The 144,179-nt window shown below is 42.3% G+C and overlaps 2 protein-coding genes and 1 pseudogene across 9 annotated transcripts in view; 2 read left to right on the top strand and 1 right to left on the bottom strand.

Annotated features, from left to right (window-relative positions):
- Mettl2a (methyltransferase like 2A) overlaps positions 1-13,342 on the top strand; it is a 17,897-nt gene extending 4,555 nt beyond the window's left edge. For both annotated transcript variants that reach the window (XM_041636148.1, XM_041636146.1), the window contains exons 5-9: positions 1,363-1,423; positions 2,117-2,256; positions 5,035-5,141; positions 8,931-8,996; positions 10,590-13,342. In XM_041636148.1, the coding sequence (XP_041492082.1) occupies positions 1,363-1,423; positions 2,117-2,256; positions 5,035-5,141; positions 8,931-8,996; positions 10,590-10,771 (556 nt within the window). In that variant the 3' untranslated portion in view covers positions 10,772-13,342. The remainder of the gene's footprint in view (positions 1-1,362; positions 1,424-2,116; positions 2,257-5,034; positions 5,142-8,930; positions 8,997-10,589) is intronic.
- Positions 13,343-41,722: 28,380 nt separating this feature from the next.
- On the top strand, positions 41,723-139,543 carry Tlk2 (tousled like kinase 2). 7 transcript variants are annotated; one of them, XM_041635842.1, is made up of 22 exons: positions 41,723-42,149; positions 44,022-44,104; positions 64,095-64,166; positions 64,702-64,771; positions 65,734-65,777; positions 66,502-66,597; positions 78,338-78,505; positions 93,604-93,699; positions 94,947-95,039; positions 100,201-100,311; positions 100,720-100,856; positions 106,385-106,537; positions 109,761-109,827; positions 111,302-111,399; positions 113,174-113,255; positions 115,487-115,578; positions 123,088-123,177; positions 126,218-126,387; positions 127,495-127,633; positions 133,750-133,818; positions 136,529-136,636; positions 138,462-138,599. In XM_041635842.1, exons 2-21 carry the CDS (start codon positions 44,024-44,026, stop codon positions 136,617-136,619), a joined length of 2,019 nt encoding a protein of 672 aa, XP_041491776.1. In that variant the 5' UTR covers positions 41,723-42,149; positions 44,022-44,023; the 3' UTR covers positions 136,620-136,636; positions 138,462-138,599. The 7 variants fall into 7 exon arrangements, with proteins under 7 accessions (XP_041491776.1, XP_041491771.1, XP_041491772.1 ...); XM_041635837.1 differs by having other exon boundaries at positions 41,726-42,149; positions 133,750-133,861; positions 138,462-139,543; XM_041635838.1 differs by lacking the exon at positions 66,502-66,597 and having other exon boundaries at positions 41,726-42,149; positions 133,750-133,861; positions 138,462-139,543.
- LOC121436370 lies at positions 114,320-114,418 on the bottom strand (annotated as a pseudogene).
- Positions 139,544-144,179: the final 4,636 nt, after the last annotated feature.

Genomic DNA, 144,179 nt, shown 5'->3' with positions numbered 1-144,179 from the left:
TCTGTCATTCTACTTATCAATAAGATTTGGGAGTCAAAGGCTGAGGTGAAAACCTGCTAGCTCAGAGAAATTGAGTAGCAACTAGCTGACCTTGATTTTTGGCCAGAGATACTGCAAAAAGACAGGATTCTTCTCTCATCCCAGAACCCAAAAGAGAAGTTCAGACTCTAGTCCTGCCCTTTCCTTCATGTGTGTCTTCTCTATCCAAATTGTTGGCTTCTCTGTGACCAATTCTGGGTCAGTTAAATGCTGGCTTTGCTCCCTGATTCAAAGTTTAGCTTTCTTGGCAAGTCTCGGTCAATGTACAAGTCAGTACAGTCAAAATAGCACTCAACGCAGATGCTCTAAAAAACCCACTGTTTCTCAAAAGTTTCATCTAGATAGTTTTGCCACTTTCGTTCACAAAATTCAATTGCAGCAGAGACAAGCAGATCTCTGAGCCAACCTGGTTTACCTAGTAAGTTCCGGACCAGGAGGATGGCCCGGAAGTGCCTGCTGCCAGGCCTAACAACGTGGGTTCAATTCCCAGAGCATAGTGGAAGAAGAGAACTGACCCCTCACGTTATCGCCTGACCTCTGTGCATACACACACACACACACACACACACACACACACACACACAATTAGATGTAATTTCTTATGCCATTTTACTGGCCGATGGATGTCACTCAACCGATGGAGTGCTTGCCTAGCATTTAGGAAGCTCTGGGTTCATAAACTGAACACAGTGGCACACACCTGTAACCCCAGTACTCAAGAGGCTGAAGAGGGAGGATCATTAAGTTCAAGGTCATCCTTGGCTGCACAGCAAGTTCAAGGCCAATCGGCAAGACCCTGCCTCAGAAACAAAAGGCCCAAGATTATTGCCAGAAGCTAACAAAGAATATGCCGGTCTTGGAACTTTGAGTATAGAAAGATTTTCTTGTTCTTGATGTCTCATTCACATTCTCAGTAATTCAAATGAGAGTGTGTCTTAACCTCTCCAGAATTATGGGTGCTGGGATCTGAGCACTGATCTTCATGTTGGTGCAGCAAGCACCTATAACCATTGTGGCTGTGCCATTTAAGTAAGATTACTGGAACCTACTTGTTGATGTGATATTTGCTTAGAGGTGATGATTTCTTACTTTCTTACTGATGGTTTGATAAACTTGGTATTAGCCATATCCATGTGACCTAAAAAAGGACACAAGGGCCAAAGAATTTTAGCCAGAATGCAAGATGTTGTGACTGATAGGTACAGTTAATTTGGATGAGTGATATCCTTTGTCATTTGACTTTGCTACTCTACATAGAGAAGAGACATAATGCAGTTTGTATCCTAATTGTTGTGTTGTTTTTTTTCTGCCCATTTATTTCAGCAACCCAAACCTCTTTGTTTACTGTTGTGATTTTTCTGCCACGGCTATTGAACTGGTCAAGGTAAGTAAGTGACTCCTGCAGTGAGCTCCACTGATGAAAGGGAAAGGGGTCTCTTAAAACTCAGAGCATTAACTCAGTGACTGTGGCCTGAAAGTGTGGAAAGTTCGTGAAGCACCTAGACCACAGAGCCAGGGAAGAATGCCTGTCTGTGCTTAGCTAGAACTCGGGCAGCTAGAGCTCTGCAGACTTTTTAAATTATATATATAAATTATATGTGTGTGTATGTATGTATGTATGTATCAATATGTACTTAGGAGTGTCAGCAGGATCAGAGGCATTGGAGTCTCTGGAGATACAGGCAGTTATGAGCTGCCTGGTGTGAGTGTGGGAATCAAACTCAGGTCCTCTGCAATAGCAGTAAGCTGTGCTCTTAACTGGACCATCTGTCCAGCCCTGTCACCAAACATTTTTGTCCTTTATTTTTTAGACAGGGTCTCATGTACCTCATGATGACCTTGAACTTGCTGTGTAAAACTTGATCCTTCTGCCTCCGCCTCCCAAGTACTAGAATTGCAGGCGCACACCCTGGGTGTGCATTTTGACTCTCACACTCTGGGTGCCCCAAGAACCTCGTCGTGGTGACTAGGAGTCAGTTCTTGTGCCGGGAGCAACAGTGGTGGTGTCTAAAGCAAGGTCAGCTTCTCTCTGTGTTGTGTTCGCATTTCTGACCCATTTGTCTCTCCACCTCTGCAGACAAATTCAGAATATGATCCTTCTCGATGTTTTGCCTTTGTTCATGATCTGTGCGATGAAGATCAAAGTTACCCAGTGCCCGAGGGCAGTCTTGATGTTGTCGTCCTTATATTTGTCCTCTCAGCAATCGTTCCAGACAAGTAAGTGTTAGGTCCCTTAGCCTAAAAAGCTTTAATGAAGACCTCAAACTCCGATTATGCCCTAAATAAAAACAGTATCTCATGTCTGATAGACATAAGGACTGTGTAACTGTAGTGTTGATCCACTTCCTGTTTTAGCCTTTAACGCTCTACCTGCTCTGCCTTGGCTGTGGGTTGCCTGCACCACTGAGCTAAGTCTGTGAGCCGTGTGTGGACAGATTCCCACTTGGTCCACTTAGTATGTGTTGCTTCTCTGCTGAAATAACACAAAGTTGTTAAATTTACACAGCTAGACTACTGTGTTCTCTGGTGCTTGATTTTTTTGTTTTTGATTTTTGGCTTTTGCTTTTTTGAGACAGTTTCTCTTTGTAGCCCCGGATGTCCTGGAACTTGCTCTGTAGACCAGGCTGGACTCGAACTCCCAGAGATCTGCCTGCCTCTGCCTCCCAAGTACTGGAATTAAAATCATGTGCCACCACTGCCCAGCTTTGGTGCTTACATTTTTAGGAAAGCTGAAATACAGCTTTCCATAAAGTAAACTGGAAAGATACCCTTTAAAGGGTCTGGCGAGGTGGCTCAGTGGTTAAAGCACTGGCTGCTCTGCAGACGACTCAAGTTTCTTTCCTACACCCACACGGTGCCTCACAGCCATCTGTAACTCCAGGTCCAAGGATACAGCATCTACTTTTGACTTCCATGGGTGCTGTATATATAAGGTGTACATGCGTGTAAATATCTATGTACATAAAAGAATGAACTTTTGTTTGTTTTTTTGAAAGTACTATTTTAAAACTTCATGTAGAGTCAGTAAGATGGCTCAGCAGGTAAAGAAACTTGCCACCAACATGAGTTCAGTCCCCAGGGCTCAGTGGAAGGAGAGACCTGACTATCTCACATTCTTCTCTAATTTCTACTTGTGATATGTGCTCATGCACACACATGTTGACGGGGCAACAGGAAACGAATGTAATGCATCTTTGTAAATCCATGTGCAGGTAACTGGTGGTACCGTTCAGTACAAAGCACGTGTTTAACATGGGTCCCAAGGATGTGTGCTCAGTGGTAGAGTCTGTTCTTCCCATGCACAGCCTGGGTTCAAGAAAACAAAAAGAACGAGAAACCAAGAAAACAAAAGAACGGAGCATAGCAACCTGTGCTTGTGGTCTGGGTGATGTAACGGCATAAACGAATGCAGACAGATTGTAAAAATATATATACAGCTTTAATGCAAAATAGACTTACAGAACCACTGTTCCTGCGGAGACCAGGAAAGCAGAAGGGGACGGCTGGGAGCATGCTTGCCAAATTTATAGGCCAACATTAGCCCGAGGCGAACACGCCCCCTAAGGGGCGGGACTTATCCCTACAGGGTGATGGATGATACAGGAGGCTGAGGCAGGAGTTAGCCCTGGAGTTCAGAGGCTACCCGGGCAACATAGCAAGAGCCCAAGTCTAAAACAAAAAACCTGTGCATCAGGCAGCCAGTGAGCCTGTGTCCATGGGAGGAGGTGGAATTGGTTATAAAGATGATGGCACCGTTGACTGACAGCAGAGACGCTTTGACGTTGCCTGAGCTAGCCCAGTTTTCCTCTAGGTTAGCAGTAAAGTTCTCTGCCTCACAGGAGCAGGATGAGGCTTTGAAATGTTTCATATAGTGATGTGCTTCAGTTGCTGTAAATGCTTAATTCTGCGCTGGGCTTCTGGAGATACGAGGTGAGCTTTCCACATATTTATAAAAGAAGGCCCAGCTATGATGGTGCACACCCTAATCCCAGCTCTTGTGAGGCAGAGGCAGGCTGATCTCTGTGAGTTAGAGACCAGCCTATTCTATAGAGTGAGTTCCAGGACAGCCAGGGCTACACAGAGAAAACCTGTCTTCAAAAACAAGATCTCCTAAGTAAATTGGGAGCATGAGGACCTTGGGGAAGGTTGAAGGGGAAAGGGGAGAGGCAGGGAGGGGAGCAGAGAAAAATGTAGAGCTCAATAAAATCAATAATAAACAATAAAGAGAAGAAGCTTCTTTTGGCTTCTGTTTTGGAGGTTGGTGGACTTTCAGGCCCTCAGCAAGGTGGCACAACATCACCAATGAAAAATCTCTCATCCCATGGTCGGGGTAAGAAGAGAGGAGGAGGAAGGGGACAGAACCCATCAGTCCTTCCAGAGCACCCACACATGCTTCCTGGTGACCTACAGATGCCACCCTTCTGAGTATCTGCCACCTAGCAGTTCAGAGAAGAGGCCATGCTTTTAGCATGTGGGCCCCTGAGGAGAAGCACGGTAACAAATGAGAAGCCCTCCCACAGCGCTCATTTGCTGGCTCCTTACAGCACCATGGCAGTTGGAAGGCTTTCTATATGTATAGTTTTTAGGACATTTTCTAAAGCAGGTCTTACTAAGTGGCCTGAGCTGTCTGTCCTCTGAATCGGTCCTCCTGCCTCAGCCTCCCAAGAGCTGAGATTGCAAGCATGCATCATCACGCCAGCAACTTTAAACTCTAAAGGGGAGTTTTTCATGTAACAGGAAGAGGCGGTTGATAAGAGTTTGAGACAAATGAGTCTTGGATATTCCCTACGCGATATGGTCAGGCTTCCGGAGAGCTGCAGGAGCACATGTCGGGGGGGAGGGAATCGCAGGGCCAGGAAGAAGTAAGCCCATTTAGTAGTGACACATAGGGACTGGCTTTTGTGTTGTCAGAGTTAGGAAGTGTTTTGGTTTGGGGTTTGTGCTACAGGAGGGGGATCCCTAGGGGACTTACACTTCGCTCCCTCCGCCCTGCAGGATGCAGAAGGCTATCAGCAGGCTCAGCCAGCTCCTGAAGCCTGGAGGGGTGATGCTTCTTCGAGACTATGGCCGCTATGACATGGCTCAGCTTCGATTTAAAAAAGGTGCGTGGGGATCTGGAGAGCTGGGTCAGGGGTTGAGAGCACTGGCTGTTCTTTGAGAAATCTCAGGTTCAATTCCTAGCACCCCATGGCATGTCTCAACTAACTCCAGTTCCAAGGGATCTGATGCTTCTGTCCTCAGCAGACACCAGGCATGCATGTGATGCAGAGACATACTTGTAAGCAAAATACACAGAAGTAAACTTTTTAAAAATATGTAAAAATGCTGGGCAGTGATGACAAATGCCTTTAATCCCAACACTAAGGAAGCAGAGGCAGGTGGATCTCTGTGAGTTCGAGGCCAGGCTGGTCTACAAAGCAAGTTCCAGGACAGCCAGAGCTGTTACACAGAGAAACCCTGTCTCCAAAAACCTATCAGTATACACATATCACTAGGTATGGTGGCCGAGCACTCAGGAGGGTATTGGCAGGAAGATCTTCTGCGTTCAAGTCCAGCCTGATGGTTTATCTAGTACGTGCCAAGTCAGCCAGGACTACACGGTACCATATTCTGTACAAGAGTGTAAGTGTATGTATATAAAGATAATTTGGGGCTAAGGCAGTAGCTCATTTGGTTGGGTGCTGTCTTAGATAGGGTCTCCATTACTTGGCTAAACACAAACACTTCAGCATTGCTGTTCATCATGGCAGTCAGGGCAGGAACCTGGAAGCTGAGCTGATGCAGAGGCCAAGGCGAGGTGCTGCTTTCTAATAGAACCCAGGACCACAAGTCCAATGACGGCCCCACCCACAATGGGCTGGCCCCTCCCCCATCAATCACTAATTAAGAAAATCCCTGCAACCAAAGGCGTGTACCACCACAGCTAGTTTACAGCCTGATCCTGAGGGTTTTCTCTGTTGACATTCCCTCCTGTCAAATGTGTATAGCGTGTGTCAAATTGACATAAAACTAGACAGCCCAGTGCCTACTTAGATACATAAAGCCCTGGTTTTGATCCCTCAAATGACACTAAGCCAGGTGTGTATACACTTGTCATCCCAGGACTTAGGTGGTAGAGGAAGGAGGGTCAGTAGTTCAAGGTCGTTCTCAGCTACAGGACCCTGTCTCAAATAAAAAGTTTATTTTTCCAAAGATACTTTGCCACTTAAGTGAAAAATGGGTTTGCCAGTCAAATTAGACATACTATACTATAGAAACGTGGGTATTTTGTTTGTTTGTTTGTTTGAGGGTGTGTGTGTCTTTTGGTTGGTTGGTTGATTTTTCGGGACAGAATTACTTACTGGCCTTGAACACACAGGGATCCACCTACCTCTTCCTCGAGAGTGTTGGGATTAAAAAGGCTTACATCACCACCACCTGGCAGAAAAGTGGTAGTTTTTGTTTAAGAAAGAATCAGAGTGGTGGTGGTCCAAGCTTTTAATCCCAGCACTTAACAGGCAGATCTCTGTGAGTTCAAGGTTAGCTAGGTCTACAGCACTAGTTCCAGGATAGCCAGGGCTATACAAAGAAAGACTGTGTCAGAAAGAGAGAGAAATTATGAGGAGATTGGTTTAATCTGGAAATTACAGTCTTCTAAATCTTTTTTTTGGGGGGGAGGGGGAGTTCAAGGCAGGGTTTTTCTGTAGCTTTGGAGCCTGTCCTAAAACTAGCTCTTGTAGACCAGGCTGGCCTCGAACTCACAGAGATCCGCCTGCCTCTGCCTCCTGAGTGCTGGGATTAAAGGCATGTGCCACCACCACCCGGCTATAAATCATTTTAAATGTGGAACAGGTGGGAAGGTTTGTATGTGCTTGTAATCTCAGTACTTGGGAGGCAGAAGTATGGGGATCATAAGTTCTAGCCCTCCTCAGCTATACACTGAGTTCCAGTCCAGTATATATATTGATATTATGTCTTAAGAAACAAAAGGGCTGGGGAGATGGCTTAGCAGTAAAGAACACTTGTTCTTGCAGAGGACCTGTAGCAGTACCCACATGGCAGTTCCAGGGGGCCAGATGCCCTCTTCTCGTCCTCACAAGGTCCTGCATGTATATGTGGTTCCCATACATACAGTCAGGTTTGTGCACACATGCACATAAAATAAATACATATTTTTTAAAATAAATATATATTCTTGAAACAGGGCTGGAGAATTGGCTCAGTGGTTATGTCTGGGCTGTTCTTCCAGAGGACCCAGGTTTGATTCCCAGGACCCACGTGGTGACTAACAGCTATGTGTATCTCCAGTTCCCAGAGATGTAATGTCCGGTTCTGGTCTCCAGGGGCACCACATGCACATTGCACAGGCACACTGCAGGCAGAACACCCATGCACAATAAGTAAAAAAATAAATATTTTTAAATTTTTAAAACATAAAATGAAAAGAAAGGTGAGTTTGAAGACACAATCAGACTTGGTGGTACGTGCTTTTAATCCTAGCATTTGGACAGCTAAAAGACAGTATTTTCATGAGTTGTAGGCCTTATCTGAAGTTGCAGGAGAGTAAACTCATGAGGGTTAGGTACACAGCTCAGTGGCAGAACACTGAGCATGTTCCCAGGCCTGCAAGAATGTTTTAGGTTAGAGAGTTTAGCCGTGGAGTTTAGCTCATATAGAGTCCTTCCTAGTGTGTGCAGTGCCCTCAGCACCACAAAAGAAGACAGGCAGCAGGTGACACGGTGAGAAGACATTTCAGTGTTTACGACAGATAAAGTCTTAATATTTGTGTTTGTCAGGGGGCTGTTTTGAACACAATAAGGAAAATATACATGACCCACCCAAAACACTAACAGTTCGCAGAAAAGCATATTTAAATGACCAGTAAACAAGAGTTCAAGGATGTAAAAGTAAAAGGATAATTCTCCTCAAACCTGTTGCAGCCCAGTTCCAGGAAAGAGCTAGATACCTCCATTATGATAAAAATACAGATTGCAGCCAGATAGTGGTGGTGCACACCTTTAATCCCAGCAACCACATGGTGGCTCACAATCATGTGTGATGAGATCTGGTGCCCTCTTCTGGCCTGCAGGCATACATGGAAGCAGAATACTGTATACATAATAAATAAATAAATCTTCAGTTTAAAAAAAGGAGTGTGTAGGGAATTGCATACAGGTTGTAAGACTAAAGGGATGAGCAGAAAAAAGGGAAGGGTTGTCCACGTGAAAACAGTGAGTTCTCACAAGTGTGTGTTTGTGGACACAAGAGCAGAGCCCGGGCAAGTTTAGTCAAGAGTCAGTTACACTGATTGATGTTTTTCTAGGCCGAGCTTGGGGTGGTGGTGGCAGCGGCAGTTGCTGTGGCGCAGTCTAGAGCTCAGCTGGGAATCACATTATTATCTGATCCGCAATTTTGTTTTTTCCCATGTGCTGCTCTTTGCTGAAGCACTGTGCCTTTGTAGCGAATTGCAAGTTCCGGTGGCGTGTCATGTGTCACCAGAATGCACCTCTGCTTTCTCAATGCCTTTTGTTGGCAGGAAGGTGCTGGGAGTTGGGGTGGCCTGGGACTCTGTGCCAGTCGTCCTGCTACGGTTCTAAGCACGAACCACCGCACTTAGCCTGTTGTATATTGCTAAGCGATGAGATTCAAAGTGCTTTAGAGACTGAAGAGAGGTCTCAGCCGATAAGAGCACTTACTGCTCTTGCATAGGGCCTGGGTCTAGTTCCCAGCACCCACATCAGACATCTCACGACCTCCCGTCACTCACAATTCCAGGGAGTCTGACACCCCGGGCTCTCTCAGCTCCTGTCTGCGTGTACTCTCATAGGCACAAGCCTGAGATAATAAATCCTTTTCTTTTCTTTTCTTTTTTCTTAAGTGTATTAATGTATCTGTTTTGTCATGTAATGCAGGTCAGTGTCTCTCTGGAAATTTCTATGTGAGAGGTGATGGCACCAGAGTTTACTTCTTCACACAAGGTATGACAAAGCTGTTCTTTATTAGTGCTAAAGGTGGTTGGTATGCCAGCACTGCCCCTTCTCCGTCCTGGGCTGTCGCTTTCCCCAGGCCCCTCCGGCTTGTGCTGACTCTCAGTCGGCTGCTTTCCCCTCACTTCTGTTGTGTTCTCCAGAGTGGGAACCTGCCCGTTTTGCAGGTGTCCAGCCTGGTCAGCCTTGCCCTCTGCGCCAGGCTGTGCTTCAGTACAGCTGTGCCTGCCGGTGAGTGGTTGGCCTTTGGCTCCAGGTGACCGGGACCTGCTCTGTAGTCTGCCCGTCACAGACTTCACCCTCCACCAGCACGTTAGAAATATCCTTGGGCCCTTTGTCAGGTCATATACTTTGAATCTGTGTCTACATAGCATTGAAAGTTGTCCCCTAAAACATTGCCCTGGCATAAACATCTGTCGATTTTTGCATTTAGTTTTTGTTTGGGAGGTTATTGCTTTGTTTGAAAACAGGTCTCCCTGTGTAACCCAGGCTGGCCTTGAACTTCCAGTCCTCTTGAATCCCCTTACCAACTACTGATGTTACAGGCTTCCTTCAGCCGTGTGTGTGTGTGTGTGTGTGTGTGTGTGTGTGTGTGTGTGTGTGTGACTTTTGTTTGTCCTTTAACTTTGGTTTTGTTTCACTTTTTTGTGGGGTTAGTTTTTGGAGACAGGGTTTCTCTGTGTACCTGGCTGTCCTGGAACTTGCTTTGTAGACTAGGATGGCTTTGAACTCACAGAGATCTGTCTGCTTCTGCCTCCCAAGTACTGGGATTAGAGGTGTGCACCACCACTACCTGGCTGTATAACTTTTTTTTTTTAAGATTTATTTTTATTTCATGTGTTTGTTTTGCCTGCATGAGTATCTGTGCACCACATGCATGCCTGGTGCCCTCAGAGGCCAGAAGAGGGTGTTGGAGGCCCTGGAACTAGAGTTGCAGATGGTTCTGAGGCATAATGTGGGTGCTGGAAATTGAATTTGGGTTCTCTAGAAGAGCAGCCAGTGCTCTTAACTGCTGAGCCATCTCTCCAGTCCCTCTTGTAACTTTACATTGTTTGTAGAGCCCATAGGGGCTTTTTAAGAACTGGACTGATAGGGAGGAACTGGGAGGAGACAAGGAAGGGAAGGGAAAATTGGGCTAGAAATTAATTAATAAAAAATTTAAAAAAAAAAAAACAAAAACCCTGGTCTAGTGTTATGGAGCCATGTGCTCACAATCCCAACACTGGGAAAGGAGAGACAGGGATCCCTGGAGCTTGCTAACAAGTCACCTACCTGCTTGGTAAGTTCCAGGTCAGAGAGGCCTAAAGAATGGCATCCGAGGATGCCCTCTGACCTCCACATGCACCCCCATATACATGAACACTAAGAGCACATCCGTAGCGTTCACCTCAAAACTCCTCCTCCAGGGCTTGACACCCAAACCTTGACCTGCCATTGCCAAATTGTTGGAGTGAGTAGCCGGTGCTGTCAAAGCCTCTTTAAAGCATACTGATTGGGTTGTCCCAGGGCTCCACTTAGCATGGACAGCCATCAGCAAACCCCTTTCCCCAGAGGAAACCATGTGCATCTGCTCTCTCCAAACAGATGAGCTGCACGCGCTCTTCACCACTGCGGGTCTGGAAAAGGTGCAGAACCTGGTGGATCGCCGCTTGCAGGTGAACCGAGGCAAACAGCTGACCATGTACCGAGTCTGGATTCAGTGCAAATACAGCAAGCCTCTCCTGCCAGGTGTCAACAAAGAGGTGCCCGTGCCCCACACCACATGACGTCATCGTGTGTCAGGGCTTTTGTAAGGAGACATTTGTAAATTTTGGCCACTTGATGTTGGACAGTCTGGGAATCCAAGGAGCTTGGAACCTTGAACCTGGGAACAACTACTTTTTAGTACATTGACAATTGTTTTTACTTGTGAAGTCCATTAATATATATTTTCTCAAATTCACTTTTGATTACTGTTGTTTAGTGGAGGCAATGCTGCGGTAAACGTGAGGGGTTCAGGGACTGCTGCTGCCGTCGGTTCTCTCCTTCATGTTGGTCCTGGGGTTCAGACTCAGGCGTGGCTGCAAACACCCATGAACTTTCTCACCAGCCCTCAATTTTATTTTTTTTTAATTATTCCATATACAGTGTTCTGTCTGCACATGTGCCTGCAGGCCAGTAGAGGGCACCAGATCTCACTACAGATGGATGAGAGCCACCATGTGGTTGCTGGGAATTGAACTCAGGTCCTCTGGACGAGCAGCCAGTGCTCTTAACCTCTGAGCCATCTCTCTAGCCCTAGGCTCTCAGAATTTTAATACCTAGAATTTTACATCATTTTACACTCTGCAATCAAAAATGACCTTGAACTTTAGATCCTGAGTGCTAAGGTTTGCCAGCATGTGTGTTTTATGAGTTAAGAATAACCACCCCCTCCCCCCCAAAAAAATAAGAATAAAAACCAAGGGACTGGAGAGATGACCTGATGGTTAAGAACACTGGCTGCTCTTCCAGAAGCCCTGAATTCAATTCCCAGCACCCTGGCAGCTCACAACTGTCTGTGGCTCCAGTTCCAGGGGAACTGACACTCATGCAAACACCAGTGCACGTAAAATAAAAATAAATAAAATTTACCTTTTTTTTTTTCTTCGGTTTTTTGAGACAGGGTTTCTCTGTAGCTTTGGAGCCTGTCCTAAAACTCACTCTGTAGACCATACTGACCCCGAACTCACAGAGATCTGCCTGCCTCTGCCTCCCGAGTCCTGGGATTAAAATGGATTTTAAAAAAAAAAGAATAAAACCAAGGACGGGCAAGTGTGATGGCTCACAGCGGTAATCCCCGAAGGTGGAAAGCTTGCATAGGGGTCCCCATAAGATCAAGGCAGCTCGGACTAGAGTGTGAAACTGTGCGCAGAAGGCTTGGGAATATGGCTCACTAGTAAAACACGTTTTACCTGCACAGGCCCTGTTGCCTGTAATGCTGATCCCAGAACCTGGAAGTCTGAGACAGGAGAATTGCCTTTAGTTCAAGGCCGACCCAGGCTACCTAGTGAAATCCTATCTCAGGACACACACCATGGGACAGTACTGTAGATTCACACACAAAAGTTGTGTTACTATAAAATGCATTACAAGTTTTTGGGAACGCCAGCGTCTGTTGGAACAGCTGTAGTTGATATATAAGGGTCTCTGCTGAGTCATAAGGGAATAGACAACATGAGAAGTAACTATTTTAGGAGGTTTTTCTTAGAATTCAAACTGGTGGTGCACACCAGTACTCCTAGCGCTCAGAGAGCTGGTGCAGGTAGAGAAGCTCCTTAGTGCCAGCCTGGGCTACGTGGCAAGACCCTGTCTCAAAAAAATACTATAACCTTGGTAAGTAATTACGTCTAGGCCCTTGAAGGCTTGCATCCCTTGGATTTATGCGCTGTACCTTCCAGACTGTCTTAGTTAGGGTTTCCATTGCTGTGAAGAGACACCATGGCTGCGGCAACTATTATTTGGGGTGGTTCACTTACACTTTCAGAGGTCCAGCCCATTAGCATCATGATGGGTAGCATACAGACAGAAATAATGCTGGAGTAGTAGCTGAGAGTCCTGCATCTTGCAGGCAGTAGGAAGTCAACTGAGATGCTGGGCAGTATCCTGAAAATAGAAACCCTCAAAACCCACCTCCACGGTGACACGCTTCCACCAAAGCCATACACCCTAACAGTGCCCCTCCCGATGAGATTATGCGGTCCAAATGCATTCACACCACCACACAGACGGCCTAAAAAATTAAAGATCCTTCGCTTTTAGCAAAATTGTCTCCTTTTCACTGTGCACTTACATGCTTGCTTCAGTAGCAGCTGAGAGAGCAGCTTCCTTGTATGTCTCCCGTCCCTTGAATGTGGTCGTCATCCCTGTGGCTTCAGTGCTCGCATTTTCCCTTTTGCTTGTGTGTGCATCGCTGGGATGTGTTTGTAATTTTAACGGACTTTTCTTTTCAGATTTCAAACTAAAATGTCCCCATAATTGCCTCACTGCCATGTCTTTTCCCAAGAAAATATGGCAAGGCAGGCATCTTTTCAGGAATCTGAATGTTTGGAAAATGGGGGTACTTTCCATAAGGTGGAACAGAAAGGTTGAAAGGCAGGAGTAGCTGGAGACATCTGTGCCCCTTCCGGCCCCCTGGAATGGTTTCTCTCCCACCTGCCAGTACCCGCAGCTGCTTATGAAATAATCATTTGGGGCCTTAATATTAATTATAATTGCTTGGCCGATGGCTCAGGGTTCTTACTGGCTAGCTCTACATATAAATGAACCCATTTCTAATAATCTGTGTATCACCTCGTGCCCCATGGCTTACTGGTAATGCTCTGGCCTCTCCCCCACTCCGCCTTCTTTCTCCCTGTATCTCTGATAGATAGGCTTTCCTGCCTAGCTGTATTCTGCCCTGCCATAGGCCAAAGCAGCTTTATTCATCAACCAATAAAAGCAAGACATACAGAAGTACATCCCACATCAGACAGGCTAAATGTGGTACACACCTCTAATTCTAGCATTTGGGACGTTGAGGCAGGAGGAGGATTAAATCAAGGCCATCCTTTTCTATACTTAAAAAAAAAAAAAATTAGAGCCTGCTGGTGGTGGTGCATGCCTTTAATCCCAGCACTGAGGGGGCAGAGGTAGGTGGCTCTCTGAGTTTGAGGCCAGCCTGGTCTACAGAGCAAGTTCCAGAATAGCTATAGCTGATGCACAGAAAAACCCTGTCTACAAAAAAAAAAAAAAAAAAAAAAAAAAGATTAAGCTGAGAATATTGCACAGAGAGCATTAAGTCCTTTCCAAACGTGCAGGAAAGTATAGTGCAAGAACACTGGGCATAGTAGCACAGACTCATTCCAGCAACTCCCTCTAAAAGCTAAGACAGGAGGATTGCTTCCTGGGTTACTGAGTGAGTGCAGAAGCCAGCTGAGCAGCCTAGACCGTCTCTCAGATAAAAGCGATCTGATGATACAGTCAGTGCTAGTGTGTATGAGCCTGGTCACAAGGGAGTTGTTGTAGCCCTGTGTATTTTAATGGATAATTTGTCCACCCGAAAACCTCCTTTGCCACAAACATCTCTCGGGAGAAGCACATGGTGGCATTCCTGCCACCTCTAGATCATTCAGGCCTTTCTGATGTCCTCGGCACACAAAGCCTCTTCCTTATTTATTATGTATACAATATTCTGTCTGTGTGTATGCCTGCAGGCCTGAAGAGGGCACCAGACTTTATCACAGATGGTTGTGAGCCACCATGTGGTTGCTGGGAATTGAACTCAGGACCTCTGGAAGAGCAGGCAATGCTCTTAACCGCTGAGCCATCTCTCCAGCCCCACAAAGCCTCTTCCTGTGTGCAGCTAAGTCACTGTGCATGGATCCCCTACAGTCTGGAACGGTTGTCGCTTCTGTAACCTTGGCGTTGTAAGATTGCAGGCCAACTTTGCTGCTGTTTCCTTAAGAGCTGGTTCAGTTACCCTGGGCAGGAAGTGATGTGTGTTCTGTTGCATTGTATTGGGTCATAAGTATTTTTTAATATCTCTGTTCTTGGGGCTTAGCAGGTTAAGGCACTCCACCAAGCCCGACAACCTGAGTTTAGTCCCTAGGACCCACATGTGCAAGGAGAGAACCGATGTACTGTATGGCATGTATGTGCCCTTGGATGTTTGCACCAAAGAAATAAATGTAATTTTAAAAATCTCCATTATTGGTGATGTTGCCTAATCAAAATGGTTTTCTTAGGTCCTTGTGCTGTTATGTCTAAATAGGGTGTGAGGGAAGCCTGACTGTGCCGTCTGCCACCCTATTGACCACCAGGGTGTTCTGGGCTAATCTAGCCAGCTAAGCAGGTGTCCCCTTCCTCCTTCTCCATCAAAGAGAACAACCTTCCCCAAATAGAGGAGGACTGGTCTTCTGTCTCCTGCCGGAGCCTCCAGACAAGCTCTCAGGTTATCACCAAGTATTGTGCAGGCGTGTTCCTTTACATGTCTTCTCATACATGTTTCCCAGGTCTCTGGCTGTCGATAGGTTTTTAGCTGAATCATTCTAATAGATGCCGAGTGTGTGCTGCACATATTTGTACACATACGTATGGAAGCCAGAGGTTGGCGTCTTTATCATCACCTTCCACATTTTTTATCGACAGTTACTCCTTGAACCTGTGGTTTGCCATTTCGGCTAGACTAGCTGGCTGACAGGCCCTAGGGGCCCTCCTGGCAGCTCTTCAAGCCCAGCGCTAGGACTGCTACACGCTGTGCCCCGGCGCCTGTTTTTGTGTGTGTGAGGGGTTTCAGACTTTGCAGAGTTGTCTTCTGTCACCCACACTCAACCATCGCTGGTCATTTCCTGCTGTCCTTGCTTTCCTGGTTCCCACCCCTACCTCCTCTCCACTCCCTTGCTAACATTGCCTTGGCTTGGCTCCATCACCTGCATTTTAAAATGGAGAGAGAAGAGAGCTTCTTTCTTCCTCGATTGCTAATTTATTTAAAAGTGAAAACGCCTGGGTCTCTGAAATGCTTTCTGCCCTAACTTCTGAAATGAACGGGCAGCTGTGTGAGCCGCTAACGACCGTCCTTTGGCCTCCTAAGCCTTTCGGAGCAGCAGAAACAGTTTTGATTCCCATTCTGGCACTGTCTTGGGCTATGAGCTTAGAAGAGGAGCCCTGTCCTGGTCCCTTTTGTTCCCCTCCATCCTCCGACCTTTCATCTGCAGACCCAGGAAAGGACTTTGCACAGTGTTTTAGCCTCAGAATCTCTAATGGTGGACGGAGGAGGATGGCATGTTAAGGGTGACCGCAGTGCCTGGCTCAGCCCAGTGCCTAGGACTGACCCTCAGGGCGTCACACACGCTGTGCAAGGGCAAGCCAGACCCCCTGCCCTGGCTGAGTTGTGTGAAAACGTCTGTGTCAGGCTGACAAGGTAGCTCCAGGTATGCAGCTGCCAGAAAGCAGAGTGGGCTAGATGTCTAACAGAAGCGCTTCTGAAACCGACTTATCTTCCTCTGTCAAGTGCCAGCCTCTGCGGAGATAAAGTCAGTGTTCTTTGAAACCCAAAAGGCGGTTTGATGTGAGGCCCAGTGAGCTGCTGGGGTGGGGCAGTGTCCTGAAAGACACGCTGGGTCAGGGTATAACTTGGGTCTTCCCCAGAGTGTGGCCTCTATGGGGCAAAGGTCATGGTTCATCTCCCGATCTTGCATGGCTCACCGAGCCTGGCCTCTCTCGGTCTTTGGGTGGACTGGGGGGGTCTCCTGTGCTCCTTATGTAGCGTCACACTCTCTTGGTCTCTGCTTGGAAAAGTGGGGCCCTGGAAATTTAACAAGAAAAATAAAGTCTAGTGCTGAGACATCTGATATTCGTATGATTGATTCCTATCCTTGGAGATGTTAGCAACAGTAGGGGATTCTCCGTGGCTTAAAAGATGAGCATAGGACAAACAGTTTCTTTGACGCTGTTCACAAAGGCCTGTTCTTTAGTTTATGGCCGCAGCTGCTGTTTCCTGGGCCTTGCTGCATCGCGGCATTGCAGGTTTCTCTGCTTCTATGTTTGGTCTGCAGGTTGTGATTTGGAAGCGTTGGTGACAAGTTTTCCAGGTAGAACCTCAACATGACACCCTACTGCCTCTCTCTGGGGCAGTGAGCATCGAGGCTCACAACTCAGCGGGCTTTTGGCTGTAGTCAATGGAACACGTAGACAGTGGAACATGGCGGAGTTAGGGACAAAAAGCCACAATCTGACTTGTTCACTGGGGGTTTTAAGATCCAGTAGCCAGTACATTCACCCTGATATGTGCCCAGATCAGTCACCCCACTTTCCTTTCTGTGAGTTAGAATTTTACCGTTAAAATAGAAAATATTTGGCTGCTTGTCGTGGCACACACCTTTGATCCCGGTGACTTTGAAGCCCCTCCCATCTGCAGAGTGAGCTTCATTCCATCCAGGGCTACACAGTGAGACCTACACTCAAGAAATTTAAAAAGATACATGTATACATACACACATATACATACGCACACATATACACATACACACAAGCACACGCATAACCTCCAGGACAGTCTCAGCAGGTAAAGACACTTCTTGCCCTGTTGCCAAGCCTATCAACCTGAATACCTAAGTTCAGTCACAGAATGATACAGTATCAGGAGAAACCTCACTACTAAAAACTGTCCTCTGATCTCACATGTATATGCCGTGATATATGAATGCACACACACACAACCCAAATAAATAAACATAATTTAAAATTAATATATACCCAGGCTGGAATGTAGCCCTCCGGTAAAGAGAATGCCTTGTATTCATGAGATTCCATGTTCGGTCTCCAGCACTGCAGAATAAATGAATAAATAAATTGTCTAAGCAGCTGTGGGACTGAGGCTGGAGGGTCCTATAAGCCCCAGAGTTTAAAGCTAGCTTATACAAAACAGTGGGGATTACATTTTTTAAAAAAATGCCAGCCTTCAGTAGCACGAGCCTTTAATTCTAGTACTCAGGAGGCAGAGACAACTGGATCTCTGAGTTCAAGGCCAGCCACAGAGCAAGTTCCAGGACAGTTAGAGCTGTTACACAGAGAGAAACTCCTGTCTCAAAAAAATACAACAAACAAAAAAAACAAAGCTGGGTGCAGAGGTACTTGCCCATAATCTCAGCACTCAAGAGTTTGAGGCAGGAGATTCTTAAGACATTCATCTTAAGACATTCATCAGCAGTAACCTGTTAGAGAAAGACCTTGACAAAGTGTGCAGGGTGGAGACAACCCCAGCATACCCAGCCATCAAGCCCCGCCCCCACACTCTTGCTCCCCATTTCTGTCTGTCTAGTCTCTGACCAAAGCTGACCCTTCCTTGGGGTAACTCTAAACACCAGCGGGGCAGCAGACTCCTGACCCAAGGTCACTGGGCAGCAATAGGACAATCCCTCCCAGGACATTTGCCAGTCAGTGCGAAAGCCTGAGGCTCACGGGCTCCCCACACCCCCTTGGCAGGGGAAGCCTACATCATGTGTGAACACGTGACCCTTGCTTGCTCTTGATGGATGCATATGCCTTTAGCATGTTTTAATAGTGTCGCCCGCAAGCATTGTATGTCACAGATAACTGAGAACAGTTGACGGTTCCCGTTGTCCTTCACATCCAGAGCACGACGAGTTCCTAGTTCAGCTGAGCACTCTTTTTTTTTTTTTTTTTTTTTTTTTTTTGGTTTTTCGAGACAGGGTTTCTCTGTGGTTTTGGAGCCTGTCCTGGAACTAGCTCTTGTAGACCAGGCTGGTCTCGAACTCACAGAGATCCGCCTGCCTCTGCCTCCCGAGTGCTGGGATTAAAGGCGTGCGCCACCACCGCCCGGCTCTCAGCTGAGCACTCTTAACCCTAGTAGCTGCGCAGCTTGGAAGAGGCTGCAGCTACTTTACAAAGGATTGTTGGTCTGGGATCTGAGAGGTGACAGAGTGGAGGGGAACTCCCTGGGAGGAGTCATTGTTGAACTTAGATCAGAAGTTAATGGTTAACACATCAGGGTGTTGGGTGGGGCCAGAGAAGGTTTGTCAAGCTAAGGCTGTTCCCAAATCTCTTATCAAAATAAGCAGAGCCCCTACTGAACAATCTACATGTGCTAACACTACTTAGCATTTTGGCTAGCTTTAACACACACACACACACAAGCATACACAAACACGTGCATGTTAGGCATCAGCCCCAGGGTCCTGCGGCACAAGCTAGGCAAATGGTCTACCATGGAACTGCATCCCTAAGCCTGACTTTAAGACTAAAATATAGAGCCAAACTTGGTAACACATTCCTTTAATTCCAGCCCTCAAGAGGCAAAGACAGGTGGATCTTTGAATTCAAGGCCTGTCTGGTCTACGAATTGAGTTCTAGGATACCCAGAGCTACGTAACGTATTGAGTTCTAGGATACCCAGAGCTACGTAGTGAAATCCTGTCTCAAAAAAACCAAAAGACTAAAGTGTATGGTGGTACACACCTTTAATACCAGCACTCTGTGAGTTCGAGGCCAGCGTGATCTGCATAAGAAGTTCCAGAACAGCCTACATAGACCCTTTTCCTTAAAAATAAACAAGCACTTTTAGCCGGGCTGTGATGGCGCACGCCTTTAATCCCAGCACTTGGGAGGCAGAGGCAGGCAGATCTCTGTGAGTTCGAGACCAACCTGGTCTACAAGAGCTAGTTCCAGGACAGGCTCCAAAACCACAGAGAAACCCTATCTTGAAAAACCAAAAAAAATAAAAAAATAAAAATAAATAAACATGCACTTTAAAAAAAATCCTTTTAAAGATTGAAATGCCTTTCAGCCAGGTGTGACGGTGCCTGCCTGTAGTCCCAATACTCAGGAGACTGAGGATGGAGAGTTGGAGAGCAGCCTGGGTTATGGTGGGGACCAGGAGTGTGTGTGTATGTGTCCCTGTGTATAGAGGGAGAGAGAAAGAGGGAGAGGGAGAGGGAGAGAGAGGAGAGGAGAGGAGAGGAGAGGAGAGAGGAGAGGAGAGGAGAGGAGAGAGCGCACTTTTCATAGGCTGAAGGTGCAGCTTAGGGATAGCGCTCTTACCTAGCATGTTTAAGGCCCTGGTTTTGATCTCTTAGGCCATACACCAAAAGCCCTTCGTATTTAATCCTTAGAGTTTGCCTGTGAAGTCTGATTGCCTCCCTTGCGCAGACGGCTGCACTTTATCTGCCGAGAGCAAGCAGTTTGCCAGGGGCGAGCAGACAGTGTTAACTGTATGGAAACCAGCTTAAAGAAGGTGACTGGGGGCTGGAGAGATGACTCAGCAGTTCAGAGCACTGTGGCAGTTCATAGCCTGCTGAGAGGCCGAGGAGCGGGAAGCAGGGTACAGACTGCTCAAACAGCCCCCAGGTGGGGACTCTTCCTTCAAGGCTAGTGGCAGCCAGCCTGAGCTGAGCGAATTGGAGAGAAGGGCAAGGCTGAACTAACTGGTCCTCTGAGAGATTGGACACAACCATTACCATGAGAAGCTTGAAGGGCTTTGCGAAGTGTCCTAATTACACGTGATATTAATTGTGCTGGTGGGGGGTGGGGGGGAGGATGCAGGATGAGGAGCAGGGTGGAGGATCCGGGAGGATCCAGAATTGGATCGTGATGGTGGGGGCCTGGGTAAGCAGCAGGTACTGCTGCCCGCCGCTATTCCTAGGAGGGAAGGAAAGGCATTGATCGCTTCTGTTCTGACCCACTGAGGGCCAGGTGCCCCTCCAGATGGAAAGCCTTAAAGTCCGGAGGCTGGCCGGTGCCGGAGGCTCCTGCACGCTAGAAGTGTGACTGTCCCCCAGTGCCACTGGCGGTGTTCAAAGCCGCAGGCTTCGCTGACTGCACCTGGGAGGAAGTGAGACTATGCTTCCACCCGGAAGTCCGGTAGAAAGTGCCCTCCAGCTCACCAGCCTGCCCTCCAGTTCACCAGCCTGCCCTGTGGCCCACCCCTTGCCACCAAGGATTGGCTGGTGGACAGTCAGAACGGTCAGAAGGTGGGTGGATCTGGAAGTCAAACTGAGACGGCTTGTCCTGGGAGCCTAGCCCTTGGCTGAAATCTGGAGTGAAAAATAGCGGAAAGGCTGGAGGTGTGGCTCGGTGGCTCGGTGGCGGCAGGCCTCCTTTGCGTGTGCTGTGATAAGAGAACTCTGGTCCTTAGGAGAAACCCTTTTCTGCATCATAGACACGGACTGGAAAGTCAAATGTTCTGGCTTTACTTGCTTTTGTCACCAACTTTCGAGGTCGCTCTCACTAGCTCTGCTGTAGACAGCACCTCTGGCGTGTGCATCACGATGGTCATGAGAGGCCATCACGAGGTCATGAGATAGCTCAAATGACTTGCAAACACCACCCCCTCACTTGGGCCCGAGTGCCAGCTGGATGCCCCCTTTCATCAGAGAACCTACAGAATTCCCAGAGGACAATAACACCACCCTTCCCGAACGCCTGTCCTAGAACAATGAGGTGGGCCCGTGCACAGTATGGTCTGCTTAATCTTGACACACCTGTCAGCAGAGACCTTCCCAGCCACCCAGACCCGAAATAGTCACACAGAAACTATATTAATTACAACACTCCTTGGCCAATGGCTTAGGGTTCTTATTAAGAAACTCTTACATCTTAAATTAACCCATTCCTATTATATTTTACCATGAGGCTCATTTGGCAGCTATATGGCATCTCCCTGACTCTGTCCTCTTTTCTCCTCTATCTCTGCATGGAATTCCCACTTTATTCTGCCCTGCCATAGGCCAAAGCAGCTTTATTCATTAACCAATAAAAGCCACAGAAGGACTTCCACACCATTTGCCCTTCTTCTCAGGGAGAAGGATTTAAGACAGGACTCCAGCTCCTCACCCTTGGGTGCCTCTAGAAGCCTCTAGAATAAACTCATACAATCCCCAAAGCTACGGAGAAACTCTGTCTCAGAAAAAAAAGAAGAAGCTCAGTTTCAGGGACGGGCACAGGGAGCCAAATGGGCTGTTTCAGTAGCCACATTTAAGAATGAAAGATCAGGGGTTGGAGAGATGGCTCAGCAATTAAGAGCACTGACTGCTCTTCCAGAGGACCGGGATTCAGTTCCCAGCACCCACATGGCAGCTCACAACTGTCTGAAGATCCAGTTCCAGGGGATCTGACACCTTCACACCAGTGCACATAAAATAAAGTAAATAAACAATAAGAAATATTTAAAAAAAAATGAAGACCAGCGTTTCTGAAACTTCTCAGTGGCTCAACAATGCTAAACCTACACATGTGTGTGTATCTACACACGCATACATGAGGCACATTATATACACATGCATACATGAGGCATATTGTATACACATGCATACATGAGGCATATTATATACACATGCATACATGAGGCATATTATATACACATGCATATATGAGGCATATTGTATACACATGCATACATGAGGCATATTATATACACATGCATACATGAGGCATATTGTATACACATGCATACATGAGGCATATTATATACACATGCATACATGAGGCATATTATATACACATGCATATATGAGGCATATTGTATACATATGCATACATGAGGCATATTATATACACATGCATACATGAGGCATATTGTATACACATGCATACATGAGGCATATTATATACACATGCATACATGAGGCATATTGTATACACATGCATACATGAGGCATATTATATACACATGCATACATGAGGCATATTATATACACATGCATACATGAGGCATATTATATACACATGCATACATGAGGCATATTATATACACATGCATACATGAGGCATATTATATACACATGCATACATGAGGCATATTATATACACTTAATGGAGATGGGGAGAGAGCACACAGGTGGCAAAATTCTGATTAAGAAAAAAAGACCTAGACAGAGACTAGTAATTTTTTTTCAATTTTCTCTAGGCTTAATTTTTTTCCTGAAAAAAAAAATGAGGATAAAAATGAAGATAGAGTTGAATATGCCCAGGCTTCAGAATGAGACCATGTCTCAAAAAAAAAAAAAGTGGTGGTGGGACATTACCTTTAATCCCAGCACTCAGGAGGCAGAGGCAGGCAGATCTCTGTGAGTTTGAGGCCAGACTGGACTACAGAGCGAGTTCCAGGACAGCCAGAACTACACAGAGAAACGGTTTCAAAGCAGACAAAAATAGCCAGGTGTTACTGCACACCCCTTTAGTCCTAACAGTCAAGAGGGGGAGGCAGACATGTCTGTGAGTTCAAAGTCAGCCTGGGATACATAATGAGTTCAAGCTAGTTACATAGTGAGACCCCATCTCAAAACAATAAATACAGAAGGACACTTGAAAGGTGGGCTGCGCTGAGCTTCAGAACACCCCCCAGAGAACAGCCCAGGTGGCCCAGAGGCCCCTGAGGCTTTGGAGAGCCTTGACAAGGTGTCAGGGTGTGGGTTGAGCACGGGATAGATAGGGTCCTCCAGGCTTTTCCTGGTGACCGCCTCACACAAATGCTTAGCAGTGTGATTAATGCTAACTCGACCTGCAAGTGCCGGCAACTCTAACATGAAGAACATTCAGGAAATTAAAGACATAGTGACCGAAGACGCCTGTGACATCTGATGGCAAGCCAGTAGCAGATGCCTTAAGGTGAGTCCCTGTGGTCCTTTCCTCAGGGAGAGCCTCTGGCTTCACTACTGATGCTCTTCTTAGAGCCATGGCTGCCCATCTTAGAGCTGGAGAAACAGCACTGTGACGGGTGATGGAGCTCAGCAGGACTGAGGGCAGAGACTGAGTCCTCCTGTGGCTCCCCGTGGCTGGCAGAGTGCCCGGGGAAAGGGACGGGGAGGGAGAGGGGGTTGGGCCAGCGCTATGTTGGCTGCGGGCAGGCTCGCTGACTGTTGTACTCAGATGGTCTCACTTAAACTTTCTGAAACCTCTGGAGGGTGGGCTCATTAACCCCTAGAGGAAACCGAGGGCCGAGAGGTTAACTAGTGTGCCAAAGGTCACACAGCATAAACGAGCCTGAACGTCTGTGAAATAAGAGCGTGTTCCCTTGACTGCCTGCCTGCCTGTCCACTGTTTTCTGACAGCATGAGTGAGTGGGCTTTGGGAATTCTTGAAGCCACCTCCTTAAAAGCGCTTAGCACCGTGGTGAGCACAGATGATTGTGTGCGGATGACTGTCAGTGCTAGTGACGGAATGAATGAAGTGGAAACTTCTCAGCTTTACTTCAGATGGAAGATTTTCCCCAGAGGCCTTTGAACACTGGTTCTAATTAAAGCAGAAGGGCATTGGCGAACCACTGGGTCCGCCCCTTATTAATTGGCAAGTGCAATCTGTAGGCTGTTTATGTGTCAAGGTCAGAGATCGGTCCCTAGCTGCTGTCCTCTCACTCACGAGGCAAGAGTGAAGAACGTGAATCTGTGGCTGTGAAAGCCATTGATCTGTGACAGGAGGGTTGTGCAGTGGTGGGGCCAGGGACCATCTGAGCCCTGAGCTGCTGTCGCCGAGCCTGCTCCTGGCTGGTCAGGCTTCTCAGTGTTCCAGGCTGCCTTTGCCCTACAATCGAGTGAGCGGCAGATGCTGGCTTGCCCTGGGCAGCTCTCACGGAGGCCATCAAGATGCCGATGGCAGTGTGTGCCTACCTGGCAGATAAAGCTGCTGTGATCGCCAAGATGATTTTGTAGAGTGAGCCCCATCCGCTGTGCTCCCGATTGTGGACTCCCGTGATTTCCCGAAAAGTGGAAAACTCAGCTGTCATTTGGGGCGGGGCGGGGGGGTGGGGAGCGGGCTGCATCCCCGCTTTCCCCTTGTGAAAAGAACAACAGAAACAATGGAGGACTTTGAAGTTGTCTGTTAATCTGGAAAGAGTGAGGTGGGGGAGGTTAAAGTGGGACGGTCTTGAATCCTCACCAAGCAGCCCCTGCAATTCCCCACTCAGGCAGACTCGGGAGGTGTCTCTGCTGAACCCGTGTGTCCATCACACACTCGGCTCGTTTTGTGGAGTCTTCAGGATAAACCTAACAAGACCACACAAAACTCAGGAGGCTGCCTGGGAAGTTGAGGCAAGAAAGTCAAGATTAGTTTTGGCTACATAGCAAGTTAGAGGCCAACTTAGGCCACGTGAAACTATTGCAAACAAACAAACGAACAAACAAACAGCCTCCATGACATTGGCAGTTAGTTCCATGGGAGGGAGGAGGACCCAGTATCTCAAATCATTGGGATGGAACAGGACGCAAACATGATTCTTTTCTCTCAGGGCCAACCCTGATTCTGCATGATCTAAGAAAGGCATCAGAGGTCATTTTCAATGCTTTTTTTTTTTTTTTTTTTTTTTTTTTTTTTTGGTTTTTCAAGACAGGGTTTCTCTGTGGTTTTGGAGCCTGTCCTGGAATTAGCTCTTGTAGACCAGGCTGGTCTCGAACTCACAGAGATCCACCTGCCTCTGCCTCCCAAGTGTTGGGATTAAAGGCGTGCGCCACCATCACTGCCCGGCTCTTTCAATGCTTTCTTTATCCTTGTAACTCAGAAATAATGTTTTCCACAACAGACAACTATCTGGGTTTAAACCACTCAAACAGTCAGGGACGGTGGTTCCTGTGTTTAATCCCAGCACGTAGGAGGCTGAAGCAGGAGGGCCACAAATTTGAGGTCAACTTGGGCTCACACTGAGATCCTGTCTCAAAAAAAAACACAAAAACAAAATAAAAAATTCTAAGTAAACAGCCCGTTTCAAAAACAAATATAACAAAATTAAACAGAACAAACTCCCAACCTACCCCCATTGTATTTTATTGGAAAGAGCTCAGGTTCAAGGTTTAGTTGGAACAGGGACTGTCTCCTCTCCAGGTATGTTTCTAGACAGGCAGGGAGCAAAGTCCCTTTGCTTTTAACTGGTGGCCAGGCTGGACTCGGGTTACACAGAACTCCAGAGAGAGCCAGCCTCTGCAGCATCTGGTGGGATCCAGTCTAAACTCTATCCTCACGATCCCCATGAACTTGAGTGGCTTCTTCTTGAAAAGTGCCCATGACCTACCTCAGAGTTGTGTGAATAAGTCCTGGGCTGCAGAGGTGACAGAGGAAGGATCCTGGATGTCCACACACCAACCAGGCACTGGGTAGCATAACACGATAAATGTGTTCATTGTGGCAGGGAAGAGCAGTCTGACTACAGAGAAAGGGAGCTGGGAAAGTAGTTCCTGGGACGGGGGGTGGAGCTCAGTGATGCCGACTTGGAGGTACCATGTTGGTCAAGTATTCACACAGTTCTGGGTTAGTCCCCCACCACAAGAAAAATGAAAGCTGCCCGGTGATAGTGGTGCACAGAGTGGAACCCAGGGCTACACAGAACAACCAGGGCTACACAGAGAAACCCTGTGTCAGAAATAAATAGATAAGCAAACAAGAGAGAGGAAAACTAAAAATAAAACCAAAGCACCCACTCTGAGTGGTCTGCAGACCAGCTGCCTCAGCCTCACCAGGGAAGATAACAGCAATGCAGACATCAGTTCCTCCCCAGCCTGCCGAACCAGACTCTGGGGTGCTGTCCTCCTCCTGCACTGGGCTTGTGGTGTGTGTGTGTACTCCCGTGTGTTATGCACGTGGAAAGAATCTTCATGTACGTGTGCCCATGTGGAGGCCAAAGGTTGATATCAGGTGTCTCCTGTCACCCTTTTTGTTTTTGAAATGGTCTCTCACTGAACCTGGAACTCACTGTTTCGGCTAGATCGGCTGGCTGGGGAGCCCCCAGGATCCATCTGTTTCTATGTACCCAGTGCCAAGTGAGATCCACTACCTAGAAAAATGCAATGTAAGGGACTGTCTGAAAATGTGCCATCTAAGTTTCTAAGGAAATGTAAACCTGTACATTGTAGTTTCAGAAGGTGACTGGAGCAGAGACCAAAAGTCTAAAGCCAACCAGGTCTACCTAGTGAGTTCCAGGTTAGCCAGTGTAGTAATAAGGGGCGGCAGGGCTGCGTCCCCAGCACCCTGGCTGCCTGGCTAGTTTATGCCCGAAATAACAACACACAAACTGTATTCATTTAATCACTGCTTGGCCCATTTCTATCTAGCCTCTTCTAGGCTAATTCTCACATATTAATTTAGCCCATTTCTAATCATCTGTGTTGCGCCCCTAGGTGCGCTTACCGGGAAGATTCTAGCTTATGTCCATCCTGGGTTGGAGCTTCATCGCGTGCCTCTGCCTGGGAGCTGGGAGCATGGCGTCTCTCTGAGGCGTCCGCTCCCGAGTGGAGAGCTGTGGAGTCTGAGCTCACTTCCTCTTCCTCCCAGTGTTCTGTTCTGTTTACTCCTCCCACCTATCTTCTAACCAATGAGGGCCAAGCAGTTTCTTTTTATTTAACCAATGACCTTCCTCCATCAAGCCAGGGCCACACGGGGAGACCCTGCTTCATAGAAAATAAAAGGCACACACCTTTAATCCCAGTACTCAGGAGGCAGAGGCAGGTGACTCTCTGTGAGGCTGAGGCCAGCCTGGTCCACATGGAAAGATCCAGGCCACATGGCTACACAGTGAGAGTCTGTCTCAAAAAAAAAAAAAAAAACAAAAAAAAAAACAAAGCACCTACCCATCCATACCAACAAACAAAACCAAACAAAACTGGACATGGTAGCACATGCACCCACACATTCAAGAGGCAGATGCAGGTAGTTGTAGGGGCATTTCCTTTGTATTTTAATAAATAAAGCTTGATTGAAGATCAGAGAGTAAAACAGCCCCACTGGTCAGCCTGGGCAGTGGTGACACACAACTTTAATCCCAGTAGCCACACTACTTTGCCATAGAAACCTGGAGGTAGTGGTGAACGCCTTTAATCCCAGTATGAGAGAGGAATATAAATATGAGACAGCTCTCACACACAGTCTCATTCTGAGATTTCTGGAGGCAGGATCGTCATTTCGGACTGAGGTAGAGGTAAGAGCCAATGACTGGCTACTTTTTCTTTTTTTTTTTTTTTTTTTTTTTTGGTTTTTTTCGAGACAGGGTTTCTCTGTAGCTTTGGAGCCTGTCCTGGAACTAGCTCTTGTAGACCAGGCTGGTCTCGAACTCACAGAGATCCGCCTGCCTCTGCCTCCCGAGTGCTGGGATTAAAGGCGTGCGCCACCACCGCCCCGCTACTTTTTCTTTTCTGACCTTCAGGTTGAACCCCAACATCTGTCTTTGGTTTCTTATTAATTGTGGGACAGGTGGACCTCTGAGTTCCAGGCCAGCCTGGTCTACAGAGTGAGTTCCAAGGTCAGCCTCTGAGTTCTAGGACAGTCAGAGCTACACAAAGAAACGCCACCATGGCTGGAGAGATGGCTCAGAGATTAAGAGCCAGTGCTCTTCCAGAGGTCCTGAGTTCAGTTCCCAGCAACCACATGGTGGTGCTCACAACCATAAATAATGAGATCTGGCGCCCTCTTCTGGTGTGCAAGCAGGCAGAACACTGTATACTTGATAAATAAATAAATCTTTAAAAGAAAAAAAGGGCTGCCTCAATAAAAAAAGTTGGGTAAGAGAAAAAAAGAAAGAAAGAAAAAAGGCACAGTTCACTTACATCTAAGACAGAGGAGTCTGTCAGATTCCACAAGGATAGGGTCTGTTTCTTTTCTTTTTTTTTTTTTTTTTTGGTTTTTCGAGACAGGGTTTCTCTGTAGCTTTGGTTCCTGTCCTGGAACTAGCTCTTGTAGACCAGGCTGGTCTCGAACTCCCAGAGATCCGCCTGCCTCTGCCTCCCGAGTGCTGGGATTAAAGGCATGCACCACCACTGCCCGGCACTTTTTTTTTTTTTACCATTTAAAAAATATTTGTGAGCTGGGCAGTGGTGGCGTACGTTTAATCCCAGCACTTGAGAGTCAGAGCAGGCGGATCTCTGTGAGTTTGCAGCCAGCCTGGTCTACAGAGAGAGTTCCAGGACAACCAGGGTGGCTAAATAGAGAAACCCTGTCTCCAAAACCAAAATAAAACAAAAAATATTTGTGATTATTTGTTGAATGTTTACAATGTGTGTGTGTGTGTGCACTTGTTGATGTGTGAGAGCATGTGTTTGCCAGTATGTGTGTGTGTGTGTGTTTATGTACAGCCATTGATGAGTGAGAGCATGTGTTTGCCCGTATGTCTGTGTGTGTGTGTGTTTATGTACAGCCATAGATGCGTGAGAGCATGTCTTTGCCGGTGTGTGTATGTGTGTGTATAGCCATTGATGTGTGAGAGCATGTGTTTGCCGGTGTGTGTGTGTGTAATCAGAGGAGGACCACTGGTGTTGGCCCTTGCCCTACCACCTTGTTTGGAGCAAGGTGTCTGTCTGCTGCTGTGATCCTATCAATGAGCCATCTCTCCAGCCTGATTTTTTTTTTCAGGGGGATGGGAGTGGGGAGTCTTACTCTGTAGTAGAGGCTACCACATAACTGTAGACCTGAGTATCGCACAGGCCGGGCTTGAGTTTACAGCAATCCTCCTGCCTCATCTTCCCACGTGCTGGGGTTCCCAGTGTGTGCTACCATACTTGGCAAGGATGCTGAACCTGAAGGACTCACTAAGGGGTTGACTACTTCTCATCTCCAAACCTGTAAAGGAAGCAGAAACTAATGGCCAGGGGTGAGGGGCAAGCTGCAGAACAGACCGTGTTTTAAGTTAAAAGAAACCAGAAGAGGAACTTGAGAGATGGTTCAGGTGCTCTTTGCAGTCCCAGCACCCACATCAGACTGCTCATAGCTGCCAGTCTCCCCAGCTCCAGGGCCTCCAGCACTTCCTTCTGTGGGCAGACAGCGCATACACATAAATTAAAAAAAAAAAAAAAAAGCCTTGTAAGAAACAAAGGAAAGCCGGGCGGTGGTGGCGCACGCCTTTAATCCCAGCACTCGGGAGGCAGAGGCAGGCGGATCTCTGCAAGTTCGAGACCAGCCTGGTCTACAAGAGCTAGTTCCAGGACAGGAACCAAAAGCTACGGAGAAACCCTGTCTCGAAAAATAAAAAAAAAAAAAGAAAGAAACAAAGGAACAAAGGAAAGCCTGGTGATGGTGGCTCACACCTTTGATTCCAGCACTTGGGAAGCAGAGGCAGGCAGAGCTCTGTGAGTTCAAGGCCAGCCTGGTCTACCTGCCTATGATACCTGAGGTCTGGGTTCCATCCCAGTACCACAGAAGCAAATCAGCACAGTCAGGTGTAATGATGGGTTCCTGTAATGGTGTAGGAGGTCCCTCTGTATTTGTGTTGCTTTCATTGGTTGAATAAAGAAACTGCCTTGGCCTTTTGATAGGACAGAAAATTAGGTAGGCGGAGTAGACAAAACAGGATGCTGGGAAGAAGGGCAATGTGGCAGACGCCATGTTTCTCCTGCCTGAGACAAACGCTGGTTAGAATCTTTCCCAGTAAGCCACAACCTCATGGTGATATACAGATTATTAGAAATGGGTTAAATCAAGATGTGAGAATTAGCTGATAAGAGGCTAAAGCTTATGGGCCAAGCAGTAATTTAATTAATATAATTTCAGTGTGGTTATTTCGGGGGGTTAAGCTGGACACAGCCTGCCGCTCCTCCTACTACACTGTAATCCGAACACTCGGGAGGTAGAGGCAGGAGGATCAGAAGATACTTAAGGCCAGCCTCAGGTATTAGTGAGTTTGAGGGCAGCCTTGGTTGTATGAAACTCTGTCTCAAAACAACAAAAGCCATAGCAAACAAAACAACAACAAGAAGACATCAATAGCGTTGGGGTTTGGTGATATAAGCCTTTAATCCCAGGGTGTGGGAGGTTAAAATAGGATTGTTAGTTATGACTTTGAGACCAGCCTCGGCTACATAGTGTGTTCCAGGTTAGTCTGTGCTATGAAGTAGAAGATACTGTCTCAGCAAACCAATCACAAAAGAAAAAAACAAGCAACAATCTCTGATACAGGCTGGAGATATGGCTAGTGCTGAGGAGGGCCTCCTGTTCCTGCAGAGGACCAGATTCCACTGTCCAGCGCTTACAAGGGAGCTCACAAACCGCCTGTAACCTAAGCTGTAGGGGATCTGCCCTCCTCCGGCTCTCCAGTGCACACAGTGCACATAAACCTGGGCAAACAAACACAAATAAGCCTTAAAAAAATCAATAACTCCTGGCAGTGGTGGCACACGCCTCTTATCCCAGCACTCGCAGGCAGATCTCTGAGTTTGAGGTCAGCCTGGTCTACAGAGCAAGTTCCAGGTTTCCAGGATAGCAACTCAGGAAGCCTGGGCCTGTTGTTTGCTGAACTCAGAGACACCTGGTCTGAAATGAGCTATCCAGGTCACAGGCTGGCTGTGACCTAAAATCTAAAAGATCAACCGTCTTTGAAAAGATGAGATGAAGTGTCTATACTGGCCAATAATGGTCAGCTAAGCGCTTTGGTTCCAGTCTCTGCCCTCTGGGATGAGGCACTAAACCTTGACTCTTGAGCTGATAACTGAACTTCGGGCACGGTTCCTTGCTGCCTCCCAGCCATAGGAAGGCTGCTCTGCCCGGGTGTCCGGCCCTCATGGAGGGCCTGGCTTTTTCTGAGGGTGATCCTGCTTACATCCAGGCGACTCCTGGTCCTCATCGCATCCCTCCACACGCCTCATTATCACAGAAAATTTGTCCCTGCCCTCCCCCGCTGCTGCTGGAGTCTCATACTCTGTACAAGTACCCAGATGTCTATCCTGCACGGCACTTTCTCCACCCGACACGCAGTTAGTGCCCTGGGGGATCTCCTCGTTCCGTCATGGGAGGGCTGGTATTTACCAGCACTGTATCTTCGTCTCGTGCACACAGGTAAGGAGGGCACGTTCCCTCTGGTGTACCTAGTGCACGGCTGAGTCAGCTAGGAGTTTGGTAGCCATGCAAGGGGCGCAAGGTGCAAAGGCCCTGAGGTGGGAGCAGGTAGGTAGGGCTCAGGTGCTGGAGTTGGGGGCAGCGGGAGAGAGAATAATTGAAATAGTTTTTTTTTTTTTATCTAAGTTATGAAAGAAAAGAATGAACATTTGCTAAACTGAGCCAGCGATGGAAGAGCAGGTTTGCGGACATCAAGGTGGAAGCCCCTCCCACCAGTCAGGCAGTATCCTAAATACTGTATCTACACTGCACAGTGATGAGATTGGGGCATGAGGGGGTGGTGTCATTAACTCTCAGAATTCTCATAAGGGTCCTCCTGAGAAGCACGTGTCACTGAATAAAGAGCAGAGAGGATTTGCTTAACACCCTGGAATGTCAAGAACGATTTGAATAAAATAAACTCCAGTGTCTTTTCCACGTTTCGGGATGCTGGGACATTCCTTTGTCCCAGTTAGGAAAAGCAAAGGCTGCCCACCGTGCGGGAGTGGTATGGGATCACAGTTGCTCTGTCTTAGCCAAGTCACTGGCAAATCCATGGCCAGATCCATGGAGGCTGCCACAGCAGGGACTTGATCTGTGGAAAGCATTGTGAGGTTACAGTCACAGGGTTACACCCCAGGCATTTGCATTTCCTCAGAAGCACTCACTAAAAAATCCCTGGGCACTCTGCTGTTTTTGGGTAACGGTAGGTGGCAGCAGTGGTGTAATAGGCTTGGCAGAAATGAAGGGTTTTTTCCCCTCAAGACTGGGTTTCTCTATAGTTTTGAAGCCTGTCCTGGAACTAGTTCTTGTAGACCAGGCTGGTCTCGAACTCACAGAGATCCGCCTGCCTCTGCCTCCTGAGTGCTGAATTAAAGGTGTGCGCCACCACTGCCTGACCTCAAGACAGGGATTCTCTATAGTTTTGAAGCCTGTCCTGGAAACTAGCTCTTACAGACCAGGCTGGGCTCAAACTCACAGATCCGCCTGCCTCTGCCTCTGCCTCTGCCTCTGCCTCTGCCTCTGCCTCTGCCTCTGCCTCTGCCTCCCTAGTGTTGGGATTAAAGGCATGAGCCACCACTGTCTACCAGACAAGTGAAATAATGGATCCCAAAGAAATAGGGATATCCCTAGGCATCCCATGCTGGGAGAAGTAAAAGGTACCAGTCAGATGTGGGGTGGGGACTGGGTAATATAGCCAGAGGTAGGGTAGAGGGTGGGGGTATGGGAAGCACTTGTCTTTCAGAGAGAGACTTCACATTGTCTCAAAGACTTGCCAGACCACCTCACGAGATGGGACTGAAGCTCAGACAAGGATGGGTCAGTGGTGAGCAGAACCACACATTGGCCAGGACTGCTTAGATGTGTGCTATGGGATAATGCTCTTGTACATTGTAAAGGTTTGTCATTCATATTGGTTTAATAAAACACTGATTGGCCAGTAGCCAGGCAGGAAGTATAGGTGGAGCAGCCAGACGAGGAGAATTCTGGGAAGAGGAAAGGCAGAGAGGAAGTTACCAGCTAGATGCAGAGGAAGCAAGATGAGAATGCCTTATGGAGAAAAGCTACCAAGCCATATGGCTAAACATAGATAAGAATTATGGGTTAATTTAAGTTGTAAGGGGTAGTTAGTAATAAGCATGAACAATAGTTCAAATAGTTTATAATTAACATAAGCCTCTGTGTGTTTCTTTGGAACAACTGCGGGAATGGGTGGGATAGAAACTTCAGTCTACAGATGTGCAAACCTCTGGCCTTCCATTTAAACTTTAGCCTCACTTCAGGGCCCCTAAAATGGACTTGGGGTTCTCTGAAGCCTTTGTCATTGAGTAAATCTCCTCTTTCTGCTCCCTACTCTTCTTATTGGCTTATTGAGGGTGGATGGCTGGACTTGACTTGGGACTCAGGTTGTGACCTCTACCACCTGAACAGGGTGCTGCAGAAAAGGGACTTACCGACTCCAAACCTGTGTTCCATTACATACTCAAAGGGCAAGTTGTCATTGAGGAGGTTTAGGCCACCCAGAGTGGGTGATTTTTTTTCTTATTTTTTAAGACAGGGTCTTACTATATAGCCTTGGCTAGCCTGGAACTCACTATGTAGACGAGGGTGACCTCAAATTCTCAGAGATCCTCTTGCCTCTGCCTCCCGAGTGCTGGGATCAAAGGCTTCTTTTCCAGAGAGCTGGTGTGAAAAGGAATATGTGCCTGTTATAAAAGAATCAAGCTTGAGCTTGGATAATTTTCATATACTTTTCATATGTCATAAAACATTTCTTTTTCCAACCGTTTAAAAATGTAAGCTAGGAATGGGCCTGTTGTCCCAGTTGCTTGGGAGGCTGCAGGAGTTCTGTATCACTCTGGGCAACGTAGTGCAACCGTATAAAAACATAAAAATCATTCTTAGCTCAAAATTCATACAAGGCCAGGTAGGGCAAATGGAGCCTGGAGGTTGTAGTTTCCTGACCCTTGGTTCGCATGCCAGCCATCATCACCTTATCATGAGGCAAACAGGTTTCTGCATAATGTCTGGTCCTCCCACTAGAGGTGGAATAGTTTATACATGATTATGGTATCATGTCTGTCTTAATGTGCACACCCAAGTGTTTGGTGTTAGTGGAGACCCCCACAACTGTGTAGTTTATAACAGGCCCCCTGCTGTGTGGATAGTCAGGAGTCACCGTAGAGCACAGAAGCCAGCTGCTGTTGATAGTGCTGTTCATTCACAAGTTACTCTCCTCTGATCCCTTCAATTGACCCCCCCCTTTTTTTTTTTTACAGTACTATTAAAAATTTACAGACTGTGGAGTCTTCCAGGAAGTTTAGAGCTGCTCTCATCTGCATCACATGATCAATTTTTTGTTTCTGAGACAGGGTTTCTCTGTGTAGCCTTGGCTGCCTGGAACTCACTCTGCAGACCAGGCTGTCCTGGAATTTACAGAGATCTGCCTGCCTCTGCTCTTGAGTGCTGGGATTAAAAGTGTGCGCCGCCACCACCAAGCACAAGATCAGTTCTTTTTTTTTTTTTTTGGTTTTTCGAGACAGGGTTTCTCTGTGGCTTTGGAGCCTGTCCTGGAATTAGCTCTGTAGACCAGGCTGGCCTCGAACTCACAGAGATCCGCCTACCTCTGCCTCCCGAGTGCTGGGATTAAAGGCGTGCGCCACCACCGCCCGGCAAGATCAGTTCTTAAAAGGCTTTACTCACACCCGTCTAGCCGGGACCTACCTGCAGCTGATTGAGGATCTCTTTCTTCGCTGTGGACATCTCTGCTCTCCTGTGAGCTGTGTTGTGCAGGAAGAATGACTGCTTAGCTTAGGATTTAGCACAGTGGTAGAGTGGTTGTTTAGCAAATGCAAGGCTCTGGGCCTGATCTCCAGATGTTTCAGTCTGTGAAGGCCCAAAAATGTGAGCCTATTGCTACCTTGTCTTCGTATTCTTTACTAGCATTTCTAAATCCCCATGCCCTTAACCGGCAAGAGGTATTTTTGTCAAGACTGGTGTCCAACACCAGTCTCGTCCCCTCTCGGTTTCCTCATCTGAAAACTGTGACCGTGAGTCCATGAGCAGTCTTAAAGGTGACACGATATTGGGAACCATCAAATAACTGTTTGATGGAGAAGAGACATACCGTCAGTCATCTGCTTGCAGGAAAGTACACATAGATTAAAATCCCACATGTCAGCCTTCCTGAGATTCCAGAAAGAAAGAAAAAAAACAAGGTTAATGTGAAGATCTGAGGTGATTTTTGTTTTTATACGTTGTCAGCTTCTATTTTTTTCTTTTTTACTTTCAGGGTTTTTAAGACCAAATAAGCTTTTGTTCGGAGCCCTCACTGGCACGGAACTCAGTGTCCATCAGCTGGCCCCAAACACAGTTCCTCCGTGTACTGAGTGCTGGTTAGTTTTTAACTGTTTTACTTATTATCTTGACAGAGCTGTGTGACTTATCAAGGCGTAAACTCTCCCACAGCCCAGTGATGCCAGCCTTCCTGTGCTCTGGAGAATAGCCTCCCTGCCCTAATGTCTTTTTTTAACTGCTCCCCACATCCAGCTACACAGGGCTCTTGTCCATTTTGCTGAGAAAGACTAATATGGGCTGGGCATGGTGGTGCAGGCCAGTAATCCTGCTACTAAGGAGGTAGACATAGGAGGGTGAGGACTTCAAGGTTTCAGGCCAGCCTAGGCGTCAGAAGACCTTGTCTCAGAAAATTGGAGTGTGGGGGATGGGCACAAAGGCCAATATGGTCTGTAGCTTAGGGACTTACTACCACAGAGTCTGTGCTTTCTTGCATTTCAGCTACTGGGAAGAGGGAACATGACAATGATTTTTAAAATGGGGAGCAGTTAAAAAAAGACATTAGGGCAGGGAGGCTGTTCTCCAGAGCACAGGAAGGCTGGCATCACTGGGCTGTGGGAGAGTTTACGCCTTGATAAGTCACACAGCTCTGTCAAGATAATAAGTAAAACAGTTAAAAACCAAATTGCTTAGGGTGTGGGGGGTTGAGTTCAATGGTAGAATGCTTGCCTAGCAAACACAAGGCCTGGGTTTGGTTTCTAGCATGGGGGCGGAAAATATGTGTTCAACTTGCTTAAGCAAGAGATAGGAAAAACCCAGAGACCAGAGATGACGGGCAGTGAATCTTAGGGAGCTGAGATCAGGGGTTTTAATCTACAGTGTACTTTCCTGTGAGCAAAATGGCAAGAAGAGAGGAAATAAGATCTTGGGAGGCACAGGCAGGCGGATCTCTGTGAGTTCGAGGCCAACCCAGTCTACAAAGCAAGTTCCAGGATAGCCAGGACTACATAGAGAAACCCTCTCTCAAAAAACCAAACAAAAATTGATAGCATACCCACTGTCAGCCATAGTCACGTGATGGTCGCTGATACTATGTTAACACTGCTCATGGAACCATGGCCAGGTTGCAGATGAGGAAGCAGACGAGACTGGAACAGTGCTGTATCACATCCCAAACACCACCTCTTCTACACTGGCCCTGAGAACAGTTCATGTCATCTTTACTGTGTTACACCCTCAGCTGGAGGAGGTATAGGTCCTGGGTTCAATACCCAACAACACAAAAGTCTGAGCCTTCTAAATTTACAGGGTAGGGGATGACCATAAATGAAGAGATTTTTATTTTTTACTGTGTTCTTCCAAAGGGCTCTTGTATTTGAGGCTTGGTCTCACTTTGGTGGCACTGTTGGGTGACTGACTTCATCAACAATCAGTCCATGTATTAGTTCATAAACAAATGGCTCTTAGGGCCTTGGAAGGAAAAACAGGTCACTGAGGGCAGACCTTTGAAGCATATCTTGTCTCAGGCCACTTCCTGTCACTCCTTGTTCCTGTACAAGATGAACACTTCTGCTCCATCCTGCTCTTCTGATATGAAGCATTGGAGCCTAGGACCATGAGCCCAATAAGCCCCAGCTTGTGTAAGTTTTCTCAGGTATTTGTTACACTGACCAAAAATCGGAATAACCACCCCCTAAAATGTAATGCTTTTACGACATGCAATCCCTTTCCTGCTGCAAGTGCTCAGCCCGCTGGCAGCCTGTTTTTCCAAATCAAATTGCACTGCCAAACCAAACTATGGAGAAGTTCATAGAGCCCCGCCAGAAATGGGAAGTTGTGCTGGGGTCCATTAATTCAGGGATTACTGTCAGGCATATAAACTTTTTTTTTTCCATTTATTTATTAATTTTGTATACAATATTCTGTCTGTGTGTATGCCTGCAGGCCAGAAGAGGGCACCAGACCCCATTACAGATGCTTGTGAGCCACCACGTGGATGCTGGAAATTGAACTCAGGACCTTTGGAAGAGCAGGCAATGCTCTTAACCACTGAGCCATCTCTCCAGTTCAAAACTTTCTCACTTAATCCTCCAGCATTCCTGTGAGGTCGAAACACCATTTTGCGGATAAAAATGCTGAGGCTTGGAGCTTAAGGATACGCACCCTTTAAGAGCCTGGGCCAGGATCAGAATCAAGGGCTTTTTGGAGGGTAAAGTCTATGCTCCGGGTTATTACACCACAGCCTCTCAGAGGACAGAGGTGGCAGCAGTGTCAGCATACAGGCACAGGGGCACCATCAGCCCACTCTGCCTGATGCTGCTTTCACTTTTGGAGACAGGCTCTTGCTCTGTATCTCAGGATGACCCTGATACCCCTCAGCCTCTCCGGTGCCGGGATGTTAAACGCGTGAGCCACCAGGAACTGGAAGTGCTACAGCCATGGCCAGTGATAGATGTTAGGCTTAGTGGCAGCAGTGCCCATCAAACCACCTCTTACCCTTTTGGTTGTAAGCCTAGCCTTTAACAGCTGAGCCATCTCTCTGGCTCTGTATCACCATCTCTTGATGAAGATAGTGACCATTATGGAAGATTCCAGAACATGTGTCCCAGAGATGGGTGTGGCGACTCTCACCTGTAATTCTAGCACACAGTAGGCAGAGGAAGTTAGACTGCTGAAAGTTTCTGCCAGCTTAGGGCGGAGTGAGCCTTTGTCTCAAAAACAAAAAAAAAAAAACTAGAAAAATCTGTAGTACTCAGGGGTCTAAGAGGATATGTTCACAGTAAAAAGGGCTTAACGGACCCTGGTTTTTCCTCAAGGTACTTTTCCTACAAGTTAATTCTTCAACAACCAACCAGATTGCTTTCCATGCTTCCAAAAGCAAATGTCAGGAAAGCACATGAGGAATGAAAATTCTCGGGCGCAGTCCCATACAGAACACATACAACAGACTCCGTAAGGTGTACAGCAAAGGATTCTGCTGAAGTTTAGCCCACTTTTCCCCAATTCTTGGGCAAAGTAACCTTCACTGGCTTTGAAATCTGCACAAACCTTGGAGAAAACCATAGCTACTCTCACGTATGTCCAGCCAGATGTATGGTTATCCTCTGTGACTTTTATTGAATCTGGACGCCCTTTCCTTCATTCCTCTGAATTTCAGTCTAAAGCCAAGGAACAGTGAGCCACATGAGCACCTAGTTCCATGTTTAGGGTTTCCACTCATGGGAACTAGATTCTTTTTTGTCTGTTTAAGGCAGGGTTTCTCTGTGTAGCTCTGGCTATTCTGGAGACCAGGCTAGCTTTGAACTCACCCGCGTGCTGGGATTAAAGGTGTGCACCACCCTGTGCACCGAGATTCTTGCACATGGGATAGCATCACTTGCCATTCCCACATGACCAAACACAGTTTATATAAATTAACACATGAACCCTTGGTTAAATTATATTATAGAAAATGACAGAATGTTTCAATTTTTTAAGGTATATTTTCTTGTCTTAGTGGGTTTTATTTATTCATATTTATTTATTTATTTGGGTTTTTTTAAAGACAGGGTTTCATTCTAGTTTTATTTTTATTTTTTTTTAATTTTTTTATTTTTGGTTTTTCGAGACAGGGTTTCTCTGTGGTTTTGGAGCCTGTCCTGGAACTAGCTCTTGTAGACCAGGCTGGTCTCGAACTCACAGAGATCCGCCTGACTCTGCCTCCCAAGTGCTGGGATTAAAGGCATGCACCACCAACGCCTGGCCTTTATTTTTTTAAAACCAGGATTTCTCTGTGTAGTCCTGGCTGTCCTGGAACCCATTCTGTAGGTTAGGGTGGCTTCAAACTCAGAGATCTGCCTGCCTCTGCCTCTCGAGTACTGGGATTAGAGGTGTTCACCATCATGCTTGGCTGGTATTGTATTGATATTTTGAATTATATGATGCTTAATATAAAGAATCACTCAATTACTCTAAGCAATTCCTGTAAGCAGTTCCTGTTGGAATGGCTGTTGAGTCTCGGGTAAGGAGACCTGGGATGGTATTAGGTTCTTTGACATGTACAGAAAATTAAGAAGAGTGAAAAAAATTTTTCATCTCTGTGTTCTAGTGATTCCTTAAAAAAATATACTCAGGCTGCATGGTGGTGGCACCCACCTTTAATCCCAGTACTCAGGAGGCAGAGGCAGGTGGATCTCTGTGAGTTCGAGGCCAGCCTGATCTACAGAGCAAGTTCCAGGATAGATAGCTAGAACTGTTACACAGACAAATTCTGTCTCAAAAAAACAAAAAACAAAAACACACAAAAAAACTTGCACTGAGGAGACAGGTGTCAGGCCACATGCCTATAACTCCCATCTCCTAGAAGGCTGGAGCAGGAGGATTGAGAATTGAGGCCACTCTTGGCTACACAGACTCTAAAAATACAAATAAGAGTGTGTCTGTGTGCTGAGAATGTAGCTCATTTATAAGACTGCCTAGCTTGTAGCCTGTAATTAATTCTAGCTCTTGGAAGATAGAGGCAGGTGGATCAGAAGTTCAAGGTCATCCTCAGCCACACTGAGAGATCTAGGTTAGCCTCAGGTATATTAGACCTTCTACCAAAAGAAAAAGCCCCAAAGGGAAATTTCCATCTCAAAAGGGCACTGAGAATCTTCAGCACTAGGTTGGTGAAACTTGAAACGATTTGATAGTTGGCCCAGGCAACTTGTGTGGGGACCAGCTGGAGTAGAACCCAGCTTCAGCTCTCTCCACTCCTTTCTCTTACGTTCTCCTCTCCTGATTTATGACATCCAGTGTCATCTTAAGGAGTTATTTTTAGGCTGTGCATGGTGGCTGCATGCCTGTAAGCCCAGCACTCTGCCTTGAGGCCAGCCCGTGTTGCACAGTTAAGTTGCAGGGCATGTTTTTTTTTTTTTAAGATTTATTTTTAATTATGTGACTGTGTGTGCCCATGTAAGCAGCTGGAGTTACACGCAGTTGTGACCTGCCTCCCATGGATGCTGGTCTCACTATGTAGCTCTGGCTGCCCTGGAACTCACTATGTAGACCAGGCTGGACTGGAACTCACAGAGATCCTCCCCCTGCCTCCTGAATGCTTGGAGTAAAAGCATGCATCACTCTGTCCAACCGCTGAATTATTTCCTCGGTCCTCCTGTAATGAAGAACGGCCCATTTGTTCTCCCTCTGTGCTGTTCTGAGAGGAACCAGTGCACGACTTCGGTTCTCCTTCTTTTCCATGCTTCAGGACACGTGCTCCACCTTGCCCCCTTTCCCTACCCTCCACCCTTCAAAAAGCTATCTTTCCAGGCAGTCTGGGATGTGGAAGGCTTCAGATTTGAGTCTTTCTATAGTGCCTGAATTCTGAAGGGCGGAGAAGAATTTGCCATCCTTTGCCCGTTTGTCAGGTCTTTGTCCAGTCGGTATTTTGAAAAATAAAGAATAAGGAAGAAATAGGAACTCCGTTTGCAGTAGTTGCCAACCCCTGGAAAAGTTCGAGTGGCCTTTCAAAAGCCCGACTTTCTCTTGTGAGTCGCTTGTAGTCCTTCAGTCTCGTTCAGATATCTGGTCAAGGAAGCGTCAGAGGAAAACACAAAGCCGAGCAGTTACTTTGAAGTCGGTGTCCTGGCTCGTGAGACTAGGTGAAGAAAGTGACTTTTTTCCTTTTGGCGCTGGGGTCAGAGGGGGAGCCCTTTCCCGGGCAGGAAGCCCTCCCATCGCCGCTCACCGTCTCAGCAGACACTGTGGGGGGGCAGGCCTGTTTTTCCACTCTGCCATTTACCCTCAGACCCCCGAGCACCCCGGGAGGCCCATTCTGTCACCAGAGGTTGCAATGGAACCTCTCTCTCGGTGCTCGGAGAGAGTCCCCCGGGGGTAGCCCTCTGCTCCGGAGGGGGGCACACTGGTGAGGGCTCGGCTCTGCTCCCAGGACACCTTTGTCCCTGGAGAACGCCCGGCCGGTCAGGTACGTGGAAGGAAGGCGGATGCGCTCGGCGAGGTTTCCGCGCCTGTGGCGTGGGGTCTGGGGAACTGGACGGTGGCTGCGGGGAATGGCGGGCCCGGCGGCCATCGGGTGGGCACCGCGAACTCCGTGACCCCACAACTCGCGCCGGCGCCCCCTTCCTCTCCGATCCGTCCCCGGGCAGAGCAGCCTCACTCCTCACCCAGATGTGTGGAGATCAGGGCCGGCGCGGTGGCGGCAGGTGGGCAGCTCCAACGCTGCTCCGCGGCCCGGGACGCAGCCCGGTCGCCGGCTACACAAAGGCGGCTCCCGAGGCTCCGGCCCGGCCGCTGCCCCGGCGCCCTCGGGCCGACCAACCGCCCCTCGCGTCGCAATCGGGCCGCCCGCGCTGCCAGCCACCCGCCCTCGACAGCCCCGTCAGGCGCGGCCTGCTCCGCCGGCCGGCGCGGGGTCCCCCGGCTAACCCCTGCCCGCCATCCCGGCCGCTGATTGGAGGAGGCGGAGCGTCGGGGCAGCGCCCCCCCAACAACACCTTAGCGTCCCCTCCCCCACCGGCGGCCTAACCCCCCCACCTCAGGAACCCCCCCCCGCCTCCCAGCCGTGCAAATCTCGCGAGGAAACACGCGGTTTCACTAGTGTGTTTACACCGATCACTACTAATCCGGACCGAACCGATCCGGATTAAGGGGCCGGAGGCGGGTCCTGGGCGCCAGCGGTTCCGACCCCCCCACCCCCGCCCTCGGCGCCGCACCCGAGTGGCCCCCGGCCGAGCGGGCCCCCACTCCCCGGCCCGACCCGGGCCCTCCTGCGCCTCCCTTGGCCTTTGTCCGGCGCCAGGAGGCCGGTCCCGCGCCCCCCGCGGCCGCCCGGGCCCGGGCCCGCGTCAGGCGCCTGGCTCCGTACGCGAGCTCGGGGATCTGCGGCCTCCGCGGCCCCCCTCCCCCGCCCGCCCTCTCGTGGAGCCCGGCGCCGGCGGCGGCTGCCCGGGCAGGGGGTTGCGGCGCTCAGGAGAGGCCCCGGCTCCGCCCCGGGCCTGCCCAGGGGGAGAGCGGAGCGGTCAGCAGCCGGGTCGGGTCGGGGCCCCTCCCGAGAGGAGCGTGGAGCGGCAGCGGCGGCAGGTGAGGAGCCGAGCCCGGGCTGGCGGAGGGCGCCGGGCCTGGGAGAGTAACCGTCCCGGGGACCCCCTCGGCCTGAGGAGGCTGCCACCCGGGCCGGCGTCGGGCCGCAGCTCCTGGGCACCGAGGCGGGAGGCGCTCCCCGAGGGCTGCGGGTCGCGGAGGGGCCGGGTCGAAGATGGGCCAGGCCCAGGCCTGGGAGTGGGGCGGTCGGCCTGCCGAGAGAGGGGACTCCGGGGAACCGGAGGCCTCCGCAGCCTCCCGGGCGCCCCCGGCACTGTCCCCCGCTCCCTCCGTGACAGGTGGGCCCAGAGTTAGGGGAAAGTTTGGAGCCGGCGAGGGGCGCCGGGACCAGGCCCCGTCGGTCCTGCTTCCCGGGTTGGGGCTGCTGGGAGGATCCCGGTCCCTAGGCTCGCCAGAAAGAGATGGGATGGAGATTTTCTTAACATGAGTTGACATTAAATGGGATAACTGCTGGGGCCTCCTTTTCCGGACCAGGCCTGGGGATGGTGGTTTGGGAAATGTTTCCAGGGACCTTGGGATTGGGGAGAGACTGCAACCTCTGCCGTACCGACCTCGATTAGGGCAGGGCGAGTGGCGAGCAAGGCCACTTACCTACTTAGGGAAAACTCAGTTTTCTTTCCAGTCTTTTTTATTTTAGAGATGCCTTTCTGCCCTTCTAACAATGCCCTAATTCCTTCTCCAACCAGTACTTGTTCTGTGTGAGTGAAACTTTGTCACCCTTTGCCCCGGGCTCTCTCAGTCCAGGAAGGGAAATGAAAGTTAGGACTTGTGGAGGGGATGTTACTGGAAATTGTGGAGTTATTAGATTGCAGAGGAGGTTTGATTCATGTTTTCAGTGAACTTTAAAAATTAAGCCAGTCGAACACAGTCGGTGGTGTGGTCGAAGGGTTTCTATGACATGATGTTTCCCCACGTTTTACATTAAAGAGCTTTGCGGTGCATGGTGCAAGAGTTCGCTCTTCCAAAGGTTGGCCGGACTGGCTCCCAGTGTCTGCATTAATTGGTCGGGAAGGAGTTTAAAAATGGTGTCGTCCTGCCCCTCCCTGCCTGGGAGGAGTGCTAAAAGCAGACGTCCAGAGTGAAGAGAAACCTACTACTTCAAGGAGTGGTCAGAAAAAAGATTTTGCGAAGGAATTGTTGCAGCGTTAATATTAATTTCCTGAGTGAATATAGGTTGACGGTTTATCTTGGGTTCTTCATTAACTTTAAAATGAGCGAATTCCAGTTCATTAGCTCCTGCGAGCTGTCAGGGAAAGGGGCTATGCAGTAGGGTTACTTGAAGTTATTTGCAGCTTCTGATTCATTCTGTATTCATTTGAAATTATTAATGAATCATATTTTTAGCTTAAGAACTAGTTCTTATGTGTTTGGGAGAGAAATGTCTGAAAGCATTTAGATGGAAAGGCGGATAGAAAGAGTGGCTTCCAGGTTTGCCCTTCTTTCCCCTCCGCTTACCTTTTGCAGAGATAGTTTGCTGTTTCTTCCTATTTACTTAGTTTTTATTTATGAGACGGTCTCATCGTGAAGTTCTGGCAGACCAGGCTGCCCTCAAATTTATGGCTGTCTGCTGTTTATACCTCCTTCATGTTGGGATTACAAGAGTGGGAATGGGTCTCCCTCCCCCAGTAAAGATCAAACTAGAAAGTCAGGAAAAAGAAAAGACCCTCATAGAAGAGAGCTTGAGCTATGTAATCTAAAATAGCTATTGATAACATCAACTAACTTTGATGAATACAACACTTGAATGTCTATTTTCTTGGAGGTTTACTGATTCCTGTGTGTTTTCTTACACATGAAACTTTTTCTTCCATTTGGTTTTTCATGGCTTCTTGACCCTCTTTCCTCCTGTAGAAATGATGGAAGAATTGCATAGTCTGGACCCACGAAGGCAGGAATTACTGGAGGCCAGGTTCACTGGAGTTGGCGTTAGTAAGGTGAGTACTGGCAAAGACAGACATTCACAGTATGGTTTGGGCACATTTAGGAATGGAATAGAAGGTTTGGGTGGCAGGAGATGCTGGTTACAGGGGAGATTTGTTTCATGGACCAGTGAACTTTGAAATCTTGCCAGTCATTCCTATAGTACGTTTAAGGGTTAGTTTGGGAGAGTGTGCTTCTTTCCCCTTTGAATAGAGCGGAAGCTTCCTGAGGGACTTGTTGCAAGGATACTGGTCGGATGTGGGTCTAGAGTCTCTTCTGTGTTTTGTTAAAATTTCTCGGTCATTCAGGAAGAAAGTCATTGTAAATCTTTCACCCACTGGGTCTGTTGGGGTTACATACAGAGTGCTGTTGGATCTTCACACGGGGTCTGTTGGGGTTACATACAGAGTGCTGTTGGATCTTCACACGGGGTCTGTCGGGGTTACATACAGAGTACTGTTGGATCTTCACACGGGGTCTGTCGGGGTTACATACAGAGTGCTGTTGGATCTTCACACACGGGGTCTGTCAGGGTTACATACAGAGTGCTGTTGGATCTTCACACGGGGTCTGTCGGGGTTACATACAGAGTACTGTTGGATCTGGTGAAATGTCAGTTCTCCAAGTCTGCAACTAGCAGATTTCTCCCAGTTCTTTCCTTAGACTGCTTTTTTTACTCTGCTTAATTTCTACTAGTAAAGTGTTTTCATCCTTTTAATTTGTTTTTTTATCTATATGAGTGCTTGCTTGCGTACATGTGTATGCATGTTTGGCGCCTGCAGAGGCCAGAAGAGAGCATCTCATGTGCTGAACTTAGGTTTAGAGGGGTGTGAACTGCCATGTGGTCCTGGTACCTGAACCTGGTCCTCTGGAAGAACACAATGTTACCTGCTACACTGTCTGTCTGGTGCCTACTACTTTCGTTCTTTGGAAGTGTAAACTGAGATCAAGCCCGCATCATTGGGCAGGTGGAATGTCGCTCACACTGTTCTGCCTTTCTGTGTGGCTTTCTGTACCTGCTTATTTACCCCTCTGTTCTCACGGGATGGACTTAGTGTGTTATATATGTCTGTTTGTAATGTTTTGTTTAAAAGCTTTGCTCCACCCAAGGTTGTCATTTTACTTGAGCTTGAGATAAGTGATATGTGCATTTTAATCTCTGATCTGTGTAATCGATTTCTGTCTTTTTAAAGTAATGCTGTGTCTTACAGTAACTTGTTAACTTTTATTCTCTGGCCAGCTGTTTCTTCAACAAGAAGGTGTATGTTAGGTTTATACTTGGAAACCCCAACTTTGATGGATAACAATTTTAGTGAGCTGGGATAGTTTGGTAGTTTTTACTTGTTTGAAAAGCACATAGTACCTGTTGTCTACTGGGCATTGTACAGGTGTTGTAGACGATATCTCAGTGTGGTGCCTTTAAACCTGCAGAGAAGGGAAGAGAAATAAGAAATACTGCAGCGAGAACTATTTTAGAGATCTGATAAGGAAACATAGGATTTGTTACCTTAATAGCTAATAAATCTTGGTTTTTGAGATAAGGTCTCATGTAGCCTAGCCTGGCCTGGAACTTGCTATGTAGCCCAGGCTAGCCTTGAACTCTTTGGTTTTCTTGCTTCCATCTCTCAAATACTGGGAGCCACCCAAGGGTGAGCTGCCACTTCCAGCTTTAGTGGTCCTTTTAGTTTTTGTTTTGTTTTTGAGATGGGTAGGCAAGATTGGCCTGTGATTGATTACAGGCTACCCCAGGCTGGTAAGCACTGGGATACAGACATGTACCATCCTACCTGTCTGGAGTTATGTGCTTGAATAGTCTTCAGCTACTCTAGTAACTGACTTTTGGTGGCACTTTGGAGTGGCTAAACCTCTGATTGTTACATACTGAAGATGAACTTGCAGACATAAATTATTTGTTCAAAGGGTAGTGGCCTCAGAAAGAAGTACACAGTATTATTTGAATATTAAGTTTATATCTAGGCCAATGATGACACATTTATTTTTCCTGGCCTAGAACTCTTATTGATCTTCCTATCTCAGTTTTCTGGGTGCTGGTACTACATGAGTGACCATATTAGGACTTGTTTATAATTGTTGATGGATTGGTTGATTTTTGTGGTATAAAGCATCAAACCTAGGGCCTTGTATATGCTAGGGAAGGACTTTACCATTGAGTTGTGTCTCTAGTCCTTTGGTGTTTTTTTTTGTGGTGGTGTTTTTTGAGATGGTTTCATTTTGCAGTCCTGCTTCCCAGGTGCTGGATTAAAGGCATGTGTCAGTACACCTAGACAGCTGTTTTTAACTTACTGTGTAGCTCAGGCTTGAACCAGTGATCTTCCTGCCTTAGCTTCTTGAGGTCTGGGATTACACTGTTGTGTGTGCCTGCCTGTCTGTCTTTCTTTCTTTCTTTCTTTTTTATTATACATTGGTATCTTGCTTACATGTTTGTCTGGATGAGGGTGTTGGATCCCCTGTAAGTAGAATTACAGACATTTGTGAGCTGCCATGTGAGTGCTGAGAATTGAACCTGGATCTTCTGGAAAAGCAGCAAGTGTTCTTACCCACTGAGTCATCTCTCCAGCCCCTCTCTTGTTTTGTCTTTTAACTCCTGTCATTTATTTATTTTTTATTTTTATTTTTTTCTGTCATTTATTTATTTATCTATCATATTTATTTTTATTTTTTTGAAAACAGGATCTTACTGTACAATCTAGACTGCCCTGAAACTCAGTTTAGGCTAGTCTCAAACTCATGGTCCTTGTCTCTCTCAAGTGCTGGGATTATAGTTGTATTCAGTTAAGGCTCATAATTAAATCTATTCACATGGTTTCCTACTAAGAAAGTTTGTATTTAATCTTTGTGTAGTTTTTACTAATCTTTTTTGGGGTGGCTTCTTTCCTTTCCTTTGGAGCCTGTCCTAGAACTAGCTCTTGTAGACCAGGCTGGCCTCGAACTCACAGAGATCCGCCTGCCTCTGCCTCTCGAGTGCATGCGCCACCACCGCCTAGCCAGCTTCTTTCCTTTTATGTGTAGCTGCATAATGGTTATATCAAAGTTTACCTTTGAAATAGGTCCTAGTGATGGGAATGAATGACATCTTGATTTTACTTCCCAGACCTCAACTTAGAATCATGTAAACAAGTTGTGGGAAAACTTTTATGTATACTTGGGAAGCTGAGGTAGTAAGATCACAAGTTTGAAGCCGGCCTGGACTACATGGTAAGACCCTGTCCTAGAGAAGAGACAAAAACCCAGAACGTCAAAAAAACTTTCCATATAGTTAGTGTCTGTTTGATAGGAAGTTCATCAGTACTCAGTTGCTTTTATGCCATTAATTGTATATTTTGACATGTCTATCATGGTGAGTACACTTATTTCAATAAGTGTATTATTTAGTGATCAGTAGAAAATAGTTGATTTTTGTCAAGAGACTTGAAAGAAAAGTAAGTTAATGCATTGCTTGCAGAGACAGGAAGAGGAAAAGATAATTTTTTTTTTTTATAGAACATTTTTTGAGAGAGTCTCATGTAGTTGAGGGTGGCCTTAAACTCACCAAGTAGTTTAGGATGATCTTGAACTCCTGATCCTCATGCCCTTGCTGCCTTCAAGTGCTGGGATTACAAGAGGAGGCCCCACATCCAGCAAAGATAGCACTTTCCTTTACTGCTTCTCTTCCAATGAGGGTTAGGGCTAGGCATTATGTCTCTTAGGTCACTGATTGAAATGAGGCAGTGGGATTGGGTAAAAAGGAGGCTTTTGGTGAGACTTCTCTTCTGGTTTTACACAACTTGCTATGGGTCATTTGCTTTCCCAGTGAGGATGTCACTGTTGTTCATAGCTTTCAGTTTGTTAAGATCAAGAAAGGTTTCCGCCCTTGCTGCTCCAGAGAAAGCAGAGTGATAACCTGTGATGGTGCCATCTAGTGGGATTTTTGCAGTCTCTTGAGTGCTTCTAAGTGCTCAGGATACTTTGAATACTTCCTGATGCCCATAGTAGGACGACAGACAGTCAGTGCCATTGTGGACTGTTTCCAAATGGCCAAGTAGGTTATGAGTTGTTGCAGTATTTGAACTTTCTGGTAATTGTAGATCTTCTGTCATATTGCTTTCACTCCTTTACACCTGAAAGTCAGTATGAGTCACAGAATTTTGGTTAAAACAAAATGGCCAAATTGCTATATTTATTACTTATATTCAAGTGCTTCTTGTTTGTATTTTGGCTTTTAATTTTGCAGGTTTTTTTGGGTTCTTGCACAGCACTCTAATACATTAATTTTGTCAAAATTATTAGGTTTATTTAATAATAGTTATCAAACCAGAATTAATTTGTTTAGGGTTTGGTGTACATTGTGTAGTTTTGGTTTGAGAGATTGATGTTTTCTGTCAGTTGGTAATCAGGAAAAGAAGTGTTACCTACTCCAGGAAGCCTATAGGTACATCCTTTCCATGTGACAGCTGCCTTTTTTGGTTGAGACAGGTTTTCCCTGTTTAGCCCTGGCTGTCCTGGAACTCACTCTGTAGAGCAGGCTGGCCTCAAACTCAGAGATCCACCTGCCTCTTCCTCCTAGTGCTGGGATTGAAGGTGTGTACCACCACTGCCCGCCTTTAGCTGCCACTTTTTTTTTTTTTTTTTTGGTTTTTTCGAGACAGGGTTTCTCTGTGGTTTTGGAGCCTGTCCTGGAACTAGCTCTGTAGACCAGGCTGGTCTCGAACTCACAGAAATCCGCCTGCCTCTGCCTCCCGAGTGCTGGGATTAAAGGTGTGCGCCACCACCGCCTGGCTAGCTGCCACTTTTTACACAGACCTGGAACCATCCATTTAGCAGTTTTAAGGTGATAAGATTAAATTAGGTTGTGAACTTAACTTTCTTACTGTCTTAATATTTAAGCTTTTTATTTTACTTTTTTGGTTTTTTGAGACTGATTTTCTGTTTAACAGTCCTGGCTGTCCTGAAACTCGATTTGTAGACCATTCTGGCCAGAATTCACATAGATCTGCCTGCCTCTGCCTCCTAAGTGTTGGGATTAAAGTGTATGCTACCATGCCTAGTTCAAGATCTCTTTCTTTAAGCACTGGATAATTCACTTTAAAAAATATTATTTTTTAAAAAATAATTAAAATAATAAAATAATTTTAAAAATTATTTATTTATTATGTATATATACAATATTCTGTCTGTGTATATGTCTGCAGGTCAGAAGAGGGTACCAGACCTCATTACAGATGGTTGTGAGCCACCATGTGGTTGCTGGGAATTGAACTCAGGACCTTTGGAAGAGCAGGCGGTGCTCTTAACCGCTGAGCCATCTCTCCAGCCCCTGGATAATTCACTTTTCATAATGTAAAACTGACTATATCTTGTTTTCAATTAAGACTTGTCACAGTTTATATTATTTATTCTGCTCCTGGTTAGCAATTTAAATGTGTGTTGTCTCTGATTCTGGAGATGGAAGGGTAGGTGGATTCCAACCTTTCTTGTACTATTGCTTGAACCTGGTTGAATATACTTAAAATACTTTTCATTATGTTTTATTTATGTGTATGTTCAGAATTGGTGCATGTGCCATTTCACACTTGTGGAGATCAGAGGACAACTTGTGGGAATTGGTTCTCTCCTTCTACCATGTGAATCCCCGAATTAAACTGGGGGCAGTACTTTCATCTGCTGAGCTATCTCCTGGACCCCTGCTATATATATATCTGTAAGATATATAGAGGTTAATTTATATCTTTATAAGAGAGATGTTGTTTAACAGATCTGTACTTAACTCAGTGATATAGTAGATACTCTCCATTCTCTTTTTACAAGCTGTGTTGTCAAACACAGAATTACTCCCATCAGTTGAGTTATAGACTTGCTAAGGATCACTTTATTACAGTGTGCTTTGTAATTGCATAATATTGATTTGTATAAACAATGAAATATGATTGCAAGTCAAAGATTTTTTTATTTCTTTGCAAACTAGGTTAACTACCCTAGAAAGACTAAATTAAGGTATCAATAAGGAGATAAGTACACTTCTATAAATATATATGTATATACATACATACAAGTTGGTTTATAAACTGATGGGTTTCATTATAGCGTTTTCATAAGGGTATACCATTATACTTTGCTCATTTTCATCTTCCCCAACTGCAACTTTTTTGATATTTTGAGACAGACTTTCTCTGTGTAGCCCTGGCTGTCCTGGAACTTCTTATGTAGATCACGCTGGCCTTGAACTCACAGACATCCACCTGCCTCCGGAGTGCTGGGATTAAAAGTGTGCATTACCCCCCACCGCCAGCCTACTGCAGTTTTTTTTTTTTTTAAATGGGAGAATCTTCATTAGGTCTTTGGCAATTATCTTTTATGTTTTTACTTTGCTTTTTAAAGAAATCAAAACTGGAAATTGTAGATAAATTATGGGTGTGGTTTTTATAAGATTACACTTCGTGTATTTTTCTTTTAAGATTTTATTTATTATATATACAGTGTTCTGTCTGCATGTGCACCTGCAGATCAGAAGAGGGCATCAGATCTCATAGATGGTTGTGAGCCACCATGTGGTTGCTGGGTCTTGAACTCAGGACCTCTGGAAGAGCAGACACTGCTCTTAACCCCTGAGCCATCTCTCCAGCCCCACTTCATTTATTTGTAACTCCAAAGGCCTTTCTCAAAAAATTGATAAAAGAATATACATTTAAGGAGCTTGAAATGAAGCTGAATTGGTAGAAAGCTTGCCTATTGTTTGTGAGGCCCTAGATTTAACCTCTAGCACCCCATAAACCAGACATGGTGATACAGGCCTGAGGTCCTAAGCAGTCCAGAGGTAGAGGCAAGAAGATCAGAAAGTTAAGGTCATCTTTGGCTTCATAGCAAGTTCAGAACCAACCTGGGCCTTTAATCAGAGAAAGAAAAAAAATGTATATTTAAGGTTGGGGATATAGCTCAGTGGTAGAATGCTTGTCCATCATTTGCCTAAGCCTTGGGTTTAATTATGTTTGTTTTCCATTGTGGTAGCAGAATTACCTGTGAAAAATCGACAGAGAGGAAATATTGATTTCTGTCTACTGTTTCAGTCTGATTTTTTGACTCTGTTGTTTCTTGGCTTATATAGTGAGACAGAACATCATTGTAGAGAAGGCTTGGAGCACAGCTGCTTACCTCATGATGGCAGGAAGCAGAGCAAGAAAGGGTGCAGAGACAACTTGACCTGATCAGCCTAAGTCCCCCATGTTTCTCTCACCTTCCAAGAGCCTGTCAGGAAACCATCAGTGCTTAAAATCCCCATCCAAGATGACCCAGTGGGTCAAGGTGCTTGCCACCGAGCATGATGGCCTGAGTTGTTCTTTGAGACTCAGGTGGTAGAAGAAGAGAAACAGTTCCCACAGCTTGTTCTCTGACTTTCACACGCCCACCATAGTGCATGTGTACCTCCACACACATGTACACACACACCCTCGTGCCTGCAAAAATACATATATAGGTAAATACAGGTAATACATTAAAACAGCCAAATAGTGGTGGTGCACACTTTTAATCCTAACACTTGGGATCAGAAGCAGGTGGATCTCTGAGTTTGAGGCCAACCTGATTTTATACACACACATACACACATATACACTCATATATATATATATATATATATACACACACACACACACACACACACACACACACACATACAGTTCCAGGATAGCCAGGTCTATACAGAGAAACCCCATCTTGGAAAAAAATCAAACCAAAATCACCACCGTCTGTTGATGAGGTCAGAGCTCTTTTGATCCACCACTTTCCAAAGCCCCATCTTTGAACATGGCTGAAATGGGTACCAAGTTGTCAGTACAGTTTGGGAAATCTTTTTGGTTCAAATTATAATAAATTCTTAGTATTACCAAAATTTTTTCTTTTGCTGCTTTTGTAAAATTTAAAAAGATTTATTTTGCTTAATGTGTTTTAGTGTTTGCCTACGTATGTCGTGAGTGGTGTGCATACCTGTGCCCTCAGGTCAGAAGAAGGCATCTGGTCCCCTGAACCTGTGAGCCACCATGTGGGTGCTAGGGACTGAACCTGGGCTCTCTGCAAGAGCAACAAGTGCTCTTAACTGATGAGCCATCCCTCCAGTCCCTACTTATATTATTTATAGCACAGGGTTCAAAGCAGGATTTCCTGTCACTTAGCAGAATCAAAGGTGGAAGTGTTGAAGAGTTCCTCCCAGGCACATGGAGGTCGAAAGAACACCCCTTCCTCAGGATGTCAGCTGGGAAATGGCCCCTGACAGAGGGCTCCACAGACACTCAGATGCCATTATTCCCTTTAAGGCGAACAGTGAGAAGGGACCACACCCAGCTTTGGTTAGAGGAGCAAAGTTTAGACATTCTAAAAATGCCGGTATTACAGTACTCTCGCTTTAGTGGCTCCTAATGCCCCTTCTGCTTTAAAGGTCTTCTATCCTTTCTGCTCTTATTGCTGATTCTTTTTTTTTTTTTAAGATTTATTTATTTATTATGTATACAACATTCCTTCCATGTGTATGTTTGTATGCCAGAAGAGGGCACCAGATCTCATTATAGATGGCTGTGAACCACCATGTGGTTGCTGGGAATTGAACTCAGGACCTCTCGAAGAGCTGTCAGTGCTCTTAACCTCTGAGCCATCTCTTCAGCCCTTATTGCTGATTCTTACAGTAGTTCCAATATGCGTCTTTATCAAAGTCTGATGGTAACACCTTTGCCCACATTTAGTCCAATCTACAACTTTGAAGAGACAGTAAGACCCTGTCTCAACCCGTGCTGTACAGCACTCATTGTGGTAGAAAACCAGTGTTTATTTTCTTTAATTAAAAGAAAGTTATGTGTATATCTATGTGTATGTGAGTGCAGCTGCCCGCAGGTGTCCCTAGTGTTATAGGTGGCGTGCCTGACATGGGTGTTGGGAACTGAACTTGGGTCCTCTGCAAGAGTAGTACAAACTCTAAACCTTTAAGTTGTTTCTCCAGCCTCAGAGTGTTTTTATAACCCAGTGTCTGAGAGACAGGAGAATAATTGAGTTCAGGATTGCCATGCCCACTTGTATTTACGTGGGCTAGAGGATCTTGATTCTGTTCATACCCCTAAGTGCTTTAACCTGTGAGCTGTCTCTGTAGCCCGGTGGTTCTCAACTTTCCTAATGCAACCCTTTAATACAGTTCCTTATGTTGTGGTGACCCCATTTCATTACGGGGGCTGGAGAGATGGCTCAGAGGTTAAGAACGCTGGTTGCTCTTCCAGAGGTCCTGAATTAATTCCCAGCAACCATATATTGATTTCCAACTATCTGTAATGAGATCTGGTGCCCTCTTCTGACATGTAGGTGTGCATACAGACAGAACATTGTATACATAATAAATAAATCTTTTAAAAAATCATTTTTTTGCTACTCTAGTGAATCATATTGTAACTATTTTCCGATGGTTTTAGTCTCCCCCGGTGAAAGAGTCTTTCAGCTCCCAAAGGGTTGTGGCTCACAGGTTGAGAACTTCTGCTCTAGTCCCTCTTCTGTTTGCAGTGCTGGGAGTGAAAACCATTGAGTTTCATCCCTGGCCATGAAAGTTTCCTAAAATAAAAAATTTTAAACAGGACATATGGCTAGCAGGATGACCCAGCAACAAGGTCCTCAGCCCGATTCATTTGTTTCATTTGTTTTCTGTAGTTCACACTAGGGTTTCAGTGTTCTTCAGGCTTCAGGAGAGGCTTCGGTAGCTGTGCTGTCTAAAATTTAACAAACAACAAAATTCATTCTTTTCTTGTTATGTAGCCTAAGCCGGCTTTCAACGTAAACCAAACTTTGGCTTCAGACTAAGAGAGATCCTCCTGCCTGTATAGCGTGAAGGCATAGGCTACCACGCCTGACCCAAAATTCATTCTTAACTTTTGAATATTCCATAGCAGGAATATTACCTGTATAACTGGTCTATTTGATCCATTGTTAAACAGTAAAGATAACATCCTAGAAAATTAGTCTGCAGCAGTCCCACCTTAACGCACAGGGACAAATGCCCTGGTGGAAACCTGAAACCCTTTCTAGCTTACCTGACCACTGTGGCTGTTAGTTCTTGTAGTTCAGGTGTGAGAGTAAAACCAGCACCTCCCCCCCCTTTTTTTTTAAAGATTTATTTATTTATTTTGTATACAGTGTTCTGTCTACATGTATGCCTGCAGGCCAGAAGAGGGTACCAGATTTCATTACAGATGGTTGTGAGCCACCATGTGGTTGCTGGGAATTGAACTCAGGACCTCTGGAAGAACAATCAGTGCTCTTAACCTCTGAGCCATCTCTCCAGCTCCCCCCCCCCTTTTTTTATAGCTTCATAGGAGGCCTATCTTGGCAACCTCAGCATAACAAATTTTAGCAAATTCAGTATACAGGTTTTTTTTTTTTTCTCCTTTCTGTATTAACTTAGGAACTTCACCTTTTCACTTAGAGGATACACTTTACAGCTTCTCCTTGTACCCCAGTTGGCTGACATCATTCCTCTTGGGTTTGGAGCCAGTAAGAAAAATGAGTGAGGAAGCCAGAGTACTGCGGTGCCGCCAGCAGTCAGTGCTCACCAAGAGGACTGCTAAGTAACAGGTGTCGGTATGAGGGAGAACTCAGAGCTGTTCACATGGAAGGTAGGACAGACTCCACGGGATGAGATTTCATCAGCTTGCTTAGAACAACATGCAATTTAAAACTTTAAGAATTACTTCTTCCTGGACTTTTCTACTGAGTAATTTTCAGACCATAGTTGAATGAAAGTAACTACGTCTGTGGAAAGCAAAATCATAACTAAAAATAGAAGGTAAGGGGGCTGGTGAGATGGCTCAGAGGTTAGGAGCACTGGCTGCTCTTCTAGAGGTCCTGAGTTCAATTCCCAGAACCCACATCCATCTATAATGAAATTTGGTGCCCTCTTCTGGACTGGAGGCATATGTACAGGTGGAACACTGTTTACGTAATAAATAAATTCATTAAAGAGAGAGAGAGAGAGAGAGAGAGAGAGAGAGAGAGAGAGAAGGTGACTGTGCAGGAAGAAAGCAAAGAGCTACTTAGCAATGAGAACCTTGGTAACATGCAAAGTTAATACACCAAACTGAGAAGAAAGCCCTTCGCTGACTCCTAGATTCTATGACTGCTATAAAATGCAAGAAGTGTGTCCCAGGAGGATCCCATGGCTTGTGTCAGTTCTGTCAGAAAAGGTATACAGTATAGCAGCATGGGTGTGGGCACTACTGCACACTTGGTTGTTGAAAGGGCTGGCTGAATAAGCTCTGCCTCTGTAGGGCTCCATTTCACCCAGTCCCCCAAATCTGCTTACAGTTTGCAGCGGCAGATGAAGCTTTCCAGTAGAGGGGCACAAGGAGTGTCCCAGTGTGTTCATACCTAGTATACTTGCTTGCTTGTTTTATTGTTTGTTTTGGTTTTTTGAGGCAGGGTCTTTCTATGTAGGCTGTCTTGGACCTAAGTGTGTCCTTTTCACTAAGGCCCAAGTGTTTCACACATTAGTATAATACCAACAGATCTGCTTTTTTTTTCTTTTGAGATAGGGTCTCACTATATATCCTCAGCTGGCCTAGAACTTGTTACATAGAGCAGGCTGGCCTCTTTCACAGATACCCACCTGCCTCTGCTTTCTAAGTGCTGGATTAAAGGCATGTGCCACCATGCTTGGCACAAATCTATATTACCATGTGAAATAGTCAGCCTTGGCCTTGGCTATCCTGTTAGGGGAGCATCTAGGATGGTTTCACCCCCCAGTTAATCACCTTCCACAGCAGCGGTGGAGATTTGTCATAGAGATGACCTGCCTTTTGTTGTCATTCACCTCTCCATTTAACTGTTTAGGTTTTTATAACTTTCTAGAAGTTCAGAAGCCTAGATCTGACTTTCCCTAAGAACTCTGGCTGTATATAAATCTTTCCCCCCTACTTTTGATAGCTCCGTGGTTAAGAGCACTTGCTGTTCTTGTAGAGGACCTCTGTTTCATTCCTGGCACTTAACAGTTTGTAACTCCAATTCCAGGGGATCCAACGTTCTCTCCTGGCCTCCTGAGCACTGGCTATGCACATGGTACATGGACATTCATGCAAGTGAAACACTCATATACATAAAATAAAATTTAAAACGTTAAAATGAAAAGACAGTGCTAGAAGGGACTGGGGCTTAGTTCAGGTGGTAAAGTACCTACCTGTAATGCACGAAGTACCCTTAGTTAGAGTCCCAGTACCACAGAAACTGGGCATCGTGGCCAGTGACTCAGAAGTGTAAAGGGTTTATATCATTTTACAGCTTGTAGCCCATTATCCAGGGAAGTCAGGGCAGAAACTCAAAGCAGAGGTCTACAGGCAGGAATTGATACAGAGGTCATAGAGAAACACTACTTACTGGCTTGCTCAGCTTGCTTTCTTATAGTACCCAGGACCACCAGCCCAGGATGATACTGCCCACAGTGAGTTTGGCCCTCCCACATGTAAATTGAGAAGCAAGACAGATTCTCAGCTTAGTTTATGACTCCCTTGGGAGTTGAATGACCATTTCATAGGGGTCACCTAAGATTCCGAAAGCACAGATATTTATATTTTGATTTATAACAACAAAACTACAATTATGAAATAGCAACAAAAATAATTTTATGGTTGGGGGTCATCATAGCATGAGGAATTGTATTAAAGGGTTACAGTATTAGGAAGGTTGAGAACCACAGAATCAAGAAAATGCACTGAAGACTTGGGTATAGGCAGATCTATCTGGGATGGGCATTTCCTCAGTTGACGTTCTCTCTTCACAAATAACTCTGGCTTGTGTCAAGTTGGCATAAACTGTCAGTACAATTACTCTTCTACTCTTTGATACTGCAGTATTAATTCCCATACCCCAGGATTCTGTTGAAGCAGAGCCTGACCCTCAGTAGATTCATTGCATTCTCTAGTCTTTGTTTTGTCTTGTTTGGTTTGGTTTTTCAAGACAGGGTTTCTCAGTGTCTTGGCTGTCCTGGAACTCACTTTGTAGACCAGACTAGCCTTGAACACAGAGATCTGCCTGCCTTTGCCTCCGCAGTGCTGGAATTAAAGGCCACTACCACTCAGCTTTCATTCTCCAGCCTTAGCTGTTCTGTTATATAGACTAAGTCAGTAGAGCAGAATGGTTAGGAATATGTATTTGTGGGTTTTTTGTTTTTGTTTGTTTGTTTGTGTTTTTCAAGATAGGATTTCTCTTTTTGTAGCTTTGTTAGTCCTGGAGCTTGCTCTGTAGATCAAGCCTCTGCCTCCTGAGTGCCAGCATTAAAGGCATTTACCACCACCTCTTGGCAGGAATATGCGTTTGGAATCAGGTCTCTTTATCCCAGACCTTTGGAAAAACTGTGTGACTTGAAGTGGGTTAATAACTCTCATAATCCCTTCATTTTTTTCATCTGTAAGTAAGAATAGTAGCTACTTTACAAGGTGTTATATATTAGCTTTGTAGGGCTATCAGAACAATATAGACTGTGATTTGAATAATAGAAACTTTCTTCAAATTCTGAAAGCTTGAAGTCAAGAGCAAGGCGCTAGTAGATTTGATTGCTTCTGAAGTCTGTGTCCCCGGATTCAGGAGGCTGCCTTCTTGCTGTGTCCTTATGTGGTCTCTGCATCTACCTTCTTGTCTGCCTTCCCTCTTCCCTCTCTTCTTTGTCTCATTGTTCGGATGTCCTCTTATAAAAAAAACACACTAGTCTGGTTGTATTAGGCAAATTCTAATGACCCAATGTAAGTCAAATATAATTTAGATGGCTCAGTGAGGATAGGAACTTGCTACCAAGCCTAATGACCTGAGTTTTGTCCTTGGGAACATGGTAGAGAGAAGCAACTCTCCTAAATTGTCATCCGAGCTTCGCATGTGCCATGGGCTCTCTCTCTCTTTCTCTGTTACACACACACACACACACACTCACACACACACACACACAAAATAATTATAATTTTAAGAGAGGTTAAATTTAATTACTCTTTAAACTTCTGGTCTTAAGTATATTATTCAGAGTGCTGGGGGTTGATTAGGGTTTCAACACATAAACCCTAAAAGCTATAAATAAACTTCATTTCAAAATTATTAGATTTTATAGGAAGTTGTAAAACATTTATACAAGAAGGGATTGAAGTGATGGCTTGGCAGTTAAGATCACTTCTAGAGTACCTCAGGTTCAGTTCCCAGTACCTACATAGTCTGTCCAGCTGGCTGTCTAAGGAATCTGATGTTTTCTCTTGGCCTTTACAAGCCATGTATGCGCATGGTGCACAAACATGAATACACACAAATAAATTAATTAAAAATAATATAAGGAGCTTCCATCCATGCATCCTTCCCTACCCCATTCAAATTATGAAATTTGAATATAGTATGAGAACCAGAAAGTTGAATTAATGCACACAAATTCTTTTTTTTTTTTTGTGATGTTGAGGCTCAAACATAGGGCCTCATGAATACTTAACATTTGCTCTGCTGCTGAACTATACCTCCAGCACAGTCAGCAGAATTGTTTCAGAGTATACATTACTCAGGTATCATTTGTGTGCACACATGTATACTTACAAAGGCATGTTGACATGCTTCTGAACAGTTACTTTGTTTTAGTAGCATTTGTGACCATGCAAATCAAAGTGCAGCACTGTGCTGACCACAGGTGCTTCCTGACACCTCTTTGTAGTCATGACTATGCTTCTCTGTCAGAGCCAAGCCCTGACCCACTCAGCTGTTTTCTGTCTTCAGTGATTGTGTTGGAGTTAATGTTTAAAATACCATGTGAAGTTTAAATTAAGGCTAACTCTTGCTTGTGGATATCTAAATATTTAAGGACTGTTTACTGCAAGACTTTTATTCTAAATTTCTATAATTAGTCTGTTAAATTGCTTTTGCACTTTTGTCAGAAATCAAATGGATGCCTTAATATGGGTTTGTTTTTTATCAACTGTGCAAATTAAATAAAGAGCTAAAAGTGGAATGTCGTGTTTATGCAAGTGCTGCATGAATGTTGAATGTTAGTGTTATTACAGTAAATGAATGAATGATGGCTTGTTGCTATGCTAAGACTCAGAGTCAGGGCCTCATGTAGTCTACTGTTGCCCTATCCCATAACTTTATATTTTATTAAGCTTTTACTAGTGTATATTTGTGCCCATGTGAATGTATGACACAAGCTTGTGGGTGCCTGTAGAGGACAGAGAGGGCATTAGAGTCACAGGTGGTTGGTTGTAAGCTGCCTTACATCGGTGCTGGGAACTGAACTCAAGTCCTAGAACACCAGGAAGTGCACTTTAACTGGTGCGCTTTTTTTTTTTTTTTTTTTTTTTGAGGGGCATGTGGTTTTCGAGACAGGGTTTCTCTTTGTTGTCCTGGAACTCACTCTGTAGACCAGGCTGGTCTTTCACACAGAGATCTACTTGCCTCTGCCTCCAGAGTGCTGGAGGGGGATTAAAGTCGTGTGCCACTTCTCCTTCTCCTCTTCCTTCTCCTCCCCCATAATTTTTAATGCCCATATAGCCTAAAGACTAAAGCTTTACATTATAAAAAATAATGTAAAAAAAAGTCTTTAAACAGATCTACAGCAATGAGGACAGTGACCTCTAATTGTAACAATACATATAAATATTTTGATCAGAGGTAGAAATGTATAATGTAATATGATAAAAATAACTTAAAATTGCATTAACATACAAAATATCTTAAGCAGAGGTAGAAAGATACATACATACAACTTGACAAAATAACTTTTCATTTGTATACAAATATTGTAAACAGAAATAGGAGCATACTCAATGTAACAAATATAATTTGAATTTGTATCGATAGGCGAATTATCTTAGAAAGGACTAAAAAGATAATTTTACATATGTATCAGTATACAAGAATCTATACCAAAGTAAATTGTCTATAACTAATAGTTCTAAAAAGTTCTGTAACAATTGTAGACAGACTCTGAGTAGTGGGTTGGGTTTTTCTGAAGTTCTTATTTGAAGTTCTGGCTGGAGTTTGTAAGAAGGTGGACCGTCTCAGCTAGCCAAGTTGGAATCATCTTGAGCAGTTGGTAGTCCAAAGCTGATCTTTGGGTGGTATTTATTGGCTCAATGGCATATGAGGTGGAATTGTTGAGGGACCAGGTGGTTAAGTTTGGGTTCTGGCCACGTTGGGTGCCAAAATTTAGGTGTAATGAAAAAAGTACATGAGACCCCAGAATAAAGGGTAATAAATATTTATTTGGGAAAAAATTCACAGTAAGGGTAGAGCTCTATGGGTGCTGGAAGGTGTGAACAGAACTCTGACCATCACCCGAGATTAGAGGACATGCGTCCCATTTGCGCTTAACAATCCATACATAGTAGTACCTCAGACCACGTCCTTATTAGCTTGTACCCAAAAGGCTATTGCCTGAAAGAATTCCCACAATACTCCCCCTACTTTTTTATTTTGTAGACTAAACACTAGGGTTGGTAGAATGCTTGCCTTAACATGCACAAAGTCCAGGTTTCAGTGTAAGCACCTGATGTGTGTCTATTGGATTCCCCAGACTGGGTTTATGGATAGCTGTGAAATACCACATGAGCACTGGGAATCGAAGTTGGGTCCTCTGCAAGAATAACAAGTACTCTTTTTTTTTTGTGTGTGTGTGTTTCTTTTATTTATTCATTAAAGATTTCTGTCTCTTCCCCGCCACCGCCTCCCATTTCCCTCCCCTTCCCCTCGTCAGCCCAAAGAGCAATCAGGGTTCCCTGCCCTGTGGGAAGTCCAAGGACCACCCACCTCCATCCAGGTCTAGTAAGGTGAGCATCCAAACTGCCTAGGCTCCCACAAAGCCAGTACGTGTAGTAGGATCAAAAACCCATTGCCGTTGTTCTTGAGTTCTCAGTAGTCCTCATTGTCCACTATGTTCAGCGAGTCCGGTTTTATCCCAGGCTTTTTCAGACCCAGGCCAGCTGGCCTTGGTGAGTTCCCGATAGAACATCCCCATTGTCTCAGTGTGTGGGTGCACCCCTCGCAGTCCTGAGTTCCTTGCTCGTGCTCTGTCTCCTTCTGCTCCTGATTTGGACCTTGAGATTTCTGTCCGGTGCTCCAATGTGGGTCTCTGTCTCAGTCTCCTTTCATCTCCTGATGAAGGCTAATATTTAGGAGGATGCCTATATGTTTTTCTTTGGGTTCTCCTTATTTAGCTTCTCTAGGATCACTAATTATAGGCTCAGGCTTTATTTATGGCTAGAAACCAAATATGAGTGAGTACATCCCATGTTCCTCTTTTTGGGTCTGGCTTACCTCACTCAGGTTAGTGTTTTCTATTTCCATCCATTTGCATGCAAAATTCAAGAAGTCCTTGTTTTTTACTGCTGAGTAGTACTCTAATATGTATATATTCCATACTTTCTTCATCCATTCTTCCATGGAAGGGCTTCTTGGTTGTTTCCAGGTTCTGGCTATTACAAACAATGCTGCTATGAACATAGTAGAGCATATACTTTTGTTGTATGATAAGGCCTCTCTTGGGTGTATTCCCAAGAGTGGTATTGCTGGGTCCAGGGGTAAGTTGATCCCGAATTTCCTGAGAAACCGCCACACTGCTTTCCAAAGTGGTTGCACAAGTTTGCATTCCCACCAGCAATGGATGAGTGTACCCCTTTCTCCACAGCCTCTCCAGCAAAGGCTGTCATTGGTAACAAGTACTCTTAACCATGAAGCCATTTCTTCATTGGCAGGAATATACTTTTAATAGGAGGGCGTACTGTACCCAAGTAATATTCCAAGATGGATGGCTTCCAGAGCATTCATCTTTAGGTATCATTGTACATTCATGCTTATTTTCTGTTTTTTTTTCCATCACAAAGTTTACTGGCAATCTCTTTGTATACAGTCCATATATAGTTTGTGTATAGGTCAGGGGACAACTCTGGAGTCAGTTTTTTCTGTTACATGTGGGTTTGGGGGATCCAAGTCCGATCACTGTGCCTGCACAACAGGTCCCTTAGCCCATCAGGCTATCTCACTGGTCCTCAATAATGTTGCTTGTTTTCCCCTTCATTTTTATTTTATGTGCCTCTGCAGACACTGCAGAGTGCAGAAGAGGGCATCAGATTCCCTGGAACTGAAGTTACAGGAGGTTGTGAGCCACCTAGTATAGAGCTGGGTCCTCTATAAGAGCAGCAAGGGCTTGTAACTGCTGAGCCATCTCTCCAACCCTAATAATGTCATTTATAATTGTTTAATTTTGCTTTTGTGGAGGTGAGACAGTACAGCGGACTAAACCCATCTGTCTGTCTGTTTGTTTGTTTGTTTTGAGACAGAGTCTCATTCTCTTCTAGCTTGGCTGGCCTGGAACTTTTACATAGACAAGGCTGCCTGCCTCTGCCTTTCAAGTGCTGGGATTAAAGGTGTGCACTACCACACCTAGCACTTATTTATATTTTAAATTGTTGACTGAGGTTTTCTGTCCTGCCCAGTTCCCGCAGTCATTAAGTCCCAAAGAAATCACACAGAGGTCTACATTAGTTATAAACTGATTGGCCCATTAGCTCAGGCTTCTTATTAACTCTTATAACTTATATTAGCCCATTATTCTAGTATATGTTAGCCACATGGCTTGGTACCTTTTTCAGCGAGGCAGTCACATCTTGCTTCTTCTGTGGGGGGCTCACAACTGCAGAAAAAGCTTCTTCCCAGAATACTCTTGTTCTCCTTGACCCATCTCTACTTCCTCTCTGATTGTCCCGCCTAGACTTCCTGTGTGGTTACTGTCCAATTAGCATTTATTTAAAATATAATTGATAGAATACAGATCATTCTCCCACATCATTAAATGTCTTTGAATACTTGCTTGTAGTTTTCAGGGTTTATCTTTTTTTTCTTTTTTTGGTTTTTCAAGACAAGGTTTCTCTGTGTATCTCCAGCTGTTCTGGAACTTACTCTGTAGACCAGGCTGGCCTCAAACTCAAAGAGATCTGCTTGCTTCTGCCTCTCTGAATGCTGGGATTAAAGGCATGTACCACCACTGCCCAACATTTTTTTTAAATAATATTTATTTATTTATTATGTATACAATATTCTGTCTGTGTGTATGCCTGCTGGTCAGAAGAGGGCACCAGACCCCATTACAGATGGTTGTGAGTCACCATGTGGATGCTGGGAATTGAACTCAGGACCTTTGGAAGAGCAGGCAATGCTCTTAACCTCTGAGCCATCTCTCCAGCCCCCAACATTTGTTAATCTTTCTTTTCTTTTCTTTTCTTTTCTCTCTCTCTCTTTCTCTTTCTTTCTTTCTTTCTTTCCCCAGTTCTCTCTCCCTCTTCTCCCTCCCGCTCCTCCCTTTTTCCTTATCCCATCCCCCATCTGCTCCTCAGAGAGGTTCAGACCTCTCCTGGGAAGTCAGTTAAGTGTTCATTGTTCTTAAAGAATGACTTCAGCACACGTGAGCACGCTCTTGAAGGGAAGACCTGTACATGTATAAGGCACATGAAGTTATCAGTAAGTAGAGAGTTCGAACATGGAGGACACAGTGCTGTAGTTGAGTACCTTTTTTTTTAAATTTCTTTTTTCTAATAAACCAGAGCAAACTTTATTCCAGGAAAAAAGTGAAAAATTAAAAAAATAAATCTCTATGGGGCACAAAAAGCTTATAAGTTAGCTGAGACCACAGCCAGAGATGGATTTGTAAGGCTGTGGCAAAGGCCAGTTTTTTAACTCCTTTTTTAATAGCAAGTATTAGACAATAACAAGAGAATTTTACAGTCTCAAGATAAAACTCAGATACAAATTGCCCTTCTTTGCAATTTCCATTAGCCGAGTTTTTCAGTTAAACTAGTGTTTGTATTTAGTGCATTGTTTTTCCCTGGAGTTGAGTACCTTTCATCTTGGCTTGGAGGGGCTGTAAAGCTGCCTCTTGACTCCTAATCTGACTTAGACATTATAATCAACAGGCCTCTTGCATACTTTTGCTGTCATCTTAAATGAGAACTTCTAACTATTTAAAAATCATTTTCCTTCCAGGGGCCACTCAACAGTGAGTCTTCCAACCAGAGTTTATGCAGCGTGGGGTCCTTGAGTGATAAAGAAGTAGAGGTAAGGAGCCGTACCTAAACAATACTGTTTTCATTTTTATACCTTTAGTCTGGACTCTGGGTAGCACACATAAATCCAGGAATGTCAGTAGAGTTGTGTGCTCTTGTCTTGGTGCAGCTTTGATGCAGCCTGTCACAGGTTTATTATCATAACCATTCGTAGGTCTTGTCTTTGTCCATTTTACTTCTGGTTTTTTTTTTTTTTTTGAGGGGGGCAGTTGGTTAGGAGGGCTTAGTTTTTCAATAAAGAGATTTGTAGTTCTATGGGTTGACATGTGTCCTTTAAAAATACTTTTTTTGTTGTTTGTTTGAGACAAGTCATTGTCATTATTATTATTATTATTATTATTATTATTATTATTATTATTATTATTTTGGTTTTTCGCTGTAGCCTTGGAGCCTGTCCTGGAACTAGCTCTAGACCAGGCTGGCTTCGAACTCACAGAGATCTGCCTTTCTCTACCTCCTGAGCGCTGTGATTAAAGGAAATGTGAAAATTTGCCAACATTCTAATTGTGATATGTATGGTATTTCAGACTCCTGAGAAAAAGCAGAATGACCAGCGAAATCGGAAAAGAAAAGCTGAACCATATGAAACTAGCCAAGGTAGTAATCATTTCACACTGAAACCCAGGGTTCTTGTGCACTTGGAATTGTCTAACTCCCAGCAAGTAATTAGTGTTTATACAGGGATTCCCCGACAACAGGTTTATATATCTTAGGGAGTATCTGGCTGTTGCAGACTTGCCCTTTGATACATACCTAATAAAACAGAATCAAGTCTTTGGGGACTTTTGTTTTCCCTATGTACTTGAATGGTTTTCTTACAGGTTTTTCCTCAGACCAAACAAGAATTATGTGGGAAAGAGGGTACATTGGGGTTTAACTATGAAATTTGTTAGTAGTAGCAGTACTGGTAGCAGCTAGAAATGGTTTCATCTGCAGGACTGCTCTTCCATTAGAGCCTACTGGGATGAAATTTGTAACAGTGATAGCTACATATACATACAATATTATATATAATATTTATATTATATATAAATATATAATCAAGGAAAGTGTTAGATTTTCCCTGTGCTGTCTAAGGACTGGGATTCCCAATCTTTTTCTTCCCTTTTAAAAATGTATAGGTAAGTCATTCTGTCTGTGTAAGGGCAGTCTCCCAAAGTGACACAATCGTGTGAAGTGAGATCAGCTCTATAGTTCTAATGATTTGTTTTGAATTTTGGTCTCTTAAATTGGGATGTAGATTATAGAAGAATTTTGTTTCCTGATTTTGTTATGGATAAATATGTATAAAAGAAAGTTTATTGCATTTAAAACAAGCTGCATTTAAAACAAGCTGCATTTAAAACAAGTTGCATTTAAAACATTCAGTTACTTTGTAGAGGAGGTAGAGTAACCTTAGTGTACAGGTTTTATATGTTTGTTAAAAGTAAAAGTAAATCTGATTCTGGAGTTGACAGCGCTGAGATCAGTTACTGAGCTTTTACTACTTAACGCATTTCAGTGATGATGGCTTACGTGCGCATTGGAAAAACTGTACTTAACTGTGGTTTCATTTTCAGGGAAAGGCACTCCTAGGGGACATAAAATTAGTGATTACTTTGAGGTAAGTTAAATTTGGGGGTAAATAAACAACCTCCAGTGACTTTAAACAACTTAATAATCCTCTTGTTCATTTAAGGCATTAGAGAGCAATATTTGCCTTTACTGTGATCTTGCCCTTTCTGTTTCCATCTTCATCAAACTAATGCTGCCCATCTCGTAATATGAAGAAACTGCTGCTGATTTGCTAGGTGTAAACTTTGTATCATGTGTCTTGTCTGTGATGATAGAAGAATTCATGTGTGAAGTGCACTTTCTCTTGGCCAGACTAGGTTTTGTGTCTCAGTGACTAAGGTATAATGGCGTGAATCTCCTTTGGTCCTTTCCCTTAGCCTAGTGGAATATGTCATAAGCTCAGCGACTCATTGTTAAGTGGGTTACTAAAGATGACTAACACCCTCTGCACTACTCTATTTCTGCTTCATGTGTTTTGAGACCAAGAAAAAAATAAAGGCGTTCTTCTCTCATGTCTGTCCAAAACCATGCTTGCTTTCAGCTTTCTGCCCATGTTTTCTGTATATCTTGTTACATTTCTTTGAGAGCTCTTTCTCAAAAACCTCATTGAAAAGATAGATTTGGCTTACATGGCATTTTCTCTCTAGAATGAGATGTATTGACTTAAAGGGGCCATGTATAATTAAAATCTGTTTGTATATTAATCTTTTACTCTCCTTCTGAAGCATGGTACTGTTTTGAATTATTCATATCCATTTTTCCCTGTTGGCCAGTTTGCTGGGGGAAGCGGGCCAGGAACCAGCCCTGGCAGAAGTGTTCCACCAGTTGCACGATCCTCACCGCAACATTCCTTATCCAATCCCTTACCGGTAAGCACTCACCTGGAGAAATTTGGCACTGTTATATAGGAACCAGCAGCCCAGGAACACTGCAGCCGTCTCTCTTTCATTAACTACCCATGGGGAATGAGGCATGCCTATAAACCACTTACTAGATTCACGTCTTTTATTAGTAAGTCAATTCTGTATAAGAGCTAATCTATTCTTTGATTCTTAAATTGCCTTTAAGCCTGTCTAGTTCACTAGTCTGTCAAGGAAGTCATTTCAAGCCAAACGTTGGGTTCTAAACCATTGCTGAATTTGAATTTCTTTTCTTCCTTTAAAAAATTTAATCAGATTCTTACATTCAGATCTTGTAGGCTTACTCACTCATGTGGTAGAAAACCTGATGCTCTGATGTATGTGAGATAGGTTTGTTTTCATCCTTTGAGATTTCAAGGTTGTAGTTTTCAGCCAGAGGCAGTTAATGCTCCCTCAGGGGACTTTTCTCTATATCTGGAATCTGTTTTGGTTGTTACAACTAGGGCATGGGGAAGCATAGGAGGACAGAGGCTAGGGGTGCTGTAAGCATTCCTGTAAAGTCAGGTTAGCACAGCCCTGAGGCAAAGTATTAGCTCACCTAAAAGTCAGTAGTAGTGTTGATGCTGGTACTTGCTGAACTAACTAATGTAGGCTTTTGTATTAATTTATTCTAGCACCTTTTGATAATTTGTTGACATTTAACTGTCCATAATGTGACCAGTGTGTTTTTATCTGGGATCTTAGGAGTTGGGGTAAAAGTAAATATAAAGGTTTTTTTTGTTGTTGTTGTTGTTTTTAAGAGGTTGGAGTGCAACTTAATAGTAGAACGCTTTACCTAGAATTTGCAAGGCCCTGGGTTCAATCGACAGTATGGCTTTAACTTTGCCTAATGTAGTTTTGTAGCCCAAGCAGTTTAACAAGTAAAGGCTTACTCTGCCAATCCTTGGCAAAACTGAATGGTTTTCTGTAATAAAGTTGCTACATGGCCTAATAGCTCCTGCCTGCTCTTTGTTTCTGCCTACGTGTCTCCCCTACAGCAACAGTCATGCAGGCTTTCTTGAGCACTGTGAGCATTCTTCTACTCAGGGCCTTTGTATCATTATTCTCTTTTCTAGAACTATTCTTTGGCAGATACCAGCAACTTCTTTAACAGGATGTTGCTCAAAAATGACCTTAACAGAGTAGTCTCCCCTGCCCAGCTTCTCTAAAATAGCATTTCCTCACACATGGTCACTCTGTCTCCAATCTTGCTTTAATTTCTGTGTGTGCGCGCATGCGTGCGTGATATGCATGTACTCATGAATGTAGGTGTGTGGTTGCCACAGCTGCAGGATGGGTGGTCTGTCCTAACCTTAGAGGTTGTTTGAGATAGGATCTCACCAGCACTACATGTGCAGGTCATCTGACCTGAGCTTCTGGATAGTCTGTCCCTGCTTTTCATCTCTATAGGAGTACTGGGATGACAGAAGCTCCTTAGCCATGCACAACATTTTTGAGGGTATCGGGATTTGAATTCAGGTCATCACATTTGCGTGGCAAGTCCTTCTGCCCATTTAGCCGTTGCTCCACCCTGTCTCTGTTGCTCTGTCTCTCAGTTTCTCTCCCTCTACCTCCTTCTTTCACCTCCATCCACAAAGTTTGTTATATCCTTAATTTTTTAAACTGATTTCTATTTTTATAAGAATACAAATGCAGTAGTCTATAGTTTTCATAAATTGTAACAACATAAGGAACCAACCATTACTAGTCTTAAAATATCACCATTGTGTTCCTTGCCACTTTAGCCCTTTCTCTCCACAGGCATAGCTGTTCTCCATAGGAGGAGTCATACAGTATGAATTGTTGTGTTTGGCTACTTTTTTCAGTATTACCTTTCTGAGATTTATTCATCTTGTCTTGTTTATTGTAGATCATTCATTGTTTTTAGTGTGTAGTAGTACAGTTTTACATTTTCTCTCTGTGTGTGAGAGTATACCTACTTTTCCGTGTGTGTGCGTACATGTGAAGGCCAGGAGGCAGTCTTGGATGATGTCATTCCTCATGTGCCATTCATTTGTTTTGAGACATGATCACTCACTGGGCTGGAACTTGCCAAGTAGGTTTAGACTGGCTGACAGCGATCTCTCTGTCCCCATCTATCCAGTTTTGGAATTACACGTGTGTACCACCGTGGCCATTTTTACACACACAGGCTTGCATACTCAGCTGTGCACGCATGCAAGCACATCACAGAATGTGAGGACAACTTGAGGGAGTTGGTTCTATCCTTCTCTCAGATGGCTTCAGAAGGTGAAACTTGGCTTCAGGTGTCCTGTGCCTTTCTCTCCCTGCCCCTTCAGTTTTGTCTTTTTGTGTTACTTTCTTTCTGTTTAGGGAGCTGGTGAGACAGTGTCACATTATATGGACCAGGCTGGCCTCACACATACTTCTGCCTCCTGAATCCTGGGATTAAAAGCATGTGCCACCATGCCTGGCTGTTTTTGAAGTGGGATCTGGAGATCCACCTCAGGTCTTTATGCTGGCGGCTCAAGCATTTTACCAACTGAGCCTTCTCCTCAGCCTTAATATTAGTATATTTTTATTTGACAGTTTCTGTGTTCTAATTTTTAACCATTAACTCATTACCCACCTCCTCCTGCTAAAATATTAACCTTGTGAGAGAAGACACCTTGCTATATTTTCTTGTTCATTGCTATTTCCATCTGTTAGTATTTTATTATATAAAACTAAAGTTACTTTAAACCATTCCCTTTACTTGACATACAAGAGATATCTTGTTCAATTTTTCAGTCTCTAGCAGCCAAAAATGCATGGGACCCAGTAGCTTCTCAAAATTGTTGAAAAGGAAGAGTTGATAAAGTGTCATTTTGTGCCCCCCCCTTTCAGTAAATGATTCTTTTGTCTCGTTTTTTTTTTAATTCTTTCTTTTCTCTCTCTCTCTCTTTCTCTCTCCTTTCTTTTCTTTTCTTTTCTTTTCTTTTCTTTTCTTCTTTCTTGTGCCCCAGCACTACCCAATTAGATACCCACATTTCAGGATACTCTCCCGTAGCCATTGCAGTTGTATACCCAGAGAGTTCCAACACAGCCAGGGCTACTCAGAGAAATCCTGTCGCAGAAAAAAAAAAAGGAAAGGAAAAAGAACATTGCTTGGTATGCACCAGGCTCTAAATTTGATTCTTTATTTTATCAGTTAAGTGTAGGTATTTCTCATTATGATTGTAGTTGTCTGTTTCTTCATGTATTTATGTTAAACTTTGCCTATGTATTAGATATCTTTATTTCCTTGCAGCTATTCAAAAACAATTTTATTTGTATGGGTGTTTGGCCTGTGTTTATATTTTTGTACCACTTGTTTGCTGTTCTGCAGAGTCTAGAAGAGGGTGTCTGATCCCTTGGCCTGGAGTTACAGATAGTTGTGAACTGCTGTGTATTGCTTGGAATCAAACTCAGGTCCTCTGGAAGAGCAGCCAGTGCTCTTCACTGCTGAACCAATTCAAGGCTCTTTTCTGTAAATGTGATCTGTCTGATTTTAGCATATCTAAACCATTATGTGGTCTAAATATTTCTGCTTATATACAATCAACTTTTTGTTAATATATTTCTTGGCCAGTATAATGTGGTTGGAGTTTTTCTTCATGTATTATATAAATCTTTCTTTAAAGAAACCACTCCATTTTATTTGTTTGTTCATTCATTTATTTATTTATGTGACTATTTTTTTTTTATTTTTTATTTATTTTTTTTTATCCCCAGCCTCTGGTGATTCCATTCTATTCTCTGGTTTTATGACATCAGCTTTTGTGAATTGCCTATAAAATAAAATAATTTGTAAAATAAATTCATGAAATCTTAACAATCCTTTTCACTGTCACTATATGTAATGTTAACTTCTATAAATATATTCCAGATTACATTGCATTATCTTGTTAGTGTTTATTACTTTTATATTTTCCTACATGAATAACTAGTTATTATGTGACTATTGATTAATTGATTGAAACAGTCTGTCATGTGGCCCAGGCTGACCTTGAACTAGCTATATAGTCTTAGGATGAACTTCAATTTCTGATCCTCCTGCTTCTCCCATATTCTAGGATTCTAGCTATTTGTCACCACGCTTGGTTCTGTGCCTGCCTTTTATTTACTTATTTTTCATTATGCTGGGATTGAACCCCCGGTCTCATGCATGCTAGGCAAGTGCTCTACCACTGAGCTATATCCCCAGCTCTCTGTGGCTGTGCTTTTGGTTTTTTGAAGTTTCATCATGTATTTTCTTACATTTTTTTTCTTCTTGGTCTTGACTCTGGGGTTTTGGAATCTGTGGGTTGGTGTGCTTCCTTAGTTGTGAATAGTTATTGTCTATCATCCCTGCTCTGTGCTGTTCTGCATTAGCTCCCTTGCCGCTTGACTTCATACTGTTTATTCTTTTGTCTGTTTATTCATCTTTGTAGATTATTTCTTTTTGCTGCTCAGTTCCAGATTGTTTCATTGTCTCTCATTTGCTGTTAGCTGTATTGAATTCTTAATTTTTGTTACTGCTTCTGTTTGTCTCTGTGAGGTCTTGGGCTCAACACCAGGACCATGCTGTACACCAAGCACATGCTCTACTGTGAACTATCTCTATCCTGAGCATGCTACTGTTTTTTTTTTTTTTTTTTTTTTTTTTTTTTTTTTTTTTTTCGAGACAGGTTTCTCTGTGGTTTTGGAGCCTGTCCTGGAACTAGCTTTTGTAGACCAGGCTGGTCTCGAACTCACAGAGATCTGCCTACCTCTGCCTCTGCCTCTGCCTCTGCCTCTGCCTCTGCCTCTGCCTCTGCCTCTGCCTCTGCCTCTGCCTCTGCCTCTGCCTCTGCCTCCCGAGTGCTGGGATTAAAGGCGTGCGCCACCACCACCCGGCCTACTGCTTTTTTTTTTTAAGGCTCTCTGCTGTTTCTTTTTTTCTTTGAAGCTTTCTTTATTTATTCATTCTTTTTATTTATTAAAGATTTAAAATTTTTATGTGTATGAATGTTTTGCCCATGTATATGTGTGTGAACCCTGTGTGTACCTTGTGGTCCATGTCAGAAGAGGTTGTCCAGTCCCTTGGCACACGGGTTATGGATGGTGGTAAGCCATAATGTGGGTACTGGAAACTGACTCTGAGTCCTCTGCAAGAGCAACAAATGCTCTTAACTGCTGAGATGTCTCTCCCGGCCCTTTTATTTTTGAAAATCTTTATTGTGATTCTGGAGGTTGAACCACAGGTCTTTCTCAGCAAGTATTTTACCACTGAACTCTTATTTTCTCTACATCTTCTACATGATTTTATAGTCTGTTAACTTATTAGCATCTGAGGTTTTAATCAATTTGTTTCTTCCATTGATTTTCTTAGTTTTTTGTGGTTTTATTTCATTTACTTAGTTTTCTAGTGAGGTACTCAGTGTTAATGAAAAATTATTTGTGGCTGTGAAGATACAGTTGTTCTTTGAGGAAGAATTTTTTTAAGATTTATTTTATTTATTTAGTCTTAGTAGGTTAGTTTTCTTTTTTCATTTTGGTTCTTTTTTTTTAATTGATTTTTATTGAGCTCTACATTTTTCTCTTCTCCCTTTCTTACCTCTCCCGTCCCCCTTCAACCCTTCCCCAAGGTTCCCACGCTCCCAGTTTACTCAGGAGATCTTGTCTTTTTATACTTTCTACTTCCCATGTAGATTAGATCTATGTAAGTCTCTCTTAGTGTCCTCATTGTTGTCTAAGTTCTCTGGGATTATGGTTTGTAGGCTGGTTTTCTTTGCTTTATATTTAAAAACCACCTATGAGTGAGTACATGTGATAATTGTCTTTCTGTGTCTGGGTTACCCCACTCAAAATAATGTTTTCTAGCTCCATCCATTTTCCTACAAATTTCAAGATGTCATGTCATTTTTTTTTTTTCTGTGTAGTACTCCATTGTTTAAATGTACCACATTTCCTTATCCATTCTTTGGTCAAGGGGCATTTAGGTTGCTTCCAGGTCTGGCTATGACAAACAAAGCTGCTATGAACATAGTTGAGCACGTGTCCTTGTGGCACGATTGAACATCCTTTGGATATGTACCCAAAAGTGGTATTACTGGGTTTTGAGGAAGGTTGTTTCCTAATTTTCTGAGAAATCGCCACACTGACATCCAAAGGGGTTGTACCAGCTTGCATTCCCACCAGCAGTGCAGAAGTGTTCCCTTTTCCCCACAACCTCTCCAGCATAAGTTGTCATCAGTGTTTTTGATTTTGGCCATTCTTACATGTGTTAAGATGGAATCTCGGAGTTGTTTTGATTTGCATTTCTCTGATGACTAAGGATGTTGAACATTTCCTTAAGTGTCTTTCAGCCATTTTAGATTCCTCTGTTGAGAGTTCTCTGTTTAGGTCTGTACTCCATTTTTTTTTATTGGATTATGTGATTTTTGGTGTCCAATTTCTTGAGTTCTTTGTATATTTTGGAGATAGACCTCTGTCTGATGTGGGGTTAGTGAAGATCTTTTCCCATTGAGTAGGCTGCCGTTTTGTCTTGTTGACCGTGTCCTTTGCTTTACAGAAGCGTTTCAGTTTCAGGAGGTCCCATTTATTAATTGTTTCTCTCAGTGTCTGGCTGCTGGAGTTATATATAGGAAGTGGTTCCCTGTGCCAATGCATTCAAGTGTACTTCCCACTTTCTCTTCTATAACATTCAATGTGGCTGGCTTTATCTTGAGGTCTTTGATCCATTTGGACTAGAGTTTTGTGCATGGTGATAGATATGGGTCTATTTTTACTCTTCTACATGTTGATATCTGTTATGCCAGCACCATTTGTTAAATATGCTTTCTTTTTTCCATTTGATATTTTTTGCTTCTTTATCAAAGATCAGGTGTTCTAAGATGTGTGGATTAATATCCGGGTCTTCTATTCAGTTCCATTGGTCCTCTTGTCTGTTCTTATGCCAATACCAGGCTATTTTCAGTACTGTAGCTCTGTAGTAGAGTTTGAAGTCGGGTTCTGATGCCTCCAAAAGTTCTTTTATTGTTCAGGATTGTTTTGGCTATCCTGGGTCTTTTGCTTTTCCATATGGAGTTGAGTACTGTTCTCTTGAGGTCTTTGAAGAATTTTGCTGGGATTTTGATGGGCATTGCGTTGAATCTGTAGATTGCTTAGATTTATTTATTATGTGTATAGTGTTCTGCCTACAGGCCAGAAGAGGGCACCAGATCTCATTACAGATGGTTGTGAGCCACCATGTGGGTACTCGGAATTGAACTCGGGACTTCTGGAAGAGCAGCCAGCGCTCTTAACCCCTCCCTTAGCCATCTTTCCACTCCCAAGGAAGAATTTTTATTTGCTTCTTAGAAAGCTTACCTTTCTGATTCAACTTTTATCAAATTTATGGCCTATATTTGTTTGGTTTGTTTATTTTGGTTTCTTTTGTTGTTTCAGCTTTCAAAAAATTGATTTGAATTGTCTTAACATTTTCTAAGTCCCAATCTCCAGCATTGCTAAGGCAACTTCTTTGCAGCCACTTGAGGGTAGAAGGAAGAGAGTTTTCTCTTGGTTCACTCTTAAGAGTGTAGTTGAGTGCATTGGAGGCCACCTTGTCGTGGAAATGGAGAGTGTGCTTCTTGTTGAGTTTTCTGCCTGGGTGAACTTTGGTTCAGTGGCTACTTGACATCAGGTTGCTCTGGAGATGGGAAATGAGTGTCTGCAAGTATCCTTGAGTCCATATATGACTTTGATATTACTCGTGATGTGCTCTTAGATTTTGTCCTAGCAGATCCTATATGTTTTATCAAATCTTTGATGTTTTTATGTTATTTATCCTGCCCTTTTAAAAAATGTCTGTTTTGACACAAGGTCTCACTGTGCACCCCTTACTGTCTGGCCAGGACCGTGGTGTGGAGGAAAGGCGCAGCCCAGCCTTGTTTGTGTGCATTTCCGTAGTGCACTTAGCTGTGCCATTGTCTGTGCTGTCTGAGGGACGCTTATCCAAGCATTTTAGCCTGCCTTTATCCAGAAAGCTTTAAAGACTTTAGACCCTGGCAAGTCTTTGTTGAGTGGAGGGCAGGATGGTTGACTTGGTAAGCATGCTATAGTGACACCCATAATCACAGTATTCGAGAGCACCAGCCCAAGCTGCTGTAGTGGTAGGGTAGGAGTGTTGTTGGTCTTGAGGAGGACTAGTTACTTGTAGATTAGAAGGCTAAATGTAATTGTCATTAGCATTTGATAAATTTGTTTACTTTTACTTTCTATAATGAATAGTTAAATAGCCAGGCATTGTGGTGTGCAGCTGTGGTCGTCAGTACTTGTGAAGTTGAAGCAAAGAGGGTCAGTGTTGGAGGATAAATAACCAGACCCTGTCATAAAAATTAAAGGACAGGAGAGATGACAGAGCAGTTAAGAGTACTTGTTGCTCTTACAGAAAACCCAGGTTTGATTTCCAGCCCTCACACAGGGGCTCAACCATCTGTAGCCCTGTAACTCCAGGGAACCCAACAGGCATGTATTTATGCACATACAAGTTTGCAGACAAAACATTCATATATATAAAATAAATCTAAAAATTTGTTTAAAAGTCAGAGTAAGATAAAATTAGATGTGGATTAAAATACATGCTATTATAACTTAGAAATTGTTCCTGGTAAAGTGTGCGTGCGTGCGTGTGTGTGTGTGTGTGTGTGTGTGTGTGTGTGTGTATGTTTATACACAAATTGTATTGTAAAGTCCCTTAACAAAACAGCCCTTTCTAGAACTGGGGCCTGGCAGTTCAGCTTCTCTGGGGGCTGAGACAAAATTATAAATTCCAGGCCCACCCTGGCTACAGAGCAAGCTGATGACCTGTGTACCCCATTTAGTGAAACTCTGTCTCAAAAAAACATAAAAATGATGTGGGGTGCTGGTGCACGCCTTTAATCTTAGCACTTGGGAGACGGAGGCAGGTGGATCTGTGAGCTAGAGGCCAGCCTGGACTGTATAGTAAACACCAGGACAGACAAAGCTATAGCAGTGAGACCTTGTCTAAGACCCCACCCCCAAAAAAACCCCAACAACTGGAGATATACTTCACCATGTGCAGCACCATCCCCCCAAAAGGCATTTGGTGTTTTTAGACTCTAGGATATTTGTATACTAGTTTTTCTTATTCCAGTTGTATTTATTCAATGTCCTATAACTATTTGTATTTAATAAGAAATGGCTCTATTTAATTTCTTTTAACAGGTAGGTTTTGAGATAGGGTTTCTCTGTGTAACAACCCTGGCTGTCCTGCAACTCTCTGTAGACCAGACTGACATTGAACTCACAGAAATCCATCTGCCTCTGCTTTCCAAGTGTTGGAATTAAAGGCATGTGCCACCACGGCCAGCAGTTAATTTCTTTGTATATATTTCTGTGTAATTCCTAAGTCAAAGCATATTTTAAAAGATCAGGCATTGGTGGTGCACTCCTCTATTCCTAGCCCTTGGGAAGCAGAGATCCAGGTAGATCTCTGAGACTTTGTGACCATTTTGGTTTTTATAGCAAGTTCCAGGATAGCCAGGGCTACATAAGGAGATTGTGTGTGTGTGTGTGTGTGTGTGTGTGTGTGTGTGTGTGTAAATATATGTTTATTTATGTAAAGTTCTAGAAGATTATTAGCAGTTTGAGTTTCTTAATTTTGGCATAGCCACCTACTGTTGAATTTTGTCAACACAGTCTTTCCAGTGAGAAAAATACCTTGATTTAACTTTGATTTTTTTAACTAGGGATATTAAACATTTTTCATATGTTGAATGGTTGTTTCAGTTACTCTCATAATGAGTTTCTGTGTCTTTTGCTGATCTATAGGACTATTTGCTTTTTCTTATTCTTAGGAGGATATTCTAAGATTCCTACCTCAGTGTCATGTATGTTGTAAATGTGTTTGCAAATTTGTAATTTAAGTTTATGTTGTCTTTCCATTCAACTATGTGTCTTTTCTCTATTATTTTATACATTCTAAATTATTCATTGATATTCTTATAAAAGCACACATGCATGCTGTGTCCTCTGGTGTAAAAGTCTTTTTTACTACTTACAGCAGCATTTGCTTATGTTTCTTGTTACAGTTTTTATATGTAATAGAAAATAGGAAGTTACTGTCTCTCTTTTCCAGATAACTTCAAAAATAGTGTGCCAGTCTTACAAATACATTCCCTTTACTGTGAAATATGCTTTAATCACAAATTATGTATCCATATTATGTGGATTTGTTTCTGAGTTCGTTGTTCTTGCAGATAAAACTTTTAAAAATATATAAATGAGAAGTAAATTGGTAAATTTTTTGAGACAAGTCATCACCCATATAACTCAAGCTGACTGAGCTCAGTGATCCTCATGGTGCATTTTGCAAGTGTTGGGATTACAGGAATGTCGTTAGGAAACGGGTTTTGTAGTAAATTTTGATATCTAGTGAGTTTTCCCCTAATATTCTTTATTAAAAATTATGTGACTTATTTTTATGTAAGCCCTTAATATAACCTAAAAGCCAGTGAGAATATTTCCCTCCCCTCCAAGGCATAGAACAAAATAAATAAAAACTCTACTAGTTTTAGAGAAATTTGAAATTGGTGCATTTTTGTATTCAGGAACTAGGACACCATCATTTAGATTGTCTTTTGTTTTTTGAGAAAGAATCCATATACCTTGGCTAACCTGGAACTTACTATGTAAACCAGGCTGGCTGTGAACTCACAGAGATCTGCTTGCCTCAGCTTCCCAGTGCTGAGATTAAAGGCGTGGCTCATTGGACCAGTTTAGATTGTTTTATATTCACCTGTGAAACTGTTTACTTTTTTCATAGTCAGTATTTTACATGTTTTTTGATGTTTTATTATTTTGAATTTGGTTTTCTTCTATTACTTGCTGATGGTACTTGACAGTGGATGTGTAGCTATGCTGTTGCCTTTTTTTGAACCGTCTTTTATTTGTCTCTCTTACTGAAGTTTTTTGACTGATTTGTTTGGTTTCCTTTTTGAATAATTATGTCATCCAAAATGAGACTTTTAAATATTTTCCAGTGTTTATATCACATTGACTAAATTTTCTGTATTATGTGTATTACTCTTCCCCTTTCCCAACTTTAATAAAGGGTCTCTACTAATATTTTTAGTGATTTTCAAGAAAATACTCATTTAGGTATTAAAATGGGATACTTCTGGTTTTTTTTAAACATTGCCTGACAATGTACAGATTGATTTTATGATCCAAAAGAATCCTAATTTTTTTCTTCTATCATCAGTGTAATGAATAAATTATTTTAGATTTGCTAATGTTTAACCATGAATTTCTGGCATAAACCATATATACTTGTGGCATGTTTTTCCTTTACTATCCTAGCTTGCTCTGCTTGCTTTTAGTTTAGATACTGAGAGTAGAATTCAGAGTGTAATAAACTCTTGTCTGTAAAGCCATGCAGCAGTTATTTCAGTTCTTCGTTTACTTAAACATATCCTGTGTGAGGTTGAGAGTATTGTGAAGGTGACTTACTGAACAACACAAAGTAATCTGCATCTTCGGGGTTATGTAAAATTGAATTATTAGAATATCTTTTTCATCATCTGAGTAAGGTATTTACTCAGGTTTGAACAATGCAGTGACCATGCTATTATAGTCTGTTTTCAGAGCTGTTTTTGTGTTTTGAATCATACATTTTTATGATATCCATTCTAACTTGTTGTATGTTTTGTAAGCATTCTGGTTATCTTTCTCACGTCATTTGTGTGTTTTCTTTACTGTTTTTCAGCGTCGAGTAGAACAGCCCCTGTATGGTTTAGATGGCAGTGCTGTGAAGGAGGCCTCAGAAGAGCAGTCTGCTCTGCCAACCCTCATGTCAGTGATGCTAGCAAAACCTCGCCTTGACACAGAGCAGTTAGCACCACGGGGAGCTGGCCTCTGTTTCACCTTCGTCTCTGTGAGTAGAAGGCTGCATGATTAAAAATGTTTACTCTTTGGGATTTCTTGATGAAGCTGGATTATTTTAATAGGATGATGTTTTTTGTTCTTTAATCGTTTAAAATACTTTCAATTAAAAATTATTTAGATATGCTTTTTAAATTATGTGTGTCCCTTTTGGTGGGTATACATGTGAGAGCGAGTACCCAGAGTCCAGAGAGAATGTCAGATCCCCTGGAACTTGAGTTCTGGGTGGTTGTGAGCCATCCATCATGAGGACTAAGAACTACATTTGAGTCCTCTAAAGAGCAGTCCAGCTCTTCAGCTGTTGAGCAGTCTCCAGCTCTTCTTCATCACTTCTTAAAGCAGTACTTCACTTAGTCCCTGTGACTGAAGCTCTTAGGAGAGGCTGCTTTTGTCAAAGGCTTGAGTGTACAGTGGGAAGGAAAATGTGATCTTAGGTTGACAAAAAAGTAACGAGAATACAGATTCCATTTCAGACAAAATTTCATCTAATTAGAAAGCACCAATCTCCACCTAACACTTGTGCAAACTAGTATTTGAGTATTTTATTCTGTAGGCAGGCACTCTTCTGAAGAGAGCATCCCTGTATATGTGGGCCGTCTACTCACCTGCCTTCTCACTTTGTAAAAGGAATGTTCTGTTCACTCATTTCAACTTGGCCTATGAATATATGTGTGTGTCTCCATATGTGTATGTGTACTAGTGTTCTGATGTGCACAGAGTCCAACGGTGAGGGATGCATCAGATCCTTGCAGCCTATCTGGTGTGTGTCCTGGGAATTAAACTCGGGTCTTCTGAAGAGTATCAAGTGCTCTTAACTGCTTCGCCATCTATCCAGCCCCCTTTTCTCTTTTTAAACAATATGTATTTAGACTGATATTTAGTTGATAGAGTGTTTGCCCAGCATCCGTGATACCCAGGTTTAGTTCCCAGCACCACATAAAATTGGGCATAGTCACAGTGCCAGAGAGGTAGAAGCAAGAGAACCAGAAGCTGAAGGTTATCTTTGACTGTATAGTTAGTTTGAGGCAAGCCTGGGCTATATGAGAACCCTGTCTCTAGAAGAGAGAGAAAGAGACAGAGACAGAGAGACAGAAAGAAGAATTCAAATGGTATAAAATCTTGTAATTTGTCATAATGTAATTTGAATCAAAATTTTCTATTTTTCTTAGTTTCTGTGTCTTGTCAACTGCCTGTTTTTGCCAAGGAAGGTATAAACGTACAAAATGATGCTATTTTTTTTTTTTTTTTTTGAGACAGGCTCTCACATAGTAGCCTTGGCAGGCCTCAAACTTGAGGCAATCCTGCTTTAGCCTTTTGGGTGCTGAAGTTACAGGTGTGTGCCTCCTGTGGAATATTGAGTGAGACCACCCTGTCTCTCAAAAAAGAAGTTACCAGGGCTGGAGAGATGGCTCAGTGGTTAAGAGCATTGCCTGCTCTTCCAAAGGTCTTGAGTTCAATTCCCAGCAACCACATGGTGGCTCACAGCCATCTGTAAAGAGGTCTGGTGCCCTCTTCTGGCCTTCAGGCATACAGACAGAATATTGTATACATAATAAATAAATAAATATTTAAAAAAAAGTTACCACCAATCCCATTTTTGCCTCATGTCCGTTTTCTGTAGTAAAAATCCCTGATTCTCTGTTTTGTGGAGTATGTCATAGCTGTTAACCCACATGCAACTCTATTTGGAAAGGTAATGGAAGTGTTCAGTATCTTTTGTTTGTTTGTTTTTGTTTTAAGTTATAAATGTTTTGCCTGGGTGTTAATTGTGTACCATGTGAATGCTACGTGTATATACCATATACATGCCTGGTAATCATGGGGCCAGAAATAAGTGTTGCAGATGGTTGTGACCTACTCATTGTGGGTCCAGAGACCAACCTGTGTCCTGTAAGAGCAGCCAGTGAGTGCTCTTAACCATAGAGCCATCTCTGCAGCCTTGTTGGATGTCTTAAGGAAAGGAAATAAAAATAATTTAAAAATTTGGATCAGGGAATCATAAATTACATAAATCATAAACTACTTCTTGAAAGCTTGCTTGGAAGTTCTAGGAGAGGAAAGGAATACAGTATCTTATCAGTCATTGTTCCAATCTTTAGGTCACATGTGTTTCCTAAGTCTCCCTAGGATAAGCTATACTGTCTCTACAGAAAAGGGTTCTCATTCCTTGGATGATTAAACAACTCTGAAAAAAATTTTAGTATTTTTCTATTCTTGAGGCAAAGTTCCAATAGTGCTAAGAAAGTATTCCATGACATCAAGGCAGTCTGATTAAGAAGTCCGTCATACAGCTGATGGCCAGGGCTGTAGAGGGCTAGAGGGTAACATAAAATCCTTGCTGTGAGAATGCAATCACTCAGTGGTTGTGTGTGTGTGTGTGTGTGTGTGTTTAATTCAATTCCACTGTCTATCATTCAAAGATCTCTATTAGATTTTTATTGTAGGTCTGACTTTCCTGTCCTTTTTTCTTTTGTATGTGTGGGGCATATGTTCATGTATGGATGCATGTATGGAGACCAAAGGTCAACATTAGAGTAGCTCCACTCTACTAAGTGAGATAAGAACTTTCACTGAATTTATCAATTGGGTAGACTTGTTGGCTAGTGCGATGCCCATCTCCACCTACCCCTCACTGCTTGGATTATAAATACCAATGTGTGCTACTATGCCGGCTTTTTACATGAGAGCTCATCTAGTTTTTCATTAAAACCTGTCACCTGTATACAGAAGATTTTTAAGTTTCTGTCTGCAAGTCTCTGCCCTGAATTCCAGACCTGTACAGTCACCTGCCTCCAGTCATCTCCTTTTTCTGTCCAGTAAGTGTATCAGATGTCCGTGTCCACAGCTGAACTCATTCTGATTCTTCTTCACTCAGCACTTATTTCTTCTACAGTTTTACACATCTCAGAATTGTCTGCTTTTTCTTCTATTACTGGCTGAAAATGTTTATTCTTATCTCTTTATATTGTACCTGACATCCAGAGCACTAAACCTTACTGATTTAGAGATATGCTCTGAATTCCTCTACTTAATTCTGTCCACACTTCCACTGTAGCTGAAGTCTGTATCTCTCATTGAGACTTTGTCCTGACTCCTGCTTCTGTGTTTGTTCCTTTTAATTTTTCTCAGTGGCAAATAGAGGTAGTATTGGAATCCAAGTCCATTTGTGGCATCTCTGTATTAAAAGTCCTTAAAATGGCCCTGCATGGCTTGCTTGCCCCCTCTCCCATCTCTTCCTATTCTCTGCTTTTCTAACCAGGTCATGTGTATTTTTTTAAATAATACTTTATTAATGCTTTTTTATTGCATTATTTTTCAAGTACTACGGGCCTTATTATTTAAAGCCTTTGCACTCTGGGGTGGAGTGTGGTTGTAAAACAGTCTTACATATCCCAGGTTGCTGCAGGAAAATCCTTCAGCCAGGAGCCTTTAAGTTACACACCCACTTGGGCGTGGCCTTTTATACTATAAATGCCCTTATAAAGCATGCTCCCCTCTCTTCAGGCTGCTGGATTCCCTGTTCTAACAGAGGACTGTGATCTGTGAGTCTATCCATAAATAAATAACCCTTTATTTACTTATTTATATATTTATTCAATTCTGAGATAGTGTGGGATTTCTTTTTAGTATCTCTCTTCAACAGGTTAGCTTTAAACTTACTGTGTAGCCAAGACTAGCCTTAAATTCCTGATCCTCCTGCCTCCGCCTCTGGAATGATAGAATTACAGGTCTGCACCACTATACCTGGCTTATACTTGCTCTTGCTTTAACATTCTTCCCTAAGACATAGGTGTGTCTCCTGTTCTCACAGTTTTCTGATCTCTGTTTAAATGAACTCTTCTAGAGAGACCCAGCCTGACTACAACTCTTGGGCCCTGCGTTGGTTTACTCCTTAGGCACATCATTACCTTAGCTGTAGTATAATATACTCTGAATAACTCATTCCTCCCTGGAATGTAAGCTGTCAGGTCAGAACTGTTGATTCTTCATAACAGATTGGTTAAATGAATTATAATACATTCATATGTTGGAATGCTATACAGTTAATAAGAGAAATTATATTTATCCTAACAGTGAAAACTACATGTTCGTAAAAATAACAGATGGCAGAAAATCAAGAGTTCATCTTTTGTTTTTTGTGTTGGTTGGAATTGAATCATGCCTCATCTTTTTGGGTGACATTTTGGGGGGCTGTTGACATAGGGTTTATCATACAGTTCTTGCTGTTTTGAAACTCACTGAATAGACCAGTCTTGTTTCTCACAGAGATCCACCTGCTTCTCCCTCTGGGACTTAAGGTGTGTGCTACCATACCTGACTATGCCTCATCTTGTTAGGCAAACACTCGTTCACTGAACAATATTCTAAACCCAAAGAGGGATCTTTTTTTTTTTTTAACTTTATTTTATGTGCATTGATGGGAAGGTGTCAGATCTGGAACTGGAATTACAGACAGTTGTGAGCTGCCATGTAGGTGCTGGGAATTCAACTTGGATCCTCTGGAAGTATACAATCTTCTAAATTGTAAAAATACTATATTTGCACAATTCACAAGACTTAAATTAGTGGGAGAAATGCAAGTCTTTCTTTTAAGCTCCCTGAGGAGGTAGCCACTGCTGACAGATTGTATTTTTGATTTTCTGAATTGTGTTTAGATTTTCACTTTTGTTTCAAATAATGTATCTTATATAATCAATCTTTATTTACTTACTTATTTTGGTTCTTTTTCGAGACAAGTTTCTGTCCTGGAGCCCACTCTATAGACCAGGCTGGCCTCAGACTCAGAGACCTACCTGCTACTGTCTCCCAAGTGCTGGGATTAAAGGTGTGTGCCACTACCTCCAAGTAAAGATGTATTTATATTCCGTGTGTTTTGCCTGCATGTATATCTGTGTACCACATACATGCAGTGTCTGCAGCAGACAAAAGAGGGCATTGGTTCCCCTGGAAATGGAGTTAAAGATGATTGTGGGCTGCCATCTCGGTGTTAGGAATTGAACCCAGGTCCTGTGGAAGAGCAGAGGACTTAACCAACAAGCCAGCTCTCTAGCCCTTAATGAGTCTTTAAAAAGGTCCATTTTCCCTGTTATGAAGAATACATCTAACATAACCATATCATTCGCTCAGCCTTTTCAGATGCTCTTACATTATTTGTATAAATTTGTCATTTTAGCTTTAACTGAGACTCTTCTGTTGTATAGTAAAACTTGAAAACAACTAGGGAATATACAATATTGCGATGTTTCATTGTTGGGCATTGCAGAAGTCTAATGATTTTATTGACTTCACCTAGAGAAACAGTTTTAGTCGCTGGATATGTTTCCGTTGTTTAAATACTTCTTTATTCTTTGTCTGTTTATGTATGCATGTCCATATGAGGATATGAAAGGCTGAGGTTGATGTGGGAAAGTCTTTCTTGACTACTTTGCTTTTTTAATTTTTGTTTGTTTTTGAGGCAAGGTCTGTCAAAAGGCTGAGCCTGTGAGCCTCCAGTATCCACCTGTTTCTGCCCCTAGCAATGGGGTTGCAGACATGTTCCACTTAACTTCATCTTCATGCTTGCTATGCAAGCACTCTCTCCACTGAACCATCTCTCCAACCTTTTAAAATTCTAAACACTAAGCTATGTTTATTTGAAAGCTCTTTTAAAACTATGTATGTGTTTGCTCTGTTACAAATATTTGTTTATGTGTAGATATGCTTGTGTGTGTGTTTGTATGTGTGTGTGCATACATGGGTACAACTGCTGCACCTAGGTGTTTTTGTTTTCCTCTCTCCCTCCTCGTTTCTTTATGCCACACTGATGTGGGAGTGTCATATATCAATCTATTGATTTCATTGGTTAAGTAATAAACAAACTGCTTGGGCTCATAGCTTAGAACAGGTGGGTGGAGTAAACAGAACAGAATGCTGGGAAGAAGATGAAGTGAGGACGCAGCCCCGCCGCTCCTAATATAACAGAACGGCACCCAACGCTCCTATTACTACACCACACACTTCACTGAGGAATCCAATCCCACACTACCCTTCTCCTTGACATTTTTGTCATTTCCTTTGAGACAGGGTTTCTCTGTGTGGCCCTGGCTGTCCTGAAACTCACTCTGTAGACCAGACTGGCCTCAAACTCACAGAGCCATCTGCCCCTGCCTCCAGTGCTGGGATTAGAGTTGTGCACCACCACCTGGTATCGTTTTAAATTTTAATAAAAGAGGGGACTTGGAGAGATGACTCAAGGGTTAAGAGTACTGACTGCTATTCCAGAGGTCCTTGAGTTCAGTTCCCAGAAAGCACAATAGTGATTCACAGGATCTGATGCTCTCTTTTGGCTTGCAGGTAATACATGCAGAATACATAGATATAAATTTTAATAAAATAGATAGTTTCATATTATAAAGTCCAAATCTATCCACTTATTGATATTTTTTTGTAATTATTTCCTATAGAAATCAGCAGCAAACTTCTGTAACATTTCTGTACACGCAGAATTTTCATCTTTACTACCATTTCTGGAAAATTCACTCCGAGAAATTGTAAAGATAGCAAAAAGTGTAGATCAGGCTCTTGAGCTTAGACCTTGGAACTTGGAACACAGCCAAAGGTGACCTTGAATTCGCAGTCTTCCCCTTCCTAAGTGCTGCACTTATAGGTGTGCGGCACTGTTCCTGGCTTATACAGATGTCCTTAAAGTTCAATTTTTTTTTAATACTAGGAATCTAAATTAGGGTTTTATATGTACTCAACAAGTTTTAGTTGCCAATTTTATTTTTAAATTGTGTATAGTTTTGTGTGTGTGTGGTATATGTATATGTTTGTGCATATGTGTAAAAAGTATAAGTGCATATGGAGGCCAGAAATAAACATTGGATGTTTTACTATTTAACTTTCCACTTTATTTTTTTGAGACAGGGTCTCTGAACGTAGAGTTTTGCAATTGGCTAGACTGGCTGTTGAGTGATTTCTAGGGATCTGAATTAAGTGAGCACTTTACCAGTTGAACCAACCCCTTCAGTGCTCCATTTTAGTTTTGTAAAGATTTATCTTCATTTTGAATTATGTATATATGTGTATATGTGGGGTATGTATATATGCGTACAGGTCCCTGGAGGCTAGAGGTGTCAAGTGTCCTGAAGCTGGAGTTATAGGTGGTAATAAGTTCCCCAATGTGGGTGCTGAGAACCCAGTTCACACTCTCTAGAAGAGCACACTGCTGAACCATCTCTTAAGCATTAATTTTTAAAACAAACATTTAATTTTTTAAGGTAGGAAATTGGCTTAGTATTCCCTTCTATAACTATAAATTTAGATCAAGCTGGTCTGGAATTCATGGCCTCTAGCCTCAGCATACTGAGGAATTGTAATAGCCTAGTGAATTTATTTTTATTGTATTATCATGTATGCATGTATGTGTGTGCTGGAATTGACCCCAAGTCTTGGCACATGCTAAGCATATGCTATACAGTTGAACTCTTATTTCCAGTCCTGGCTTTATGACTTTTCATGGATGATCATTAGTAATTGTAACTATCATTTTTGGTGTCCTGTTGACATTAGCTTTATTCTTTGATTAGTTGATGTGGATTTGGATTGTTTCTAGTTTTGGCTCTTAGAAATTATATTGTTATGAGCATTCATGTAGAAGTTGCTTCTGTATAGATAGCTTGTTTTCATTTCCTTAAGTATATGCTGAGGGGTAAGATCACTGGGTCATTTGGTAAATACTTTGGAGGAACTGACAGACTTACCCACAGCAGGTGTACCATTTCACATTCCTGTCAGTAAGATATTTTACTCTTCTACGTACTTGTTATCAGTACTTGTTAACTTTTTTTTTCTTAGCTATCCTGCTAAGTGTAAATATTTCATTGAGGTTTTCGTTTACATCTCATAAATAATAAATACTGTGCTTTATTTGGTTATTAGTCATTTATGTATATTTGGACAAATATGTATTGGATTCCATTGCTCTTTAAAAAAATATTTATTTGTGGGGGGGTATGGGAGTTTGTACTCATGGAAGACAGTTTAGGGAATTCTAGTTTCTTCTTCTACTGTGTTTATTTTGAGGATGGACCTTATGTATTCAGGCTTGGTGACAAGCACCTTTGCCCAATGAAGCATCTCACCAGCCCTCCATTGCCCCCCTTCCCTTTAAAATTAGGTTATCTTTATTGTTGAAATATAAGGGTTCTGAGGCTGGAGAGATGGCTCAGAGGTTAAAAGCACTGGCTGTTTTTGCAGAGGTCCTGAGTTTAATTTCCAGCAGCCACATGGTGGCTCACAACCATCTGTAGTAAGATCTGGTACCCTCTTCTGGCTTATAGGCATACATGCAGGCAGAACAATGCATACATAATTAATAAATAAATAAACAAAATATTTTTTTAAAAAGAAATACAAGGATTTTATACATAATCTAGTTGAAGACTCTTATCAAATACCTTTCAGATACCTTTTCACTGGTGTCCTCTTTCTTTTTTGGTGCTCTAAATTGAACCCAGAACTTCTTCATGCATACAAGTCATACCCCTCAGTCCACCTCTAGCCCACATGGTGTCTTTTGAAGTACAGAAATTCTTAATTTAGAAAAAAAGTCCAATACTCATTTTCCCTTTTCCCTTCTGTCACTTATCCGTTTGGTTATTGTTGACGGAGTTTTTCCCTGTGTCCTGGCAGCCACTCCCCAAATAACCACACAGAGACTTGATTATGTTGACCAAGCTTAAGCTTGTTTTTAGCTAGCTCTTATAACTTAAATTGGCCCGTTTCTATTAATCTATTTACTGCCCTGAGGCTTGTTTGCCTCCTGTATGTACTTCCTATCCTGCCTACTTCATGGTGTCTGCTCTAACTCCACCTTCTTCCCAGCATTCTTCTCCCTGAAAATCCTGCCTAGCTATCAGCAAGTCAGATCTTGATTAACCAGTGAGAGTAATACATATTCATATTGTACAAAAAGATTGTTCCATAGCAATTCCTTTTTTTCTAACTAAAGAGGGAGGTTTTAACTCTAACATAGTAAAAGTATATACAACAAAATTTCAATATCCATTCCATTTGTATTTGACAAATATAGAGAAAATGTGCTATTTATCTTTGTCACTCTAAAATTTTATACCTAACTTACCTTTTATCATAACTAAGGAAAACTTTAAGTCTAATTATTTAGTCTTTGACTCCATCAAAGATCCCCAGGGACATCAGATTACCTAGACAGGCTCAAAGTTCTTTCGTAATGTTGGGGCATCCAACTTGGCCTATAGGCCTATTATATCTGGCAGATTTTTCTGAAAAGCAGGAAATTTTGAAGGGCTGTCCTACCTTGTGTTGGCAAAGTTTGGCGGTTGTTTATTTTACATCCTACTAGTCCCGTTTGGAGAGTATACTGTCAGCAATTTAGGCAAGGGCAGTTTTTTACCCAGATGACTAGCTTTTGCCATAAAGAAAGCAAACTCCAAACAGAGGTTCTTCAATGCCCATCTTCTTCTTTTGAAGTAAATTGGTACTGCCAAGAGCACACTTGTCTCACTGTCATGAAAAGCTTTAGGTTATTAAACAGATTAAATGTCATATTCTGTAGGTCTTTGAAGTGTTTGAAGACCACCTATTTAAATGTATCTTTTTTTACCTTGAAAACATACCTAATATGACTACAAGTTTGATTATTATAGATGACTTACTAACCTGTACTTTTAAATTATACATTATATTTTTAAATGAGTTGCATAAGCACAGTACCCCACAAGAATACACAAGAATAAAAACATACATTCAGTATGGCAAAAATAACTTTAATTTGTATCAATAAACCAAAATCTATACTAATGTAAAATATTTTGAGATTAAATAGTTTTTTGGGGGGTTAAAATCAATTCAGTGATCTAGGCTTTATCTCATCATTTTTATATCATATCCCCCTTTTTCCTTTAGAAAGAGATCTTTGAACTTGGCTACTTTGTCTAGTTTTTGTTTTTTTTTTTCTATGACCAATAACAATTTGTAACCAAATCCCTTAGATGGTAACAAACATCCATAACCCATCTTTTGGGAATGTGGGTATTGTTTTTTCCTAAACTGCTTCCTATTGCTTGGGGGCACCAGTATTTTTGGGGCAGCCTGAGAAAATTTAGGAGAATGGTTAAGTCTTGGCTTAATAGTTTGTGAGGGTGAACCATCTCAGTCAGCAGTCTTGAAGCTGTTCTTGGTGTAGTAACTGTAACAGAAGTATTCTGAGATGTTGAATCATCTGGGCCTTCTCTTTTTATTGGTGTTGGTCAACTTTATCTGAAAATATATAAACATTTAAAGGTAACTTACGTATCTGTATTAATACAAGTATAGACTGTATTGTTTACAAGTTTGCTGAAGATGATTTTTCATTTTATGTTTGAACAGGTAAAATATACGTTAATGTATTTTGTAGGTTTTTTTTTTTTTTTTTTTTTTTTAGGTTTATTTCCTTATGTCTGTTGTCAGGATTTTTCAGGGGGTCTTCCCCGATCAAGCCTGAGCCATATCAACCTCGAATGAATTCACAGCCTCTCCTGTGGAAATAAAACCTTAACCTTTACCCCAAAGCAACATATCTTTTGACTTCCATTTTAAAGTTAAGATATTTTTAAAATATGTAGGTTGGATTCATCTATCAGTTTTTGTAATCAAATGTCTCAGCAGTTATCACTCACTCATTAGCAGTCAAAAAATTTAAAGACAACATAATAACATATAGGATCCAGACTCCCTGTGGTTTTCCATCTTTGGGTGGTGGTGGTGGTGGTGGTGGTGGTGGTGGTGGTGGTGGTGGTGGTGTGTGCGCGCGCAATTCTCCTTTTCTAAGGACTTCATTATTTTTAAACTATTTTCAAATCTATGACTACATACACCTTTCTTCTTTTCTCTCCCAAACCTATGTGTATTTTTAAACAAACTGTAGTCCGTTTAGAGTTTTTTCTGTCTGGATCTGTCTTTACTGAACATCTGTATTAGTTTTTCAATTGCATAAGTTGAATCTTAAGCAGCTATATCAGCCTCTGCCAGTGCAGCTTACCTTAGTGCATGGCAGCTGGCTCCTTCCACAGGGGGCTGCTGGGAGATGTGCCTTGGCACTGCAGCCTGCATGAGAGACATGAGAGTAGGAAGCTGTGTGTGGCTCAGTTTTTGTGTGTTTAAGACCTTTTTAAAGGTTTTACAGGTTTTATGTGGCTGTAAGGTGCCTAATGTTTGAGTGCCACATGTAAGCAGAGTTTCTCTGTGTCTCATCAGCCACAATTATCTTTTTTTTTTAATGTATTTATTTATTTATTATGTATACACTATTCTGTCTGTATGTATGTCTGCAGGCCAGAAGAGGGCACCAGACCCCATTACAGATGGTTGTGAGCCACCATGTGGTTGCTGGGAATTGAACTCAGAACCTTTGGAAGAACAGGCAATGCTCTTAACCTCTGAGCCATCTCTCCAGCCCCCACAATTATCTTTTTGCATTCTCAAAAGCACTCAGAGACTTACTTGCTATTAATTATAAATGCTCAGCCAATAGCTCAGGGTTGTTACTAGCTAACTCTTACATTTTAAGTTAACCCTTATTTCTTAGCTACTCTCTGCCACATGGCAGAGCATGTTTATCTCTCGTTTCATCTGCATCTTGATCAAAACTCCTCAGACTTAACCCTTCTTCCCAGGGTTCTCTATGTCTTGCCTCCTAGTTACCAGCCAGTCAGTTCTTTTCTCTTTTTTTCCTTCCCTCCCTCCCTCCATCCCTCCCTCTCTCCCTCCATCCCTCCTTCTTTCTTTCCTTCCTTTTTTTGGTCAACTCTTTTCTTAAACCAGTCAGAAGGTGAAAGGTGCCTGGGCAAAGATCACATCTTCAGTGTATACAAAATGATTATTTGATGACATTTCCCACATTGGGTGCCATATGTAGAGGGACTTTTCTGTCCTGCCAGCTGCTGGCCTCAAACTCACTGAGATCTGGCTGCCTCTGCTTCCCAAGTTTTAAAAACTGTTTAAGCCTGGTGGTAGTGGCACATACCTTTAATCCTGGCAATGGGGAGGCAGAGACAGGTGGACATCTGTGAGTTCAAGGCCAGCCTGTTCTACAAAGCAAGTTCTAGTACAGGCTCCAAAGCTACAGAGAAACACTGTCTCGAAAAAGTCAAAACAAGCAAACAAACAGACAAAAAACCCACTGTGTCTAAAATGGGATTTTGTTACATTCAGTGTGTCTTTGTGAATTAGAACTAATCAAACATTTATTTTAATTTATTTATTTATTTTGGTTTTTTAAGACAGGGTTTCTCAGCTTAGCTCTGGATGCTCTGGAGCCCTGGAACTCACTCATTCATTCACCAGGCTGGTCTTGAACTTGAGAGATCTGCCTGCTTCTGCTACCTAAGTGCTGGGATTAAAGGTGTGCACCACCATCTACTCTTGTCATTGAGAGCAATTAGTGTGGATGGACACATCCCCCAGTTCTAATGGCCTTATTAACTAGCTTGGTAACCTAGGTTTCCTTGTCTGTAAAATAAAAATAACAATCACCAATTTATAGGAATTTGTGTGTATGTTTGTATGTGTACACATGTACATGTGTGAGTGCTTGTGGAGGCCAGAAATTGACATTGGATATTGTTCCTTGATTGCTTCTCTACCTTAATTTTTTTTTAAGGTAAAAGGAGTAGGAGGTTGGGAAGGATGAGGAGGAGGAAGGAAAATGTCAATTTCTTTCCATAATTTCTTGTTTTGTTTTTTTTCTCTTTTGGCATTTTTAGATAAGGTTTCTCTGTATAGCCCTGACTGTCCTGGATCTCACTTTGTAGACCAAACTGGCTTCAAACCCAGAGATCCTCCTGCCTCTCTCTCCCAGCTGCTGGGATTAAAGGCATGTGCTACCACTGCCCACCTCTTCCCATAATTTCTATATTTTTTATTACTGTTCCTAATACTGTGTTAGATATGGCTACCATCTACTGAGCAAACACTTTACGCTGAATGATTCACCGAACCTAGAACTCACTAACTGGCTAGACTAATGTCTCTTTCCCTGCCCCTTAGTGCAAGGATCACATACTACCACCATGTTCGCTCAGCTTTTCTACAGGGAGATGTGATCTGAACCGTAGTCCTTATATGCTTGCATGGCAGGCACACGCACTTCACCAACTGAGTCATCTTCTGAGCTTTTTGTACTTTTGAGACAGGTTCTTCCTATGTAGTTCTGGCCAATCTGGTACTTGTTCTGTAGATGAGGCTGGCCTTGAACTCAGAGATCTGCCAGTCTCTGCCTTCCGGAGTGCTGGGATTAATGGTGTATATGTCACCACACTCAGCCTCAGCCTTTTTTAAAATAAAGGATTTCATGTTAAATTGGCAATGTGATTGTTCAGTAGATGATATGTATCTAACACTAGTAGCAGCAGTAATAAGAGAGTATGTAGAAACTGTGGGAAGAAATTGGTATTTTCTTTTTCCCTACCTGCCTCCTTTTCTTCTTTTCTTGTGGTACTTGACATTGAACCGCAGGTCTTGTATATCCTAATTCTACTCTAGCACTTAGTGACTCTCCAAGACTCTTAAGTTTACATGCTTGGAAACACTACATTCTCTGAACTTGTAGAACTGTATTTTCATTATCTCATAATTCTAAGGATATCTAATATTTCCTGGTTATATATGCGATGAGTTATGTTTTAGGTGTCCTTGATTTAAAGAGTACTGTGAATAAATTCCTGAATTGTTGGATTATATTACACCTAAACATTTAAAAATTGCTTTGGACTGGGTTTGTGTGTCAATGGTAAAATACCTACCTACCTAGCACATGTAAGGTAGGTTTTGGTTCCTAGTACCACCAATGCAACTTCAAAAGACCCCTTTATATGTACACATGCACGTGTGCGCACGCACGTGCGCACACACACATCATTTAAAATAGAATCTGGGGAGATAACTCAGTTGATAAACAATGTTCAAGTATGAGTAATAGATGCTCAGTACCTTTGTAAAAAGCTAGGTATGTGGTACACCTAGAATCACAGAATGGGGAGGCATGGATTGGAGGACCTTCTGAAGCAGGCAGGACATCTAGCTTCAGAAAAATGTGTTGGAGAGTGATAGAGGAAGACATTCCATACTGGCCTGGTGCACACACAGGAACATGTTATACACATATACCACACACAAATGAAAGTATTTACACACAGGTACACATAGGAACATGTTATATACATATATACCACACACAAATAAAAATGTGTTTGCATGTCAAATCAGCAAGTAGAAATATCACAGAGCAGCCCAGAGTTTTATATACTTCTTTTTTTGTGTGTTTGTTTGTTTTTGTTGTTTTATTTTTTAAGACAGAGTTTCTCTGTATAGCTTTGGAACCTGTCCTAGAACTTGCTATGTAGGTTAGGCTGGCCTTGAACTCACAGATCTACCTGCCTCTGCCTCCCAAGTGTTTGGATTAAAGGTGTTTGCCAGCACTGCCCAGCTGAGTTTTATATATTTCTGTGCTAATGGATAATATTTGAATTCAAGAGAATTTTATGAATATTTTGCAGTCCTTTTGTGGGGGAGCTTTTTGTGACAGGGTAACTGTGTAACAGTTCTGGCTCTCCTGGACAGTCTCACTGTAGTTACAAATGGTAATGAGCCATTTGGTGTGACTGCTGGGAATCGAACCAAGGTCCTGTGTAAAAGCAGCAAGTGTTCTTGATAACAGAGCCATCTCCAGCACCACTTCCATCCTTTCTGCTTGGACTTTATGTCCTCTGCATTGTTTACATTACTGACCTTTTTTGACAAAGGCACATTGAAACATAAGTGAAAAAAGAAAATTGTAGGAATAACTAACCACTCTATATAAAATAATTTATAAACATTTGATTCTTTAAAGCCTATCTTCAGAAACATGAAGGTACCACGTCTAGTTTTTGGCTCTCATATTTAACTTGTTTTATTTTTCTCTTGGTCATGACTTCTGGCTTGAATTAGAAAGGTTTGTTTTATAAAGAGGTAATTGTTTCTATTCATACACGTTTGTGGAGAAAGATGCAAAACCTTCCTGTGATTGGTGATGTACTTTTATTATAGGCTCAGCAAAACAGTCCTTCTTCTACGGGTTCTGGCAATACAGAACATTCTTGCAGCTCCCAAAAACAGATCTCCATCCAGCACAGACAGACCCAGGTAGGTTGGGGACCAACACACTGCAGAGCTGTCCTCAGGAATAGGCCAAACTACATAGGAAGTCTGTAACTCTTCTCTTGGTCTTCCCTTTACCTTTGATTATACCCCTTTGTGTAGTCTCTTCAGAATTTGTATTACGAGTATTTCACGTTCTTTGGAAGGTGTTTTAACAGGTCTTTCTTCACCTTTCTGGTCATTAGTAAGATGCGTGCTTGTACTGACTGCAGCATGGAATGGGAACAAGAGCACACATTTTGAAAGTTTTTGGGCCTAGGTTAAAATTCTGTCTCTATTGTTTACTTTTAATATATTGTAATATTAGGATGATTTCAATTGCCTCAGGCAGTGGTGACAGTGGGCTTTCAATAAATGTTAATTTCCTATTTTAAGAAAGTAATTTATTTCCTAAACTTGCTTACTTACTCACAAGACCTACTTATATTTCAAAGTGTGTTATACCAACCAAATTCCTTCCTTAAGCAGTTTTCAGAAGTTTTTTTTTTTCAAGAAAAAAAAAAAAACTTAGAGACTGTTGTAAACATTAACTGAATGTGTCTGAGAGATTTTCCTATGGCTGTAAATCCCAGCAATGGGAAGACTAAGGCAGGAGAATCTTGGTTTCAAGGCCAGCTCAGGCTGTCTGAAGAAAAGAAAAGGAAAGGAAAAAGGAAGTTATATTTGAAAAGGGTAGTAGATCTTTGCTCCAGCTCTCATGATAAGTTAGTTTATTGGGTGTTCTTGTCTGTGTTCCCCTCAACACAGGATGCTTGTCAGTCAAGAACGGTATAACATCTTAATTTTATTGGAACCACCAATGTTTGAATGTTGAAGAGATAGTTGAGTGCTCAGAACGTTTCTGCCTTTCTACTTTCTCTCTGTTTCCACTAGAGGGCACGCTTGTTCCTAGAGACTTGTGTCCTGTCCTGAAATCCCTTTTTAGTCAAAGCTGGTTTTAGTTCTACAGTGTTACATATTTTTTATTCAATGTACAGTATTGTGAGGATTTGTATAGTTAATTCCAGATCTAATATTTTTGCAGTACGGGTTTAGTAGATATTCTAAGGTTTGAAGAATGGGATGAGTAAAACAGATTTAATTTCCTGTGTTACCTATCCAGCTATTGATATTAGCAAATGCATCTTTCAAAAAAAAAATTAAAGAAAGAAAGAAAAGAAAAGAAAAGAAAAATGTTATGGCATGTAATGTTTTGTGACTAATTCTAAATTTGTTTGCTTTTGTCTTTGTAGTCTGACCTCACAATAGAAAAAATATCTGCACTAGAAAACAGTAAGAACTCTGACTTAGAGAAGAAGGAAGGAAGAATAGATGATTTGTTAAGAGTAAGTATGAGAGTACTAAGAGATTCTATAAGCACTTCTACATATCTGGGTCCTGTGCATATTGTGGATAAGTACTATAGCCAGATAACACAGCAAACAGTGAGCACCTGAGGAAGAACTAGAATCATCTGCATTCTAAATGCCTTCTTTAAGTTGGAGAATTTATGATACAGCATTTTGATACTTGAATTTATGTTAGGGAAGGAGGTATGTGGAGTTGTAGTCCATGTAGAACTATTGGATTAAGTTCCCCATTTTTACCATTTGAAAATACTCATTTTTATATTCTTGCTTTTTTACTTTTCTTTCCTTTTATTTTGAGACATAGTCTTTCTGTGGAACTTGGCTGGCCTAGAACTCATTATCTAGATTAAGCTGACTTCAAGCTGTCGGTGATCTGCCTGTTTCTACTTCTGCCCCCTCTAACTTTTGTTGTTAACTGTTAAATGATTTACTGGTTGTTTATATATGTATGTGTGTGAGCTTGTGTGAATATATGTGCATCACATATGTGCAGCAGACCATGGAGGTCAGGAGTGGGCATTGGATCCCCAGAACCAGGAATTAAGTGAACCACCATGTAAATGCTGAGAATTGAATCTGGGTCTTCTGTAAGAGTAGTAAGTGCTTTTAACTGCTGAGCCATCTCTCTAATCCTGTTTTTTGCATTTTAAAAACTTTTTTTACAAGAACCATTCATCTCATTTTTTTTTTACTTTCTGTATGTGTGTATGCGTGCACAGGTGCACTCGCACTTGCAAGCATGCACGTGCAGCATGCATGTACACAACTGTGTTGTATTGTGTAACCTTGACTGGCTTTCAGTTTTTAATCCTCCTGCCACCGCTTCTGCATAGCACCCTAGGATATATATGCATATTTACCTTTCTCTCTCTTCTTTCCCTCATCCTCCCCACTTTTCCTTGATTTAGGATCTGATCATTTTTACCTGTTTTTAACTTTTTTCAACTTTATGTATGTGTGTTTGTCCTATATACATATATTAGCACCACATATATACCTGGTGCCTTTGGAGGCCAGAAGAGGGCATTGAATCCTCTGAAACTGGAGTTACAGATGGTTGTGAATTGCCATGTGGTTGCTGGGAAGGGAATCTGGATCCTCTGTAAGAGCTCTTAACTGCTGAGCCATCTCTTTAGCCCGTAGTTTTACTTTTTTAAAGACAGGGTCTCATGTATCCCAGGCCACATTTGTTACTTTAAAAAAAAGAAACAACCCGAATTTTTTGTGTGGATACACTTTTTGCCTTGGTCTGTGTATAGAGGTCAGAGCACAGCCTGATACTCTTTCCTTCCATGTGAGTCCCAGGGATTGGATAAACTCAGGTCTGAAGACTTGGCATCAGGATTTTTAACCCACTGTACCTTCCTGCAAGTATGTGTTGCTCTTAAAAATTTGCTTTTTTGTTTTGTTTTGTTGATGTTAGTTTTTCAAGACAAAGTTTCTCTGTATAACCCTGGCTGTCCTGAAACTCACTCTATAGATCAAGCTGGCCTGGAACTCACAGAGATCCACCTGCCTCTGCCTTCCAGGTGCTGGAATTAAAGGCAAGCGCCACCACTGCCTGGCAAAAATTTTGACAAGACTCAGAAATAGAAGTTCTAGTGAGGACAACTGGCATCTCTTGGCAGTCTGTGCCTGGAAGTTTTCTTTGGCTTCCTTCATTCTCTTGACCAAAAGTTTAACATATTCTGCATCTCTTATTTTTCCTAGTACATTGTTTCTTCAGAATCAGTGTGCCAGTTTTGTATGTTTCAGGACACCTAGGGTACCAAGACACTCAATCTTCGGTGCTTTGGTCCTGGGCTTCCTACCTTCTCTGTTTTAAAGACTTTCAAACATTATATTAAGAGATATCATCTTCTTTTATCTATTTATTTTCTGTCTATCTATCTACCTGTTTATTATTTATACAGCATTCTGACTCCATGTATGCCTGTAAGCCGGAAGAGGGCACCAAATCTCATTACAGATGGGTGTGAGCCACCATGTGGTTGCTGGGAATTGAACTCAGGACCTCTGAAAGAGCAACCAGTGCTCTTACCTTCTGTGGCATCTCTCCAGCCCCCATTATCTTCATTTGAGATATAGAATATTTGTAGATTTTGCTAGATCATTCGGGCCCTACAACGAGGCAGGACAGTATCTGTTGGTTCCTAAATGTATATGTTCTTTTTATATAATATTAATAATAATATTAATAACAACAACCAAGCTGAGAACACTCAGATTGGCATCCACAGTATAACCCAAGCAGATTTGCACTTCCTTCCTTCAGTTCTCCATTTTCTATAATGGGTGTGTCCCTTAGGTCAGGATGCCCTGCTCTATAGGAACTTCTCTGCTGTTCCCAGTGTGAGTTTGAACTATGTAACCCTTCCATTCTTCCTCCAGAGGTACTTGGCCGCACACTTACAGAAAGTATGGCATGTCTGGGAAGGAGATGACACCTAGCTTCATCTTGATGAAGCTCAAAATGTACTTTGAATATGCAATTTGTCTTCACTGATCCACATTTTTTTTTTAATTGAATCATTGGGCCTCCCCAGTGCTGGGATGAGAGGTATGTGTCACCACGCCCAGCATTGTGCATTTCAAACTGATGGTCCCATACCTCATTCAGAATTAACATTTCTTAGGCCTTTTTTTTTTTTTGGTTAAGTTTCCCCATAGTTAAAGGAGAAGAGCCATTTATTCTTAATAACAATTTTACTTATATTTTGATAGTTTGCTTGAAGTGTTTTGTGTTTGTTTGTGTGTGTCTGTGTGTCTTGTATGCACATGTGACAAGGGGATCAGGTCCATGTATGTTTGTTGTATGAGACAGCATCTCCTTTCACTTGAGCTAGGCTGGTGGTCATAAACCTCAGGGATCTTCCTCTGCCCCTCAGTGCTGTTTTCCATAGCTATGTCTGGTTTTTATGTGGGTGTTAAGATTTGAACTCCATTGTCCTGCTCTTCTGCTGGATTCCCTGCTCGTTGTCTTCTGTGGATTGAACTCACAGCTTCTTCTAGTTCCTTTTCTGTTGTTATGAAACAATTTGACCAAAAACAACTTAAAGGAGGAAAAGAAAAATATTTTCCTTGTATTCCCATGCCAGTCTAGCATTGAGGGAGTCAGGACAGAAACTTGCAAAACTATAAAGACATGCTGCTTGCTGGCTGGCTCTTTGGCTCATGATTAGTTGTCCTTCTTACACAGCTCAGGACCATCTATAGGGATGGTGGGGCCCACAGTGGGCTGGGCCTCCTCCATCAAGACACTCACCCATAGACATGTGTATAGGCCAGTCTCATCTAGGCAGTTCCTCAGTCAAGTCACTGTCTTTCAGATTTTTTTAGCTGTGTTGAGTTGACAGTTAAGATGAACCAGAGCTGGGCCTCTTGCATGCTAATGACACGGGGTCTGCCACTGATCTGCACCCCTAAGCTTTTCTCCTCCCCTTATACACACACTCCACTTCTTTCTTTCTTTGAATATAAGCTATGCCAAAGGAATGGATCTATCAACAAAGAAAACCCAGAAGGGAAGCTGCATTTTTTTTCCAAATAGACTAGAAATTGTGGATTTGATTGAAAATACCCCTCCCTCATTTCCTTTCTTCAGACATTTTTTGCTTTAGAGCTCAAGCTAGCTTCTGACTTACCCTTCTGCCTCAGCCTCTTAAATGCTGAGGTTATAGATGTATGCCTGGCAGATTTTGTGTTTCTGTGCTGGAGAATGTTATGGGGTGAAATCACAGGTTTGGTTTGGTTTTGTTTCAATTTCCTTTCAGGCAGGCATTAGTTCATCATTGAGTTTTTCTGTTTTAGTGAGATGTTGGGTGGCTGCATTGGGTATGTCAGCCAACTTCTACCCATGGACTCCTAGAAATGATTATTAAAAATCATGCTTTAAACTGCCAGAGACTGATTCTGTTCATTCCTCCAGAAACTTTGAGAGAATGCTCACCTTCTAGAAATGTGTTAGATTTTATATACGCACTACTTGGTCTTTTCCTTATAGGTTCTTCAGTATGAACTAGATAGTCACACTTCTCCAAGTGCAGTAAACTCTTCCTTTGATAACATGGTCAGAAGGATTCTACAGTAACAACTAGCAGGAATAATTATGCCTGTGTAGAGAGTGGAGGCAGAGACAGGCAGATTTTTTTGTTTTTAAGGCCGTCCTGATCTATAATAGTTCCAGTACATCCTACATCGTGAGCTCCTGTCTTAAAAACCAAAAGCAATAAAAGATGTTGAAGAGATGGCTCAGTGGTTAAGGACAGTTGCTATTCTTTCAGAGACCCAGGTACGCTTCCTAACTCCTACCTGGTAACTCACAAGCATCTAGAATTCCAGTTCCAGGGAACCCAATGCTCTCTTCTGGTTCAGAAGGCATGCACATAGCACACAGATGTACATGCAGGCAAAATACCCATACATTTTTTTTTTTTTAAAAACTGAAAAGTTTGAGCAATTTGTTTTAAAAAGTCTTAAATCATTTAGTTGATAAACAAGATTTCCCCACTGTTCAAGAAAGTGATGTTATTTGGCAAGAGTAGAGATTTTTTGTTTTATTTTTCTTTTGTTTGTTTTGTTTTGTTTTTAAACAACTAAGGGATAAATTCAGGATTTACAAAGACAGATTTGACCTTAGGTTAGTGGTTCTTCCCTTCTGTGTTATTTTAGGAGCCTTGAAATTTTCAAAGTATCTAACCCATCCTGTAGGCTTCTGACCACAGCTAAATTAACTTAGACTCTCATATTCTTGAAGCGAGGTCTTAATTTTTATCTCTTGTAGGCATGGGTGTCCTGGCTTCCCTGGGGACAATCATCCACGAGAGTTCATGTTCTTTTTCTCTTTAGAAATAAGCTGAGGACATGGCTCCTTGGTGAGCTCACGGTTAGCTGACTTACTCAGGGGCTCGGAGTGGCTCCATAGCACTGCCAAAACAACTTCTAAGTTGAAAAACAGAAAAGCTTTAACATAAACAGCACTCACATGGTAACACAAAGAATGGTTAAAGGGTTGAATTACTGCCTTTATAGAGACATGCTTACTGTAGATAGTAATGATTCTTTTTCTCTTCCTAGAAAGTACTTTTTACTAATCTACCTTGCTTAAAACTAATTAAAATATATTTTTCTATCAAAGGCCAACTGTGATTTGAGAAGGCAGATAGATGAACAGCAGAAGATGCTAGAGAAATATAAGGAACGATTAAACAGATGTGTCACCATGAGCAAGAAGCTTCTTATAGAAAAGGTTAGTGATAATGTGGCCTGAAGTCTAACATTTAAAGCGTGTCATTGTGTAATACCTTAACTGAGATGAAAATATTGAAATAGAGGATTTCTGAGAAATAAAGTTCTAATAACTTGATAGCTAGAGGTGTTTCCTTGCATGTACAACACCAGACCAAGACTTCCCAGGTTATAATATGGACATGCTTTCTGGCTATTTATTGCTTTGACTGGGAGGGTGATAACTTGTCCCTGTCGAGTTTATTTTAGGTGTTGGATGTCTCCTCCACTCCCTTCTTCCTCCCCCCCCTCGTTCCCTTTTGAAATGGTATATGATTTATCAACAGTATTTTCCTTGATAGTCCTATCATTTTCAGTTTGTAAAAATTGCCAATTAAAGTGTTATTTGTTTTGGTCCTTTTACCCTCAGTCAAAACAAGAGAAGATGGCGTGCAGAGATAAGAGCATGCAGGACCGCTTGCGATTGGGCCACTTTACTACTGTCCGGCATGGAGCCTCTTTTACTGAACAGTGGACAGATGGCTATGCTTTCCAAAACCTCATTAAGTAAGTCAGCTGTCAGGGTCGAATAGGGGACTTTTAAATGTACTTGAGTTTTTAAAGTTTTCTCTAATTATGATCAGAAATGTAGGATTGGGGCTAGAGAGAGGGCTCAGGGTTTAAGAGCATTGACTACTCTTCCAGAGTTCCTGAGTTCAATTCCCAGCACCCACATGGTGGTTCACAACCATTTATAATAGGATCTGATGCCCTTTTCTGGTATGCAGAACACTCATACATAAAATATAAATAAATAAAATTTAAGAAAAAAGAAATGTAGGATCAGTGTGGTGGTACACACTTGTAATCCTTATACTCAAGAGGCTGAGCCAGGAGTTTTTATTTCTAAAGTGGTGATATATATCTGTAATTCACCACTTGGGAAATGGAGGCAGAAGAATTGCCATTAGTTCAAGGCCAGTCTGGGCTACAAAGTAAATTTGGACCTGCCTAACCTATATGATGAGAATCCTGCATCAAAAACAAAACAGACAGTGTGTGTGTGTTTGGTTGTATATCTATAATGTTACCTTAACTTTATTTTGATTTGTTAGATTAATTTTATCTAAGACTAGAAGATGGGTGAAAACATTGTATTTTTTATTAGTAATTTACTTACTTCCTATACTTAGGATTGAAACTAGGACCTCATGCCTGCTAGTTCTTCCATTGAGCTAAATCAACTATTTGTAATCAAAACACTCTCCAACTTTTGATCTCTAGATCTTTCCCATTTTTTTTTTTGTTGAAATAGATTGTTTAATGTGAATTGGAGAGCATGTTATTACTTTTAAGCAACAATGAATTATAAATAACAGATGGATCCCTGAAAGAAAACTACAAATATCGATGCTTTATATAATTAAATATTTCATTTTAACTAACCTGAATTATACATTAGTAGTAATTGTTTGGTGTACGAAGCATCAACCTCAAACTTAGTTCAAGTGTGTCTTTGCTTCGCAAATGTACCAAATAGGTGTTTTGTTTTTTAATAAGAAGAGGCTGTCAAATCAGAGAATATCCTGAAAGTAAAGCAGACTTGTGCATCATAGCCCGTATTAGGGGTACAGAGTATTGTCTTCGTCTTCTCTATTAGCTAGGCATACCTCTCTAGTTCAAGTGCACTAAGGCAGTTTTACTAAGGCATGCTATGCATGGCACCTTTTCCAAGAAGAACAAATTGCCCATTCAACATTTGTGGGTGGGGAGGGCAGTTGATATTGCTACTTAAATCTCCTTCAGTAGCCTAAGTTGTATAATGTACTCAGACTGAATCCCAGGTAGGATAGTTGTTCTTGACAATGGCTACTTGTTAGATGGTAGTCTTTTTTGGCTTTGATGCAAAAAACTGGTTGCCATGTATAAGGAAATGAAATAAGTTTTGTTTTAAGAAAAAAAATATAAGCCGGGCGGTGGTGGCGCACGCCTTTAATCCCAGCACTCGGGAGGCAGAGGCAGGCGGATCTCTGTGAGTTCGAGACCAGCCTGGTCTACAAGAGCTAGTTCCAGGACAGGCTCCAAAACCACAGGGAAACCCTGTCTCGAAAAACCAAAAAAAAAAAAAAAAAAAAAAAAAAAAAAAAAAAAAAAAAAAAGAAAAAAAAAAGAAAAGAAATATAGCTTTTGCTGATAGCAGCATTTTTTTGTGTCAGCAACCTAATACCTAGAAGGTTCTGATAAATTTTATATTGGGTAAAGAGTATAAAAATGATGATTTTGCTCTAAGAGCAAAGTGAGACTTAACAATAAAGATTCCAAACTTAAATTGGTCCCCTGAGTGTGTAGGGTTTTTTTTTGTTTTTTCTTTTTGTTGTTGTTGTTTTTTTTTTTAATGGATACCCAGTAGTTGTAGGTATTTTATTTCCAAATATTCTGCTCCAGCAAATTACTTTTTTCACTTTTCTTGCCATGTAGCTCTGGTTGGCCTAGAACTTAGGATCCTCCCACCTCAACCTCTACGGTGCTGCTAGTACAGGCGTGTGCCATCACAGGGCTCTCACTTTCAGTACAGAGTTGAAATTCTTTAGGTGTAAGGGAGTGTGAATGATTTCTTGACAAATGGTGTTTCTATGCATAAGAAACCACATGACTAGTCGGGCGTAGTTGTTCATACCTGTGATTCCAGAAGTCAAAGTCTAAAACAGGACAATTGCCAAGAGTTCTGGGTCAGCATGGGCTACATAGTTTCAGGCCAATCTTTTTCTTTCTTTCTTTCTTTCTTTCTTTCTTCCTAAAAAAAATAAAAAAGGAAAAGAAAGTAGATAAAGAAATGTATACCTTAAATCGCAGTGCTGGGAGGCTACGAGGGAAGAGATTTATAAGTTCTAGCCCAGCCTGGCTTTATAGCAATACTTGTTCAAAAATGAAAGAAATGTGTGTAGCCAGGTGGTGGTATCACACACCTATAATCATAGCACTTGAGAGGCAGAGGCAGGTGGATCTCGTTTGAGTTTGAGGTCAGCCTGATCTACAAGAGCTAGTTCTAGGACAGCTAGGCCTACACAGAGAAACCCTGTCTCAACCCTCCACCACCACCAACAAAAAGGAATGTCAACTGTGACATATACAGTAATTTGTGGGTGAAGAAGCTAAATACCAGGCACCATAACTAGGTTTTATGGGAAGATCCAAGCTCCAAAATGATTACATCTTAAACCTAGAGCATACAGACAGCCTCTACAGAAACTTCGACATAATGTTGACTTACTTTTTTCCTTGTCTCATATTTGAGAGATCTTTTAATTCTCTAAAAGAAAGCTTTACTGTATCAGTCTCATAATATTTTTGGCTAGAATATACTTTTTTTTGCTTTTTAAAATGTTCCACTTGTTGAAAGAACATTTTATAGTTCTGAGAAAGATGTTAAATATTATTATTCAGAGTACTGTTTTATTTAAATAAGTTCCAAACAGTCAATGGCAAGGCAGTAAAATTCTTTGTGTTGAAATAACATTAAATAAGTATAATTTGAGTGCAAAATTGTGGTCATTTAAGAAGTAGAATACCAGTGAAGGTAAGCTACATTACAGTATTGCCATGCTTGTCTAGGCTTTGCTCAGATGTGGAAGGATGTCACAGCATCTTCTAGGGTATCATCTAATTCTCAGGCAGAGCCATGCTAAGACAGTTTATTCTGTTGCTTGAGTGTTAGGTCATGGTTAGGTGGTCCAGACTCTTCCATGGCTGTGTCTGTGCAGAATATATGAAATCCTGAGAGTATTTTAAGAATCATTTTTGGAGATGTTAATGTGCTATTTGCTATTTGTATGTAGTAGGGAGCTGCGGGCCTCTTCCCACAGCCCGGCTCCTGGCCACTTGGCTAGCTTATGCCCCGAAATAACAACACACAAATTGTATTCTTTTAAATACTGGTTGGCCCATTACATCTAGCCTCTTCTCGGCTAATTCTCGCACCTGGACTAGCCTGTTTCTAATAATGTGTGTAGCACCCCAAGGTGCACTTACCAGGAAGATTCTAGCCTACGTCCATCCTGGGTCGGAGCTTCATCATGTCTGCCCCAGAGAGGAGAGCTATCGAGTCTGAGCTCACTTCCTCTTCCTCCCAGCATTCTGTTCTGTTTACTCCTCCCACCTATGTTTTAACTTGTGAGGCCAAGCAGTTTATTACTTAACCAATAACCTTCCTCCATCATTTGTAGATAATTCTTTTAATGGAAAAAGTTAAAATAATATCTAAAAATCTGTTTTTTCAGCTACGTTGCCTACTAGTAATTTAGAGTCTGGTTGGATCTGGAATGCACTTTGCTGTTGAAGGTGCTAGTTTCAAAACATCAAGCTTCATGGTTTAAAACAAAAGAGAAATTTGCTTTTTCATACTTCAGGAGGCAAGAAAGTCCAAAATCAAAGGTGTAGTAGGCCTAAGCTCCAGAGGTCAGTCAACCTTGGCCCTTCCCTAGACTAGGTGTCCAAGGGCTATGGTTTGTGACTTAGAGCTTCAGGTTCTACCTCTGTCTTCACATGGGATGCTCTTGATGTGGCCCTGTTTGCTTCCTCCTGTAATGGTCATTGAATTTCAGGCTCACTATGCCAGCATGACTTCTTAACTACTTCAGTGACCCTGTTTCCAGATAAAGTATTATTCTGGAGTTATTCTGGTGGTAGGGCGTATTTGTTACTTTTCTCATTTCCTGTGAACAAATACCTAAAAGGTAACACTTGAAGAAGGACAGACTTGTTTTTAGTTCCCTGTTGAGAGGGTACGTAGTTGATGGTAGTGGGGAAGGCATGGCCACTGTATGTAGCGGCTGGGTTCATGATGGTTATCACACAAACACACATATACACTAGCAGGGGGAGATGAATACATTACAAATAGTTGGGGCCCAGTAAGGGGCTGGAGAGATGGTTCAGTGGTTAAGAGCACTGGCTGCTCTTCAAGAGCAGCACTCAGGTTCAATTCCCAGCTCCACACGGCAGTTCAAAACTGTAACTCCATTTCCAGAGGATCTGATACCCTCACACCAATACACATATACAATAAAGTATATTTTTAAAAATATATTTAAATATATTTTAAAAATAGTAGGTAATGTCCCATTCCTGTTATAAGACATATTACGATGTGCTGGGATTTTGTATTCCCAAAGTAAATCTAAGTGAAGGACAATGCTTAATTGACCTTACTATTTATATACACAGCTAAACAGTTTGAAGAACATCTAAGGCTGATTATTGCTGTGTCTGCTTTCATGCCTAGGCAAGAGTTCTCAGAATATGTAGTCTACAATTTCTCCAAATATATTTTGGAATTTATATACTCTGTGTTTATGGTATATGTATATATAGATGGAAAGTCATGTAAATATGGTGGTCATAAGCCTCCTTTTTTTGTTGAGTCTAAATAGATTAAATGTGTGTATTCATAATACTGTATCCTTTTTTCTTTCTATTTTCTTTTTTTTGTGGTTTTGCGGGACAGGGTTTCTCAGTAGCTTTGGTACCTGTCTTGGAGCTCTGTAGACCAGGCTGGCCTCAAACTCACAGAGATCCACCTGTCTCTGCCTCTCAAGTGCTGGCATTAAAGTGTATGCCACCACTGCCCAGCATAATACTGTATTCTTTAAAGGCATAATGTTGTATGCTGCAGTAGGCCACTCTCCTGTAGTTTCAGCATTATCTTGTATGGTAATTGCCAGAGTTAGAATGCATGACACTCATGACTTCTGAGAGGCTGGGTGTTTTGTACAAATAATTCCTAATTAAATGCTGACTTATTTTCTTTCCTGGAAAAAAAAAAGAGGGAATCTGAAAGTTGTTCCTTTCAAGTCTATAATGTCCTAACAGATACTTACCTACTTTCCCTCACCTTTAAGCTATAAGTAGTGCCTTAAAGTACAGGCTCATTCCTGAAACACTCTTCCTGACTGTTTGGCTCTTACACCCTGAAGGTTAACTACAAACTTTTGTCCATGAAGTTGTCAGACATGGAGGTAAAAGTTGTTTGTTTTCATTCCACAGCAATGACAACTAAATTACTTGCCTTTTCTGTGCCATATCTTTTATATTTCTAGGCAACAGGAAAGGATAAATTCTCAGAGGGAAGAGATAGAAAGACAACGAAAAATGTTAGCAAAACGGAAACCCCCTGCCATGGCTCAGGTCCCTCCAGCAACCACTGAACAGAAACAACGAAAAAGCAAGACCAATGGAGCTGAAAATGAAACGTATGTTCTTGATGATGTGAAATGAAATGTCCTCTATTCCCCGAATACAGATGCCTTGATGAATACCCTTGGAAACACCTAGAATTTAAAGAGGCCCCTAGAATTTGCAAATTTATTTTTCCAGATATGTTAATGGATTTAACTCATATTAAAAACTATGTAAAATATATTAGTTGATTTTCCTAGCTATTCACTCGTTATTCAGAAAGTGTTAAATGAGAGAGAAAAGTACTATTGCTTATAGATAGCATATATTTTGTTTTGTCTGTTCAAAATAAATTTATCATTATTAATTTTTACTTATGTGTAGCTCTAGGTTATGATAAATTGGTATCATTTTTTGGGAATTGGTGTTATCTTGTGGAAATTACCTGGCTAATAGTTTAGAATGTTCTTTACTGTTTAAGAAAAGTACATCATTAACACAAGCTTAGGAGTAAGCCAAAGGGTCTGAAGATGACTCCATGCTTAAGAGCACTGACTGTTCTTGTAGAGGACCAGAGTTCAATTTCCATCTCCCACATGGCAGCTCACAGCTGTCTGTAACTCTAGTTCTAGGAGATCTGACGCCCTCTTCTTACTTCCAAGGGCTCCAGGCATGTACATGTTACACAGGCATACGTATAGTTAAAACACCCATATATATATATAATTTTTTTTAAAAAGTAAGCCAAGAAAATAGTAGATTTATTTTAGAAAAGGGGTATTTTATGATACGACAATTCTTGACCTTATAAGCATTTCCTCACCCCATTATCCCCATGCCCTTGTATCCCATTCTGGAAACCTAAGGAAACCACTAGTCAGCACTTCTCAACCTGTGGGGTCTTGACCCCTTTGAGGGTCAAATGATCCTTTCAGAGGTGTTGCCTAAGAGCATCAGAAAACACAGATATTTATATTACAGTTCATAACAATAGCAAAATTACAGTTCTATAGCAGCAACGAAAATAATTTTACAGTTGGAGTCAGTATAACACAAGGAACTGTACTAAAGGGTTGCAGCATTAGGAAGGTTATGAACCACTGCTCTAGTATCTTGAGGTATAGTCATTTTTTTTTCTGTCAGTCAACAGTTATTACATAGCCATCCTGCACCAGAGTATAGAAAATCCTGGATTTAATAACTTAATACCTTCCCTCTCCATTCTTTTCTTCCTTTGTCTTTAATTGAAAGTAAATTTCTTGTCCGAAATTAGTATAGACAAACATGGACACAGACAATTATATAACTTATTAATATGTGTTTTTTCTTTGTGTGTGTGTGTGTGTGTGTGTGTGTGTGTCAATACACAGAAACACATCCTATAATCTGTGCCAAGTATCCTACTTACATTACATCACAACTGTGTTACAAGTTCAGGAACTGTATCTTCTTTTGTTTAAGAGAGAAAGCTGCTTACCCAGTCCTTACCCCATGTTAGGAAGTCTGTCCTGTGATGTGTGTGTAGTGCAGAGCTTATAGGAAACAACTCCCGTTTTATGTGTTTATATAGGAGAAATGAACATCTCAATCAACTAAAGTTCACATTAAGTATAGTGATAAAAATATCCGTAGTAGGGGCTGGAGAGAAGATGGCTCAGTGGTTAAGAGCATTGCTTGCTCTTCCAAAGGTCCTGAGTTCAATCCCCAGCAACCACATGGTGGCTCAGAACCATCTGTAATAAGGTCTGGTGCCCTCTTTCCTGCAGACAAAATATTGTATACATAATAAATAAAGAAAGAAAAGAAAAGAAAAAATATCCGTAGTAAACAAAGTTTGAGAAACACTTTTTCGGAACTAGAATGTTTTCTGTTACAAAGTCCTTGTATTAGATTTAAAGATTCTTTAGACAACCCAAGTCATTGTTTTCTTTCATGAGTCCTGTGGTTATTTGTAGAGGGATACCTTCCAGTATTACTTGAAAATTACTTAATGCTGGTGCATAAAACCATTGGCTTAAGAATGATAAAGAAGGGGCTGGAGAGATGCCTCAGTGGTTAAGAGCACTAACTGCTCTTCCAGAGGACCCAGGTTCAATTCCCAGCACTCACATGACAGCTAACAACTGTCTATAACTCCAGTTCCAGGGGATCTGATACCTTCACACCAATGTACATAAAATAAAGTTAAATAAATTATAAGAAAAAAAAGAATGATAATGAAGGTGTGGAGTGTGTGAGCATGCATGTCACGAATACATACCACAGAACAATAATTAGAATTTAATCCAGACCAGTAGTGTGTTCATGAGTGGTTACCATCTGGAGTCTTGTGTAAAATCCAAGCTGGAAGGCTTTCAGTCCACTCTGTAATTAAAATGTCTGTGACTTGGCTCTTTCCACTGACCAGAAGCCAAAAACAGGCCTCTAGCATGCATCATTATCCCTTCCATGTATGCAATCTGTTAAAGGCATGGAGAATTCTCGACTGTCATTTACCTCTTTCTTCTCTCTCTCCCCCCCTCTTCCTCTCGTTCTCCCCTCCCTCCTTCCCTCCCTCCCTCCCTCCCTCCCTCCCTTCTTCCCTCCCTCCCTCCCCTTCCTTCCTATTTCTCCCTTTTTCATTGGAGTGAAATGGAGTACTAGATACAGGTATTCCTGCAGTTATGGACTAATTGCAGTAGCCCTAACAGATGTGTTGTTACTTTTTTACTCTTGTATTTTCCTATAGTTGAATCTCAGAGGTTCTGCTTTATGGCTTTTTATGCTAAAATGATATAGCTGTGTTCTCTTTGTCCCAGTAATTTAGTATGCATGTAAATAGTGAAACTTAAACCTTTGAAGTAGATGAATGTGAGAGAGGTAGAAATGGAGAAAATTCACTTCTTTATTCTTAGGATACAGGTTGTGTGCTTGGAGTAGGTGGAACTAAGAATGAGTGTTTGTCCATCAAGTCAGCCCTTTCTTCTGTCTTCTTTTTACATTTTCATTAAATAGTTAAAACATTTTGTTAGGTGGGTATTATGGCTTATGTAACATGTTGCCAAATATTTCATAAATAATGTAAAAATATGGCTCATATGTTTTTCTTTTTTCTTTCTTTAAATTAAACTTACGGGTATTGAGTCTTCTTCACATCTTATCTGAAATTTTAATCAGAGGACTTCTAAATAACCTGGCTCTTAATCACATTGAATATGGAAACCACATATGCCCTGGTAGCATACTTTGAGCATTTTTGTTCAAATAAGCATGTTATTACTTCATAGAATTTGCTGACATTGTGCCATTGTGTTTCAGGTTAACCTTAGCAGAATACCATGAGCAAGAAGAAATCTTCAAACTAAGATTAGGTCATCTTAAGAAAGTAAGTATAATGGAAAAATGTTTTTCAAGAGGTGTAATTTCCACTTTACATTTGATGTAGAAATGATTTGGCTGTTTGGACAAATAGAATTGTAGCTTTGTATGATGCAAGAATTCTGCATTGCTACTCTTATTTTCATGGCTTGTAGGATTTTTATTTTCAAGTCAATGCAAGCCACTAAGTAAGGGTATGCTTTACCCCAGTGACCCATCTGCTAAAAATGTGTCAATTAATAGAGCTACCCAAGTGACTGTCCTTAAAGCAGAAATTAAATATACAAGATTAATATGTCTGAAATTGATAGAAGGACTCCTGTGTTAGTCTGAGTAACATCAGCAGCTCTTCTTGCCCAAAATAATTAAAGAGAATATATTCCACCATCCATATTCTAACACCTAAAAGAATTTTTTGGTGATAGTCACTGAGATAGCTTTTCATTGAGGGTCAGAGACATGGTGTCTCTTTGGTTTTTGGGATTTTTTTTTGTTTTTTTTTTTGATGGGGGTGTTTGGGTTTTTTGTTGTTGTTTTGTTTTTTTTGTGAGACAGTCTTGTTACATAGCCCAGGCTGGCCTTGAACTCAGGATCATCCTGTCTCAGCTTCCTAAATACTGGGATTACAGGAATGGGGCAGTGTGTACCGTGCTTATCATTTTCATGTGTGTGATATGAGGTGTTTTTTGTTGGTGGTGGCTTAGGGTGCGTGTGTTCATATGAACCCAAGATTTTAAGGATGTTTGACAAGTGCTTTACCATAGACTTAATATCTCTAGCTCCAAAATATCATAAATGTAGAATGTAGAAATTCTTTTTAAAGCTTTTATTGACCAACCCAGGTGCTGATGAAATGGCTTAGCTGTTAAGAGAGCTTGCTGCTCTTTTAGGGGACCTGAGTTTGGTTCCCAGCATGTCTGGCTGCTCATCACTGCCTGTAACTTCAGTTCCAGAGATCTGACATCCCTGGCTGTCACCTGTACACATGGCATGCATATAGAGAGATCCATACACCTAAATGAAAAAAACTTAAAACTTTCAGTAGCCACATTATTGGTGGATGCTATTTATGATGATGGTGGTCAATAAGCATCTAATAAATTGTTACTGGTGGTGACTTTTTAATGTTACATTAGTTTTCATGTGTAACACACACGAACATACACATACATATGAATTCTTAGATATTAAATTAGTGGAATTTAAAGTATTGAGCATAATCTATACCAAAAGTAGAGAATCAGACTATACATACCAGACTTTTATAAGGTTTTTGCAAAGTCTGTATATATATGCATAAAACATTCCTGGAAAGTTCCCAGAGGTTACATCTGAGGAGTGGGTGATGGAGTAGCAGACTGACTAATCTTTTCAATACAGCGTGTCTTCTGTTTGATTTTTACAAGTGAAACAGATGTCATTTTTAAATGAAAAGGTAAAGTTCGCTGGATTCTGAGCTTTTTTTTTCCCCCCCTTTTCAGGAAGAAGCAGAAATCCAGGCAGAGCTGGAAAGGCTAGAAAGGGTTAGAAATCTACATATCAGGGAATTAAAAAGGATACATAATGAAGATAATTCACAGTAAGCAACTTGGGTTATAATGGGCTGGAGGTTGCTGAGTATTTTATGACTTGTATGGTCCAGAGCAACGTTTTCACTTCTAAGTTTGCCAAATGAATCTAAGTCTATTTAGTTCCTTTTGAACAAAATTATGATGTTTGTATTAAAAAGTAAGCTTGTATATGTATATGTACAGCATTTTACATGAGTAAAGTTTACACAGTAGAACTTGGCAGCTATCAGGGTGAATGGGGTATGGCATATAGACATGGCCATGGAGTCTTGAGGAATGGGAAGCATTGGCCACAGTGTTGCTGTAAGAAGAGTGAGATGACTTCCATTTTCTGAGTAAACTAGTACGACTCTTAAATTTAGCACAGTAATTATAGACCCACATTCCCCTTTGCTCATAAGCCATTTATATGACTAAAATTCAGGAAAAGTAGCTTACATGTGGGAAATGGCTCTCATCACTGATTAGTTCTTTTCTTGTGTTGCGGAAGCTGTAACTTTTTTTTTCATGTAGCTACGGCTTGAATATTTTTGTTTGACCATGTGAACCATGACCATTATTCTGTCAAGTGGAAGGTACCAGCACTTACCATTGCTTGTGAACTTTGTGTATCAGGAAAGAGTCGTCTAAGTGCCCTTTTGATCTCACATTTAATCCTCAAACAAGTCCATAATCTTGCACATATCAATCAGGAAACAAGTTAGAGAAATGAAATTAATTTGACTAGAAGCCCAAATGAAGAGTCAAATTTAGAGCTACTTAATTTAAACTTTCATGTAATAATATTACACAGGCACACTGCTTTCTTAAATACAAAATAAAGGAATTTTAGGATTAATAGGGAGATTGTTTTAATTTTTTTTTTTTTTTTTTAAGTACTGGAGTTGGAATGTAAGGCCTCATGCAAACTAGGCATGCAGAGTCCACTACCAAACTGTCCCTAGCTGTCTTTGTACTTCTGGTTTTGAGATAGGGTCTCACTATATAGCCCTGGCTGGCCTTGAGCTTTCTTTCACTTTCCCTCTGCCTCCAGAGCACTGAGATTATAGGAAGAATTTCTTTTGGGAATACACTGTATCCTAGTTTTAGATTTACCATAGACTTATCTAAAGAGGGAAAAATGAGTTGGGTTGGTTCGTACAAATCTATATGTATTCCAAGCACTTGGGAAGCTAAAGCCAGAGTATAACGAGACCCTGTCTCAAAACCAATAAAGGCGGGCCATTATGGTGCATACCTGTTACCCCAGTGCTCAGCAGGCTGAGGCAGGAGGATTGGGATTTCCAGGCCAAAGTATGCCTGGTCTCCAAAAACTCAATTAGCTGGGTATGGTGATACACAACTTTAATCCCAGCATTTGGGAGCTAGAGGCAAGTAGATCTCTGTGAGTTCAAAGCCAGCTTGGTCTACATAGTGAGTTCCAGGCCAACCAGGACTACATAGTAAGAACCTGTCTCAAAAGGGGGGGGGGGCGGGAGGATTCACATAAAACACATGAAATGCTTTATTTTTAAGGCAATATAAAAATACCTTGGAGCTTGATATAGTTTTAAAACAGTGAGAAAAAGGAATGGGATCAAAAACAGCCCCAAGTTAAGATGTGGCTACTAAGACTAGAACCAGTATCAGGCTTTAATAACTTTTACTGTTTATTATAATTGCGCTGTGTAACTTTGTCCTATAGTTTCTTGTATTGATATCAGTTGTCAAACTCTCAGCAGTGGCTTTATGTGGAAGACTATAGTCTTTGACTTCAGGATGTTACATCTTCCGTTTCCACAGATTTAAGGATCATCCAACGCTAAATGACAGATATTTGTTGTTACATCTTTTGGGTAGAGGAGGTTTCAGTGAAGTTTACAAGGTAAGTAGAAACAACTGAGTACAAAGAGACAGTAATATTGATTTGTAGAAATTTTTAATATTAAGAACTATGTATTTATATTTGTAGGTTTAAATTCAAAAGCTTTATGACTAAGACCTTTAGGGAAATTGCTTCCAGTAAATTTTGTATTTTGTTTTTTAAGACATTTTCACACTTTAGCCCAGACTGGCTCTAAATTCACTGTGTGATTCAGGATGGCTCCAACTCTTGGCAATTCTCCTGCCTCAGCCTTCCAAGTACAGTACCACGTCATTTTGAAGTGTATACATCAGTGGCAATAAGGACACTCACAGATGTGGACCTGTCAGCACTGTGGGCCATGGCTGTGCCTTTAGGGCAGGACTGCTTAGATTTTCAGTACGCTCTTTATACTTAGTTATACTTTTAAAGTCTGTGCTGGTAAATCTTACTGACAGACACATGGCCACCTTTGTTTGCAAGTACCATGCTTGCGCTTTGATGACATAGTTATCCTAGCTCCTTAGAAAGAGTTGAGATTAGGGAGGGCATTGCTAGCTTGTTGAAGGTTTTATGTACCTGACTTAACAAATCACCTGTGTAGTACCACTTTGGAAGAAAACTTTTGTCCTTTTTTCTTTTTTTTTTTATTATTATTCTTTTAAAACAATCTTCTCATTTTACATACCAATCCCAGTTCCTATTCCCTCCTTTCCTCCCGCTCCCCCTGCTTCCTCCCACCCTACCCTACTCCCATCCACTCTTCAGAGAGGGTAAGGCTTCCCTTGGGGAGTCAAGAAAGTCAGGCACCCACTTTAAGGCAGACCAAGACCCTCTCCTCTATATCTAGGCTAAGCAAAGCCCTTTTTTTAAAAATCAAACATTTAAAAATGAGTTAGCAGCAGGGTAATGGTGGTACATGCCTTTAACCCCAGCACTTGGGAGGTAGAGGCAGGCAGATCTCTGTGAGTTTGATGCCAGTCTGGTCTACAGAACAAATTCCAGGAGCCAGGGCACCAGGGCTACACAGAGAAGCCCTGTCTTGAAAAACTAAAAACAAACAAGCAAAACAGTAATTAACTTCTACAAAACAGAAGACCGTGCCTTGACCAGCGCCTGTTACTAGACCTGAGGCTTTTCCATCCTTGTCAAGGGGCCATGCTAACCTCTACTTTCATAAACATTGTTCCTCGCACAGATAAGTTCTTTTCACAATTTTCTACCCTTTTTGTTGGCTTTGATAAGCATTAGTGCTCTCACAGACTATGTGTAATATAACCTAGTTTTTACTATCTTGAAGTGGTTTTTAGAGTAAAGCCACAATGGTATATTCTTTAGAGCATGAGAGAAGTATATTTATTTCATTTCTGTGAAGCATGTTTTTTCTACTATATACTCATTTTGCGTTAGCCTGGGTGACAAGTCCCTTATTTCTAATAACAGCCCTCCTGGTTTGGACATTGCTTTCCTAGAGAAACATTGGGGACACCTATGGAACAGTGATAGTCTCTGTTCCTGGTGGGCGTATTGTGCAGCTGTGTGTTCATTTGTAAAAACTGATAGAGAAGCATTGCTTGTCCAGTGCCAGGCCCGCCAGCACTGCTGCTCTTCAGGAAAGCCTGTCCCTGTGCACTACTGTTGGGATTCAGACTTTGATTTTACTCAGTACATAGATGTGGCCCTAAATAATAAGGTTGGGATTTTTTATTTTGTTTTGTTTTTGTTTCTGTTATTTTAGTAAACACAACATACCGAGTTGTGGAATACTTTGTGATGATCATACCAATGATCATATCCATCTGGGTTGTTTTTTATAGGAAGCCATTAGTGTACGTTTCAGGATTTCAAAAGTAGGGAGACAGTGTTGACACATGTGAGCTCCCTAGGCTCACTGAGGGTGAGAGACAACCTCAGGAGAAAGGTCCTAGATGGGAAGGGATGGTGTCCAAAATGAACATTGTTGGAGGAAGTGTCAGGGCCTGGGTTGGCTTCTGCTTGTGGTGTATTCTTAAGTTTGTCTTATAAATCCCACGGTGCCATTGTGTCTAGAGACTTGTGAATTATCTAATCCCAAGTTTCAAGAGGATGGTTGCAACACTGGAGCAAACATGACGTGCTGTCATTTGCTGCTGCTTTCATTTCATAATGTATTTTGTACTTTGTGTCGATCTGTTAAATAAAAGCTTCAAGTCAGTTCCCTGTAATTCTTGTTAGTACTTATGTAAAATATAAATATTCCTTTTTTTTAATAGGCATTTGATCTAACAGAGCAAAGATATGTAGCTGTGAAAATTCACCAGTTAAATAAAAACTGGAGAGATGAGAAAAAGGAGAATTACCACAAGTAAGTGATGCTGAAGTGCTTGATTTCTCCACCCATTGGTGATAGCTGTGATTTGTGCATCATGGAAGAGATTTGGATGAATTGTTGTTAGTTTTCTTTCATCTTCTTAACTGTCCCAGCAAAGGAGATATACTCTGCATCTTACCAATGAGAAAACTGTTAGAAAACCGAGACCATTAGAAGCTAAATTTAAATGCAACCATACCTCAATCTGAAGCCCATATTTCTAACTCCCCTTCTATTGTCTCTAAAGACAGCTATATTAAGCAAGGAAGGCACCAGAAACCATTGTTTGTCTTTAGAAAGTCAGTGAGAATGCCCAGTGGTCTGGGAAGGAGACAGTGGGGTTAAAAGGATGGAGTCCTGCTGTGCCTCAGTGGTACAAGCTTGACTTTAGCCCCTTAGTACAGTGTTCTTTCTTTTCCTTGACTTGTCTGTTTGCCACCTCAAAATTCTCTGATTTGCCAGGCGGTAGGTGGTAGCAAACACCTTTAATCTCAGCACTTGGGAGACAAAGGCAGGTGGATCTCTGTGAGTTCGAGACCAGCCTGGTCTACAGAGTGAGTTCTAGGACTGGCTCAATAGCTACTGAGAAACCCTGCCTCAAAAAACAAAAAAAAAAAACAAAAAAAAAAACCCTCAAAAACAACAAAAAGCTTCTGTGATTTTCGTGCTCTACTTCCTATGGTTGCCTCTCTTGAGAACATCAGTAAAGTGGTAGTCCTCCTTTGTCCCTAGACTGAAGAGGATAAGGGGGCAGTTTCCTCAGGTTACTACATATGCAGGTTATGTAGTAGCTCAGGTTACTACGTAGTTACTGCATATGCAGCTGTGGATTTCTTTGGTCCACTAATGTTGGGTTTTGCCATAGTCCCTCCCGAGCTTCTGAACACTGGAGTTCATGGCTCATTTGCTTTGGAAGCTCCAGACTTAATTTACTTATTAGATTCCCTACTGAGCAGTTTTGTCTCATTGTGGTAGATATAAGTGTTGAATGAGACAGGTTCTGTCCCTGAAAGGAGGAGACAAGTCCCTTGGACAGTAACACATGGTTCCTGTTACAGAGACAACCTTTGTGTTTTGCTGTTTTTTCTTCATAAGACTTTGGAGGACAAAAAAAAAAAAAAAAAAAAAAAGGGGGGGGGGATTGAAGAAGCCTTTTTCTGAGTCTTAAAAGGAAAATCAAGTAGTTTCTCAACAAACAGTTCATGTCTGGACTGGGGCAACTTTTGCTTTAGACCTGTTGTACACCAGGGGCCTGCTAAGTCTTTCTGTTCCACACTGATTGGTAGAGCTCAATGCTGCGTGAGAAGGAGGACAAGGGGTGATGTATATATGCCTTATGCACAGTACCCTACAAGCAGCTGCAGCCCAGATGTTCCTGAGGAGCCAGATACATTATTAAAAGTGCATTCCAGTCACTTGACATCAGGGATGAATGGCATGCGTTAGTGAATGCCATGAACACTTCAGAGAAGGAAACTACATGTTCTGGCCAGTTATTAATGAAAATTGTCCTCGCTGTATTGAGACTTGTAGGAGTGGTTAAGGGTGCTGAACCAGAACATGTATCTTTACAGGTGTCCTATAGGTGTCCTTGGAGCCTGTTCTGTAGCTTACCTGTACATTGGCCTCTGTAAAATAGTTAGTTCTAGGGACCAAGTTTGATCAACCTTGAGAACATAATTTCTGTGCTGGGACCTGTACATATTTTGCCAAGTTGTAGACTCCCGATCTAGCTTTTAGGCTGACCCTGACTTTGGAAGGTCATTCAGCTCATCTGGCCATTTGAAATGGATCAAATCTGAGTCCTGGTCCCTCCTTGGCATACTTAAGCAGTTTGAGCCCTGGTGGTTATTGATTGAGATGTTCTGTTTCAGTTTGACTTTTACTTCTTTGAGACAGAGTCTCATGACATAGACTAAGCTGCCCTCAAACAAATCAAGCGATTCTCCTGCCTCTGTCTCCTGTAAGTGTTAGGACTCTAAACATGTGCTACCAAGCCCAGCCAACTGACTGTCTTTCTTTTATCTCTCTGCTGTAACTAGATCAAGTGAGGGGCTGAGAGATGGCTCTGGTTCAGAGCACTTACTCTTCCAGAGATCCTGAGTCCAGTTTCCATCACCATATTGGGTGGCTTACAACCAACTGTAACTCCAGTTCCAGGGCATCTGATCCTTTCCTCTGACCTCTACAAATGCACATACACATGGAACCACCCCACCCCCATGCACAGACTATCATTCATACATCTAAATAAAAATGGGTCAGGGAGAAGGAGATAGACCGATAAACTGACATTGCTTCCTATATCTAAACTTTGCTCTTCTAACCAGAGCTGGGTATGGTCCCTTCTCACTGTTCTCCTCAAGGGGAATAATGGCATCTGAGTGTCTGTGGAGCCCTCTGTCAGGGGCCATTTCCCAGCTGACATCCTGAGGAAGGGGTGTTCTTAACGACCTCCAGGTGCTTGGGAGGAACTCTTCAACACTTCCACCTTTGATTCTGCTAACTGACAGAAAAACCTGCTTTGAACCCTGTGCTATATAGATAATGTAAGTAGGGACTGGAGGGATGGCTCATCAGTTAAGAGCACTTGTTGCTCTTGCAGAGAGCCCAGGTTCAGTCCCTAACACCCACATGGTGGCTCACAACTACCGGTAACTCAATAAGTAAATCTAATTTTTAAAAAAGTGAATTGGTTAAGTGCTATTAGCATCTCTGAACTTGACATAGATCAAGTATATAATAGATTCTGAAGAATGCTTTGATAATATAATATGAGGTTAACACTGAAGAGGAAATATACCACCATGTTGGTAACATCACCTTACCTAGTAAGTCCTTATAAATTGTTCTTCCATTGGGGAGGTAGTTCCCACTTTTGTTTGGAGTAAGATCATTTATTTGACTCAGAAGAACCTCGAAGAAAATAAAACCTTATTTTGTTGAGTTTTGAGATATATTTCTGTCTTTGTTGTTTGGAGTTGAGGGAGGGTGATTGAGGCAGGGTCTTATGTAACCCAGGGCTAGGCTTTTACTGGATATGTAGCTGAGGATGACCTTCAACTTCTCTTGCTTCCACTTCCCAAGTAAGAATATAATTGTACACAATCACACCCAATTCCTTTCCTTCTTCTATAAGCAAAATATAAACTTGCTATATTATTCTTGCCATATGAACATGACAGATTACTAGATTTCTTTAGTTTGTGTAGGAGTGGGTGAGGTGGAGTTGGGATGGTGGTGGATGTGTGCACATTCGTGTGGAAGCCAAGCAGTAGACATCAAGTGAGTGTCTTCTCAGTCATTGTCCATCTTAGGGCTTGTTTTTTTAATCCAAAAAATCTTAAAATTATGATTGTGAGGGTTTACATGTGCACATTTAACATGACATGATGTGAAATGTTATAAAACAGGCCTTGGGAATCATTTCTCCCCAACCATGTAGACTCTAGAGACAGAACTCAAGATTACCAGATAGCAAGTGATTTTAGTGTTGATCTCTCTCTCTCTCTCTCTCTCTCTCTCTCTGTCTCTCTCTCTGGAGACAGTGTATCTCACTGTATCTGGAGTTTTTGGAGTACTGGCTTGCCCACCCTGCCAAGTTCTCCATATCCCTATCCCCCAGCATTGAAGCTCTTATGTGCTGTGTCTGACTTTGTTTCATAGGTACTGGAGGGTCCCAACAGACACTTTACCCACTGAATCATTTCTTCTTCCCTGCTAGATTTCTTTAATTTCCCAAAACATAATAAAAATTTTACAATAGGAAAAGTTACATATAAAGCAATCTGTAAATACAATATATATCTGAATTCATGTGCTCTTATTTAATACTCTTCAAAATTTCTAATATAAAAGCAAGCATTCCAGAAATCTAAATTTGCGTCATTCTTTAAGAAGACAAAAAATAGATCTCTGTGAGTTCGAGACCAGCCTGGTCTACAGAGCTAGTTCCAGGACAGGCTCCAAAGCCACAGAGAAACCCTGTCTCAAAAAAACCAAAAAAAAAAAAAAAAAAAAAAAGACAAAAAATAGACTTTAGTGTATAAATTTCTCCTGATTTCTTGTTTAACAAGTCCTTTAATCTATTGGATACTAAATAGAATATTGAGTATGAAGGATGCAAGTCAGTCTCGCCTTGCTGAAAGACAAGCAGTAGCCTGTGAGCCTGGCAGACTCTGTTGGGGCTGTTGTTTTAGGTGCTTCTGGAGTTGGTGAGGGTTATTTGTTGGACAAAGGATCTTATTCTGTATCCTAGATGATCTTGAACTCATGCCATTCTTCCTGCCTCAGCCTCCTGTGTGCTGCTATGATGTGATTCACTACCACACTTGGCTGAGATGATAAAGACTGAATGACACTTTTCTTTCATTCTTAACTTTCTCTGCCATTCATTTCCTTGGTTTTCTGTACATTTATGAAGAAATTAGTCTATACTTTGAAATTACTAAATGGAAAAGTTATTCAAAGAGGCACATAATTATTGTTTAGAAGTATGTTGTTCAACCAGAAATTATTTGAACAGTGATCTCTTTAGTCCACAGATTTGTAAGTTTGTTTTTTTGTGTTTTAATAAACATTTTGCCAAAGGTAATATTGCATTGAATCCTGAGTGGAGCTATTTTGGTGAAGTGGGGTTTGAGCCAAGGCTGTGTGTGTTCAGTGCCCACAGGAACACATCTCTATACTTCTCATTCGTGATTAGAAAGCCAGAGTTCAGGGAGCTAGGTCTCCAGTTCCTTACATAGTGTGTGTCTGCTACTCTTTTGCCTTGGTATGGGCCTGTCATTTCTGTATAGGAGACGGAATGATGAAATGAAGCATTAGAAACAGCAGTGGAACCAAAAGCACCTTGAAATAGCCCAAAGTTTCCATCAGGGAAAAACTTTTTATAATTACTTGGAGGCTTCTGTTCCTCTCTCTCTTTCCTTTATTTCCTCAGATTTTAAATTTTAATTTAATTTTTTTTTTCTTTGAGACAGGGTTTCTCTGTAGCTTTGAAGCCTATCCTGGATCTAGCTCTTGTATACCAGACTGGCCTTGAACTTACAGAGATCCGCCTGCCTCTGCCTCAACTACCGCCTGGCTTAAATTTTAATTTAATTTTTTTAAATAAATCTTTATTTACTTATTAATATACAGTGTTATGCTTGTAGGACAGAAGAGGGCACCAGACCTCATTACAGATGGTTATGAGCCACTATGTGGTTGCTGGGAATTGAACTCAGGACCTCTGGAAGAGCAGTCAGTGCTCTTAACCTCTGAGCCATAGCTCCAGCCCCCTTAATTTAATTTTTAAAAGTTAAGTGTTTGATATATACTTTTTGGTATCAGAATATGCCAGCTTCAGGAACCATCACTGTTTTGTTTTTGTTTTTATTCTATAGAAAATTTCTCCTTTCTGACTTTTGCCTTAAACAAAACGTCTCAAATGTACTATAAATTACTTAAAGTAGTTTCTAGTTACTGTCTCTCTAAGTAAGAACCACTTTTAAAACTTTTTGGTATGTATGTGATATAACCATATTCATGTGTGTCGGTACTCTTTGTGTATGTGGTCTGTTTGTCTGTACACCTCTTACTCTGTGTGCAGGTGTTCTTGTGCATATAGATGTATATGCATTCTTGTGCATATAGATGTATATGCATGTGTGTGAGCCTACATGTGAAGACTAGAAGATAGCCTCATGTGTTTCCCAGGAGCCATCACTTTGGTCTTTCATTTGACCTAAAACTCAACGAAGTGGACTAGGCTGATTGACCAGAGAACCCCAGGGACCAACCTGTCTCTGTTTCTCCAGCAGTAGGGCCACAACCATGTGTCATCACACCCAGTTTTTTTGAACTTGGGTCCTTCTTACTAGCAAGGCAAGTTGACTAAGCCACCTCCTCCATTATGTGGCTGATACATATTTCACATGTTATATATAGTACAGTTTGTTCATAGCTTTATTATTTTAAACTAGAAAGGTATTTTTCATTCCTTTCTTTCTTTCTTTCTTTTTTGAGACAAGGTTTCTCGGTGTATCTCTGACTGTCCTGGCACTCCATAGACCAGGCTGCCTCCAACTCATAGAGATCTGCCTGCCTCTGCCTCCCGAGGGTTGGGATGTGCCACTACCATCCAGCTGAAAGATGCTTTATAAAGCTTCTTTTATTCCATTTATTTAAGTACTTATTCACTTGTCTGTCCATCCATCCATCCATCCATCCATCCATCTATGGTATGTGTATATGTGCCACAGCACTATGAGGTTAAAGGACAACTTTTGGAAGTCAGTTCTCTCCTCCCACCATGTGGGTCTCAGGGAGTGAACTCAGATTGTCAGGCTCGGCTGGAAGAACCTTTACCTGCAGAGCATGTGGTGACCTCGAAAAGAGTTTTTATTGTTGTTTTAAGTGAAACCATTTGTGGTGGTGCATTCTTATAATGGCAACACTTAAGACAGATGTAAGAGGATTGCAGCAAGTTCCGGCCAGTCTCCTCTATAGTAAGTTCAGGCCAACAAGGGCTACATAGTAAAACCTTACCTCAGAAAATGAGAAATCAAAAATATTAATATGATCATCCATAAGTATGTGAAGAGGATATGTTCTAGAACCTCCACAGGTACCAGAATCTTCAGATAGCATGTAAAATGACATACCACACTTAAACATAAATACTGTGTAAATACTGAAAAGTCTGTACATATCCAATACAAGAACATTTTTAAGTAGTGAAATTCAAAAATAAAAATAACTGCTAGTTGATTTATCGTTTAACCCATTAATTCAAGTAGTTTACAAACTTAGTTTGACCTCAGGTTATCAACATGCAGGTAGAAAGTATCTTGTTTTGTTTTCCTTTGTGTGTGCGTACGCGTGCGTGTGTGTGCGCGCGTGCATGCCTGTGCACGTGGGTGGTGTGCATATGACTGTGTGTGCATGTGGAGGCCTAAAGTTGATGTCAGTAATTGTCTTCCATCATTCTTCACCTTATGAGATAGGGTCTTAGTCACACCCAGAACTTGTGGTCTGGCTAGTGTTCTTGCCAGCTTGCTTTAGAGATTCTGTGTATCCATCTTCTGAGGCTGATGTACAGATGGGTATTTGGTACTGGAATTCATACTCTGGTCCTCATACCTGTAAAGCAGGCGGGCACTTTGGCAGTTAGCCATTTCCCCAGACCCTGGAAGCATCACTTTGGAAGAGAGGGAAAGACTGTGATTTTTAGTACTTGAAGATTAACATGAAAGACTTGTGGTTGCCACAGAAGGGTCTTGAAAGCGATCGGCATCCATTCATTTAAGAAATGTTGGAGCATCTACTATTTTCCCAGTGACTAGATAGAGAACATTAGAGAAAATAGAATGCACAGAAAGAGTAAGTAGGTGAGATGACGAGAGGGATGTAAATGGAACAGACAAATGAACATGTCGAAATGTGAAATGGTAGAGAAATTAGGGTGAGTTCTAAAAAGCAGGCCGGTGCTTTCTTGTTACATTTCTCTTCTGTTTACAGGCATGCATGTAGGGAATACCGGATTCACAAAGAGCTGGATCATCCTAGAATAGTGAAGCTGTATGATTACTTTTCACTGGACACTGACTCGTAAGTCCTACACCATTTTTCCTTACCTTATTTTCTTGATGTATTAAGTACTCATGGAATGGAGCTTAAATCTGGACCTGGGAAATGTTTTCTAAGTGAACTAAATTTATTAATTTACAGTCAATAGGATATATCTTTTTTAAAGGCTTATTTGTTTATGTATATGAGTGTTCTAGCTACATGTATGCCTTTATGCCATAAGAGCACACCAGATCCCATTATAGGTGGTTAGGTGGTTGTAAGCTACCATGTGGTTGCTGGGACTTGAACTCAGGACCTCTGGAAGAGCAGTCAGTGCCCTTAGCCATGGAGCCACCTCTCCAGCCCCAATTTACAGTCAAATAATCATACATTATTCAGATTTGGGTCAGCCAGACATCTGTTTGGCTAAAGGACAAGGACCCTGTATGCTAGTAAACACTTTATAATTAGATTGATGGGGAGGGATATAAGGTTCATTGTCCACATCTATGTCATAAGTATTTTCACTATGTGCAATTTTAAGGTACCAACTTAAAATAGACTTTATTCTAATATATATACCATGTTATTCACCCATGTAAAGTACACAGTTGAGTGGGTTTTCACGTGTGTCATAGATATACATAGCCATTATCCAAGATCATTTTAGGACATTTTCATTCTCAGAAGAAAGCTGAACCTTTTTACTGTCACTTCTCCATTTTACTTTCCCTCTACTTAAGCAGTACTCTCTGTCACCTTTAGATGTCCTGTTCTAGACTCTTTATGAGTGGAATCATGTATGTGGTGTTTGTGATTTATTAAGGTCCACACTTTTATATTTGTGTGTCAATAGTTCATCCCTTCTTATAGCCAGGTTACATTCTGTTGTATGGGTTTAGTCTTACAAATATTAGCTTCCAGCTTACAAAATTCCTAAAAATGTAGCAGTCAGTCTTTAGGCATTGGTGCTGACATGTCACTAGCAGGTCTAACACGTGTAAACTGTTGAAGAGAACTCTGCCCACTATAAAGACTGATGAATCCCATGAGCCTTAAGTACAACAGTGTTTTGTTACCCTAAAACAAGGATTAATGTGGTACGTGTAAAGACAGCCCATGCTGCAGGTTGGAATGAAGGTTCATGGGCATTTAAAAATTGGGATTTAGATTTTAGGATTGGGAGGGGTCTTAGTGCTCAGCCTTCTTGATGTGTAGACCAATTGTTGGGTATCAGAAAAATGAAATTACTTGTGAGAGACCTTTGGTACTCTTGATAATCCTGTATGTAATATACAGGTCAGTGCACTGCAGAGCCTTTGGACTTATTCAGGTTTACAGATATTTCAGCATTTGGAACCTTTTCAGACCCGCGTCAGGAGAAAGTAAGATAGCTTAGGTCCGACCTTCAGGTGTTCTCTCAGTCTCCCAAGGCAGTGTCCAGGAGTTTTGGTCTATTCACCCAGAAACTCTCAGACAGACAGCCCATGTGTAGAGATATATCCAGGAAATTCCATGTTTCCTGTGGAAACAATACTTGCTTGTCCTTTCTCCTACATGCTCAAACTTTTCCCTTCTCACTTAAGGAGCCTTTGCATACTGTATCCTTGTTGTGTCATAGGTAGAGCTCAGAACATAGTGTACTTAGATACCAAGGGTGAGAGCCCTGGTCAAGTCTCCAGTCTGCTGTTACTATTTTGCTTTCAGTAGATTCCTTGAATACTAACTAGATAGACTCTCCTATGAAGAATAAATACTAAAACTATTTTGAAAATAAATATAATGACTTGAATTATCTTTTGGTTTGAATTGTATACACATTTCAATGTGATAGTAATTTTCTACTACTCTTATTATGTTTTTCATATTATGTTTTTAGCTCAAACAAGTCAGATTGTTGTTTAGAACATCATTTTGGAGTCATTTAGATGTATAAAGTTAGATTTTATTTCTAACTTGCTTGTGGACCAAAGAATCAATCCACAAGAGTCCAACTCAGATATCAGCATCTCAGTCAGAGAATGAACATTTCAGGTACATGCTCAGGCCAGGTATGGCCTTAATCCCAGCTGGTCTACAGTGCTAGTTCCAGGACAGCTTGGGCTGTTACAGAGAGAAACCCTATCACCCCCCGACCCCAAAGCAACTACATGCTCAAGAGTGTCAGCATGCCTCACAGGTTTCATAAAAAGCATAGTTTATTCATTTCTGAGATTCTGCAAATCTTTGTAGTCCGTTGTAGTGCAGCTTGAAGTTCAGCCTATAGCTGCTCACCGTTTTCCTTCCTTCCTCTGCATCAGGGGTCAGCTGTGTCAGTGGGTGGTCAAGCACACAGTTCTGGTTCTCTTGTGACCTACATTCTCACGGTACCAACTTCCTAGGACCCTGTGGCTTTAGGGCACCTCACCAGACAGTTTGGCTTTAGTATTGAAGTGGTTTTTATTACTGGTTAAGTCCTGACTGATAAACCTGACCTAGTTATTCATCTCTCAGGAATATTCAAGTAATACATCAGTTTGAACATTTCGGAAGATAGGTTCATTGCCTGTAGTGTCAACAGTGGTGTGTAATTTTAAATGGGTGTGTGTGTTGTGTTTTGGCATAAATGAAAGTAAAAGAACCCATACCATATAACAACACATTTGTGTAGTCTTGTGCCAGATACAGTATACAGCCAATTCTTGAGACCTGGGCACTCAGGATTATATAAAACACTTGCAAGGACAGTTGTGTGATGACTGTTTAGTAATGAGTACATGGTATGGGTATGCAGTAGAGGCCCTGCTACAAGGGGATGGCCAGCTCAAACATAGTTCTTATCAGTGTCCTTAATAGAGATAGGCCACAGTGAACTTTGGCACAGTTGATGCCAATGTGGAGATTCCAGAGACTCGTCTGCAAGAGAGCAAGCACTTCTCTTCCTGTGAGCCTGCTGGCAGCTGTTGCTGGCTAGAAGAGTGTTAAGGAACATGGAGGAAAGGAGTGAGATGCTGTGATACCTGAGTCTTTGCTGGCAGTGGTTTAGATAGTTTAATCTGCTCCTTACTCCACTGGTAAATGCTGGTTTATGTGTCTTCAGGTTTTGTACAGTATTAGAATACTGTGAAGGAAACGATCTGGACTTCTACCTGAAACAGCACAAATTAATGTCGGAGAAAGAGGCCCGATCCATTATTATGCAGATTGTGAACGCTTTAAAGTACTTAAATGAAATAAAACCTCCCATCATACACTATGACCTCAAACCAGGTATGCCTAAATTTTAGGAGACATTATTAATAGACTTGTAAGTGTATTGCGTCAAAGAATTTGACAGGAGCCAAGAAGGATGCCTGGGTAGGTGTGGGAAGAAAGGAGTCCTGGCCGCCCAGTGCTGGGTGTAGGTGGTGGGTGGGTGGGTTGTATTAAATTCTCTGGAGAAACAATGCCTTTGTGTGCTGAACCAGGAAAACCCATGATGTCATTTAGAAACAGCTGTTTTTGCAAGTTCTGTTTTGTTTTCCCATTGCTCACACTGTGAAGCAGTTCCTTTGTCTCAGGTCTCCCTGATATGAACACGTATGCCTCATTTCCTTAAGTCCCAGCAGTTTTCCATCTTTTTAAATTATCATTTAACTTTGTAGTCATCAGGAAAAAGCAAAGAGCTTTTTTGTCTCTTATTTTTTGTTATCTTCAGCTGGCGTTTTTTGTTGTTGTTGGTTTTGGTTATGTATGTCTTGTGTAAATGGCTGTCAAGTCGAATGTGAGTATTAAGAACCTAGTTCCTGTCGTCTCCTTGGGCAGGGCTGTGGAAGCTCTTCTGGTAATTGTGTACAAAAGCTCACCACTCACTGCCCTTTATGTTGTGTTCTGACATAATTGACATATCCGGAAAATCATTTATAGTAAAGTGATTTTGTTTGAGAGATGGCTGCAATCACTGAAGTCACCACATTTTCCTGCCATAGGAGCAGGTGGCGCTGTGGCACCATGTTTTGTTCCCAAGCGTATTTTCTTTGTATCTCCTCCACCCGTACCTCCCTGACATTGCTAGTCTAAGCTTGCTAGCCCAAAGAGCACATAGACGTTCATGTGAAATTTTCCCACCTTTTTTTTTTTAAACCAAACTGTATAAGTGATGATTTTACTTTGGCAAGTCATTTTTATTTCCAGTGCCTAGAGTGGGTTTTGGCACGTTAAACAGGCAATTCTTAGAAAATAGAAGTTTCTGGTAGACACTGAGGATTCTCCTTGTGTCCAGAGTTAGATTTACTTTATTCCGAAGGTTTAGTGTTCACATGTTCCCTTCTTACGTGTCTTTTTTCTTAATAAAGAAGTCTGTTTATTCATGAAGTTTTTTTTTTTTTATCTTTTTAGGTAATATCCTTTTAGTAAATGGTACAGCATGTGGAGAGATAAAGATTACAGATTTTGGTCTTTCCAAGATCATGGATGATGATAGCTACAATTCAGTGGATGGCATGGAACTAACGTCACAAGGTGCTGGTACTTATTGGTAGGTATCCAGATCTGCCAAGTTGGCGGGTGGGTATGTGGTTCTATTGGATTGATTCCATGGTGATTAATCCTTAATCCTATGTAGTCTGCTAAAACCAAAATACCTTGTCTTTTTTAGCAGTTTGACTTTTTGTATTAATTTGTACTGTTTTCTTTCTGTTCTTAAACCCTTGAGAAAGCGCTGTATATTCTGGCCTTTGGAGTTGTGTATGTCTTACCCAGTGCTGGCCGTACAAGCCAGTAGAGACCAAGGTTGTTTATGTGTCTAAAAGAATGGCCCTGAATTCTTTAATTCAAGTTCAAGTAGAGCCCTTTCCTTGTGTTGATAAGATGAGGCATTTGTGTGTAGATGAGCAACTGTCAAGTCAAGAATTAAGGAGTTGTGAAGATCAGGATGGGAACAAAAATAAAGTAAATCCATGGTATTTCATAAAATCTCCATTTGAAAAGTGAGCACAGTTGAACAGAATTGTATGCATGTCTGTTAGCCATCTCATTCTGAGGTGCTTACACCATATTCTGCTTTAAGTGATTAACTTAGAGATGTCTCCATAGCACTACAGGAGAGGTAGGTAACATGCCCTTGTAGCCCAGCCTCAGAAGACCCTGAGTTTAGAATTTTGTCTAGGAACAGGGAACTCTATGAGGAAGCAGATGAAAGAGGCATGCCATTCAGACCATGAGGAATGACCCTGTTCTCCTTAGCTGAGCCTGCTGTTAGGTGGGCAGTGGACTGCTTTCTGTTGCTCCGTGTGCTTGTGGAAATGGTATCTATAGTCAAGAGTCAGTCCTTAAATTAAAACTTTGAAATTCTAGGTTTAAAATAGAAGTTATATTTATAGTGTTTACTCACTATAGTGGTTATTATGGAGTAGTCTCCCTGTCACTAAGCGACACAAAAATTATATACAGTTGGTAGTTTGGGGGAAGAGGTTTGTACCTCTATTATATGAGTTCTGTTGGCAGAAGGTTCCCTGTTCTGGTAGTCATTCTCGAATTAACAACTCAGAATCTTAATACTAATTACTTAGGCTTGTTACTAACTAGCTCTTGCATTTTAAGTTAACCCGTATTTGTTATTTATGTTCTGCCACATGGCAGTACTTTTATTAGTATGACACATTCATCTCCTGCTCCTTCTGTCTGACTGGGTACTTCAGACTCTACCCTTCTTCCCAGAATTCTCCTAGTCTGACTCTCCTGCCCAGTCTCTCCTACCTAGCTATTGGCCTGTCAGCTTCTTAATTAAACCAATAGCGGCATAATTTGCACAATGTACAGAAGGATTACTCCACAGGAAAGTTCATTGGGATTTTGAATTTTATGCTTGTAAGTTTGTTCTTTTAAAAAAAATTGTTCTCAGTCTGTCTCACATACTCTTTTCCTCACGTTTAAATAGCTATTAAAAAATAATAAAATATGCTGAATATAGTAATGTGCACTTTAATCCCAGCACTGGGAGATAGAAGCAGATAGATCTCCATGAATATAAGATCAGCCTGGTTTACATAGTGAGCTTCAGGTTATCCAGGCTACAGAGACCCTGAGACCCTGTCTCAAGAAAAAAGGAAAAAAAGAAAAAGAAAAAAAAAGAGGAAAACAAAACGATGATGATGATGTATTGTGTCATTGCTGTCTGGTACTATTTTTGCTAATCTGTAGAAATTCAGAAATTAAAGTTTCAATAAAAATCATATAATGTTTTCCCCCAAAGTAGCTTATTAGATGATGTAGAGAGCCACTACTTGGCCATTGAAAATATGGTTACTTGATTGTTTGAGTGTTCTTTCTACTTTAGTTATATTTGAGTATTTTCTATAACAAAAAGTAAAATAAATGAGCTGGCTGTAGTGGCACACACCTTTAATCCCAGCACTCAGGAGGCAGAAGTAAATGGTTTTTTCTATGAGTTTGTGGCCAGTTTGGTCTACATAATAGTTTCAGGATAGCCAGGGCTATGTAGAAAGACCCTGTCTCAAAACAAAACAACACCAAAAAACCCACCAAAACAAAACAAAAGTTTAATAACTAAGTAAATGAAAGATAGAGCGTTCTGAGACTATTAAATTTTATCAGTTTCTATAAAGGTTTTGTTTTGTTTTATTTTGGGGTCGGGGGTTCTCTGTGTAATAGTCCTGGTTGTCCTGGAACTTGCTCAGTAGACCATGCTGGCCTCAAACTCAGAGATCTGCCTGCCTCAAGTGCTGGTATTAAAGGCATGTGCCACCACTGCCCGGCTGCATAACTTTCTTTTTTTTTTTTTTTGGTTTTTTTTGTTTGTTTGTTTGTTTGTTTTTGTTTTTCGAGACAGGGTTTCTCTGTGGTTTTGGAGCCTATCCTGGAACTAGCTATTGTAGACCAGGCTGGTCTCGAACTCACAGAGATCCGCCTGCCTCTGCCTCCCGAGTGCTGGGATTAAAGGCGTGCGCCACCACCGCCCGGCTCCAACTGCATAACTTTTTAAAGTGTGTACTGGTAATAATGGTGTCATAATCACCAGCCTCAATATGTTATTTTTTTAGGATGATGACCCAGAGAGATAAAAGTAGCCTGGGGAGTAGGTTTAGAACATTTTAAATAAGGCATTGTGGGTTTTAGCTATTCCAGAATTCTGCATTAAAATACGTGAGCTGGGGGTTTTGAGAGATGGCTTAGTGGTTCAGACTGCTTTCACTGCTAGCTTGAGGACCTGAGTTAGGATTCCAGTGATAGCAGGTGTGGTGGCACATGCCTTTAATCCCAGCCCTTAAGGCAGAAGCGATGAGTTTGATGCCAGCCTGGTCTACATAGCCAGTTCTAGGTCAGACAAGGCTACACAGTGAGACCACATCGCCTCATAAGAAGTGTGGGAGGAAGAGTAAGTGATAGAGCAGGACTGTGATAGTCAGTCGCCTGTCAGTACACAAGTGCATGTCCCTGCATAGATAGGCTTGTATCAACACCATACACATATCCCAACGCGTGCAAGATAAATGAGTAGGGCGTGGAGGTGCATTCCTTTCATTGCAACCCCCAGAAAGCTGAGGCAGGAGAATCGAAGGGCTGCCTGTGCTACAAAGTGAGACCCTGTCTCAAAACAGACAAAATCAGAAGCAAACAAGAGCTCACATTATGCTTTGAGCATCGTCTCTGAGCTCCATGTCTGCTGTATGAGGGCTGGTGCTGTGATGAAAATGCAGCATGCTTGTTGGCACCGCTTGTTGTCATAGGCCTGTCTTCCTCAGTCCTCCCAAAGCTCTTGGCAGGAAATGAGAATATTTACTGTTGTATTATTTGTATGGAAAAACTAGTTTATTTCTTCATTTATGATGGAGAAACTGAATCTGAGTTGTTTTACCAAGCATGTCAAGTTGAAGTATCTTTTACACTCTATAATTTTTTTTTCAAGATAGGGTTTCTTTGTATACCCCTGGGTGTCCTGTAGATCAGGCTGACTTCAAATTCAGAGAGATCTGCCTGCCTCTACTGGGTTTAAAGGCGTGTGCCACCACTGCCTGGCTACATTCTTAAAAATCTTAACAAATTACCACTCTGCCCGTTGAATGAGTTCACCACTCCTGTTCTTCCCTGCCACCTTTCAGGGTGTGGGGGAGAGAATACATTTCAGTGGTCATTTTTAGAATCAAAGTTATGTTTGTTATTTATGCAGAACCATATTTAAGTTGTTGTGTATTAAAGAACTGGCAACTGTGAAATCAAAGGTCCAGGAAAGTTTGAGTACTGCTTGGAAGAGCTGTTCTTAAATTTTTTTTCCTTCTGTTTACATTTTTTTATTTCCTTGCCCCTCTCTTCTTCCTTCATAGGCTATTTTGTTTATTGCAATTTTTAAGGTAGTTTGTTTGTTCTGTGTTTTGCTTTGGTACTGGCAATCCAACCCACAACCCCACAGCCACTGATCTACACCTTCAGCGTGTGTTGAGCTAAAGTATTCATTGTGAAATAGTCTCGCTCTGGGTTCCAGATGTCTGCCATGTAAAAGACAAGCTTGACAGGGATGGTAGACGAATAAAGAATTTCAGTTTATATTTTTATACCAGGACCACAGCAGGGACCACGTAAAAGATTTTCCATAGGCTGGGCTTTACTGGCCCAAGTCTACAGAAACTCATCTATCACAGTGGCTCTCAACCTGTGGTCGTGACCCTTTCACAGGGGTTGTTTAAGACCATCAGAAAACACAGATGTTTATGTTACAATTCATAACAGCAGCAAAATTATAATTATCAAGTGGCAACAAAATAATTTTATGGTTGAGGTCACCACAACATGAGGTATTAAAGGTTGCAGTGTTAAGAAGATTGAGAACCAGTGCTCTATTATCTTTAGAATTCTGCCTTCCAGCTGAGCTGTGGCTAGGATTCTAAGCATATTTATTTGGTTTCCTAAATGCTCAGAGGTTCTTACCTTCCACCCCATTCAATTTGTTGTAACCCGCTGTCCCCTAGATTCTTCAGAGACCAGTGGTGGGGAGAGAAGGAATTTAGATAAGGGTCTTTATGTGGTTTTACTATACTAATTGTTAATCTTTCAGCAAGCTATCTCGCCCTTAATGTGGAAAAATAAAACATTTTCTGTTAACTTGGACTTTAATGTCTCTCTGGATTTTATATTGAATTATTTCTGGTAGAGGTTTCCAAAAGAAGCTGCTCTCAGAGATCTCTAGGTCCTGAATGCACTTAGGACTTTAAAACAGATTCAATATTCAGCAACCCCAAAAAATTGATTTTAGGAAAGTCTAAGTATAGAAGGCTGGAGAGATGGCTCAGCAGTTAAGAGCACTGACTGTTCTTCCAGAGGTCCTGAGTTCAAGTCCAAGCAACCACTTGATGGCTCACAACCATCTATAATGAAATCTGGCACCCTCTTCGGGCCTGCAGGCTATATGTAGCAGAACCCTGAATACATAGTAAATAATTCTTTTTTAAAAAAAAAAAAAAAAGAAAGAAAGAAGGGGCTGGAGAGATAGCTCAGCGGTTAAGGGCATTGCCTGCTCTTCCAAAGGTCCTGAATTCAATTCCCAGCAACCACATGGTGGCTCACAACCATCTGTAATGAGGTCTGGTGCCCTCTTCTGGCCTTCAAGCATACATGCAGAAAGAATATAATAAATAATTTTGAAAAGAAAAGTCTATGTATTGTGGGCTGAGTGGAGTGTGTAGTTCAATGGTAGAACATTTCATTCCATGCATGAGACCGTTGTGTGGTCCCCATTTTTAAAACACTACGACAACAAAGTGGTGAATGACACTTGGAGTCGGCACAAGCCTGATAAAGGAAGCAGGGAGTGAGCTTAGTGAAACTAGAGAGGATATTTATGTCTCCATAAATGAGAAATAAGCCGGGCGGTAGTGGTGCAGGCCTTTAATCCCAGCACTCAGAAGGCAGAGGTAGGTGGATCTTTGTCAGTTTGAGGCCAGCCTGGTCTACAGAGCTAGTTCCAGAACAAACAGGGCTACACAGAGAAACCTTGTCTTGAAAAACAAAACAACAACAAAAATTGAGAAATAAAATACTTTAATGCCATATAAAGAGCCTCCATAAGTTCAAGTGTCCTTTTGTTTACTTGTGTGTATATATAGATATATAAATATATGTATATATTTAAGATTTATTTATTTATTATATATACAGTGTTCTGTCTGCATGGATATCTGCAGGCCAAAAGAGGGCATCTTATCACAGATGATTGTAAGCCACCATGTGGTTGCTGGGAATTGAAAGCAGGACCTTTAGAAGAGCAGGCAGTGCTCTTAACTATGGAGTCATGTCTCCAGCCCCTACTTGTATATATTTCTAAGCTGATGGTTGAAACTGGAATGTTTAATTTTTATATACACAGACAAACGTACATTTTTATGCAATCACACTTGTTTATTTTTTTGTTTTTTGGGTTTCTTTGAGAGACAAGGTCTCTTTCCTCAGCCCTAGCTGTTCTGGTAGTCACTACTCAGAGAGATCCATCTGTGCCTCTGCCTATGCTATAATTAAAGGTGTGCATCGCCATGCCTGCCTAAGTGTTATATTTTTAACAAGGTCCTTTATTTTGCTTTTTTGTGTATGGCTTGAGTTATATATTCATTTTCCTGAGTGTTTTTTATTTCTGTTTTCTCCTAGGTATTTACCACCGGAGTGTTTTGTGGTTGGGAAAGAGCCACCAAAGATCTCAAATAAAGTTGACGTCTGGTCAGTGGGTGTGATCTTCTACCAGTGTCTTTATGGGAGGAAGGTGAGGAGGAAGGCAGTGCAGCAGCCTGTGGCCATGTCCACCCCCTCGGTGTGGATTCTTCTTTGCAGTTAATCACTGGGATCCTGCAAGTACTGGTTTCAAGAAAATGCAGGGTTCTCAGTAACTAGAAATTCCAGGCTGGAGAGCATTTACTGAATTCTCCCAAGCCATCAGAGGCATGCATGTTGCTGTTCTTAAAAATGAGACATTTTGACTCTGATATGTGTGTGAACTCAGGGTGGTTTGGTTTGTTTATTGGTTGATTTTTATTTTGAGAGGTTTTGCTTTATAGCCGTGGTTGGTCTGTATATAGTCCAGGCTGACCTCAGAGTCAAGGCAATCCCCCTGCCTCAGCCTTTTGAGTGCTGAGATTATATCAATATTTGTCTGGAAATCATTTAATAATTAAACAATCTGCCCAAGATCCATTCTCAAAGTTATAATAAGATCTGAAACTTGAAAAATTCCTAGATTTTATTTTTAACCACCTCATCAGATAAGCTGGTGTGAATAAAAATATACCATACTCTTGTGTATGCTCTGAAGGCTGGAAGTCCACCTCAGATCTGTCCTTAGTACAGAAAATCTCTCATTGAACCCAACTCAGCTAGACAAGCTGGCCAGCAAAGTCGCACATTCTGCTGGCCCAGTCTATCCTGTGCTAGGAGTCCAGGTACATGCTGCTACAACTGGCTCTTTTATGTGGGTGCTGGGGATCAGACTCAGGTTCTTGTTTTTTTATAGTAAGTACTTTATCCCTCGCCCCAGGCCCCCTATACTTTTTTTGTTTGTTGGTATTGTTTTGTTTTGTTTGTTTTGTTGAACTGGTCTCACTTCATAGCCCTGGCTAATCTGGAACTCTCTATGTTTAGATCAAGCTGGCCTCAAATTCACAGAGATTGTCCTATCTCTGCTTCCTGAGTGAGCACTGAGATTAAAGGAATGAATCACCATGTCTGGCAAAGATTAATTTTATTATTTATTTATTTATTTGTGTGTATGTGACTGTCTGTCTGTCTGAGTACATGAGTGTGTTTGCCCGTGGATACTGGAAGAGGGTGTCAGATACTCTGCTAGTTTGCTTTCTATTGCTCTGATAAACACCATGACAAATAAACAACAAAAATAGCAACAACAGGAGGGGGTGTTTGGCTTATGTATCCGATCACAAACCACCACTGAAGAGAAGTCAGGGCAGGAATCATAGGGGAGTGCTGCTTACTAGTTTGCACTTCGTGGCTGGCTCAACTTGCTTGCTTTTATCAGCCAGGACTACCTTCCCAGGGTGACATTGTCCACAGTGGAGTGGGCCCTTCCATGTCAATCTAGATTCAGGAAAATGCCCCACTGACTTCTCCACAGACAGTCTGATGGAGGCAGTTAAGGTTCCCAGATGACTCCAGCTTGTATTAAGTTGACACAGAACTAAGCAGCACAGAAACCTACGCCAGATTTATGAGAGGTTGTGAGTTGATTGACAGAGGCATTGGGAGCCAAACTGGGGTTCTCCACAAGAGAAGATAGTGCTCTTAGCTGCTGAGCCGTCTCCCTCTTTGTGTGTATGCGCACACACGTGCTGAGAAGGTGGTGTCAGAAAGTATCCCTTGGCCAAGTATGGTAATTCATACCTTTAATTCCAATATTTGGGAGTCTGAGGCAGGAAGACAAATGGGAGTTTTGTAGCTCCTGTGAACTCTTAATATTTTGATGAGATTTCCAGACCAAACTCTTAACACAGACAACGCCTTCCTGTTTAACCTCTTGCTCTTTCTTTATCTGCCTCTCCAAAACAAGAAAACTATGCAGAACTAGTGGAGCATAGTTATTTTGTGCACTGTCTAAGTGTTGAGTTGTTGCTAATATTATAGGCATTATCGTAAGCTTGAACCTGTTTTTAAAAGTTTATCAGGAACTTGAAGCATAGTTAAAACCCCTAAGTGGTCTCAGCACTTTTTTGTTTGTTTTGTTTGTTAGGTTTTGTTTCTTGAGGTGGGATCTTGTTATGTAGTCCAGACTGGCCTAGAGCTCACTGTGTAGCCTTCACAGGCTTTAAAGTCACAGTGATTCTCCTGTGTCAGCTTTCAGAGTGATGAGATTGTAGGTGAGAATCACCACTCCATCCCTCGTACTGGGGGTGAGGGAAATTTTTAGCATTTTTTTTAGATTTACTTTATTTACTTGAGTGTTTTTTCTGCGTGTATGTGTTCAGAAGAGGGCATTGGATCCCCTGAAGCTGGAGCTGCAGATATTTGTGAACCTCCATGTAGGTGCTGGGAACAAACCCCAGTCCTTTGCAAGAATAGCCAGTGTTCTCAGTTGCTGCACATCTCCAGCCTCCCTTGATTTCTTTTTCAGTCCGTTTTTAGTGCACCTCTTGGGTTGGCTGGCACATAGACAAGTGTAGTCACCTAAGATGTGATTCAGAGTTCAAGAGGCTGCTCATTTGTCTGCTGAATCTTTCTTTGCTGTGCTGTGAGGAAAGCTAGAGATAGGAGAAACTGCCTCTAGTTCCTGTTCTGCCTTGGCCTGGCCTTTAAGCTTTGGACCTTCCCCATTAAAGTCAAAGGTGAGAGTTAAAGGAGAGCATCCCCAGAGTGTGGAGACTTCTGTAGTGCTGAATTGTGTAACCAGAGGCCAACCTTTGTTTATTTTGTTTTTATTTTACAGCCTTTTGGCCATAATCAGTCCCAGCAAGATATTCTACAAGAAAATACTATTCTTAAAGCTACTGAAGTACAGTTCCCGCCAAAGCCAGTAGTCACACCTGAAGCAAAGGTAAGCTTGATTCATTGGCCAACGGAAATGGCTGGCTGCCAGTGTCGGTTCTTAGGGTGGTAGTAACTGAATTGTTAAATGTGAAATTCTGGCATTATTAGGCAGCATAATGGGGACATATTACTATTCTTAAGAACAGTGAGTAGAAGAAGATTGCTTATAATCTGCCCACCTCATCCCCAGGTTCAGCAAAAGGAATTTTCACAAGCAGATTGTAATTCACAATGGCTGTGTGAAACAGGACAGGGAAGGATAGGTAGACTCCAGTAGAGTTAGACCTGCAGATGTGTAATAGGAAGGATACCCAGTTTCATGCCTGTCAGGGAGGCTGGCCTGTCTGGGAAGCTAAGACTTAAATAGGAGAAATGAAGTAGGAGTACTAAGGTGGAAAGGTAATAGCTCCTCTCCGTTTTTTATGGCATGGTTAGGGTAGATCTCGATGATGAAATGCTATTTGATCAGTAGCTTGAACAATGTGTACGGCGGAGCCATGTGTAGATTTGAGGGAAGTGTGCTCTGCAGAGAAGGAAAGAGAATTGTAGAAGGGGGCAGAACCATTGTGAAATGGGGAGAGGCAGGAGACCATGGTGTGATCATGGCAACTGTGTGGGCCAGTTTTAAGAGCCTGTTCCAGCAGCTCTGTAGAGACATCACATTTGTTTGATCATGTTACAACCTACGAGAATCTGTTAAAACTCTAGGCTTGTGTATTTTACTAGGAAAAGCTCATTTTCAAAGCCAGGAGTTCTTTGTTCATTTCTAGGAATGTCTCTTAGCTTCCAAATACTTCAATCAGGCTTCACCTGTGTCTTCGCTTTTGCAAAGCCAGAATTGCTCTTCTACTTTTATATTTTTTTAATTAAATATGGGGGAAAAAATCACTTTTTATGTTTTAGATTTTTTTTTTGTAAATAAACCTACTGTTTTTTTTTCTTTTTTTTTTTTTTTAATCTATGCTGAAGTCTAATTGCCAGGCCATTTGCTTAATGGGTAAGCATTCTACCTCTGAGCTCTATCCAGAGATAGATTTTACTTTTTAAAGCAGTTTTAGGTTCAGGTTTGTAACAAAATAGAGCATGAAGAACATAGTTTCGATATATGTTCTCTCCCTGCTCTATAACCTCTCCTGTCAACATGCCATCCTCAGGCTAGGGTGTGTCGTCATCTGTGAGGCTGCCACACATCATTATCAGCTTACTATGAATGCAGACTTGTGATAAATACGATGTTTTAGACTTTAAAACTGATTCATTGGGGCTAAGGATATAACTAAGTTGATAGAGTGCTTGCCTGGCATGCGCAAAGCCCTGGGTTCCATCCCTTGCACTGCATAAAGCACATGTAGTTGGGTACACATGTGTAATCCTACCACTCTGGATGTGGAGGTGAGAGGATCACAAGTTCAGGGTCACCCTTAGCTACATACTGAATTTGAGACCATCATGGGATATAGGCTAAAACAAACAAGTTGATTTATTTAAACAAATTGCATTATAAAATTTGAATAAATTGATTTCTCTGATCTAAAAATAAGAAGCCAGAAAAGACTTAAAAGTTTTTTGATAAGAGTCTTCTGACTGGGTGGGAAGGGAACTTCCATTTTGATAGTGTGGTTGAAATCAAATCATGTCTGTAATATTCAACAAACCCCAGTACTGGCATTGGCCCTTGTCTTTTCTGCTCTGCCTGATGGATTTGGGAAGGCTATAAATCTTTTCTGAGGGGATGTTTGTTCTGTCTAGCAGTGGTATGGGTTTCTCAGGTGGTTCCTACTGGTGTACCAGGATTATCTCCTCAGTCTTTTGTATGAAACTTCCTTTTATAGGCATTTATCCGGCGATGCTTGGCCTATCGAAAGGAGGACCGTATCGATGTCCAGCAGCTGGCCTGTGACCCCTACTTGTTGCCTCACATCCGAAAGTCAGTCTCTACAAGTAGCCCTGCTGGAGCTGCTATTGCATCAACCTCTGGGGCATCCAATAACAGTTCTTCGAATTGAGACCAACTCCAAGGCCACAAACTGTTGAGCACACAAAGTGGACACAAGGCATCAGCAGTGGGTTTGGAACATAGTGAATCCGAATGGATTTCATGAAACCTGTACCAGGTGCTTTTATTTCTTGCTTTTTTCCCATCCATAGAGCATGACAGCATCGATTCTCATTGAGGAGAAGCCTTGGGCAGCTCTGGCCAGGCCTCATAGGAGAAGGCCCTGCCCGAGGTTCCGGCGTCAACGGTCACTGTGTGTGGCTGCTCTGAGTGAGGAAAAATTAAAAAGAAAAAACTGGTTCCATGTACTGTGAACTTGAAAACATGCAGACTCAGGGGGTTCCCTGATGCAGTGCTTCAGATGAAGAATGTGGACTTGAAAACACAGACTGGGCTAGTCCAGTGTCTATATTTAAACTTGCTCTTTTCTTTTAATAAAGTTTAGGTGACATCTCCTGAAAAGCTTGTAGCACAGAGGCTCAGCTGGGGATGGTGTTTGACTTCGGAGGAAAAAAGTTGCTATTGCCCATTAAAGGCACTAGAGTTAGTGTTCTATCCCTAAATAATTTCAATTTTTAAAAAACATGCAGCTTCCCTCGCCCCTTTTTTATTTTTGAAAGATTACATTTGGTCATAAAGTGAAACCCGTATTAGCAAGTACGTGGCAATGTTCATTCCAGTCAGATGTGGCTCCCTCCGTCTGGTCTCTCACTGGGGAGGGCTTCCCTCAACTCCCCAGGAGAGATGGAGGGGGACTCTGAGATGCCGGGGCTTTGCCATCGACAAAGTGAGGGGAGAAGACTGCAGCTGGAGGCTCTCTAAGTTTTCGGATATTTCTTCAATTGAACACTTGACGGTTGTCCCTTTTAATTTATTTGAAGTGCTATTTTTTTAAATAAAGGTTCATCTGTCCATGCAGTCAGTCCTCCTGGATTCTCTGAGTAGACAGAAGGCCTGGGGGTGAGGGTGGGGGGGGGGGCAGCTCCTACCCAGGCCTTGCTTGCTCACAGGGTGGGCTGCATTTCTTGTTGACCAGCCACGTGAGCGTTCCCCCTCTTAGGTCTTTGGGGGAGAAAACAGCCTCTCCCAGACATTTGAATTCGGTGAATATGCGCTGGTGTGCGTATCTGAGATGTATGTTCTTCTAACTCACTTTGGTAGATTCATCTAGTGGAATTTAAAAAAAAAATCTCAAGGAATATAGGTATTTCAGGTATGAGCTTTCTTCTGAAGCTTTTTTTTTCTTTCTGAGATGTGTGATCAGCTGAAGATTGAGCTGAAATGGGAGCCGTCTGGCCCCACTGTGCCCTTGGAACAACAGAGCACTCTGCAGGAGAGGGTTGGAGGCCAAGGCCTGCACATGTGGTAGCCAGCTTGGAATGTTACTGACATGTGGCAAGAGGGCCAGCCAGAAATACTTAAAGATGCAGAGTTCAGAGCGGGGGCGGGGAGTCAGGGAGGGCAGAGAGCTCTTAAGCAATTCATGACTCTAGTGCTCTGTACATGTGAAAATGCACCAAGAACACATTTGCTAAGACCCTGTGTGTTTTGTAGTCCTGCCCCACTTTGATCAGAATCAAGTGATCTTAGAGGAAGGCAGAGCATTCCAAACCAAGGGAAGTAGGCAGGTCTTGTCACATGGCATTTTGAAGAATAAGTTAGCTCCTGAGGCTTTGATGTCCCCAGCTTTTAAGACAACTATTTTTTTTTCTTGAAATACAAATTTTGTGTGTACCCCTCACCTGACCCAAGGCCTTACATATGGCCAGGCAAGCAAGCACTCTACAGCTAAACTGCTAGCCTCCCCCTCCCAGTGACTGCCTTCAGGTAGCTAAGCAGAGTGCTCCGCAGTGATGGGATGGTGTCGACGCGTATGAGGAGCGGCTGAAGCAGAAGCCATTTCAGCTAACTCAAAGGAACTCGGTTTGTACCTTTTACCCTTCATCTAGTAATCCTGCAGGTTTTAATGTTTGACTCGGTTTGGGAAAGGATGCTGTTTCTTTAGGTCTTCCCTCACTTCCTGCCCCATTTCCTGTGTTCTTATCAGTGTGTGCCAGGGCTTGCTTTATGGTCTGCTTCTCCTCTCTCATCCTGAAGAAGAGCACCCTCTCCTTGCTGTGGTTCAGTCTGGCTCCTGGCCGGCCTGACTGGAATCTGGGCACACAGGGCATCTTCCGACTGCCTGGAGCAGCCCCAGAGGACACACACAAACTGACCTCTTCACTTTGAAGGAGCAGGTAAATAGGGTTTCTCTAATGTAAGATGAGTTTCACCTTCTCTAAACTTTAATCCTTTATTGCCACAGTGTTGATTTACTCTCTCCATGACATCTATCCTTTTAACATTGAGATGTGACTGTCAACTACAAAAGTATGCTGGGCTGCACTCATGACTGTCCCAGGACACATGTGGCCCATGGTGGGACTCTCCTGCATACAGTGACCAAAAAAAGTACTAATTTATGGCCAGGCAGTGGTGACGCATGGCCTTTAATCCCAGCACTCAGGAGACAGGGATAGGTAGATACTTGTGAGTTTGATGACAGCCTGGTCTACAGAATGAATTCCGGGACAGCCAGGACTATACACAGAGAAACCCTGTCTTGAAAAACCAAAAAAAAAAGTACTAATTTATAATTAAGCTTATCCAGACTGTTTTTGGCTTTTCCCAATAAAGGATATAGATTAAGAATAAATTATAATAGGTGAATTTTAGAGTGATGAGAAAAAACTGACTCCTACAAATTGTCCTCTGACCTCCACATACCTACCTTGGTACCACCATAACCCACACACAAATAAATAAATGTAATTTTTTAAAGAAATGAATTCCCAGCCTCTTGGTTTCATTCAGATTCTCCAGCTTCACACAGGACCCTCTCTTGGTAGCTGGTAGGGTTCCCCGAGTCCTGCAGGCATTGGGAATGTCTTGATTTATGTACTCTGTGCTTCTTACATGCCAAGAATTAGCCTTGGTGGTGGAGACACGGCAGTGAACAGCATCCTGGATGAAGGCCTGGCTGTGGGCTCACAGTCCCATGAAACCGGGGCCTAAGGAGACAGAATATGGGGGTCTCAGGGGAAGGAGTTGGGCTCTTAAGCTATAAGAACCCCACTGCTGTGACTGACCTGCAACACTGGCTGTCTTTCGGAGACACATCTGTTCCTTCACTGTAGTCTGGGAGGGGCAGGTTTTCTTCTAGCTGAGATTAGCAGTTCGAGCGTTGTGTGTCTCAGTTTAGAAAACAACTGTCTGTAAACAGTTATCTAAGCTCCTAGAACTAGAAGCAAGCACTTCTAAGAAGATGGCATATAACTTGGCCACACTTGGTGATTTTCTTTTCTTTCTGAAATGCCTTTCTTCTCTCCCTTACTGATAGCCCAAGCATCTCCTTTTCCTCCTCTTCTTCATCGTCCTCTTCTGTCATTTCTTCAGACAAACTCACTCAGAACCTGAATTCAAACCTATCTTTGCAAGCTTCAGGGATATCTTGTACTGTGTGGAAATAAGTTAGATAGAAGGTAGGTAATAGGCCTGTTACACAGGAGTACCATAAAAATATTTAAGAAAGATGACAAGACCCTATAAGAGGAGCTGAGTTTGGAACCCCTGAGTTTACTGGTTTCAAGTTCAGAACCTTCGTGCTACATTGGCAGGAGATCATTTGGCCATTCAGTGTCAGTCAGTGGGTCTCATTCCGCCTGGAAGATGGGTTCCGGCTGAGTCTGGGAACATCAACACTGGGAGTTTGATGTATAGAGTCTGGAGCCCCCATCCCACCCACTGTCAAAAACTGCCGGTAGAGGCTTAAATTTCTCCATTACTTCTAGGTGGTACTGATCCAGGTGCATGTTTGAGAACATAGCTATGGACAGTTAGACACCCAGGGCAGGATGAGCCTGGAACGGTGCTGTTTCTGCCCACCTGTCTGCCTGCCCTGGAGTGGCTATGGCAGGGTCATTGGGGAGGATGGTTGTGAGTCCTCTTAGCAGTACCAGTATAACCAGCCTGCCTGGCAGGTGTGAGGATATATTAAAAAGACAACCGTCCCTCTATTTGATTATGGGACTATTTAGCAACAGATGTACCCAAGAAATCTGAACTTCCCAAGGAATCTTATACTTAGAAAGAAAAATCATCTAAAGCCTGGGCTAGTCAGAACCTGGAAAAAGATTTGCAATTTGTCATAGCACTTAGAGGAGACAATAATGGGTCACTGGCAGCAGGGCCACCTGGACCAGGACTGCTCATTCATGCATCTCTTGGTGTCCGTTTAAGCTTAAATCTCACACTGGGACTCCAGAGATAGACTTGGATGGTCACTGCAGCTCCTTGTTACTCTTCACAGTGTGGCTACATTGAATAAATCTCCTTTTTCTGCTTTTCACTATTTTCAGCTCTTTTAGTTGGCCTATTAAAGCTGGGTGGCAGAATCTGGCTTACTGGAGCCGCCAGACGGAACCCAAGGCATCGCACACAGTAGGTTTCTGGCTTCTTTGGAATCCACCCAACTGCAGAGGAGACGAGTCCTGTTTTATTTTTATCTTTGGCAATCAAGTCTAGCTTAAGCTCAGGACCTCTGGACTGTTGTTAGACACTGTGTCACTTCGGGGAACTGCAAGAAGGCCCTAGACATACCCCACTGCATGCGCCATAACAGTACTCTCGGGCAGAGCTGCTCACCTTGGAAACCTCAAACCCTGAAGCCATAGGTTATCTTCCGAGTTAGTTCATCGGGGTTTCCTTATACCTGAGGAGCCCAGGAGGCTACAGGAGAGAGATGGCTTCAACAGGCGGTCTGGATCGGGGGTGAGCACAGATGAGCTGCAACTCTTTGGAGGGGTGAAGAGGGTTAAAGAGGGAGAGGCCTGAGGATTGAGGGAACCTGCCAGAGACTGGGAAAACAGGCAAGTCTGGGGCCAGGTGGGGGCTGGGAATACAAGAGTGCTTTTGTGCAGCGGAGCTCAGCAGGGGCCTTAGACAGACTGGAGTCTGCCAGGGATGTGTGTGTGTGTCTAAGGCTCTGGGCGGGAGACCCCATGGTGAGAAGGGGTCAGAGAGCAGTGGACTGGCGGGTAACTCAACCCCACCCATCTGGCCTTGGGTCAGGCCCCTGGGTGTGGTAGTTAAGTGTCCAGTTAGAAGACTTAACCTCAGGTCTGCTTAGCCTCAAGCTTTCTTTCCCTGGAGACTGCTTGGGGGAAGAGGCAATGTAGAGGGGAAGGGGCCTTAGTGCTGTTAGATACTAAGAAACTGAAGCCGGGAGACATTTGGTGTCAAGCAGTAAATGGAGCTGTAGTAATCAGGAAGAGGGCTGCAGGTTGAACTTTTGTGAGCTGGGATCGCTGAGTGCCATGTTTGTACAGAGGTGGCTGTGGCCTTCCAAACACACAGAGGCATATGTTTGTCCTCAAGCCTGCCTTGTTTTGTTCAAATCCTGCCCTTCCTGACTAGTAGTCCTCAGGAATCTACATGGAAATGCAGCTGATCTGGGCAGCAGCCCTGTGTCTGCAGTCCTGGGCTAGAGGACCAGCAGGAAGAGAATGGAGATGTG

This window comes from Microtus oregoni, unplaced genomic scaffold (assembly GCF_018167655.1).
Source record: "Microtus oregoni isolate MIOR12 unplaced genomic scaffold, Mior012 000048F_ref0000485, whole genome shotgun sequence".
Classification (NCBI taxonomy): Eukaryota; Metazoa; Chordata; class Mammalia; order Rodentia; family Cricetidae; genus Microtus; species Microtus oregoni.
This window is presented reverse-complemented; position numbering and strand designations above follow the sequence as displayed.

Coding starts and splice junctions, on each gene's coding strand:
- Tlk2 (XM_041635837.1), top strand. CDS start 44,024: ATGATGGAAGAATTGCATAGTCTGGACCCACGAAGGCAGGAATTACTG. Junction 100,312..100,719: donor AGAAGCTTCTTATAGAAAAG/GTTAGTGATAAT, acceptor TTTTACCCTCAG/TCAAAACAAGAGAAGATGGC. Junction 133,862..136,528: donor AGTGTCTTTATGGGAGGAAG/GTGAGGAGGAAG, acceptor TTTATTTTACAG/CCTTTTGGCCATAATCAGTC.